The 142,569-nt window shown below is 51.5% G+C and overlaps 3 protein-coding genes across 9 annotated transcripts in view; all 3 read right to left on the bottom strand.

Annotated features, from left to right (window-relative positions):
• Nucleotides 1-20,107, bottom strand: part of Dok7 (docking protein 7) — a 35,234-nt gene extending 15,127 nt beyond the window's left edge. The window contains exons 1-5 of one of the 2 annotated variants that reach the window (XM_036201591.1): nucleotides 19,835-20,107; nucleotides 19,686-19,731; nucleotides 11,525-11,755; nucleotides 9,303-9,503; nucleotides 517-636 (exon numbers count right to left, since the gene is read on the bottom strand). In XM_036201591.1, coding sequence (XP_036057484.1) covers nucleotides 517-636; nucleotides 9,303-9,503; nucleotides 11,525-11,755; nucleotides 19,686-19,731; nucleotides 19,835-19,888 — 652 coding nt within the window. In that variant the 5' untranslated portion in view covers nucleotides 19,889-20,107. The remainder of the gene's footprint in view (nucleotides 1-516; nucleotides 637-9,302; nucleotides 9,504-11,524; nucleotides 11,756-19,685; nucleotides 19,732-19,834) is intronic. The other variant, XM_036201590.1, reaches the window with a different exon arrangement.
• Nucleotides 20,108-28,348: 8,241 nt separating this feature from the next.
• On the bottom strand, nucleotides 28,349-35,278 carry Hgfac (HGF activator). Of its 2 annotated transcripts, none has more exons than XM_036201676.1 (14): nucleotides 35,083-35,278; nucleotides 34,340-34,511; nucleotides 34,141-34,237; nucleotides 33,873-33,952; nucleotides 33,143-33,265; nucleotides 32,869-33,000; nucleotides 32,590-32,700; nucleotides 32,331-32,505; nucleotides 32,034-32,119; nucleotides 31,353-31,608; nucleotides 30,207-30,346; nucleotides 29,810-29,950; nucleotides 29,576-29,724; nucleotides 28,349-28,643 (listed from the first exon to the last, which is right to left on the bottom strand). In XM_036201676.1, the coding sequence occupies exons 1-14, from the start codon at nucleotides 35,194-35,196 to the stop codon at nucleotides 28,461-28,463; spliced, it is 1,959 nt and encodes a 652-aa protein (XP_036057569.1). In that variant the 5' UTR covers nucleotides 35,197-35,278; the 3' UTR covers nucleotides 28,349-28,460. The 2 variants fall into 2 exon arrangements, with proteins under 2 accessions (XP_036057569.1, XP_036057568.1); XM_036201675.1 differs by having other exon boundaries at nucleotides 28,461-28,643; nucleotides 31,998-32,119; nucleotides 35,083-35,196.
• A 1,751-nt stretch (nucleotides 35,279-37,029) lies between these two features.
• Rgs12 (regulator of G protein signaling 12) lies at nucleotides 37,030-133,061 on the bottom strand. 5 transcript variants are annotated; one of them, XM_036201026.1, is made up of 18 exons: nucleotides 132,986-133,061; nucleotides 115,390-117,372; nucleotides 100,063-100,179; nucleotides 78,258-78,279; nucleotides 58,457-58,626; nucleotides 57,532-57,624; nucleotides 56,663-56,806; nucleotides 55,158-55,337; nucleotides 54,733-54,886; nucleotides 53,257-53,333; nucleotides 51,540-51,734; nucleotides 51,179-51,252; nucleotides 50,579-50,705; nucleotides 49,050-49,146; nucleotides 47,511-47,590; nucleotides 46,974-47,127; nucleotides 45,193-45,792; nucleotides 37,030-37,473 (listed from the first exon to the last, which is right to left on the bottom strand). In XM_036201026.1, exons 2-18 carry the CDS (start codon nucleotides 117,268-117,270, stop codon nucleotides 37,247-37,249), a joined length of 4,392 nt encoding a protein of 1,463 aa, XP_036056919.1. In that variant the 5' UTR covers nucleotides 117,271-117,372; nucleotides 132,986-133,061; the 3' UTR covers nucleotides 37,030-37,246. The 5 variants fall into 5 exon arrangements, with proteins under 5 accessions (XP_036056919.1, XP_036056915.1, XP_036056916.1 ...); XM_036201022.1 differs by lacking the exon at nucleotides 37,030-37,473 and having other exon boundaries at nucleotides 44,108-45,792; XM_036201023.1 differs by lacking the exon at nucleotides 37,030-37,473 and having other exon boundaries at nucleotides 44,108-45,792; nucleotides 54,748-54,886.
• Between the last annotated feature and the right edge of the window lie 9,508 nt (nucleotides 133,062-142,569).

Genomic DNA, 142,569 nt, shown 5'->3' with positions numbered 1-142,569 from the left:
GCTGCCGCCGCCGCCAACGCCACCACTGCCACCACCACCACCCAGCCCAAATACATCTTGAAACCCCCGCACATACCAGATAACCTCAGAGTGTCTCCTAGCCCAATGCCAGGTTCAGACACCATGGTCCTGACCCCTCGCCACAGAGAAAGATTAGTTGTTGTCCACATGTCAACGACCTCTCTCTGTTCCATCTCCAGGGTCTTGGGCCACTTACTGTCCAGCCCCTGCAGCTGTGGCTTACCTGGATCAACCAGAAGGCCACGGGCCCTGGTGTACCAAGGTCCATGTCCAGGAGGAGGGGCAGCTGCAGGAGAGCCAGGCCTGAGACATGCCAGCCGAGCCACTTAGGCACCCCAGGCTGCACAGTGGCTAGGGTGCTATAGTCCCAGGCCAGTAGGCTCTAGGGTTCTTAGTTGTGGATGGGGAAGGGCAGGCTACCTCACTAGGTTGATGAAGCAGGTTAGCAGTCTCTGGACCACCAAGTGCATCTCCCTGCCACATTCCCACACACACCTGGGAGAACTGGCCGGAGTCCAAATGGGCCTTTGGTCGGGGAGATGCCTCGGACAATGCAGTCGAACAGGAAGCTGATCTGCTCTCCCTCTGTTGAGGACAAGAAGAAGACTCCAGCCCCTGCAGAGGAAGGAAAAAGAGACACAGGGGTCAGCCAGCCCCAGCAGGGCTTGGAGAGACACCCAGAGTAGGCCTGGGGTTCTCGGGTTGGGGTGTAAGAAACCTGAGCAATCTCCAACCCAAATCCAAGTGACCTTGTACAACTTTGTGAAGCCACACCCCCAGAGCCCCAGAGCCCTTGTGCCTCTTCTGCTGCCTAGGGAGCCCACAGATGCTTCACACACAAAACCAGCCATGCCCTGGGCACCAGTTCCATACCACCATAGCCCGTCTGAACTAGCCCAAAGCAGCAGCCTTCTCAACGTGTCCCCAGGGTGCTGAGTTTAGCAATGCCTAGGGACTGGTGGGGAAACTTGTGCCAAGATGCCAGCTGGGTGCCCTTCCCAGACAGCACCGCATGGCCTGAGAACAGTGGTCCCACATCTCATGAGGGCGACCTGTCCTGACTGCTCTGTCCAAGTCTACTCTCCTAAAAGAATGTTCACCAACTCACTGCATGCACCTCCTGTGAGGAGACACGCAGGTCAAGCCACCCTCTGCCCAGGCTTCCTGGGGCTCTGTGCTAATGACAAGGAAGGCACTTCTGGGAGGTCTCCTTAGGTGTCTAAGCTCAGGCTGTCACCTCAGTACGGCCATCACTGACTCAGACCCTCAACCAGGGTAGTGCCAAATCACCTAGGGATGTTTGTCCCATTGTGGCACAGTGTGGTGTGCCCCCACATTAAGAGTGACCTCTTCTTTTCTTGGAGGTCAGAGGTTAAAGATGAACCCCTGAGGTAGCACATGTGTCTCAGGGCTGCCTCTGCCCCTCCTGCCCACTCAGCAGAAGGAAGGAATGGTATGCCATCAGTCCAGGGTCACTTGGGCAGAGGGACCACAGAGATACTCAGAGCATTGGTGCTCAGAGAAGCCCAGAGCAATGAGTCAGCAGGGAGGGTACCCCGAGGCCATCTGCCATCAGGCACCAGGCCGGCCCTCCTGCTGGGCCGAGCATCCACCAAGGGTGAATGAAATCCCTCCCTGGCTGAGTGAATGAGAGAGCAGCCAGGCTGGCTGCACCCACCTGCTGAGCCAAGGCCATGAAGCTGGACACGGTATGTCACCACACAAGAATCTTTCTCTGCTCCGGGCCTCTGCCATTGCCCAAAGAAAGGCAGGCAGGGTCCATGAGGGATTCTCAGGGACAGAAGGCAGGGACAGCTCTCTATGGCTGGGGAAAGGGGTAAGATTTGAGAAGTCCCCCTTACTAAAAATTCTGCCTCCAAGTCACACTCCATCTTTGCTGAACATGAAGCTGTGCATTCCAGGGACTCAGCCAGTACACAGATATGCCGGCATGGCCACCCCAGTGCACACAGGGAATGGCATCATCTGTGATTGCTGACCTTCGTGTTGTCTCAAACAACATGGTATAGCAATGTCATAGGCAAACAGAACCCACAGCAGGCAAGAATGTCCATGATCCCAGGCAAGAGATGAACTCAAGCCTAGGGGCAGAGGCCACTGGGACATTGCCCAGCACCACAGAACTGTTTCTACGTTGGAAAGCTGTGGGCCAAAGAAAAGGAGGACATGGAGCAGAAGTGGACAGCTCCCCTGAAGCCCACCCAGGAGGCCACCTCCAGAGACTCACTGGCTCAGAAAGGCCCTGGTGGATCTGGTAGATGGCCTCTGCAAGCCAAGAACTCTGCTGGGCCTTAGTTAAGTGAAGCATGCTCATCAGGCTGGCCATCATCTGCTGGCCAGTTCACACAAAGCAACCCATGCTTGCTCCCTATCCCCATCTACCACCCCACCCACTGGAGGGCTCAGTCAGTCTGGCCCCAGCTCTCATGGAAGGCTAGGCCTCTAATCCTGAGCTTACAGGCAGCTGGCAGAAGCAGTAGGACAATCAGTCCCCCGACTATAAAAAACCACATTACCGAAGGGAGTGGAGCCGGCCCTACATTCCACCACGGCGGCGTCTGCAGAGTATCATGCTCCCCCAGGAGATGCAATCAGCCAGACAAGGTCCAGGAGCCCAGCAGCTACCAATCCAGGCCCCAAATGCCCATATGGCATCCCTACTAGCCACCCTATCTACAGCTCTGGAGGACACTCATCTTCAAGGGCCCATGAACCTGGACCCTCGGTGTCCAGGGATGAGGCCTCCCTGGGATACATTTCTATTTCCTACCCTGTCCCCCTTGTCCTCCCTACCTGCCTGAGGCTCTCAGAATCACCCCAGGCTCCTAAACATGCCTGCCCTACCTAGCCCATCCATAATCCTTAGTCTATAACGACATCCTTTAAGATAGCACCTTTTATTAAGTCGTTCCAAACCCTGACCTTTACCCCCATCTAAGGAAGCCCAGATGTTCATCCTGAGATGCTTTCACTTCTGAGACAGAACCTTGTGATGCTCACTCTGCCTCACATCCCTTTGCCTGTCTGCTGCACTTGACCCCAGACCAAGCACTGTGTGACAGTGACCCATGACCTCCCAGGACCTGCTGCCAAAGAAGCCACCCTTTAGTGAGAGTGAAAAGTCACCTTCGGGGACTTCTCCGTGTTGCTTATTGGCAAAGGGTAGAGAGCCCTGGTTCCCTGTCCATGCGCCTGCCCACCCAGGAGACTAGGTCAATGTCCTTCACCACCCCAGGGCCAGCCTGAGCCTCCTCTGAGTGGTATGACGTAACAAGGGTAACACTCTACTCTTCCAGTTCTGGGATGAGACCACTGAGGGAGCCTGGTGCCACTCGCTTGTGCCCTCTTGGAACCACCCACCGTGTAGAAAAGCCCAGCTATTCTGCTAGAAAAGGAGGTTCCAAGAGGAACTGTGGCCTCCCGACCAAGCACAGGCCCTGCCACCATCGTCCTGGCTTTCACTGTTTGAGTGACCCAATCAATCTGTGTCTGGTGGGACGGAAATGAGCCACCTCATTGATCCCTGCCCAGAACTCTGACCCAGAATGATACACAGTAGAACAGATACTACACTCGGGGCGTTTACTACCTAGCAGTGGGGAATACAAGGACCCGAAGAGGAGGAGCCAGGAGCTCTTGGGATGTACCCGCTTTTGCTCCAGTGGAGAATGTCCTTGACATCACTTTGACAATGACCTCTAGATATACACATAATTCAAAGTGTCTCAGGCTTGGCCCAGCAAGGACCAGCATCTTCCAGAGTAGAGCGAGGGACATCAGCTAAAGACCCTGTCAGCTTGTCACTGGGTACCCTTGACATCACCGTCATCGACCCCTGGAATGCTCTGCAGGCCCAGGTGAGGCCACTCCGTCATGACTTCCATTACTCTGCCTGCTCCTGCTCTCCTGCACCCACTTTGGGCCTTGGGGGTTCCTGCTAACCTACACAGTCTACACTAGTTCAGGACCTGATAGGCCCTGGCTCTTCTGTTTCTTGAAGACCAAGCCAAGGTCCTGGTTGGGCATGGCGGGGGCTCCCTTCCAAACCTCAGGAAGGGGGGATCCCCTCAAGTCCAAGCTCAGGCACACTGTGGGTGCCCAGGGCCACCTCAGGAGGGAGTTCCTTGGTGGGGGTTGACACTTGCTCTCCTGTCCAGATGAGGAATTGGGTTCCATCACAACTGCACTCAGTCAGATGCACGCCATCGCTAGCATCCCCAAAGGGTGAGGTTTCTGTCTAGGAGCCCAATTTCTCCTATGCAGCAGCCTGAGCTGAGGCACAGAGCCTCCATGGACCCCAGGAGGTCACATGGCCTGTCTCAGAGGTCAGAGGACACTGCCTCTCCTCTCTAATAACTTGTGGCAAGTCAGCCCCCAGAGGACACAGATGGTGGCTGCTGACAGCTGGCAGTGTCTGAATTACCTAGCAGCTGGTCCTGCTCCCTGGCTTCCAGCTTGGTACCCACTCTGCCCAAGAAGGCCTTTTGTTCCTCAAGAGGAAGAAGGGCTGGCACGTGGCGGATGGAGGCCCAGGGTAAGCAGCCAGCCCCACCCTGCCTCAGGAACAGCTGCACAGACATGCAGCAATGCATGAGCTGGGCCACTTCCGTCACTGCCCCCACATGGCCACGAGGACCCACAGCAGCCCATGCCTCAGTCTCCTCTTCTTCCAAACTGAGCTAGGGTGGGGGTGGGGCCCCACAAGCTAGGGACCATGTGCGCCCTAAGATGTGTTCCTCTCAGTGTCCTGGTAGGGCGGCTCTCAAGAAGGCCACCATGGCCAGCCTGGACCTTGTGTGACAGCAGACACCACACTGATGGGGCCTGGACTCACTCTGTATGCTGATGTTACTATACGACTACAATGGGAGACCAAATCCAGGTCAGCAGAACCTGCAAAGCCAGTGGAGACATGGCCACGGGCCTGGAGAATCGTGACAGGCAGCCACAGGGTCCTGACTCAGTACCAGCCACGGAATGTAGGATCTTCTCTGGAGGCCACAGAGAAGTCTCTACAAACAGCCACATCTCTTGAATGTCACTGTCCCTCCACCACTTGAGTCCAAGAGTTTTGTACCGGATGACTCCTGTCTGGGATGCCTGCATCACTACCCTTGCTGCCCATGAACAAAGCACTCCACAGAGCCAAGAGTCTTCATCCCAGACCTGATCCTGCTGTCCCCACCTCAGCAAGACATCCTCCCTCTCCCACAGTCACCAGGGATGGTACTCCTGGAAACCACCAACCACCCTGCTGCAGCTACTGTGCAGCTAAAGCTTCCTGTTCTTGTCTGGAGAGAAACCAGAATCTTCTCGGTCCCTCTGGCCCTTCCAGGCTGTACTGTGGGGCCTTTTGGTGTCATTCCCAAGTGCCCAGCCTGGGTCAGCTCTCCAGTCCCTCTGTGTGTCCCCCGCTTTCTCTTGCCTTTCCCCAGGACTCCATGTCTCTGTGAGAACCCATGATGTTATATTTCACTCCCGTGTGTCAGAATCATACATGGCTACTTGCTTCAAACCTATGTTTGCCAGATACCACCAAAGGGGGCTACAAGCTGTCTCCAGTGGCCATGATTGTGAGTGGAGGGACGCTGGGGCCAGAAATGACGCTAAGAAGAGGGGCCAGTCCTAAGATGTACTTCCTGGGGACTACTCTTAAGGAGATTCCACAGAAGAAAGGCCAGGACTGGCACAGTACCTGAGAGAGCCACCAAGATGATCAGACTGGGGGACAGCCTGGCATCTTCCTGCTGTCTGACACCGACTGGATTCTTAGCAGTAGAGGATGCTGCCGTTCTGGGGACAGGGCATGGAGACCCTCCTGAGGAGCCCTGCAGCTGGCAGGAGCAGAGACTTCCCCGGTTAGTGCCCTCCTCTAGAAACTTCTGCTCATCCTTAATGTCAGCCTCACCGGCCCTCCCCACAGGCCTTCTCTTCCTACTCTTCCCTCCCTCTCCTAGGGTACCTGTCCCAGAACAAGTGGCCCAGCACCTCTCTTCCCCACCAGCTCCCTGACACCTGGACAAACCAACAAGTTTGAGTGGATGAAAAGCAATCTTGGGGACAGAGTCACCTCTATGCTCTCTGGGGAGCAGGCGAGGGCAGAACCACAGGGCATGGTCTAGAAGGAGCAGGACCAGGCTGGGGTCTGCCCTCAGGGGTGAAAGAGAATGTTAATTTTATACACTCAAGATCTTCCAAGGCCTTCTCATAATGCCCTCTAGCCATCTGTCCTCCAAGTTAGACATGGCAAAGTCGTATGTACCATGACTCAGTTTTTACAACCATCATGGCTAAATGGTGGTTTCCAAAAGACCTGTCCATGTGTACATGGAAAGGGTCTTTGCCGATGAGCTGGGTTGGAATGTGGACACAACACTATCCTGGCTGGTCCAGGTGGCCCTACATACAGCCAGTCACAGTCCTCATGAGAGAGAGAGAGAGACAGAGGAGACACCAGCTGGGACACCAGGAACACAGTTACTGAGGAAATAACTCAGAAATAACCCAGAAGATCTAGAGCAAGGGTCTCACGTTGGGGACTGTTGACCCCAAACTACAAAGGAGCCAATTTCTGTTGCCTTAACAACCCCATCCTTGTCTGTGGTCGACGGCAGATGCCTGGGGCTCCATGAGCCACACTAGGCTGCAGTTCCTTTCCTGTGTCTGCCCACATGTAGGGCAGGTGCATGGCCTCCAGCCACTTCTTTGCCCACCAGCCCCGTGTGTCCCATGTTGTGTCAGGGTGTCACAGCATGGTTGTGGCAGTTTCTGTGACCAGCTGGAGTAGAGTCAATCTTGTCCCTATTGGAGAACAGAGCTCCAGGGCACCTGACAGGGACAGAGGGGTGGGCTTTCCTAGTTGGTTCCTCCATACTGACCTTCCCAGAGAAAGGGAGGCATCACTCCCAGGTCCCTGTGGATACACATCCAGTCAGGCGTGCTGAGCCTGACTATGTTACACAGGGGCTGAGCCCAAACTCTTGCATCTCACACCTTCTCACACCCAGCATAGGTCAGGGTTACACCTCTAACAAGGGGAGGGTGGGTGGACAGGTTACAGAGTTGCCACAGCCTGTCCTAGGAATTCTACTACTCAAGGTCTGGGCCTCTAGACAGCAGGGGCTCCCTGGCCCTGACGCAGCACCTAACCATGGCTTTTTCCAGCAGCCAGTGACCCATGGGCCAAGTAGGATTTGGTCTGGAGGGAGAGAATTCCTAGCAGTGCCAGTGCCAGGGTTATGAAGCAGGACTCAGACTAGCCGGCTCCAGGCACGGTGGTTCCAGGCAGATTCCTGCAGTTGACAAGCTAATTCAGGATCTTGCTCAGAAGCCTTGGGTCAGCCCTGAATAGTTTACCACAGCCACAGGGAAAACACAGCAGCCCAGGTCAGATGTTTGCCTTCTCAGCCGCGCTACCCCTCAGTGCCCAGGATGGTGACAAGCAGAACAGAGCCCACTGGCACCAAGAGACGGAGCTGTACACTCAGAGGGCCCAGAGGAGAAATGTGTGGCAGGCTCTAAGACACTGGAGCCTAGACAAAGTGAATAGGCTTCCATGGATATGGGTCCTCTGGCCCAGCCCACCTGAGGACTGCCTGGCTTGGAGGGCATGCTGGCCAGCACCACGTGTAACCTGTACCTGGGAATCCCATAGACGGAGGCAAGGATTCCATCATGGTCAACCAGAGTGACTCCAGGAACTCCCAAATCAAAAGACTCCCAGGAGGGAGAGGCCACAGCATGACTGACGGGTCTATAGTTCCCAGTTACCCAATAACAGAGGAGACCATCGGGCCATCTCACCACCCCAACCACAGGTCATCCTGGAATCCTCTGCTCTTGAGACTTGCCAAGAAAGAAGACTGAGCACCACAGCTGGCATGGGAAGTGGCTGTGCTTGCCACAGCGCTGTGATGTCATGCTACCTCTTTGTCCTGGAAGAATGTTGCCTTGCCTCATCACCTCATGTACCCCTTTGCTAAGCATCTCTTCAGATCACACATCACCCCCTCAAAGGTCCCCATGGGACTGCCTCCCACTCAGAGGCTCACTGTCTGCCCCTAGTATCCAACAGAAACTGTGGGGCACAGTGTCCACCTCAGCCATTTGCAGAGCATGGGATCCAGGCAGCCAGTGACCAACCAGCACAACACATATCTATGCCATCCAAAGAGAGGGAGGCATCACTCCCAGGTCCCTGTGGATACACATCTAGTCAGGCCATGCCAAGCCTGACTATGCTATACAGGGGCTGAGCCCAAACTCTTGCATCTCACACCTTCTCACACCCAGCATAGGTCAGGGTTACACCTCTAACAAGGGGAGGGTGGGTGGACAGGTTACAGAGTTGCCACTGCCTGTCCTAGGAATTCTACTACTCAAGGTCTGGGCCTCTAGACAGCAGGGGCTCCCTGGCCTTAATACAGCAACTAACCATAGTCACATCAGCCCCATGAGGCCAGGTTGTCAGGAGGATGCGCACCATGGGCAGTCAGCTCACACACCTAGAGCAAATGGCCTCTAGAGGGGAGAAGGGCACTGTTCCCTCAGGGACTGCAAGTATGTACTTCACTACCAAGTACACACTTGCCTTAGAGAGCAGCGTAGGGGGAGGTCACTGGAAGACTTCATTCCTGGTTTGAAAGGCCTCACTGTCCTCCAAACACCACCCACCCACTGAGCTCTCTTCCTGGCTACCAGACACCAGCCCATCATGGCTGTCCCATGTCAGCCTCTGCATTCACCTCACCCTGGTCGCACCTGAGTTGAGGACTGTACAGAATGGCCATGAGGACCTTTGCACCTCCCAGACCCACCCTTCCCACATGTGGCCATCTCATGGCTGACATTCAGGCAGCTCTGGGCAGCTCAGCAGTCAAGGTAGCTGGTGTGTCTAGAGGAATTCTGGGTCAGTGAAGGCACTTCGACTGTGGCATCCATGGGACCTCACTCATGGCCTCACTTTCTGTATATTAGTCATTTAGTTTGAACAGAAGGAACTCTGGCACTGTGACTTCATACACAAGCCACACAATGATACTAGGCTGTTCTCTGGAGTTTCCCAGGATCACTCAAGCTCCCTCCCAGCCCCAGAAACAGCCAGGGTCCAGGCTCAGTGCTGAGCGCCATGCCCAGCTTGAGCGGCTGCAGCCCTGTTGCTTGGGGACACTGCTCAGAGCCTCCTGTCAGGTCCCCAAGCCAACATGCGTAGGCCAGTCAGCTCAAGTGTCCCCAGTAGCCCCCACGCAGAGCATACTTACAGTACCCACACCTGGTCCCGCCTTCGAAGATGAATCCATTTGGCACAGCCCCGTAGCGACGGAGATCAGACAGCTTCCACTGCCCCATGACGGCTGGAGGGATGTCTTTGGCCAGAACAAGGATGTCATTGCAGAGGTGGAGAGTGGCTGGACCACTCTCCAGCTTGGTGCCAGGAGCTACCGTCACATGGAACCTATGCACTGAGGGCCAGACAATAGCAAAAGGGCATTACCAGGGGCTGGCTGAAGTGGGAAGAGGAACAGCATCCCAGGGTCAGGCTGGTGAAGTGTCCTCACAACCAAGAATAAATGACAAATGTCAGGAAGTGCTAAGGCTATCAGTGGGCCCCACATACATCCTGCCCAGATTCCAGGGTCTTCCTTAACCAGAGGCAAGCAAGTCCTCTGAGGGGTGTGACCACTGCCCATCCCTCCCCAACATATTTAGGGCAGGTCCCATGCACTAAGGCTTCTCCTTGGGGACCCTCCCATCAAGACAGCCAATGTGGTCCAGTTTCAGAGATGGAAAAGCAAAGTTCAGGAGGTCCCACATCAGAGTGTGGTGTGGAGTGGGTTTCATCCTGTGTCCAAAGCAGAAGGCAGGTCTGCCTGAGACTAGCATGGCTCAGAGGCAGCTGGATGCTGCCATGGTCCTGTCCACTACTTCAGCTCGGCCCTTTGCCTTGAAAGCCCTTAAGGAGCACAGCCAGAAGCAGTCCCCTCCTCCCCACTCTCCTACATCACCCCTCTTCAGAAGGCAGCCCGGGCCTGTGAGCCAGCAACAGCCTGCCAGCCTCAGTGCCTACGTGCCAGTCTCCTGCCCACTTCATCTCCAGACCCCAGAGCCAGAGGGACCCTAGTGATGATGCTACCTGATTCTCTTCTAAGCTATGGCCTTGGGTCTGTCCTTGACAAATCCATCATTGGGGCTACAGGAGTCTGTCAAGCCACACTAGTTTTCTTCTGACATCTATAGAGAGACCTGGGAAGCCCACCGTCTTGTGGGATGACCCCTGCCTTGCCTGGATTGGGGGGACTGGGCTGGCTGCAACCAAGCTATGAACCACCACCAGAGAATTCTCTGGAAATATGAGAGCTTCTACACTAACACTGTCTGCCCTATACCTTCACTGCACTGTCCACACCATAGCTCTGGGACTGTCCACCAGGCTCCATTGTTCTTATGGATGAAGGCAAAGTTTCCACCTCAGCTGTCTAAACCTCAGCATGTATAGGCAATGTTTTTTGTTTTTTGGTTTTTTGGTTTTTTTGGAGTTTTTTTTTTTTTGTTGTTGTTGTTGTTGTTGTTGTTGTTGTTTGTTTTTGTTTTTGTTTTTTGTTTTTTGATTTTTTCAAGACAGGGTTTCTCTATGTAGCTTTGCACCTTTCCTGGATCTCCCAGGCTGGCCTCGAACTCACAAAGATCCACCTGCCTCTGCCTCCTGAGTGCTGGGATTACAGGCATGTGCCACCACCTAGCTGGCAATGTGTTTTATTTATTCACTTATCACAATCATCATCACCTGTGTGTGTGTGTGTGTGTGTGTGTGTGTGTGTGTGTGTGAGAAAGAGAGAGAGAGAGAGAGAAAGAGAGAGAGAGAGAGAGAGAGAGAGAGATGGTGCACACATGCCACAGTGTGCCTGTGGAGATCAGAAGTCAATTTTGGGGAATTGGTTCCCTCCTTCCACCCTGAGCCTCTGAAGTTCGATCCCAGTGGCTTCCACTGATCCCTCTGCATGGGCTCTGGGATGGTACAGAACACATGGGACACAGAGTGAGGTTGGGGCTACCTTGGTTAGCTAAGGGTCCCAGTTTTTCTTTTTCTCTTTTTTTCTTTCTTTCTTTCTTTTTTTGGTTTTTGAGACAGGGTTTTTCTGCATAGTTTTGGTGCCTGTCCTGGATCTCACTCTGTAGACCAGGCTGGCCTTGAACTCACAGAGATCTACCTGGCTCTGCCTCCCAAGTGCTGGGATTAAAGGGGTGTGCCACCACTGCCTGGCAAGGATCCCAGTTTTAACAGAGCCATTTCAGGGACCTCAAAGAGCTATGGCACTGGGCCCTAGCCAGAGCACCCCAAGGGCCCACCTGGCTCTTTCACTCCGAGACATCCACCCATTTTCATCTTTTCTACAAGATTCCCTGGGGTCTCACCCAACTCTGCAGCCCACATTGGTGAAGGGCCCTAGGGCCTCACCTCAAACCTTGAATTCATGTCACTTACCCTCGCCCAATGCATAGCGGATACGGGTGTCCCAGGCACACATGGCCTCGTGGCTATCGAAGCCCAGCATGACGGCCTGGGACAGGCAGATGATGGCCAGAGTATGGGCCAGGCCCTCATAGGGCAGGGCAGGCTCCAGGCCACAGATGTCCTCCAGGGTGAGGCTGCTGCGCTCCCGCAGACCCTTGGAGCGTTCACACCTGTCCTTGTAGACCAGCATCAGCAGGCAGTCTGTTCAGACAGGTGAAAGGCCATCAGCGAGAGGCCACAGCACAAGAACAAGCCCAGCCTACCCCTGCTCTGGGTATCTGAAGCCTACCAGGTATTCATCCCAACAGACCATAGGGCCAACTCCGAACCCCACGCTTCTGGCCTCTTTATGGCCAGCCTGTGTAGTACGGTGAGTGTGTCTAACCTAGCTACAGTGGAGACAACTGAGTCTCCACTCCCAGGTCCTCCATTGCAAAGGCGTCTTGGAACTGCACCCCAAGTTTGTTTCCCATCTGCCTTGGAGCTGTCAACACTGCCATTGCACTGTATCCCAGGAGTGTCACTCCCCATGTGGCCTCAGGCAAATCCTCCTGGAGAAGCTGGGTAGTCTGGTGCAAGCCATATCTCCCTGCCCTCAATAGCCACCATCAGCCTTAGTCAGAAGGTCCCCCAGTCACCAGGACTCCACACCAGCAGCACCAGGACCCCAGGATGCCTACTTGAGAGGGGGGTATAGGCTCATGGGCCTAATGCAAACGCCTAAACGCTTTTCATGAGAGGCAACCCCAAATAATGCATGGCACTTGTGGACTACACCGAGGAGAGGTGGAGAACGCCCCACGAGGACCACAGAGCAATGCCTCTGACCTCTGCAAGCCAGACATTCCTGCAAACAGCCTCAGCAAACCTATACAACAACCCAGGTCCCACTCATGACTCCCAGAGCCTCTGTGGTTTTCCTTCCTTCCCTACCCAGAATCTGAGAGCTAGGACCATGGAAGCTGATAACGGCTAGCCTTCCACGAGAGCCACAGCCTCTTCCTCTACTACCCAACAGGGTCCTGTAGTGGGCGAGCAGCTAGACAGCATGCTCACCAATAAGCACAGGTGTGTGCAACCTTACCAAACCGAGGAGGTAAAGAAGGCAGGAAGGCCAGGAGCTGGTGTTCAGCCTCAGCTGCTCAGCAAGAAGCTACGGACTACGTGAGACCTTATCTCCATAGGCCTACCCTCTGCTCCCTGTTTGTGGGCTGAGCTGTGAGCCCTTAGTTGCTGCTCCAGCACCATGCCTGCCTGCTGTCATGCTCAACATGGTGGCCATCAACACTTTCCTTTTCTTTTCTTTTTTCTTTTTCTCTTCTTTCTTTCTTTTTTTCTTTTCTTTTCTTTCTTTCTTTCTTTCTTTCTTTCTTTCTTTCTTTCTCTTTTGTTTGTTTGTTTGTTTTTTGAGACAGGGTTTTTCTCTGTGTCCTGGATCTCACTCTGTAGACCAGGCTGGCCTCGAACTCACAGAGATCCGCCTGGCTCTGCCTCCTGAGTGCTGGGATTAAAAGCGTATGCCACTGCCGCCCGGCTGGCAATCAACTCTTATCCCTCTGAAACTGGGTCACAGTTAAGAGACTGTCTTGAGTCTCAAGTGAGATGTTGGACTTTGGACTTTTAAACAGTGTTGGGACTGAAAGACATGGAGACTTTTGAAGTTGGACTAAATGCATTTTGTGTGAAAAGATTGCTACAAATCTGTGGGGGTCAGAGAGCAGAGTGTGGTGGTTTGAACAAGAACAGCCCCCACAGGCCCAGATGTTTTAATACTTGGTCTCCAGTTGGTGGGTTTCATTTAGGAGGTATGGTCTTGCTGGAGAAAGTATGTCACTGGGGGGTGGCCTTTGAGGCTTCAAAAGACACCTGCCATTTTGAGTTAGCCCTCTCTGCTTGCTGTTTGTAGATGCAGATGTGAGCTCTCAGCTTCTGCTCCAGCACCATGCCTACCTGCCTGCTGACATGCTCTCCACCATGTGTGGTAATGAACTCTTATCCCTCTGGAACCATAAGCCCCAAATAAACCCTCCCTTCTACTACAGGGATTCTGTCTCAGTTTCTCTCAGACACAGGTGAGAAAGCCTGAATCATAGACTCACTGGCACAAAGCAAGAAACAGGGCCCAGAGGGAAGTAAATCCAACAAGGCAACAAAACCAGAATGTGTCCCTCAAAAGCATCCCCAAACATACCTGAGAAATTAAAACCCAAGGGACGTACTTGGGGATCCACAAATGAAATCATGGGAACAATGGGGGTGGGCATAGTCAAGGCCCTATGTGTCCCCAGTGTCAGGATGGCAGGACATTCCCCCCCTCCACCTGTCAACTCATGTCCTCATCTTGCAGGACTGAACCAATGCCCTGAGAACCAACTGTGGGAAGGTGTAAAGACCCCACATGTGGTGGGTGCTTAATATGTGCTCATACATTCCCATGCCACTTTCAGCTGCAGCCTACATGGCTGCCTGCTGATCTTTGTGAGATGTGCCAGTGTGTACCAATGACCGGGTCACCATAGCCAAATTGCCCTGGCTCCTTTTACCTCTCAGGCCCTGGGCAGGCAGGACTCAGAGTCCCAGGCCCTTCCTCCCTGGAGAACCCACCCTGATGGTAGTAGCATCTGAGCCAATGTCCTCTTCTGCTGCCGCCTGCTGAGGCTGACCCCGCTACCCACCCAACAGACACACTAGCCACCCCAGTCTGGTCCATACACCTGCCTGCCCATCAGGCCTCAGCCCTGCCACCCTGGTATCTTCTCAGCCTTCCCTCCAGTGCTCATCTGCAGGCCACCCTCAGGCTAGAGCCCGCAACCATCCTCCTCACATCCCACTCCACCTCTGCAACTCCAGCATCCCTGAGCTGTCAAGAGCAGCATCTACATCCTTGTCTGACTCCTTAAGCTCCAATGGTAGCTCAACCTCTACCTGTACCAGCACAGAAGAGAGGCTAGCACTCAACCAGGAACAGCCTGCTGCTTCGGGGACAGAAGATTGTCACGCCCTTTGTTCAGAAAGCCAATGCCTCCAATGATAGGCTCAAGAACGGTGTCATTAAGCTTTTCTTTAGACTACCAGACAGTAAATACCTTAGCTGCACAGGAATGGCAGCTTCCATCATGACCACCCAACTCACTAAGCCCACAACGCAGCATGGGAAGGCTGTGGAGGCTTCTGGTGACTCCTCGGATGGAGGCAGTAGGCTGGTTTGGCCCATCTCTACCCTACGGTAGAATTTTCCACAAGTGGTGCTAAGTCTGATGCTTGATTGGTTTAAAGAGCCACAGAGAAGGAGCCCATATTTGACCCTGAGTCCTTATCCCTAGTGGACTGATGCCACCCATCAATCTATCTGATTTCTGGGGACACAAACTCTCAACCTGTGCCTCAGGACACTGACAATCAGTGAGCAGGCCCCTTCCTGCATCTACAGAGGCTGAATGGTGGTCACTTTCAGCCTGGGGGGTGTGGGGAACATCAAAACTGCCGATTGGGAGACAAGCTCCTCAGTTATCCTGGGGACACTGACACACCCTCAGATGAGACAGGAGAGGCATGAGAAAGACCACATGGACACAGGCAGGGGGTGGAGCCATAAGGTCCAAGTCAAGGCTATCCAGAGCCACTAGGAGCAAAACAGGCAGTGAGCATCTGGCCCTGCCATGGCTTAATCTCGCTCTTCTGCCCCTAGATCTGCACAGGGATGAACATCTGACACTGGAAGCCGGTCTGTGGTGCCTGGGTTTCCAAGTTGCAGTTTCAAGAGGCTAACACAGGCTTCAGGACAGTGTCTGCATATTCAACAGAAGCAGGACAGGTGGCATTCAGTGCTGCGGGAGGGACTCCTGAAACTGGCTGCAGAAGCCACAGTCACCACCAGAGTCTTCAGCCTCTGGCTGTGGCTCCATGGGCCTGTGCATGGAGGCAACTGGATGGACAGCCGGAAAGAGCTTCCTCGAGGCGGGCCTGAGTACACAGCAACTGCCCCATACCCCACCCCTACCCTGCTGTCACCCAGTCCCATCTCCTATGAACTCGGGAAAGAGACACTGGGACATACAAGCCAACAGCTAACTATTGGCACAGTACTATATGGAGAAGAAGAACAGGTAACATGATGGTGGGCCGGGCCCTCCTGAGTGTGTGTGTGTGGGGTGGGGGGGGTGGAACCCCTCGGGGATGAGCAAATAAATGAACCCTCAAGGACCCAGCTTAGCAGCCTCATAGGGAACAGGACAAAAGCCTCTAGAGAGACTTGAAGGGCCAGGAGAAGAAGACAGAGTCACAGGCAGGTGAGCCAGGAAGGCTTGGTGCCCAGAAGCTAGCTCTAAGGGTACTGAGCACAGAAGGCTGGTCCAGCCTTGGCTACTGCCCAGAGAATAGACTCCCTGTGACAGCACAGCTTCAGACACTCCTGTCCCGTTAAGGGATACCTTGGGCCTGGGAGCATAGGAAGAGCAGCCTCAGCGCCAGCTCTCTGAACCTGCACCAGTCCTCCAGGCAGGAGCCACAGGACTGTCTCTAGGTTGGCAGGAGGCCAGTGGAGGCTAGAGGATGGCTCTTGGGATGCCGTGGGAAGAGGATGCCTAGGGAGGCTTTCCGGGATACAGCTGGGACCAGGGTCTTTCCTAGACAGATGAGGCTAAGAAGCCCATTGGACACTGAATGGCCATGTGGGCAGGCAGCTGGAAGGAGTCTAAAGATGTAAAAATAACCATGGAGTTGTCATGAGCTCACAGAGGCCTTCCAGCCAGGGCTCAGGGCCACGCAGAGGGCAGGAGGGACGGGCAGAGATGAAGCCTCCTGGTGGAGGAACACACCACAGGGAAGACAGAGTGACCAGGCCTGGAGGCCACAGGAGACAGGGAGGTGGAGCTGGGAGAAGGCAGGAGAGAGTGGCAGTGGCTGTAGGGTGGAGCTAGCCCCGGAGGGCACAGTGACCTTGAGGCAGTACCCTCAGCAGTGCTGTGGATAGAAGCAAGCAGCAGCCTGAGATCAGCCTGAGCCTGGGGATGCGTGGGGACAAGATGGAGTGTGAGGCCTGAAGTTGATCTTAGGGAAGACACCATAGTCACTGTACCACGTAAGTGAGAGAGACTCATAGGCATGGGTGTCCCCAAGAATGTGTACCTCATGGAGCAGCCAGGGCTCAGCACTGAGACCCAGGCCCACCTTCTGTCCTCCCCAGTCACCTCCAGGCAGCTGTGGGAATAGCCAGGTAGGGACCAGCCTAGAGCATCTGGCTAAAGACAAAGATACTTAGGGAAGATGTGGCTGTCTGGGTCACACAGCGCAAGAGCGGAATCAAGCCTTGAACCCAGGTGTTCTGATTCCCTGTGATGTTCCCAGGAAGAGAGAGGTCTGGCTGCTATCCTGCCCTGTCCTCATCCAAGGACTGAGGTGCCACCCTACCCCACTGGGAAGGAGGCAGAGGTCTACATAACCCAAAGCCAGAGGTGCTCGGGGAGTGACTGGGTCACCACCCATGGGATCTCAGTCTTACTGAAATACATCTGCCATTATCAAAGCTACTGACTTCAAGGTTAGGGTTTCTTGAGCAGAGCACTGGCTGGCATGGGACTTCATCTTCAAGGCTCCCTGTCCCTATGTGTGGACTTGAGGCCTCTGCTGTCACCATGAGCATGTGGGTGAGATAGTCTCCTGCAGGAAGAGTTCATTGAACCTCTCTGGGACAGTCATACCTGGCTGCCTAAGGAAGGTGCTGAGTGAAGGGCCTCTAGCTTTCAGGAATTGAGAGCAAGCCTAGAAAGAGATGGGACATGAAACCTCCCCCACCTCTATGTCTGGACCTTGGCCTTCTCCGCCAGGTCCAGGACTTGGGTCCCTCCTGGTGGCTTTCACAAGCTAGAAGAAGCCCCTGATGCAGCCCACATGGGAAGCAGCAGATTACACCCTCTGAGGATGCTGTCCAGCTGTGTATAACCACTGCTGAGGTCCCTCTGTGGGCTGTCTGGAACACTCCAACAGATCATACCACCGAGAAAGAAGAGAGGCTGAGACCCAAAGTTCTGGTCTCAGTGAGCCGCTGGCCAGGACAGAACCCAGAGCACCCCTTTCCTGAAGGTCCTGCCCAGTGGGGGAACCCAGATGCACATCCTTCTCCAGGTGTAGGCGCACTCTAAACTCCTACACTGAGACAGGCCTGCTGGAAAGAACTTCACATCAGCTAACCCTTAGGGGCACCGTGGCCCAGTGGTTAATGCTGGGAGCTACAATGTTTACCTGTTTGCTTAACCAATTCCTTCCATGAGCTCATATTGTCTACTAGAGATCTAGCACTGTGGAACACACCTCTGATCAAGAAACTTTTCCCCCTTTCTGCCAGCTGACCCCTTCCTACAGGACAACTGCCAGTGTTGGTGGTACACAGAGGAGCGTGGGCATGCTGACAAAGAAGTCTTTGCTCTCCAACCTCCTGGTCCCTCTCAACTATCTCCCATGAGCCTCCATGACGGAAGCCACAATTTTAAAGCCAAGGAGCCCTTGATTTCTTAGGACAAGAAAACAGGGCCTTTCTCTCCCTTCCAAACCAGATCAACAGAGTCCAGACCACAGATCCTCAAGGATACAGATGCCAGCCTCCATCTAGAGGGAGGGCATGTGTGGAGGAGGGAAGAGCCAGTCTCCAGTGGGACAAGATGGTGAGATGGAAGGAAAAGGCCACAGTGGGGTGGCTATGGGCTGTGCAGCTCAGGAAAAAGTCACACAAAGCCCAGTGTGAGCAGGCTCAGGATGGACAGGCCCAGAGAGGCAGGGCCACATCCTCCACTCTCGGTCACCCTCCAGTCTCCTCCCACCCCTAACAAATTCCAGCCCAACTTCAGAGCCTCCTTTGGGGACAGCTTGTAGTCCAGCTTCCTTTACCCTCCCACCCCTGGGGCCTCTGGCCTGCTCACTGCCGGGCACACGGGAAGCTCTCGGATCCCAGCAGTCAGTGAGTATATCTCAGGATGCTCTATCCCAGGAGCCTTCCCATTGAGCCCTCACCAGCTACTCTGGTGTTTTGTGAATGTTTCAGTCCAACATGGTGCCACACTCTGGTCACAGTTCATCAAAGCTTCTTACACTCCCTGTGGCCTTTACCTCTCTCCAGATCCACACCCCCAAGCCTGGCAGTGTCCCAGGCCCCTTCCTCTCCCCAGTCTCTCATCTTCTTCTCCCCGACATCCTGGAAACCCAAGGACAAGGACCCCCAGGCTCTGAGGCACAGAGGGTGCGGGCTTGAAGGACTGATGAAGTCACCAACATTCTGTGGAGCCTGGGCCCTTGGGGAGCCAGCTGAGGCCAGGGCAAAAAGAGACTGACCACAAGAGCAGCAGCCAGTGCATTGTGCCACCCGTCCTGGGAACTGACAGACACCCAGCATCCTGGAAGTCACTCTGGCTGCACACGTGTGAGGCTGCCCCAACACGTGCCCCCACCCAACTTCCCCTACAGACCCCTGGGTGCCTGGGCCAGCTCCAAGGCACCTGTCTCCTGAAACAGCTGCAGTTCCAGGCTGGAGCTGCTGAACTGCCCTGGGCCAGCTTGCTGGCCCTCCCCATACAGAGGCCACAGACCCTGGTACCAGCCGCTCTTCCCAGAAGTGTGTCTCCCCCAAATAAAGTAGATGTCACTTTTCTGGGACACAAAAGTAGGACTCTTTCTACCTGGTAGTCCACCTTTGCCCTACCTGAGAGGGTGGGATTGAGGAAGCGTGGCACTGCCTGGGATGCAGTTTGGGAGCTCCTGATGCAAGCATTTCCACCAGGACACCTATGTCCCCATGGAACACCCTAGGATCTGCCTGGTGCTCCATGGGGAGGTCACAACCCCTCTGGGTCTCCTCTGGTCCAGGAAAGGGGTTGGCTCACCCAGAAGCTGGGACCCTCTAGCCCCCAACTCGGCACTCGGGACTTGATCGGGGCTGTTTTGCGGGTGGCCAGGTCCCAGGGTCCCGGCGCCGGAACGGCTGCGACTCTCCGGTTACCGCCGCGGGGCCGGGTTTCAGCCGCTCCCCCGCGGCTATTTCGGGAGAGCTGGCACCTCGGCCACGCGCAGCAGGGCCCTGCAGGGTCCCACCGGCTCGCTGCGACCCGCCGCCCGCAGCCCCGCCCGCGGCCCGGCCGCTCACCTGCCACCGGCGATGGCTTGCGCAGCACCAGCCACCTACTCTTCCACTGCGGAGACAGGACAGCGTGAGAGGTCGCCCGCGCGCGCCCGCCCCGCGCCCCCGCCCCCACCCGCGCGCGCCCCCGCCCTGCGCCCCCGCGGCGCCCCAACCTTCTTGCCGTCCCGCAGCTTGACCTGGCCCTCCACCAGCGCTGCCTCGGTCATCTTCTGTCATGGTTCCCGCCGTCCGCCGCGCCCTCTCCGCGCGCCCCGGGCGCCCGAGCCCAGGGTCACTTTCAAAATAACTCCGGGAGGGCCCAGGGCTGAGCCAGGAGGGCGGGCCCGGCGCGGCGGGCGGGGCGCGGCGACTCGGGGACCTGGATGCGCGGGAGACTGGGCGGGGCGCCCTGGGGCCGCAGTCTTTAAGACCCTGGCAAAGTGCAAGCCAGTAGGTGGCAGTGGGCTTGCATGGCCTCAGCATCCAGCTGGCTGCCAGCTGGCACTGCTCCTGCCAGGCCTCCGGACCACTATCTCAGACCACCTGAAGAAGTCTCTCAGGAAAGAAACTCAGCCTGGGGTGGGGCGCGGGAGGGGAAGAAATTGGGACAGCGGCAGTTTCCCAAAAAAAGAAGGAAACTGTCCCAAGACAACTCTACAGAAGGCTTTGTGGCCATGTGCCTGCTCGGTCTGTTTTAGTTTGGGTTCAATGGCTTCATCCTTTGCACCTGCCCTTCCCCCACCTCATGGAGCCACAAGGCACCCCTGATGACAGACCAACCTAGAACAGCCCTGGCCAAGGACATTCCCCAGTCCCTAGGCCTTCCCCAGCCCCAGAGGTAGCCCTCCTCCGGGCAGATAGAGGAGGTGGGTGGGTGTATCCACTCTTTAGGTCTTGTTCCCTCCCATTCAACTGAGTTTCTGGCAGAACAGACCTCTGTGCAGGTGGCCATCAGGGCCAGGGGCCACTGTGTCACCTCACTGCCCCATGCCTCCCTGGCTGGTCTCTCCCTCCCCCTTCTGAAAGCCAGCTTGCACCAGCCTTGCATCATGGAGGGAGTATCACAACAGCCTTGCCTAGAAGCCCCTGCCTGGCCAACTGGCCTCCAAGCCTCTGGATTTCTCTTCCTCAGCCTGTTGCTCAGACTAGGGTCGATTAAGGTCTCTATGAGCTTTCTATGGCCACCCCAAGTGACTGTGGAGGCTAAGTGCTTTGTCAGGCCTATGTCATGGACTCCCCAGATATAAGACCACTTTAAGACCCATGACCTAGGAGCACCCCAGGAGACAGAGAACAGCCACCCCTGGGAACTGTCTGCATCCAACAAGATAAACTGAGACAGGCAATGGAGCCCTGTGCGTTTGCCCATCCCGATCCCCAACCCCAAGGGGCTCTGGTCCAGGTAGAAAGGGGTTAATGGCCAAACTGTATTCAACTTGTGCAGTGTGTGGTAGTCTTCCTCCATCCTGCACAGACTCCTCAGGCTGCTTCCTATCTGCTCCATACAGAGAAGCTGAGGGTCAGAGTGGTGTGAGGACTCACGGCCAGGTCTGACCCACACACGCTGACCCCAGAGCAGTAGTCAGCCTGGGAGCCCTTGCCACGGCCCTTCCAGGAATCTGGAGGACAAACCTTAAGTGGACCATGGGGCTGATTTTAATGTTTTCCTGATGTCTTGCTGGGGCCTGGTGCAGGGAGAGGTTACCAGGTCTAGGAAGGAGCTCTGTATGTTCCTCACCCTCCATCACCTGTGCAACACATCAGCGCCTTCCGCAGAACAGTTGCCGGCCACAGAGCCCCATTCATACTCCCCACACATCGGAGGCCCCTGGGGACTGGCCCAGGACAGCCGGTATGGAGTCCGATGGGGGTTGTAGCCATGGCCACATCCTCCAGCCCAGAAGCCTGGCACTTGCTCTTCCCTGCAGGGAGGGGCCACGTCCTGCTGCATTCCAAGCGCTGGCCTTGGCCCAAACTCCAGCCACGCCTGGCAGCTGCATCTGCTCCCGCACTGGCCCCGGAAATGCGGGCGCCATAGGGATAAACAGCTTCCTTCTCCCACTCCACATGGCCCAGGAGACTGCACTGTGGTTACCAAGGCTGCTGAAAGGTAGGACTATCTGCCTTGTGAGAAAGAGGTGGTCTGGCCAAGAATTCCGTGACCTTGGCTCTCTCTGCACCTCAGTTTCCCCAGATGTTACAACCAGAGTTGCTGGGGCTCTACATGATGAAGCTATCTCTGGCCACTGAAGGATGGCCAGTTGACCAGAAGGGTGGCAAGCCTCTTGAAGAATCAAGGCAACAGCTGGAAAGAGTAGGATGACAGGAAGGTCCAGTTATGTGTGAGACAGGATGACACTCAACTCTGTACCTCTGCCTGGCACCACTGCACACTGGACACCACAAGGCTTTAAGGAAGCTTACAGCTGTGGTCACAGCTGTACCCCTGTCTGAGCTCACAGCTACAGTGCGGCTGCCAGACACTGTGGGCAGCTAACCTACCACTACCACACCCCATGACCTCCGGACGATGCTGTTTCCGCAGTGGCCCTGCAGCCAAACCTCGGTGAGATACTGTACTTGCCACTTACTGGGCAAGAGTATGCGCGTCACCATGTGGCCTGAGCTTCCTGTTGCAACCTGGGTTTTTTTTTTTACCGTTGCCAGGGGTGACTGCATATGCAAGAGGCTCTCAAATGATCAGTTTACAGGTACAGGGGAGGGTGGGACCAGGTGGCCTGCCTGGCTTGGCATCTCTAGGTGATTGGGAATGCTGGGCAGACACACTCCTACAGGCTCTGGCAAGCACCAAGGCCCATATCCACCTCGTCACATCCCCATTGTCGCCTCCACTGGGAGAAACAGCACAGATGACTTGAAGCAGGGGAAATGGAGAAGTGACCACCACTTCGGAGCCCAGCCATGAGATGCACTGTGCTATCATGCAGACATTTGTCACTAGTCACATGATGAGAGAAAGGGTATTATGGACTGGATATCCTCCCACCCCCAGCTCCCCAGCCATTTGCTGACGTTCCCACCCCTATGTGACCATGCAGACATGGAGCCTCTGCGAGGGTATTTAAGGTAAATGAGGTCATACATGGGGCCCTAATCTGATAGGACAGGTGTCCTTATAAAATGACAAAGAGCTCCCAAAGAGTGCTTTTCTCGGCACACAGGAAAAGCCACAGAAGGACCCAGCAAAAAGGCAGCTGTCCATAAGCTGGGAGCTGAATTTGATAGCCCCTTGATTTCCAGCCTCCTAAATGGCCGATCTATTCTTTTTAAAGTAACTAGGCTTACTTAGTATGCTGCAAAGAAAGCAGGCATGGCAGTAACAGAAGAGGAAGAACTGACTCCTTAGGTGTCTGCTGTGTCAGGGCAACTGCTACCCTTCAGACCTGCAGTGGCTCCCAAGGCCACATGTCAAAGCTCTGGTCCCAGCTCCTATTGCTGCTACTGGGAAGTAGTGGAACCTTTCAGAGGAGAGGCAGAGAAGGGTCTTCAGGGCATGGCAGGGCATAGCATGAAGGCACCAGCAGGACCCGGGCTATCCCCTTTCTCTTTTGTGTCTTAGCCTTCAAGTTGGTGGATTGCTTTGCTGCATCCATCCATCCACTGCAGGCTCAAGAAAAATGAGGCCAACCATGGGCCCAAAGCTCCAAAACTAGGAGCCCAAGAGCCTGCTCTCTATGTAAGCCCATCAGTTCAGATGGTTAATGACAGTCTTTGAGTCATGGCAACAGAGACCACTAATGTCGGCGGCAGCAGAGTAAGAAAGTAGCTGTGCTGGGTTTGAATGTGGTCCTCTATGATACTCAAATTCCTAAGTTAATGGAGTTAGAGGTGCTAGTCAGGATTAGTGTGATCTTGGGAACAGGACTCCTTGGTGGAGTCAGTGGCTCTACAAGAAGAGGAAGAGCTCCATCTCACCTTGGGATGGCCTACACCACATTACACTGCAGCCTAAGGCCTCAGCAGACACCCAGCACATGCCAGAACCACACTTGTGGACTTCCAGCCTCCAGAACTGTGAGCCGAATGCACCTCTTCGTAAATTATCCAGTCTCGGGTACTCCGTTAAAGCAACACAAACGGGCTGAGACACCTGCAAACAATTCCTTCCTTACACTTATACCCCTAAAATGTGGCCACGCACCCCCTCCCACTAAGACATGGACATCTTCTCCACCCTCTAAGTCTGGCTTACTTTGATTAAAGGAAAGCGGAGGAAAGCTCAGATCCACTTCCCCTTTTGTAGTATTGCCTCTGTCACGAGAACAAATCCAAGCCAACCTGCTAGGTGATGAGATCCAGTGGTCCTTCCACCCTGGGCTCCAGTTGACAGTCATCCATTCCTGATGTATAAAAGCCTACAATCCACTGATAACTCCATAGCCTACACTATGGAGCCTCTGCTCAGCACAGAAACCCACCCTACAGAGCGTGGCCCAGATGATCAACCCAAAGAACTGTGAACTAAGTAAACAGCTGTGGTTTCAGGTCACTGAGTTCTGAGTTCACTTGTGGTACAGGAAAGGCTTCTGAAATAACCAGTTATCAGTGGAGGACACCAAGACCTGTGGGTCTCTGGGACCACTGGAGAGATGAACCCCAAATCCTTGAACCGCCATGGGACCCCTATGGGAACATGAGCCTAAACACAGAAGCAGAATGCCACACTCTCACCTCCACACATATGCCTAGCGCTTCATACCAAGATCAGACAGGATAGAAACCATCCAGGCAAGGTAGTAAAAGTTACAGCAGATTGCTCAATGGGAGCAATGGAAGCCAGGAGCCAGTGGGATAGCTTCCAAATGATGACAGCATAACCTAATCCTCAAATTTCCATGTTTTTGATATCTAGAGGTAGAAGGCAATTGGGGCTAAATTAGGTCACAAGGATGCCGCCCTTTAATGGGATTAGTGGCCTAAAAGAAGAGGGGAGACCTGAGTCAGCAGCTTGCTCAGTCTCACCATGTGATGTCCTGTTCCACGCTACAATGCAGCACAAGGCCTTTGCAGATGCCAGCACCACAGCCTTGAACCCCCAACCTCCATTCTTTGCGACTTAGCTAGTGTCATTATTAGCCCCAGCTGTCAACTTGACACAAACCTATTGTCAGCTGGGAAGAGGGGACCTCAACTGAAGGACTGCCCAGATTAGACTGGCTTGTGACCATGCCTTGAGGCATTTTTGTAACTACTCATTGAGGTAGGAGGGCCCAGCCCACAGTGGGCGGTGCCAACCCTAGGCAGATGAGCCTATGCTGCATAAGAAAGTTAGCTGAGCCAGCAAGGGGGACAAGCTAGTAACCAGAGTTCCTTCATGATTTCTGCTACATTCTCTTGCCTTGAGATCCTACACTGAGTTATCTCAATGATGGATGGCAACCATGAAATAAATCCATTCCTCCCCAAGTTGGCTTTGGTTAACAGAAAGCCACTAGGACTGCTGGTCTCCATGTTCAGTTATAGCCACAGAAAATGTGCTGAAACACCCATGTACACCTTTGTGGCAATAAAAGTGAGATTTAGACAAATTCACTGCTGGTTTCTCCAGCTTTTAGTTGATGTGGGGCTCATCTTCACTGTTAACTGGATTTGGAATCGCCTAGGAGATGCACCTCTGGCCATGTCTGTGAGTCCATTTGCAGAGAAATTTAACTGAGGAAGGAAGGCCATTGTGATGGCTATTCTTGGTTGTCAACTTGACTGCATCTGGGATTAACTAGAATCCAGAAATAGAGGGCACATCTGTGAAGGCTTTTTTGCTGGGTTTGAAGTAGGTGGATCCACTTCTAGTCTGGGTTTTGAGGCAGGAAGACACATGCCTTTGATCCAGATCTTGAGGCAGGAAGATCCGCTTTTAATCTGGGCTACACTTTCTTTGGAAGCCTGAGGACATGGAAGGCAGAAGCTCTTGCTCTTTGCCTGTTTGCCCTCACCTTGCCAGCAAGTCCAAGTCCATTCCTTTACCGCCATTAGAACCCACTTCTGGATTCCAGCGTATACTAAGACCAGCTGAGACATCCAGCCTGGTGGACTGGACAGTTACTGGACTCTTGGACTTCTGTTCACAGCTAGTCATTGTTGGATAGCTGGATTGCAGCCTGTAAGTCATTCCAATAAATCCCCTTTATATGTGTGCATGTATATATGTATATAGAGAGGGGAGATTCATTCTATAAGTTCTATTATTCTAGAGACCCCTGGCCAATATAACCACCCTGAATGTGGGAAGCACCATTCCATGGGATGAGGTTCAAGAATGAATACAGGACAAATGAGGGCCTGAAAAGATGGCTCAGCAGTTAAGAGCATGGGCTGCTCTGTCAGAGGATCCAGATTCAATTTCCAGCCCCCAACATGGTGGCAAACAAACATCTGTAACTCCAATTCCAGGGAATCCAATGCCCTCTTCTTGCTTTTCTGGGCACCAGGCATGTATACAGTGCACGGACACACATTCAGGAAAAACACTCACATAAAAATGACAATAAAATAATTCTTAAAAGAAGATGAACTGAGTGCCGTCATTCTCTCTCTGCTTCCTGACTGTGGACTGCCTCAGCTCCCAGGGCCATGCCTTCCTGCCATGACGTACCGTACAGGAATAAACTGAGAGCCAGAGATCATCCCCCTTCCTTTTCTTAACTTGCTTCTTCTAGGTGTATTGTCACAGCTACCAGAAAACAATACAGTTAAGTTAAAAATCTAAATTTTGGAGGACACAGGCTTCAGAAGAAAGAAGATCCCCCGATGGATCCTAGAAGTGTTTAAAACCAGGAGTCAGGAGACACCACCCTAAAGAAAATTCCAGGCCAAGTACAATCATAGATGCATCCTACCAGTTTCCAGAGAGCAGATTATCTCGATCATGTCTAGAATCTCAAAGGATTTTGAAGAAAAAGGGAATGCTCTAGAACTTATTGTGTGGGTCTATAAAGCAGTCATTTAAAGGACATAAGAAGAATGATGAGTAGATTCCGCACAGAGACATAAATAGATCAAAACGGTAAAAGAGCAGAAGCAGGATGTGTCCTCCACATCCCAGTGGACTAGTCCCCTGTAGGACCAATCCAAGATGTGGTCAAGATGAGGGGGCCAGGGATGGCTCGGCAGCCCTGGACGGCTATGGAAGGGTGCAGGTCCACACACCTGGGGCCATTCTTCTTGGTTTACTGGCTCATTTTCTCCCCAGATCCAAATACACTCACCCATCTGTGAGGACGACCTGTGTCCTAACCTTCTCTTCCTGTGCCGACTCCAGTCACACAGGGCTAGGGCCCATCCTAATTGTCACCCAGGGAATCTAAATCAGCCCACCAGTTCCACTGGCTCTTAGTTGACTTAAAGGTCACTGGACCAGTAGACCAATGTCAGCAAGCAGCTGGCCTGGGCTTCTGTTGCCTGGGGAGAGCACACTCATCTAGTCTAACTACCCCATCCCGCTCTCTGGGTGCAGTTCTAAACTATCCAGGCCCCGAGTGGAGGGCCTGGTGGAGCCTGGTTCTTCTGACCAGGACAAATGCATTGGGAGAGGGTTCTGCTGGATCAGTCCCTCAAGAGTCTCATGTCATGAGAGTGGGATGTCACCCACAGAGAACCTCCTGGTACTTCAGGTAGCAGTAGAAGGGTTCCTGGGTGGGTAGTGAGCCCACAGGCTAGGCCCTTGAGGACTTCTGGGTGGGTTGGGGCAGAAACATCACCAAGAACTGAACAGACTCTAGGCAGAGCATGGAGAGACACTGCTGAAACAGGAAGAACAGACCAGTGTGCAAGGCTGCAGAGGGAGAGCAAGACGTGCCCAGGTCACCCAGGGAGGTCAGGCATGGGGAAACCTGGTCCCAGCCAGAGACACTGAACAAGATGCCATCTGCTGCCCCCACTCAGACCACAGGGTCAAGCACCATGTGCTTGGTCTCTGTGTCCCAGTCTGAGTGTGCTTGCTTCAGGCACTCATAGGGACTGCTGACCTCTGGCCCATCCTAACCTGTTTCCTTTACCTGCCCCGGCTTGCTTTACAGCACCTCTGTGCCCTTCCCCAGCTGGTAATGAAATTTCATGCCAAAGACTCTGAAGACCCTTGAGACATACCCAGCTCCTCCCACAGCCTACAGGCTCAGAGAGTCTGTCAATTGCTCTCCACCACACTGTCCACCATCTATGGTCCCATTTTATCCTTTCCAGAATAAGCTAGCTCCATGTCCTGCCTGGACAGAGGCAGTCCTGGCTCCTGTGTGTTTAGTACCAGCAGTAGCCAATTACTATAATCCAGATGTGGGCCCTGCTCCTGAGGTCTCCTCTAGCTGTTGGCAGGTTGCCATCTTTTTTGTTGACTGAGGATTGAACCCAGGGCCTTGCGCTTGCTAGGCAAGCGTTCTACCACTGAGCTAAATCCCCAACCCAGCAGGTTGCCATCTTGAATCTAGGTGCACATTCTTGTTCATGGCCTGGGGAACTGGACTTGGCTTCCATGTCCTGCCTTGGGATGCTTAGAGTGCCTGGACCCTGGCCTGGTATAGGGCCTAAAGGAGTCTGACTTTGCTGGCCCCCTGGGGCCATCTTTGTGAGGTAGAAGGCTCCTATCCACACTCAGGAGCTATGCTGGCTTCAGGCCCCACCCCTGAAGCCACATCCTCTACAGTGAAGACCCAAGTCATGGCTTGGGGAGGCTAGACACAAAGAGCTGCCCAGCTGGAGGCAGTGCCACTGTGAAGCCAGGTCCTTGGAAACATTTTTATTGTTGTAGTAGATAGGGAATCGTGGACAATCCCGCTGCCAGGGGTCTCAGGAGGCAGCTGCTGGTCGCCTGGGTGGTCGAATGCGATCATTGATCCAGTCCACATAATTGGACACACGAGTGTAGACTCCTGGCTTGTTGAGTCGCCCACAGCCGTCACCCCAGCTGATGATGCCATACAGGTAAGCCACACCGTTCTTCTCACAGGCCAAGGGCCCACCTGAGTCCCCCTGGAACAGAGACGTGGCTCAGCCACCCATGCACCAGGAGCCAGGAGCCTGACGCAGGAGCACCTGGGCTTCCAACTCTGCAAATGTCAGCAATAGTCCCCGTGCTCACTGAAGACAGGATTTTCAAGGCTGACTGCCTGGGGACAGGTGGCAGACATTTCTGAGAAATGTGGTCTCTCTTCCTGACCCCAGGCAGTCAGGAAGGCATCTCATTCTCAAACTATTGGAAAAGTATTCTCACCACCACAACCCACAGCTCTGGTTCTACCCCATGAGGAACACATGGACACTCTTGGTCCCAGCATGCCAGCACCACTGCCAGAAATGCCTCCTCATGGCCTAGCATCTCGTGGAACAAGTGCAACAGCCCCATCCCCCAGGAAGCCCTCCCTGATTACCCCCAGAATCAAGCCCCACCCACTCTGCCTCTTCGTACCTGTGGTACTTCAGAAGAGGGATTTGACCTCTCTGGGACTCAGTTTCCTCACTTATTTAAAGACATAAAGCAGCCCTTTCATGTGGAAGCAGGTTGTCATGTAATCATGACCATGGCCTGGTCTATGAAGCCCTCGACAAACATTAGCTATTGATTGATTGATTGGTTGATTGATTGATTGATTGACTGACTGACTGTTGAGTACACAAGAGAACTGTAGCCTTTGAGGCCTGATGTCACATGGATGGCGCTAACTGATGCCTGGACAGCAGGGCTTTATCTGGGCTCCATGTGATGCTGGGCCTGTCTTTGACTTACAGTTTCCCATCTGTTTAGATGGTTCTCCTCCTCCTGCAGGGATGTCCTTCAGGAAGTGTCAGGTAGTCCACAGTGGCACCCTCAGGCTTCCTGCTAACCCTCGAGCTCCCCAGGGGCCAGGAAATCCCAGGAATACCCCTGTCTGTGTGGTCCTGGTGGGGGTCTGGCAACAGCCTACCTGGCAGGCATCAGACTTGCAATCGAAGTAGCCAGCACAGAGCATGTTGGGGCTGATGTCGGCACCATACACCTCAGGGCTGCTACACTTGTGGTCCGCCACAAGGGGCACCAGTGCCTCGCGCAGGGAGCTGGAATAGTCACTCACATCTGTGGAGTACCACACTTGCAGGGCAGGCAGGCTCACACTGCCTTGCCCCACACCAGGGTGGCACCGGGGACCGCCCCCACTCACTCTCGTCCATGTGGCCCCAGCCTGCAATCTGACACTTGTGTCCGGTAGGGAAGGAGCTGCCCGCCTCAGGCAGGCAGATGGGCTGAACAAACTGGGAGCGGACGGCACAGCGGTCCCCCTTCTTCTTCAGCCGAATCAAGACTGGACAGGAGAGAGGCCAGAGGTCAGCCTGGACAGCGAAGCCATACCCGATAGAAATACATGGCAGGCAGTCCCGTGAAAGGGGCAGGGGGGAGGTGGCTGGTGGCCTAAGAGACCAAAGAAGGACACCAAGATTCCTCCAGCACCTCTGACCTCTGACTGTTTGCCCCTTGTGTTTGCCTGGCTCCTACCCTGTCTGGACTCTGGTTTGGGGTACACAATCCACACCCCCACCCTGCTGAGGCCCTGAGCTCACCAAGGTCATGGTCGCTGGGGTTGAACACCGAATACAGGGAGTAGGGCACATACTTCTCAATGCCAAATGTCTGTGTCACATCCGTTGTGCGGTTGAAGAAGTGCTGACCCAGCACCACTGTGATGCTGTCCCTGGGGGGACTGTACAGGAAGCCAGCAGGAGTGGGCCCCCAACCCTCTCCTCAGCACTATCAGGCCTCCCCAACCTTGGTTCTTTACTTGTTGGTCATGGCCAAGCAAGATAGTCACAGCCCTGGGAAAGGCCTGCACAGATGTTTTAAGCCCATGTGACAGTGGAGTCAAGACCAACCAGGATGGTGGGCCACACTGGCCCTGGCTCAGTAGCCCTGTCTTCAAGGACAACTTCATTCATAAGCCGGTGGGGTCCTCAGGTGAGGTCTGCTCTGAGTATAGGCCACATGGGTGGAGATTTGATCTAGTGGCCTTGCCCCAGCCTGGCCTCCTGGCCTGTAGGGTCCCCAGATGTAACTGCTTTACCCCCAGGAGCTAGGGGGAATTGCTGGTATTTTCTATTCAGGTCAGTCAGCCTTGGTGTCTCGGGGCTGCAACCTTGCCGAGTGGGGACATGAGTGGACCTTGCGTCCTCACTCTGGGAGCCCGTTCAGCGGACTGGGCCTTAGTTTCCCTGGCTGTGTGGTGGGGGTTCTACTACATGTCCTAACTGAGCCTAGCCTCAACACCTAGAAATAGGCATAGGGCGGTGTAGGGGATACTCCCCAACTCTGGCACCTTATCGATCTCCACCCCATCACTGTGCTCTTGGAGAGGCAGGGACTATACAGACACCAGGACTACATCACCACTCCTCCTGCACAGGTGTCCAAGGCAGCTGCAGGAGATGCCCCACCCTCACGCCCCATGACTACACCAGTGCCCCGCACAAGCATTGAGCCACAGTGGGACCAAAGGTGTGTTAGGGGAACAGAAGAATTGGTCAACAGAGTGGGGGATGGAAGTGTGCTGATGCTGGGTAGGAGCCCATGGGATAGATAGAGGGTAGGGACATGGCATGTGGGTGGCCCCTGAGGAGGGGCGGATGAAGGCAGAATGGAAGGGTAAGCATGTGGGAAGGGACAGAGGGCCTGCTGGGTAATGGGTGCCCTGGAGGGTGGGCCACTGTGCTCACCTGTTGGAGAAGCAGTGGGCGGCAGACACTACCCAGCAGGTGTGGACAAGGCTCCCAGCACAGAAGCTGTTCCCAATGTAGATGGCGGCCAGCCAGGGGTGTGAGCCAGGCAAAGATGATGAGCCACCGATGATGCGTGGTCTCAAGAAGGTCCTCTTCTTGTGCCTCTTGCCACAGGTCGGACGGGCAGTTGGGGCTGACTCAGCCAGGGCCACCAGGACCTCTTGGGGTTGGGACTGGACTCTGACCAGGGATTCTGGGAGTGGAGGTCATCAGTTCATACCCCTGGGTTTCCCTGGAGACAGGGAAGAGCCAGAGGGGGGTCCTACCTGGACCTATGGCCCAATTCCTCAGGCCTAGCCCTGCTCTGAGCAGTCACCCTGGGAGCCTCTGACCTCTGCTCTACAGAAGGGGAGAGTATAATGCAGGCTACAGGCTTTAGCAAGACCAGATCACCTGATAAAGAGTGAGCTTTGTCTCTCCTACAGTCTGGGACCCCACTACACACCCAAGATGGCCAGCTATTCCCAGCATGACAGCCTTGGGCACAGGCCTCTGAGAGCTGACCACCCCAGGGTCTAACTACAGGGTGCCACTGAGTCTCCTCTACTGACCTTCTGTCTGAAGGTCCTCAGGGAGCACCACCCCTACCCTGCCCCCAACCTCTCAGGGTGCCCGCACCACAGGCTGCCAGTTGGCAATACTCCCACGACAGCGCATTGTCCTTCACCACATAGCACCAAGGCCTCTCGTCTTTGTCTGGGTTCCTGGAGGCAGACAGGGGAATCACACCTTAACATCCAACGGGGAGGCGGGGGGCACCCACACCAATACCAGAGCTTGCTCTGCAGACCCTGGTGGGCACACTTGGCCCCACCCTCCCATGTTGGCGTTGTTGACCCCTGCTGAGTCTGGGGCGCCACTCTGTCCAACCCTTTGCCCACACAGAATGAGTCACAGTGGCCTTGAGATGCTGACCGACAGTAAGCATGAGGACCCAGGCCGAGCAGGGCAGCAGCACCCACTGAATCCACATCCAGCTCCTGGTAGAGCAGGTCAGAGTTCCAGGCCAGGCAGCTCAGGCCTGAGGCAGTAGTGCTGGCCACACCACGGTACTCTGTACCATTTCCCAGGATGCAGAGCTCGGCAGGAACTGTGGGCACAGTGGGTGCAGTGAGGCCAAGCCACAGCAAGGCCCCCTGACACCATTACCCCACAAGACTAGAGAGTGGCTCACCAATGTTGCAGAACCGCCCAGCATAGCCCAGTGGGCAGGCGCAGATGCTGGTCCCTGTGCCCACAATCAGGTGGCAGGTGCCTCCGTTCAGACATGGACTGCTCAGGCAAGCTAGGGGAGAGCTCAGAAACTGAACCTGGTCTCCGGAAACTCACAGGGGGACAGAGCTCGGGTCTTTCCCTGTGCCCTTATTGGTTAACTTTATGCTTGAGTGAGGAAGAGGCACCTGCCCCACATATCATGGTACCCTAGGCCTCCCTGAAGCTGGCCATGACATACCTGTGTGGTGGGTGCCTTCACACCGGGTCTGGCCCTCGATACAGCTGCACTGCTCCACCTGTGCCCTGCTCACACGGGCCCAGTGGTCGCCCACTTCAAAATACTCATAGCGCGTTTCATCAAAGCATTTCTCTGCAAATCACACAGTGCTCCCACAGCACCCACGAAGGTCCCCTCCCCCGGGCAGGCACCACCCACCCCAGCCTGGACCCCGCAGCTGCTCTCCCAGCCCCCCAGGATGGCTCCACTCCTGGGCCCCCCAAGGTCGCCTCACCTGTGCCACAGTCCTTGCCGGTGAAGGCCGGAGTGCATGCACAGTGGTAGGACACATGGTCATGGGTACTGGAACATGTGCCCCCATTGAGGCAGGGCCCAGAGGCACAAGGATCAAGGACAGCTGGGTACACGCAGGAGAGGACATTATGGGTGGTAGCAAGAGTCTTTGGGGTCCCTCCATACCCCCTGCCTGCCAAGGGCCTCTGGTGAACTCTCACACTGCCCTCTCTGGGTTGCTGAGTGAGCAAGTTCCCACCTCCCAGTGCCCCCGACCCAGCATCTGAGAAGGTATCTCATGGCTCTGCATTCCACACCCTACACATCTATACACATTCTGTCCGGCAACAGGGTCCCCTCCATGTACCCTGGGACAGCACGCCCACAGATTTCATGATTTGTTCTTTTGGACTCCTGGCGCTATCCCAGGGCCTGTCCAAGGACCATGTATGGCTACAGGGATAAACCTCACCACAAGAGGGCGCCCTGGTACCATCAATGGCCACCAAAGCCATCCAGGGTATAGAGAGGCCATGTCTTGTCTGGGTGAGGGCTGGCTCTAGATACCTCCGGTCTCAGAAGGCTCACACTCACATACCACCCCCACTCTGTGCAGAACACTGCCTCGGTCACCACTATCTTCACCCTTCCGTTTGAACCTTCTACCCTCAACCCAAGCACCCTGTCAAAGCTCTTCCTGGGGGCTCAGGCTGACCCCTCCACACACCAACCTGGGCCTTCCACAGGCAGGGTGGCCTCTGCACAGTAGCCCCAGGCTCGGTCCCGGTCATAGTTGTGTGTAGTAGCACACCTGAAGGTTCAGACAGGATGACATGGAGTCCCTGCCCAGAGCCCCACCCATCCCTGTCTAGGCACCCTGGAGCACCTGTTCACTAGATCCACCTGCTTGGTAGTGAGACCTACTAGCTGCAGAGCTCATCAAGGTCCACAGTGGGAACTTGGATGGGGTCCTCAGCCCCTCCCCACCCGGGGACTCACCACTTTCGGTAGGCACTTCCCTCTGAGGTACAGGAGTACAGCATTCGGCCCCCATAACGAAAAGGAAACCTGCATGGCTGCCCGGACTCGGTGAGCACTGGGGAGGGGAGGAAGAGGCAGGGAGCAGGGGTTCCCGCTGGGTACCTACCCCATGCCCCACTCCTCTTTAGCAGCTGCTCAGTTGCAGTGTCTGACCTACCTTGGTCCCCAGGGGGGCTGCTGGAAGGAGGGAGGAGCCTCCCACCTCGGGGTCCCTCAGTCTCTGTCTCTGGAGCACTTGCTACTGAGGTATTGACAGTCCCAGAGGTCACAGGGATCATGGGAGTCACAGGGGTGGCTGTGACATTAGGTCCTGGGGACTCTGTGTGGTTCTAGGAACCCAAAGGGCCATAATGGTTGTCAGCATAGGACAGTCCTTCACACTTGGACTCTACCAGTCAGACATATCACAGCTCTGAGCCTCCTTGGGACAGGTCCATGGGACAACGGATGTCTCCAAGACCTCCTCTGGCCTTTCTGTCCAAGTTTGAGTGGTTCGACCAGCTAGCCTAGAGTCACAGCCCCTCCCCGCCCCCCCAAGTCACCCTGGTCTTGAGATTCAACCCTGGAATCAGTTCTGGGGTGGACAGGAACAGCTGGAAGAACTCAGGTCTCCTACATCCCATCTCAAACACTGAGAAGCTCCAGGGACCCCACACTCACAGGGCCTGGGCTACACAGGGGGCAACAAGGGGGTCCCCAGAAGTCCAGGCCCCCAAGCTCTCCAGGTCAGCCTAGCCCAGTACTCCGTGCCAAGGACTATTTCACCTACTAGACCACCACACTAGGCCCTGAGCCCACTCCTCACCCCTACTCTGGGGCCATTTCTGGCCTCTTCCCAGGAACCCTGAGTGGACCTAGGGAGCCCTTGGCCACATTGTGAGGGAAAGGGTCATTGCTCACCCTGCCAGCCTGGGGCTGGGCCCCCCGAGGCACCACCAGCAGCAGCAGGAGCAGCAGGAAGGGACATGGCCTGGGTAAGGGACAGGGGCTAGGAACCCAGGCCCACTGCCCCATGGCTCCTCCTGAGCTGGCGTAAAGGGCAGCAGGAGCGGAGTAGCCAGGGAACGTGGCCAGGGCAGGTGGGGTCAAGGCTACAAGACAATGATTAACCCTGCCTCCCACATGCATCCTATCAGGATCGTCCTGACAAGGCCATGGCTCCACCCTGCTGCCCCAGCTCTGCCTGCCCTGCTGGGGTAGCTGTCGTGCCCTAGTGAAGGCTTGCATTGCTCCTGGCCCCAACACCATCTTCAAGTCTCAGCCTCTTCCATGAAGTCTTCCAGGGTGACTTGGGCAGGTCAGGGGCAGGCCTCCCCGGCACAGTTGCCTAGTCACACTGTTGGCCACTCCTGTTTGTGAACCTTTTACAGGACCTCCTACATGCAAGGCCCTAGGGGCTCCAATTCTTTCCAGTCTGCCACTGACCAAAGGTGGAGATGGTACTGTCCCCAATCCGCAGATGTCAATTCAGAGTAGAGGGTGCCTTCTCTGCCCAGGCCACATACCAGCTAAAAAGGGAGGGCTGATCCCTGGGCCAAGCGCTATTATGACCAGTGGCCTCAGAACAGTAACTCTCTTCGCTGCTCTGTTTGTCTACTTGTCCTAAACCTGGGGTACCCAGGACCCCAAGATACGTATCCTTACTAGACAGCCTGGGCATGCTGGGTAAGCTTTCCCAGCCCTGTGGGATAGTCTGCATGACTCAAGTTGGGAAGGCTATATCGAGCAGCCCTGAGCCTATAGCCCCGTGGCCCTAGCCAGGCCCTGGGGGCCCTGGGCAAGGCGAAGTGGAAATCTCACACCTGTGGTTCTAGCTGTGGTAGGGCTGTCTTGGGATTGCCTCTCCAATGCCAGAGCAGACACCAAGCAGTCCCCAAGCTTGTTAAAGTAGGTGCTAGAAGCACGGTGGGATGTGGTGGGTACTGAGGACATAGTGGTTCTGGTCACAGAGGTGTTGAGACATGGTGGTACTGGGGAAACAGTGGGTACTAGGGTGAATGATGAGTGTTGGGACATGGTGGGTACTGGGGACATGGTACTGCTGGGATGTGCATGATGGAGTACTTAGTATGCTCTCTGGGAAACCTTCCAGCCAGTCCAACTCCAATTCCAAGGAGGGTTTTGGGATACGCTGGAGTCTCTACTGGCATCCTGGGCCCATGGCAGTGTGTCTTTCAGGCTCAGCCCAACAGCACCCTATGGCCCTTCTCCTCCACCTCCTCACTGATGCCCTGCCATATCAGGGCTTCTCATTCTAGAATCAGAGTCGCTCCTGTCTCAAACTTGGACATACTTGGCTCTTGCTAGGCCTTGTCTACAGTCAGGTTTCAGCTCAGATGCCCCTCTCTGGAGACTCTCCCAGGTCACCTGAATGAGACTAGGGTAGGGGGGCATGGCCAGTGGCAAGAGGGCTCCAGTGTGCAGTGGAAACTGAAGCTCTCAACCAAGCCCTGGCCTCATCAACAACCAACCTCGGACGAGACAGAGGAGCACAGGTGTCCAAGAACCCCAGATCATCTGCAAGGGGCAATGTGAATGAACAATACTGGGGGTACAGTTGGCCTTGTTACCTCAGGGGTGGTCCTGGAGCCCACACATCTGAGGATGGGAGGGGATTCTGACCTTCAGCTCCCAGATGCCAAGCAACCTTCTCCTTGTAGCCACCCTTGACCTCATGGCCAGGCACCATTTCCTCCCTGGGATTCTTCCTTCCTGGGGCCATGTCCAGGAGTGAGGGCCCCCCCGGGGGTGGGTGGGTAGCATGTGATACCAGCACTTAGCACATTGCAATACATGGCACATCTTCAGAAACGTTTTATTGGGCAAAGTCTCAATGCCAAGGCAGGCTGCTGTGGGGGTGTCTAAATCCAGCCCCTGTGACGAGGCTGTCTCTTCAATTCCTGCTTTGGTTCCTGAGGATTGTGGCAGAGGGTGCTCCTCTCAGGCCCCTGAGGACCCATTATTGAGCCCTGCAGTCTCAGAGACATGGCCTTCCCCTCAAATGTCCATCTGAACACGCAAGACAGTACAGGATGGAGCAAGGACTTGCAAGACCAGGACAGCTTCAAACAAAGGTGGCATGGTGGGTGCTGGCCTTGGGCCTGGTGGGCTCACCTGGGATGGGGCTCAGGCCAGGATTATTTGACAGGAAGGGTCCATCAGCTTTCACCCTCCTGGGGCCCAGCCGCACCCCCAGGACGCTGCCTCCCCACCCAGAAGGCACACCCGTAACGAGGTCCACATCGATGATCCTGTTGACTGGGAGGCTTCCGCTGCCTCGGGCCCTGCCCCCTGTCACAGGGAGAAGAGAAGCTGTCACCTGCTTGGCTCAGCCCTGGGCTTCCAAAACCCACCCCATCGTCCCTGTAGACACCAAAATACCCCAAATCCACTCCAGACAAGATGATCTCTAGCCATAAGGCATAGACCTGGGCAGGAGAGCTGGGAAGGTGAGAGGGCACTCAATTGCCCACATCTCCAGGCCAGTCACCATGGCTACCAGGAGACTCCACAGATAATTCTCCCAACTGGCCACCTCACAGTGACTGGCTCTGATGGCAGGCAGTAAGTACCACACAGTCTCCGCTGGGAAGGTCATGAATCACAGGCAGTTCTGACATGAGTCAGGGACCCAGGGCTCTGGGGACTGGGGAGCCCTGGGCAGTCCTTGACCCTCGTCCTTCCTGTCACAGGACTATCCTACACCTGCACACCTGTACCCTGGCTTCATCTGTCAGACTGCTCGCAGGGTCTCACCCACTAGGGGGCATCTCTCTAGATGGAGGCCTTTGCAGCGTCCTCTGCCCACCCTCCTGACACACTCCTGATGCATGCTGTTCCCTCTGGTGGGCATCCTTCCCCAGCCCTGTTTGGCTAGCTCTCCTCATCTTCCAGGATGACAGCTAGCCTCCTTCCTAACAGGCTTCTAGTGGGGATACAGAACTGATTCCAGGCCAGGGCTGTAAGCAGGGAGGCAGGTTCATCCAGTGGGAGGCCATAGTGGCCAGGAGGGCTTAGGACAACCCAAAGAGGTAGATGCACCCCGGGGTCCAGCAGGTCTCCAAGAGAGCAGGGAGGGGAGCTGTCTCTGTGCTCCTTCTGAGACTCCCTTCCCAGGCTCTTCTTTGTCCCAACAGCAGCTCAGAAGCAAAGAGCCAGATCACCTGCTTAGGTCCCCAGTCACCTCGTCCTGATTGCTAGCCTTCACCTGGAGCCAATATCCACCCTCAGTTTCTCCTGGTACTGTCTGCATCCCTTCAAGCCTTGGAGATCCTAGGATCCTCCCCTAACAGGCCCCCCAGCCCAGCTCCTCTAACCCCCATCCTTCCTCTTCCTAATGTTAGGGTCCTCTTCACCCACACAAACTCCTCTGGGTCTGTAGTGCCCCTTGACTCCCATGTCACCAACACCTGTAGCCGCCTCCCTGTTACTGACCTGTTGCCTCAATTGTCACTGTCCTCCCTTGCTGCAGCCCTTCTGTGTTCTCCCGACCATTCCCCTCTTTGGTCTGAATGTCTACCCCATTGTTCCAGCTGCCCAAAACTGCCTTGGAAGATTCTAGATCTCAAGATGGGTTTAGAAATCCTCACTCCAGGACAGCCTTGACGTATCTGGGGGCTGTGCATGGGCCTTGCAAGAGACCTACCCACCTACTTTGGGTGAGGGTATCCCCACAGTCAAGTAACAGTCTGCAGGGATTTGGGAGTGGCTCCATTTAGGACAGGTCTCAGCTCCCTGCATTGCACTGTCCTGAGCTCCTAGCTAGAGGCAGTGCCACCAGGGTTAAGGCTCTGAGGGAGCCCCTGAGTACCCCACCTTCCCTCTAGACTGAGATCAGTGGAATGTGAAGCATGTTCTGCAGAGATGGATCCCCACTTCCCTCCACCTCTGGGAGTCCACAGGTAGAGTGGGGCCATCCCTGCCAAAGCCCACAGTGGGCAGACTGGGGTGACAGACCCATTCCAAGCCACAAGAGCCCAGAACATGGGATTGTATCTACCAGGCACCCCAAGACTGTTTACCCAACTACAACAGAGGGCTTGCCACTAAAGGTGAAGATTTGCTCCCTCCACAGACCAAGTCCCCTAACAGACATAGGGCTCAGGGGGTCTGTGATGGCCCAGCTTCTCTGTGGACTCCAAGTCCCCCTGACTCTTTATATCTCCCCTTACCTGTGGCCCAAGCTTCCAGAAGTGGCTTCCATGAGGCCTTGTGTGGCAAGTTCAGGCTTGTACACAGAGGTACAATGTCTCTCTCTGCTGAGGCTCCCCAGCTCATCCTTTGACAAGTCCAGGGGACACATGAAGGGCTCATCGGCCTCAGCTGGTATCAATAACGCCGCCCAGCACACAGTGTAAGACTGGAACTCTCTGCCAGTCTGCTCTATGGTCACTCAGCAAACATTCTGCCAGGGCCTGCTGGGATCGTCTGGCCCCTACTTATCCCACTTGTCATCAGACCTCCATGGCTCCCAATGGCATGGCAGCAAGATGGTTGTGTGTACAGAGGCAGGAATCAGCCATCAACCAGTGGATACCACTGGGGCATTTATGTAGAGTGCCACCGGGTCCTGAAAGAACCAGTAATCCCATACAGGTACAGGAGGCCTGTGTAGTCCCCTCCAGCCCTGCATGGACACTCAGGAAGAGGCTCCAACCTCTAGCAGCCCTGTGTACCCAGAAGGGAACAAGACAGATCGATCTTCTTGGGATCAAGGAAGTTCACCCCAAAAGAAGAGGCACCCTTACACTTCCTGTCTGCTCAGTCCTGCTCTGAAAATGTGCCAAGTGTCAGCCAGTGAGTCAGACAGCAACCATATGTCAGGACCAGCCTACCTCCGAGGCCCCATAGAGCTCCCTAGGCTGGGTGCAATGCATGGGACCCCACTGGTTTCCAGGAACCATTGGGCAGGGCCAGTCTGGGGCAGCAAAGCCCACACCACACCCCCTGGTGCCAGTTCCCTCGGGCTCTCGGTGAGTACTCGAGCACCCAGACCAAGGCCACATCAACACCTCACTTCCTGCCCCTTGGGCTACCCACTCTCTTCCTGGCACACTGGCCCTTGGCTAACTTGTCCTATCCAGTCCACTTAGCCCCACTGACAGGGTCTTTGCCAGAGCCCCAGAGCTTGGGAACTACCTAGGCTCCTCTCTGGGGGCCTGAAGCTTTCCTTTGCCTATTAGTCAGCACTGGTGGCATCTGTCACCCCCAGGCCTCTTCATTTACCTGTGGACATTCTCTGCCCCAGTTGCTGCTGCCTGCTCTGGACTGGGCATGCCTACTCCTAAAGCCCATACATAAGATTCCATGCCCCACAGCTAAGGAAGGTTGATGATTTACTCCCTAAGCTGCCCCCAAAGCAAGCCCTCTCTCAGGGTCCAGCCCTAGGTGTCTGTCTCCACAGGGCAGGAATGCTGCCCTGAGCTATGGCCCCATACATACTCTCAGGGCTGTGTGCACCATCTGGTCCTGCTGCCTCCTGCCAGGGCCCCCAGATGCTTCTAGAAACAACCAGGCCCAGGTGAACCACAGATACAGAACACCTGGAGAAGGCATCAAAGGTTCCCACAAGAGTCTGCCAATTCCTGGCTCTTCATGGAGAGAATCACTCAATGTTGCTACACCTGTTCACCGCCTGCCTTCACAAAGACCCTAGCTCAGGATCAGGGCTGTGACAAGCTGGGCTAGATTAAGTTCTGTATTCTACAAACACTTCCTGGGTCGTGGGCACATGCTCACCTGTAGCTGGGGTGGACAGTGGTACAAGGTACACTGGTGGACAGGGAATGGGGGAGTCTAGAGGATGGCACCTAGCAAGGTGCCTTTGAACTTGGTATTTCTTGGGAGCCTCCTAGGGTAGGGGCATCCAAGAAGTCAGCAGGATTAGGGAGAGGGCCTGTACTAGAGGGGGTGGGGGTAGGGTAGATCAGGATGGGGGTTAGAAGTGAGCAAGGCCAGAGGGTGAGGCCACTGTAACTCAGGCCTCAAGTGTGGGGGAGTACAACCCTGTTGGTCCAGGGTCTTAGGGACATCAACAGGAATCTAGATCCACTTGATACCAGACACTGGACAATGTCTGGTACCAGATGTGCTATGTGGGGTGGCCCCTGGAAGATGGTTTCCTTGGTAACTTGGCAAATTCGAGAGTGTCAGCCCCAGGGATGAGGAGTTCTGAGTTGTGTCTGGGCCTCATGAGGGCCGGGCTTCCAGCGTACAATTCCCTTGAGGACTGAGAGGTACTCTGGGGGCCCTGGGAAAAGAACTGGATGGCACTTGCCAAGGAGGAAATGCCTCCTACAGACAGTCTGGATGGAGCGTGAGTCAGGCCAGGCTGTGCACCCTCACTCCAAGCTCAGGAAGTGTGACACCATGCAGGTCTGGGGAGGCACCCAGGCTGGGGTGGGCAGATAAGCCTGACACAGACAGGATCTGACCACAGAGTAGCAGTCACGACATCTTTACCTCCAGGGTGAGGAACTGTCACAAAGACTTTGTCCCAAGTCTCAGCCACCTCTGGACAGGCAGGTAGGAGGGCGAGAGCTGTAGTGGGGAACTGAGCTGGCAGCCCCCAGACAGCCACTATGACATGGCAAGCCCCCTGGATGGCTCTGTGAAGGGCGCTTCCATAAGGGATCATGGCTCAGGCCTTTGGAAGAAGCCCTTTGGAGCTGGTATTTCTTGGGAGCCTCCTATGGGTCTGGAGTTGAGGTTGGGCAGGGAGCTCAGCCTAGCCAGGTATCCCCAGGAACTGGGCCATCCACTATGGGCTGGGAGGGGTTCACTGATCTGTCCTTAGCCAAGACCTGAGTCTGGCCTCCAAGTGGACAGAGGGTGAAGATGAGGCAGGGTAAAGGCAGGGACCTTAGGAGAGCAGGCAGGACAGTGGCACCACAGTTCAGCCACGGTGAAGAGAGGCAGCTGAAGGATCCAGTCTCGGGGAAGAGAACCAGAGCACCCCTGGGCTCCACACTACTGCTGGCTATGTGCACTCCGAGGGTGCTGAGATGGGTGTGGGGCTCTTGCCACGGTCACAGCAGGAGACTGCTCTGTGGTTCTCACCTCAGACCCCATCACCACAAGCTCACTTCTGCAATGCTTCTTTCTTCCTCGAAACAAAGGGTCCTCACAGCAGAACTCCACCCCCCCCCCCAAGACTCAGAGAAGTACGGGAAAGGACTCAGGCTGCCGACCCACACTGCCACCCCATCCAGTGGACCTCTTCAAGCCCCCAGCATGTTGGCAGGCCAGCAAATAGACAATACTAGAAGAATGGACAGGAATGACTGTCAGAACAACTCACATAACTGTGAGGGACAATTTCCAGACTTGCCTGCAGGAACTTCCTGCTTGGGAGGCCCTATCCAGGTCCCAACTACCTTGCAATGCCTTGTAAAACAAAAACCAGTGCAGCCCTCCAAGAGGGTTGAGAAGGAAGCTCTCCCAGGCTGGGGACACTCATCTGCTTCTCCCTATCATGAAGGAACTCGGGTATTTTGAAGTTTCCTTTATCAAAACACAAATATACATGAAATATTATATAGAGGCACTTACATGTACACATGTACATGTGTGCACATACACACACACCTATCAAAGTGTCTAGAGTGTTAGTGGCCACATTTCAATGCTTTTCTCACTGGATCGTAGGGCCAAGGTAGCCAACATATCCCTAAAAACTATCTCACAGAATTAGTTGAGTAGCTGGGTGGATATGGGGCCTTCAAATCCTGAAAACTAAGTGGCAGTCAGTTGGCCCACCCCTGCTCAGAGAGCCAGAAAAGACCCTAAACTTTGCACCTGAGGGTGCTCTTAAAGGGAGCCTTCTGCAGCATGTCAAGCAGTCTCATTCAGCAAGGCTCTCTCTCACACAGATAGGCCCTGTGATACTTGGTGCAGAGAAACAAACAGGGGTATTGGGAAAGCAAGCTGAACAGTGGAACACCCTCCTCCATATTGGGGCCTTCCAATGATACTGGGGACTGGCTGGTGGGGGCCACAACCAATGTCACACAGCCAAAGCCCCCTAGTTCTTCTCCAAATGTCATCTTTTCCAGGAAAAGCCCAAGGGCCCTGCTTCCCTATCTCCTTGGCCACCAGAGACTCACTTTCGACAAGTCTACTACTGCCCCTGCTCTTCCCCTAGTAGCACATCCAAGGCAGGCCAGCGAAGGTCACCTGGCCGGGTACCATACTGGGTGCCACTCTCCATGTGCCCTGTGGGTAAACTACATAGCCTACTCATACTCCAGGGATGACACCGATATCTGAGCTGTGAGTCAGTGTGAGCAGAAACAGGCTCCACAGCCACCCCAGAGAGGGGAACGGGGATTAAGGAACCATCCCAGGATCTCTGCTCTACTCACCTCTTCTGTGATGGAGGTGCCCAGGTGACGGCAGGAGGCAACTGTGGAGACCACAGGCCCGAGGTGGGGAAGATCCTGCCTTCTGGGCAGGGGACACTTCTATTGCCACTTTTAAAACTGCTCTCTTGATGTCCCTGTCACAAAGCTGTGTGTGGCAGGCATGTGAGAGGGCTTTGCAAAGTGAATGGTCTCTCTTGAAAGCCAGTGTATTTGGGGCTGGAGAGATGGCCTGCTGGTTAAGTAGCTGCTCTTGCAGAGGACCTGGGTTGGTTCCCAGCACCCACATGGCAGCTCACAGCCATCTGTAACTCCAGCTCCAGGGGATCTAACACCCTCTTATGGCCTCTGGGGGCACCAGACACTCATGTAGTAAACATACAAATATGCAGGCAAAACATTTATATACACACAAATTAAAAAAGAAACCATTTTTAAAAAGCTTGTTTAAGGTAAATAAATCTACATAGTTTCCCCGAAACAGTTAAGATGTAGAAAGAATCATCTGCTTTCACCCTGAAGAGAAAACCCACTCTCACATGAGGAAGAAAGGAGTTTTCAGCCAGTCCAGTGATGAGCTCTAGAGTTTATTACTCCCAGAAGAACAGTCAGAACACAGGCAGAACTGTAAACAGAGAGGAGCTACAAAGGAGCAGAAAGGAGGGTGTGGCATGACAGAGGTGCCCAAGCATGCACACAGCGTCACTTCATGGCACCCCGTGCCTCCTCATTGGGTGGAGCCCCACTGGGTGGGGCTGTGGAGTCCAGTCCACCGCATATGCCCTCCCAAGTGCCAAGATGTGTGAGTGTGTGGGGAACATGCATGGAGCCCAGAAAAGACCCGGCCCAGGAAGAAAGGCCTGGATGGGCCCCCACACTGCCTGCCGCAGATCACAGCCAGGCGTTAGACAGGAACAAGAGGAAACATGCACTGAAAGGCTCATCACTGTCATCGTGGGGAACCGAGCACAATGGCTGTTGGAGCCCCATCTCCACTGTGTGGAATCCGGAGTGTTTGGGGTGGGCCTAGAGTAGCGTCCCTACCCCTGGGTCACGCTGTTCCCCTGCACACACACTGGAAATGCCTGGACACACTGGGGGCCAGCCAGGGAGCAGCAGAGCAGCAGTGACTGCCTAGTCTGTGGAGGGCAGTCAGTAAGTCCTGGCTGGCCACCAAGGGGCTGGCTGACATTGAGAACCCTGGTCCCTGTCAGCATGGGGCCCTTGCTGATTGGCTCAAGGCAAATACTATGTTTTTCCATCTTGAGGCTAAAACCCTAAAATGGCAGCCAGGAGGTTTTAAAGGTAAGATCCACACTCAGACCTGAGGCTGCACAAGGTGTCACTGGACACGGGTTATCATTCCTATGGCACCTTCACAGGAACAGCTCAATATGGTGTATCTGCCTGAGCCTCCTCGGTGACCCTCCCAGGGAGACTGAGCCTTGGCTGCCGCCTGCTTTCCTTTCAGACAAGGCGAAAGAGGCCCCATAAATACGAGAGAAGGAGGCCATCCCTTAGCACGTTTCAATACACAGAAGTGGAGGAGGGGCTGCCTGCCTTAGTGGTCCCTTTATTAAACATGGAATGGAGCAGGCTGTGGGCAGTAAGCAGGACAGATCAAGGCTGGAGAGTCAGAACCTGGAGGTACCTGGTCTTGTAGGTCCTGGTGTGTCTTGGGGTGTGGGGGGTGGCGGTAGCAGCGTGCTGTTGGGGCTGCTGATGTCCCCCTCCCCCATCAGGGTCAGGTCAGCCACCTGCTCATCCTCCACAGTCTGGATGCCCCCAGCCTCCACTTCTGGCGATAGCCTCCTCCAGGCCTGTGTAGGACCCTCCTGCACAGTGGGGATGCAGGAGGGCTTTGTAGGCTTCTCTCCAGATTGGGTGGTCCCAGGAGGCCCAGGGGGGCAGTAGGCTGAACTGGGGCTGTGGGCGGAGCTGGGGCTGTGGGCGGAGCCGGGGCTGTGGGCGGAGCCGGGGCTGTAGGCTGAGCTGGGGCTCTGGGCTGAGGCAGGGCTGGTTGCTGGGCTGTCACTGTAGCTCTCCTCAGTCTGAGCCGCTCCCTCCTGGCCACGGGCTGAAACAGCTCTCTTGCTGAAGCCCTTGACTGGGGCTGGGCTGGACAGGGCGAGTTCCGAGGAACCAGAAGGTAAGCGAAGAAACTCAGGCAGTACCAGGTCTTCCTTTCTTAGCAGCCCACGCTGGTCATCGGCTCTGTTGCTCTGAGCTTTGGAAATGAGCTCAAAAAACTCTATTGGAAGAAAACCCACAGTGACCATAGTTGAGAGACTCGCAGATGCAGGCATGTCTCAGCTGACCACTCACTCTTACCAGGGCCTTCCGCTTCCTTGAGCTGCCACTGGCAGCAAACGGGTCAAATGAGGTCAGCCACACTACTTTTCTCAGAGTCAAGGCCAATGTCTGGCTGCCAGCCCCCCTGAAAATTACACTGTCAGGATTGGGCCTGAAAACACCCCCTCTACTCAGTAGGTGACAAGCTGGCAAGCACTCACTAGGGTGCTGCTGGTCCTCTGGCTAGGACTTATGGGCCCTTTATACCTGAGCACAGGTGAGGTATACACAATGGCCGGAGCAGGGCGTGACAGAGCCAGGGCCCAGCTGCACTGCAGACCAAGTCAGGAATGGATGGCTAGCCTGGGGAAGGCTGAGAGAAAGCCTTAGCTGGGTAGAATGGAGAGCCCTGAGATCCACCTGGCTCCCAAATTCACTGCCTCTGCACAGCAGGTGGTGCTCTGGGGCTGACCCACCTGAAGCCCTCAGCCCTTGGGCCAGAGCAGTGTCTTGCCATCAGGCCATGTTTAGTGTGACTCAAGTTCACCATTCACACCTCAGCGGTCTAAAATGTCTCTAGAATCCTAATGGCTGTCTGTAATCCATAAGGAGTACAACATCCTCACTGTCGTTGGTTCTCAGAGATGCACACACTCAAAGAGTGTATTTTACATTTGCTTAGTGGTCAGAATGCCCAAGGAAGACAGTTAATGGTTCTATTCTGAAAAGGTTCCAGAGTAAGGGACACATCCCACCCAATGGCCCCCAAGTCCCAGGGGCACCCTACAGAAATCCTGGGTCAGGGCAAACAAGCCTTTCTCCAGCCTCCATGGTCAACATAACTCAGCAACCCATAACCCTCTCAGGCCTAGGACTTTGCCCTCCGCCCTCACATCTGGCTCCTGCCCCCACCCAAGCTGGGCCCCAGCTCATGTCAGGGTTTGGGTGGTGGGGGAGGGGGGCTGGTTGAAAGCATAACCAGGGCGGTTGGCCTCTGGCTTCCCCTCACAACAGGGGCTTTAGTGAAGTTACCCCAGTAGCCTCTGCAACGAGGACCAGGCCACAGACAGGGCAGAGCAGGTTTAAGGACCATACTGTGCATTTACTGGAAAACACGGAAGTTTTAAAAAGTACACATACCCTCTGCTTCGTCCAAATTAATTTTCTGATATTTTTTTTTCCCAATCTTTGCAATAGATTCTTCTCTCTTTGAAAGCCGGGGATCCCTAGCACTTTTTCCATTTTCTCCTCTTATTTTAATAGAGTTAGACTTGCCTAGTGTTCTCTCCTCTCCCTGCATCAGAAGGAAAGTCAAGTTCTACTGCATGTCAGCACACGGTAACATATCACTCAACAGTACAGGAAAGGCCCTGGGGGCCCAGGCATCGACAGCGAGTCTAGACACACTTCGCAAACCAATCCCAATAATGGATAATACAGCAGCATTGATGGCCCACCTACCCACCCAGGACAAAAGAAAACCAAAGGCTGGCAGCTCCTAGCAAGGTGGAGGAGACTGAACCCCAAAGGGACATGAGGAGAAACGCCCACAGGGGCAGGTGCACAACCTGAGCAGAGCCTCAGTCAGCCAAATGGGCGACAACATCAGGCACAAGTAGTCCCAAGAGGCCAGGGGAGAGGGGCAGGGGCAGTGCGGGGCGGGCGTAAGGGAATTACCATAGCCGAGTGGTTTCTGGGGCTGGAGTTCACAGCTGAGCTTTGTTTGACTGGAGCACCTTTCTGTTTGTCTGCGGACACTAAACACATGAGACAAGCTTATGACCAGAGCTCCCAGTGCCCTCTGAACAATAAACACAATTTGCCGTGTTCTGTGAGAACAAAGGCCCTCTCCATCCCTTATCTAACATGCACACTCAGACCAGCCTAAGCTTCCCTCTGCCCACCTGAGAAAGCTGGGGGAAGGCAGCAGGGCATGAAGGAAGGTCTATACACTTCCTGGAACACTGAGATTGAAAAACTCATGCCATATATCATTACACATGGTCCTTTAGAATCTGACACTAAGCCCTGCCTTTTCCCCCTGTCAGGGTGTACATGGCTTTGGTTGCACTGAGTCTGAGGACTGCTGTCTGGCTAACCAGAATCCTACTCCACAGCCCCTGTAATCCTGCAGCTCCCCTGAGAGCTGCACTTGCACACAGACTCGACTCGCCAGCCTTGGAGGAGGCTGCTGAGAACCCACCAGGCAAACCTAGTTGCCTGCCCCATGGAAGCTGCCCAGAGTTCATCCACTACCAGGGCCAGGATGCGGCATTTTCTAGAGTGGAGGATGACCAAGGAAGGGGAAATTTTGTAAGGAGGCAGAAACAGATAGGGACTAGAGTGCTGTAGCCCAGGCCACAGAACCCGTATCTTCTAAGCTGCCATATGATAGAGACCTATGCTCCTTCCCAGGCCCTGGAGGATCCGCTTACACAAAGTCCTCCAGAGTCATTTGGGCACAAGCCCTGGGGAAAGCCTAAAGTTACCTGGAGTAGCTCCACACAAGGGACCTCCATCTAGAAACCCCTCCTCGGCAGCTTCTAGAAAGTCGTCCCCCCTCCACAGTCCTATGGGCTATAAGACAAAGTGACTCTCCCATGGGTTTCCTGTGCTAGTGCCCTAAATAGTATAGGCCCCCAAGGCTTTGGAAGTATGGGGGACCATGTGAGGACTGACTGACCAGGTCAGGACTATGGCTGTTGAGGTACTGGGTGGAAAAGAGTTGTATGGTCCACTCCACACCACATATGAAGAACAATGCAGCAGGCCAATGCTGAGTACAGTGCCAATGCCCACTAGACAGGACTCATGCCCACCACTGCCCTCACTGCCTATTTCATCTGGAGGGACAGATCTCAGAACAGGACACTGCATTAAAGATTGGAGACCTAAAACAGGGCTGTTTAAGCCTTGGGTCCCTGCTTTGTAACAACAGAAAGAAGCCTCTAAAGGAAAGAGCACCTTCTAGCACTTTCTGCCACATAAGCAGCCCCTGTCTGTCACTCTTTCTATAGCTGAGAAGACATGCTCAAGGAGTCAAGTCCTCCTCCCCCAATCCTGCTATTCCTTCCCCTGTAGGAGGCTAGGTGAGCACATGAGAGGTAAACTGCCATGTGAGGGGTCACATGGACAGATCAGTCTCATAACCATGAGACAACTACTGAACCACTGAGCAGCAGAGTGGGGAACTGGCAGCTGAGGGGATAATCTTACCTTTCCCTCTGCAAGGATCCCTCTCCTCCAGGATGACCCGCTGTCCATCCAGACTTGATATAGGGGCACCAAGGTCCAGGGGCTCCTTCTCCCCACTCTAGAGGCAGAGACGATGCAGTGAACCATTTACCCAGATTGGAACTTTCTGGAATAGTTGCTTGTAACCCAGCCACTGACAGTAAGACTGACCCAGGCTTAATGGAGCCTCAATCCAGCTGGCCCTGGGGTCAGGTCACCGAGCCTGGCTGACCTGTGGGAATATGGAACCCTGAGAAGCTGGTGGAGCAGGTCTTTCAAGGGTCACTCAAGGGGACAACCCAGAATAACCCAGAGGCAAATTGGGAATTTCTCAGCCCTAGAAAAAAGGTTGATATCATGGGTCAACACTCAATAACTTCATCTGACTCTGTCTCAACACTGCTCATAGTCTCCATGATGGCCAACCTCACACCCCTGCACTGATCTCCAAACTGCTCTGAGGGGACCCTGAAGGTAAGGTACAGGGAGCAATCTTAGCAGCTCTAGGTGCTCTTGACTCAGCTCAGGATGCTCTTCCCCTCGGTTAAGCAGTACTGCTTTGCCTGTGAGACTACCACAGCTTTAGAAATGGGGAGGGGAAGCCCCCTGGATGCCAGGCTGGTCTCAGCAGGCAGATTTCTGAGCTCCAAGTTGGAGTGAGGCCACATTAGGGAAGTGGTATCAAGTTACCTGAAGCTTGAGCCTGTGAATAATTAAGTAGGTTCCTCTTGTTTACTTCAAGGCTCTTAGACAATTCTGAAGACAATTTCAGGGAAAATTAAAAATTTAAGAATGCTTGTAATCTCAGCCCTGTACAGTGATGCATGCCTGTAATTCCAGGACTTGGGAGATATAGGCAGAGGATAAGGAGTTCAAGGCTAGCCTGGGCTACATGAAACCCTGTCACAAAAATATCGAAAGAGAACAAAAAACCCTGGAAATCAGAGCTTGGATAAAGTTGATGGGGAAGGCTTGGCAATGCTATACCTCAAGCCACTGTGAGTCAACACTGCCTCAAGGCCAGAGCCATCCTAGCCGCTGGTCCATAAACACCCATGGAGGCAGGAAAGGGCCAGGAAGGGCTTGCTGTCTTCTTCCTCAACTCACCCCATATCAAACTCCCTCTCACAATAGGGAGGGAGCAGCCCAGTGTGCAAATGCACAGGAAAACTGCCAGTCAGTGCAGGGGACAGGGACAGTGTACCCGTGCCCTGGCAAAATGCACATCAAGGGGGAGCTGGCTGTACCATCAGGTGCTTGTCACACCTGAAAATGGTGGCGATGTTTCAAGGTGTTTATTGCTTCAATTTGGTTCACCTGAAGCAAACATCAACCCTTTCCATAATAAATAATGTGTAAATAAATGACAACAGAGGAGATGGGCCGTACAGGGACTGTCCTTTAACTTAGGGAGGACAGTGACATGAAATGAGACATACTGTAGATAATATAGGGCAAGGTGGGGCACACACAACCCTGGTGGCAGTGCTCAGACTCCATATGACACTCACCAGCCTCACCAGAAGGCTACCCAGGTCCAGGCCATACTTGGCCACCACCGGCCGCAACACTTCTGTGACAGGCTTGGTGGGCTTGGCCTTGAGTCCCACTGATCGGTTAATTGGAACGAGATCAAGCCTGGAAGGAGGCAAGAAACATTCTCACGAAACATCCAGTTCTGGCTTCACCACATCTCAAGGGTCCCCTCAAAAGAACAGGATTCCACAGCTTGGGGACCCTGGGAATTCAGCCCCACCTTGTAAGGGGCACTCTCTGCATGTGGAAGCAAGTCCATGAGGCCCTTCTGAGATTTAACACAGGGCTGAGGGATGTGGTCCTCAACCCTCATGATGGAGGACTAAGCAGTCAGGCTATCACTAGGCATCCACTTTCCCACTTTCCCCACTATGATTTTAGGGCCAAGCAGCCTATGTGTGGTGCCTGCCCCCTTGCCAAGGATCTGGTGGGGCACTGGCATTCTTTTATGGCCTGTTGTGGGACAAGTACATGCTCGTGGGTAAAATACAGAGATTAGCATGGAATAGAAGTCCTGAGGCTCAAAATATGGAGGTACTGGAAAGTCTCCAGAAACCTGTATGCTGTTCTCTTACCGAAACAAAGTACGCTTTTCCAAGCGCAGGTCCCTGGTGGCCAGGATGCTGCTGTCCTGATGCAGCACCAGAGGCTGAGGAACAAAGACACCAGAGTTAACGTGGGAGCATGTGGGCTTGACATGTAACAGCACACAGCTGCAAGAACAAAAGAGCAGTTTCAAAATTAGCCTGACACCCTCTAGACACCAGGTTGTGCTGCCCTGCACCCACCGACCCCCTGGAGCCTCCACTTCCAGCTGCACCCCTTCACAGACAGGGGGTAGTGGTGGCAGTGGCAGGAGCGGGCACTAACAAGGCCATATGGAAGGGAGCAGACAGGACCAGGATACTGCCGGTTCACGCCTGCCTGGCACAGTACCTTGTCTCCGCCCACCAGGAAGAGGTCCACAGCAGCCCCATTGATGCCGTGCCGCTCACACAATCCAGACAGGATCTCTTTGATGGAAAACCCGGACTTTACAGCAACCACACAGGACGTCCCATCTGGCAGGTGGACACAGCAGTGTTTGGCAGCCTTATCTTTCTCTAGTGCTGAGGTCCTGCAGGCCTCTGACTGTAGGGTGGGGGGACAAGTGTCAGTATCAGCAGGGAAGGGAGTAACTCCTGAGGAAGAGTCAGCCTGCCTGGTCTAAAGGGCCTAATAGCCTGCCTGTCCCCTCATGAAGTTCCACACACACAGAAACTCAGAATCCACCACAGGGCATTCTCTGAGCCCAAAGCTGGTAGTGTGGTAGGGTTTGAGGGCTAGGGCCAGGGCGGGCAATGATCTCTCTCAACTATGGGAACTATATGGCTTGTAACTGAAGCATGGCTGCTCTCCTGCCAGAGGAGACTGCCCTTCATACTGCTATATGTGGACCCAGCTCACCTTGGGAACTGAGGCTGTGATAATGAGCTGCAACAGGCCTGCAGCTGTCCTAGCCCCTCCAGGCCTGCTGTGAAACCTGCTTTCATAGCTATGGCATTATGGCTACAGCTTCCCAGTGCCTGAAAAGTCTGTTACTTCAGAAAACTGCCTGGAAGGGGAAGGACCGGCTGCAGAAATGGCCCAGACTCCTTCTCCTAAATCTGTGTGGCTCCTCCCATGAAGTGGCTGTTTCATCCCTGGCCTTGGCACCTACCCAGGAAGGACCTGGCAGAAATGGCAAAGCCAGTTCCCAGCCTAACCTCCTGGCCACCATGGGGAGGAACCTGGGCTGGCCACTGGATGGCGACAAAAACATGGTCCGGCTGGCCCCACTGCTCTGGCCCACAGCCACATACATAGTCATCTGCTGAGCTGTGAGGCCAGGGGACTGGAGGCATAGATGAGGCCCCCCAAGCACAGGACCATCACCCAGCTGACACTTAGGCACAGGCACTTCATGTTTCCCAACATTAAGCTGGGGTATTAGTGGTAATAGGTAACCGACTCACAGTGGCCTTGACAGGGTATTTGGAGTAATAGAAGAAGAAATAACCTACCACCAACCATCAGCCATCTTGATGGATAGTTACAAATGTCACAATGCTGACAACCAACAGGGTTTCCCAAAATTCTTATCAGACAAGAGTTGAGGGAGTAGCAGGTCCTGAACCCTACCCAGCTCCCCTTACAGCACATTAGCAAAGAGCAGGGCAAGCAGGGTGCCCTGGAGAGACCTGCAGAGCCAGGCCTAGCTCTTAAGTGGTAGGAGGCCAGCTCCTAGGACCCCACAGGCCGACCCAAACACTGGAATGCTAGAGTCAGCAGGAGGTCTGAGCTCAAGCTGGAGACAAAACCCAGCTTCAAAGCATGCTGGTGCTCTCAGTGGGAGTTCAAGAAATATTAACTACATCACAACAAAGGAATTTAAGAAATAAACTCAAGGCTAATTTTAGTCCTTACACAGCAACCATCCCCACCTACTAAAAAGCTTCTCAGGATGCTCCAGGAATCCTGGGCTAAGGACCCTGAGGTTTAGGGGACCCAGGCCAGTGTCCAATCCTGGTACCCTGATTATAAAACAAATGCTGGGTTTTTATGAGCCAGACTTCATCTACCAGCTGGTAGGTTTAGCCTGTGACTCTTGGAAGGAGAGGAGGTGGCCACTCACCAGGTCCAGGCTCCCTGCAGAAGACACAGAGCCCTGGGACTCTCGACGGCAGAGGCCTCCATTGGCATGAAGGGCATCTTGAAAGAAGGGAAAGAACAGGGTAAATCAGAAGCCACAGCTTTACTTGCCCTCACCTTAGCACAGAACCCCTACCTCACACCTCAGACTGAAGAGACCCATATACTAAGGACAGAGAGACAGCAAGACATCAGAGGTCCTTCCAGGTGCCACCTTGGACCATTGGATTTAGTCAAACAGCTCCCTCACAGCAGAGGCCAAGGTCAGGCCCAAGGAGGTCACCATTGTGGGGGCCCTGTAGGACTCAAGGCATTGCCAGGCACCAGATCGCAGAGAGCAATGCTGTGCAGCCCAGTCTCGTGTCCCTGTGTGGACCTGTCTTTAATTGAGCCATGATTTCTATCTCAAGTGCTATTTTGGGTCTGAAGAAGACTGCCCCTGTGACCAGCTGGCTGCTCACTCTATGGGAGACTGACTTCCCATCTTCTTCCTCATAAACCCCATTCAGACCCACCTGTACAACTCTAACTTGTGCTAACTATAATCTAGGCTGGCCTGTAAGGATTCTGTCCTTAATTACATCATCAGCCTGAGACAGCCTCCCAGCCTAAAAAGTGGGCGGGCCCTCTGTGCGCCCCTTTCTCATTCTCTCTCTCTCTCTCTCTCTCTCTCTCTCTCTCTCTCTCTCTCTCTCTCTCTCTCTCCCTCCCTCCCTCCCTCCCTCCCTCCCCCTTTCTCTCCCAATAAAGCTCTAAAAGGTAACTATGGTGCACTGACTCTTCCGCCCAGCACTCTCCTCGGTTGGCATGGCTGCCGCGGGTAGTGGCCAGCCACAAGCGCCAGCGCTGCCACCTTAACTAACATGGCCTACACGCCATGAATGGCCTAAACACTGTCCTATGCCAAGTCGGACTGACACTCAGGCTCCTGGATCCAGTGACCTGCCCTGAACAAGTGGCCTCTCAGGCATCTACAGACCCTGTACCAGACTGAGTGAGTGTCTGAGCTCTGTTGAAATCCTCTGCAAGCCTGCTAGGTATGGGAGGCCTGAATGGGACACTCCCCATCTCCCAATACCCAGCCATCAACACAATTGCTGGTGCACATTCATTGGCAGAGGCAACAAGCTGTGCCTGGTCACAAGAGATAGCATGTTTTCGTATGTTTTTCTTTACTTGATTCTGTTTTCCAAGTTTTCTACTGAAGCACCTGTTTCATAGCAGGTAGGAAAGGACTCCAGTCAGCCAAACACCCAGCGTTAAGGAGTCTCCAGAAGGTTCTGGAGCAGGCCTGCTTAGTAGGCTTTCTCATCCCCAGCTCTGCTGTACAGTCAGGCTCTGTGACATTTTCTCATTCCTCCAGACAACTCTTGCTATCCTCTGCCTGCCCACCAAGGCCGCTCACGTCACCATGGCAGCTGAGCTCCCGCTCACAACAGCATCATCTGCGTCCACATACCATGGGCATGCTCACCATGGTCCTTCTTCTTCTGGGACCGCCCCGTGCTCCTGTTCCTTGACCAAGAGAAAAAGGCCCCTTTGCGTTTTTTCTCGCTATCCTCATCCCCCACATCCTCATTCAGGGATCGTCCTGATTTCGATTTTCCACTTAACTGCCAGCAAACAGAAACAACAGTTAAGACATTACATTCAACATTACATGAAACGCCAAAGGGGCTGGATACAGAGCTCTATGAGTTAGGATTCTGAGGAATAATCTAATCCTTCAATGGATCAAGGACACAATCCTGACCCTCTGGTCCCAGGCTTTAGGGACCAGGAAGGGGCTGGAGGGTATCAGTGTCCTCCATGGCCCACCCCCAGCTGGTGAAGGGATGAGGCATCGCAGCCTCACTCTCACCCCCACAAGGGCTGGCCCAGCACCTTTTTTGGTGTGGACACATTGGAGTGGTCGGAGTTGATGCTGTGCTTGGAGGCGGGGCTGCTGGGGACCTGCTGGGAGTCAGGGAGGGTGCGGCCTTCCACCTCCGCCAGGACGCATTCTTGGTACAGCTGGGATTTCAGAAAGCGAGTATAGCTGTCAAACTTCATCAGGTTGAAAATCTGTGGAGCAAACGCCATGCAGTAAAGTTACGGGCCCTTGGTGGTGCAGGAGACCTGTTTCCTGGGACGAATGCTATTTTGGAAGGGTGTCACTTCAGCCAATCCTCCCGGGGCATTCTGAGGTTGACTTTCCAGGGACCCTTCAGATCTTTCAACAACCTCTCTCCTTTGCCACTCTGGTAGGAGCAGTCATAGGAGATATGTACAGCCAGAAGCATGGGCAGACCCAGGCCTCCGTTTCCTAAAGACTTGGAAGGCAGTTGTCTCGAGAGTTGAGTACTGCCTAGGGAAGATCTTTGCTTTAAGCTAATTCCTGCAACCTAGTGACAGAAAAGCTGTCAGGGCTGGGGAGTGTGCTCTGGATGGGCATCACTGGGTCAGATCACATGTTCTTCCAAAATTAAGACAAGAACACAGGCAGGGTGCCATGCGCATCCTGTGACTCAGCACCCAGAGGCTGAGGCAGGAGCATGGGTGAGCTTCAGGTCAGCCTTGGTGAGCTACACAGTGAGACCAAACAACAATTGCTAATACTACTGAATCCAGATCACAAGCATGCAGACAGGCCCCAAGCTATGGTGGCCAGACACCGAGCATTTTGAATGCACACTAGTGTGGCAGCAATGTGTGTTCATAGAAATAGTACTTAAAGTTTTGAATCTGGATCTTTCTCTGGGCTGGTACACTGCAGTACCATCCTCTCTCTTGGATACTACGAGTGACGCTGAACTCTTGGCTCCAGGTCAGCCACTCAATCATGAGACCACGGATCTTTCAAATATGCTGTGTGGAAAAGCTGTATCTGTCATGTGCTGCAGGTCAGGTGTGTGCAATGCACTTAAAAAAACTTTTTAACATGTATTTATTCACTGAAAGAGAGAGAGAGAGAGGGTGTGTGTGTGTGTGTGTGTGTGTGTGTGTGTGTGTGTGTGTGTGTGAGAGAGAGAGAGAGAGAGAGAGAGAGAGATTCACACCGTTATGGTCCATGTGTGGAGGTCAGAGTACAGTTAGTAGAAAGAAGTTGGTTCTCTCCTTCCACTATGTGGGTTCCAATGACCAAACTCAGTTGTCAGGCTTGGTGACAAGTGCCTTTACCTGCTGAGCATCTCAGCAGCCCCAGTGATGACTTCTGATAGATAATATTGTCCTTTACTTTGGTTCCCAGCTCTACCGAATGAATCCTTTGAGCCTGGAGGCCAGTGGTCAGATGGACTCCTCACCATGCTCGCATTTCCAGCAGCCCTCTTCCCCAGCTGAAAGCTGCTCTGACAGAGTCCTGCACCCCAGCCCTGGCTGGAAGCCCCATGCACTGCCTGCAGAGTCACCTGGAGCTGCTGTTCCTTGAACATGTCAGGGTGGGGTGCATTGAGAATGTCATCTGCCAGCTGGGCCTGGCTGTCAATGTTTACAGGAGTGGTGGCTTTGCTGCACAGGAATTTACTGAAAATCTCCCGGGCCCTGTAAGAGAGCTGACAGGTGGAAAGGTCTGAGTACATCTGTGGACACACCCCCACTGGACATGCATTTCCCACCTGTGTCACTGTGGCATTCCTAAGGCTAACACTGCTTTGGGGCTGGAGAACTGACTCACAGGCCCAGTCTATATCCTGGCTTACAAAGAGAAATAAAAAAAAAAAAAAATGAGCCAGGAAAAACTTCTGAATCGGCTTCTCTGCAAGTTTTTCAATGGCTGCTTTAAGGGCCTCAAAACTGAAAGGTGCTACCTGGAATAGGCCTCAGAGTAGATCCACCAGCAAGCTATGAGCCACAGGGAGCACAGGAGTTCACAGTGCTCACAGCACAAGAAAGAGGCATGAGGCCACTCTGTGAGGACAACTGTTACCTTGGGGAAATGGCACAGGACATGGCCAGGGTAGTCCTGGGGCAGCTTGAAAGGAGCTGCCAAGCTGGCAGGGAGAGGATACGCTTTGACAGAGGGTTTCTCCAAGTCCCCTCCAGTACTGTTCCTTCCTCCCAATCCCAACACCAAGTACCACCTCTGCCAGGCTCTGTGACGGGACATTTATGCAGACTATGTTTAGGCAGGATTAAATGTCACACACTTAAGTTTTTATTCGGAAGCAGAAATGTCATTTTTTTTTTTAAGTCATGCAGAAGCATCCCTCGTCAACTGCTCAAGCAACTCAAGTACCACCTGACCCCCATGCAGCTCCTGCTCTGAAGAGCAGTTTACCTCCTTTTTGTCATGTGCAGGGACATGACTGAAGCATTCACAGGCCTGCCAGAATAAAATGTTCTCTTCGCTGAATTCCTTCCGTAGAAAATCCTGGGGGAACACAGCCAAGACAGCAGTCGTCACTCCACAGCTCCTCCACACAGCTGACCCCACACCCCATCCTGGCCTTCTTTGTCTACAGCACAGCAGACTAGCCACCTCTCAAGAGAGCCTTGAAAGCAAGCATCGAGGCTGCCCAACATCTCAGAGGGGTGCTGTCTGCCTCACAGCTCTTTTCTCAAGAGCTGCTCATCCTGTTTCCTTAAGAAAAGAATTGTAGTTTCTAGTTCGCATACAAAATATGGCATTATGGCATTATGACAATGTCCTGAATGTCCTGCACGTGCTGCCCTCTCTTGTTGCTCCACCCCACTCCTGGGTCCGAGAGCTGTGCCAGTCAGGTGCATTTCCAAGAATGCTGAAGAAGCTCCAGCTAGGATGATGACGCACACCTATAATCCTAGCACTCAGAACGGTGAGGCAGGGTTATGAGTTCCAAGCCAGCCTGAGTAACATAGTGAGACCCTGTTTCAAAACAAACAAAGCCAAGAAACTCTGATGTTCCCTGATGCACAGACATCCCAGGGAGAGCAAGAGAGCGAGAGAGCGAGAGAGCGAGAGAGCGAGCGAGCGAGCGAGAGCGAGAGAGCGAGAGCGAGAGAGAGAGAGAAGGGAGGACCTTCAGGAAACTCCAGGGAAGGAAGACTGAACTGAGGGTCTCTACAAATGGACACCCTACTCTGAGTCTTGAGCTTGGAGCAGATGCTGAGACGGTCACACCCCTACAAGGTAATGCTCAGTCTCCGATGTCTGAGATGACCCAGTGAGCTCCAGCTCCCTTGGCACAAAGTGCCGCCGCCCCCCAGCAGTCTCCCTTACTCACAGAGAAGTATCGAACACCAATGGGATCCTGCAGCAGACGTTCAAATGACACTGCCCAGCTGGCGACCCTCCTCTCCCGCAGGCGCCGGCAGCTCTGCACACTGGGGAGGCTGGCATTGCTGCTCAGGCTGTTGTTACTGATGCAGTCCTTCAGGTCAGCTCCCGTCAACTCTGCAGGATCAGCACAGACACACCTGCACCTCTTGCCTTTCTGTGCCTGCTCCACAGGAGGCCACAGCTCTACTTTTTCATACTTGTCCAGTCAATGACATGCACTGCACCTGAAGCCTAGCCAAGGCTTTCTAGACATCAGACATAGCAGTGAAAAGAGCCTATCTCAGCCTCCTAGGGCTGCACATGCACGTACGTGCACACACACACACACACACACACACACACACACACACACACACACACACACACACACTTGAATAATAAGCTCTGACCATGAGAATGAACCAGGGAAGCTATTACCTAAGGTGCACATACAACGCAGGGCAGAAAGCTCCATGTTGAGTATACAGAGGCATTTACAAGTGTACCACAAAGCAAAAGACCCTGAGTGAAGTCCAAGAAGAGGCTTCAGTTGGCCCCATCACCCTCCTGATGCTGTCTGCTGCACTTTGGAGTCCACAGCTCGTGGCTTGTGCACCTTTCTGTGTGCAGGTCACTTCTCAGTGGAAACATTAAGCCAAACATCCAAACGAGTATGTAAGCACGTGCCCTCTGGCAGTTCATTCACTGGTGATCCCAATACAGGAAAACATTACAACTCAATAAAGAAAAGGAGGGGTGTCTAGAAAGACCCCATCTGTCACCCCTGTCCACTCGATGAAGCAGCCCAGGGAGGAGAGGAGGACCACAGGCCAGTGTAAATGGAGCTCTAGAGTTGTTACACATGTTGCCTCTGGGCACATGGGGCTTCCCTAGATGAGGATGACCCAGATCAGAGCCAAGGCCAGACCACCGTGGGAGGCAGGACAGGAGCCCTCCTGGGCTATGCTGTCAAGAGGCCTCAGGTTCTGTAGCAGAGCTGACTAAGGTGACTTTCCACACGGCATCACTAAGGAAATGTTGCTAGTCCCATGTTCACACCAGGCTCCATCATCTGCTCGGAGCACCTGCTGCCTGGCATGCAGGACAGGCCACTCAGGACGGTCTGCCTGTGGTCAGGCCGCAGGACAGATTCCTGAGGACAAGTGAGCAGGCTCTAGCTTGAGGTCAGTCACTGAAGTGCCCTTCCTAGCAGGGAGGGGAGGAGGGGGGAGTGAAGGGGCTGGAAGCAGCGTGGCCACTTTAACTTTCTGCTCACACCCAGTCCACAGGTGCACTGAGAGCTGCCACTGAGCCTACAACCAGAACAGCACACAGATGGTGTGCAAGCCAGAATACAGAGGGCCTCAGAGGAGGCCCCGTGCGGACACACACTACAAGCCCCCAGAGGGCTAGGAGCCAAGCCAGGGATGTGACTACAGTCTCCTAGGACACCTTCCTCAGATTCAGTATTGGGCCAGAGTGTTGAAAGTCAGCCAGTGTTTAGGTCGGAAGAGACAAGGGAAAGACATAAAAGCCATACACTGACCCCACTACAGACATTTATGTAAGGGGAAATGATATCGTGAGATCAGAACTTGTATGATCTTAATTTCTCTGACACCCCGCACCCCAGTCTGTAAACCACTCACTGTACTCCTGAGGTCTAGATGAAAGGGCTTGGGTCAGGACACATCACAGGCCTTCTAACCTGCTCTTCTGGAATACTGTTCAGCAGCGTGGCATGGTCAGAGCACTTGGCACTACCTAGGGCTGCTTCATTAGGGAGCTCAGCCACCATACATACTACGTGAGCACCTCACACATTTTCTATAGAGCTGGGACCCCACACGGGCTGGTTCTCTGAAGCTGATCTGTGTCCAGTGACCAGAGCAGATACTGATTTTCTCAGAATGCACATTTAAGTCCAAAATATGTCCTGACAGAGGTTTCCCAAGAGCTACACAGCTGAGTGTGACAGTCCCAACAGAAAACTAAACAGGAAGTATAGGAAAAGGCAGGATGGCTCCATCTAGTTCTATGGTACACCACGCCCATCCCCACTATATGCCACGCCCATCCCTTTGCACAGCACTTGCTGCAGCACCATACAAGCAGGAAGATGTTCTGGAAAAACACCAGACCCATGCTTGGGACAGAAGGCAAAGTTGAGAAGTGGCTGAGAAAGACTGCAGTGGAGGCGGGGACTGAACCACATCAGACAAAGCTAACGCTGGGCTCTTGCTTTCTAGAGCACATTAAAGCTGACCTCATGGGGCCGTGATTTAGATGTGAAATGAAATTGGAGGAAAACTAGGAAACCCAAGTGAGGAGAGGCCTGGAAAGAAGCTCCCATGGCATGGAGCACAGCACTATCTGAACCCCATGGCAATGCCCAGGCAAGAGGCTAAGGGTGACATACAACACACCCAGACTGAGGGTTTGTGCCTTCCACACCAAGATACCCATGCAGACAGATGAGCCAGAAGAAGGCAGAAGGGAGCACAAGACAGGTGCCAGGCTCCTGCATATAGGCATGGCTCCTTCTCTCTGCAACCCACTGCAGGCTAGTTCAAGCTCCATACCACTCTGCCCCATTCTGCCAAAGTCATGGGCTTTGCATAGCCAGTTGACAACCCAGGCAGATATGAGGACTTGTACATCAAAAAAGATGCTTAGCACCTCTAAGTGCATAGGAATCACACTATGATCAGTGCAGGCTTTTGGCGACCCAGGCCCCCTGAGAGAAAGTGAGGGTGCTGATGTTGCATCCCACTGCATCTTCTGTTGATGAGGAGACCTTCACCAATGAAGAACTGAGCCCAGCAGAGTAAACACTGTAACTTTTTCTCTCCTGCTTTCCCTCAGGCAACGAAGTCTGAACTAAAAACTGAATAAGGAACAGAAGTTAACTCAGGGAACACAGAAGAATCCTCTACACTAGGATGTGCACATGCAAAGGTCCTGTGGCAGGAGAAATGCAGCACACAACTGTGACTCAACTGAGCAACAGGAGTGCTGGCAGGCCACATGGGTACCTTGGCAATGCGGCCTTCACCCCAAAGGACTGACAAATTCTCTTGTGCTCCTCACAGTGGAAGGTGGCCTGGAGGACAGGAAGGCAGAGGAGGGAAGATGGGACTGAGTCACCAACCTACCCACAGATCCTATGACCCTACCAGGGTGATGGAGCTTGTGCTTCTGAATTACAAGGTACGTGTAATTCCAGCACAAGCTTAGTATGAGAAATACCCACTTCCTCTGTGGCCAAGGCACCAAGTGCTGGAGTAAGTGATCCAGGCCTCCATGCAGGCCTGCAGACCTCCCAGCTTGATCATATGCAGCTTGTCCCTGCCTGCCAGCTCAACAAGACCTTAAACATCCAGGTTCCTGTGCGCCCACCTAACTACAAGGGATCATTGGTCCCTAGTGGTGGGAGTGGACCTGTGCTGTCTGAGTCAGTAAGTGAAAGATGAGCAGTATACTGACTAAACTCATTTTTATAACCTGACACAAAACAATGACTTTCTAAGACTCCCAAGTCAACTTGACACTATGAACTCTAACAAAGGAGGAATTGTAGCAAATGACTGTGACGCTGAACTCCAGTGCATCACTTAGCGTCCCACACTGTACCGTCTGCCAGGATTCCCGGCTGTGGGTCAGGCTTGCTCTTGGGTCTCTCAGGCATGGACACTGGTCACAGAGGAAAGCGGCACAGCACCTCAGCAGGCACAGCTCAAGTGGCAATGACAACAGCGGAGAGTTGACACCACAGGAGGTGAGGGGAAACAGGGCTCATCTCCTGGCAGCGGGACTAGAGACCCACTCAGGTGAGAAGCCTGGTTATTGAGGGGACAGTTTCCATAGCTGCAGCAAAGCCCTTCCCCTAGGACAAGAGAAAGTGTCCGGTGCTCTGATAATGCCTTCCTGAGGCTGTGGAAACAGGGGCTTGGCCTTGAGTCCAGCACAGCACAGGGACCTAGACAAAGATAGCACAGATGCTAAGGGGGCACCTAGCCACAGTGTGCTATGACAGGTCACACACACGCAGAGGCAATTCCTGAATCCACAAGAATGACATACAGGGTTCTTTTAAACAGAGCTCCTAGTGGATGTTTTGATCCCACTGGGGGTACAGGAGGCTTGCAAAGCAGAGGGGTAACCACAGAGTCCCCTCAGAGGCTCGGCACAAGTTTCTCCTGTGGGTTGAATCTTAGTGCTTTTGACGGGCTACACAGACAAGAAGTCCCCTCCCACTTTGTCATCCACTTCCGCGTTCAGAACCCACACCACATTCCAGCACTGCTGGTCCCACGGAGAACAAAACACCTTCAGGGTAAGCCTGACCTGGGATGGCAGGCAGCACCTGGTAGTCAAGGGATTCCTTGTAAACACATCTGTTCCTACACCAAGTTCAAGGCCAGGCTAGGAGGCGGACACATGTCAGGTGTGAGACTCGCTGGCCTGCTGGGAGCTGCCTGCATGGTCCTCTAATGTGAAGCACTTGGGTGAAATACAGGCTGCGTTGATGATAAGGCATGGTGGCACCCATTCACCTGCACTGTAGCTTTAGTGGGTGTGTTCTAGGTGTTTGTAGTGATGTGGGTTTTCTTCTTGCAGGCAAATGCTGTCCTGGTGAGAACATGACCCAAGTCTGTGGCAGACTTGCTGAAAACTAGAACAGCTGCCAGCACAGCTGCAGAGATTGCTTAGAGATGTAGGCTGTGGGTTACACATTTCAGTAAGTCCTTGTGATTGACAGTGTGCAGTTACTTCTGTGATGCACAGCCTCAGCCCACTCCCAGCTCACTCTACTCTGCCCCAAATCATAACCCTAAGTATTCCAAATGCTCAAGTCTCAACTCTAAGCCACGTGGCAGCCCATCCCAGCATAAGACCCTCCCCACACAGCAAACTGCACATGTCAGCCTGCTCTGACACGCAAGACAAGTTGACAGACAGATGTGGGACTTTACCTGGGTAGAGCTGATATGAGCCACTGTGGTGCCATCTAACCAAATACTTCCAACCATTCACCGTAAACCACCCTTCTGAGTCCATACGAGGCTCAGCCTGGATGGCCTGGGGTAGAGGCTTGGGCCACGGGGGCTGAGGACATGGCTCCTGAGCTCAGCCTTGGGGGTAGACAAATTATTGCAGAGCCCGGGGACCCTCACAAAGGCAGCCCTCAGCCTTCCAGCACGGACTGCTGGAGAGGCCCTAGAGCCTCACAAAGCCCCAGAGACTCATGTATAATGCACAGGCGGAGTGCCTGCTGCAGAGGCCTGAATTATTCACATGGGCAGAGACACTGTTCTCCCAACACTGGGGAGGGGCCACTGTGCAGTTCATTAAACAGCAGCAGCAGCAAGAACACACAGCTCCTCGTGATAGTTATGTGATGCTGTCATTTACACATCATCTTGAATTTAAGATCTTAAGTCCCATAAACACGAGATCTAAATTCTCAGTGAGAATGACTAAAGCCATGGAGTCTCCAGGGCGTGCACGTAAGAGACAACCAGCCTGAACTCAACCAGTTTCAAAGCAAAGTCTGTGGCATCAGCAGCGCACCTCTGCAAAGCCCGAGGGGAGCGAGGCGTGCCAGCTTTGGGAAAAAAAAAAGCCTTTCTCTGCTGTCCTCACAAACTAAACCAGTGCACACGCGGAGGTGGATAAGAGACAGAGCCAGTGAGGCCTCGTGAGTTCTCCATGGTTTCTGAGGTTGGGACTTCCCCCAGGGAGCACAGGTAAGGGTCAGCAGAGGCCATTTTCAGCTTTCTGGATAGAGTCCCCAGCAATTCCAAATTTGGTCTCCAAGACATGCCCGGGAAAGGATCTGACTAGGTCAAAACTTTACTATCCAAAGCCGGATGACCACAGTCCACTAACTGGCTACTTTGGGTGGACACTCCTCCTTCACAAACGTTAAGACTGTCAGTTCCAGTAAAAAGGTCATCAAGCAATCTCAACATTGTCCTCTAAAACAAACCTGTGAAGGTTTAAAAGGAAGCCCGGTGTGCCTCCCCTTCGGTGTCTGAACTGGGGAATACACCCTTACCATCCACGAGGCTGCCTGGTTGGTGTGAGGGTGGGGAGCAGTCTCTTCTGGGCCATCATGTCTGGCCCTCCTGCCTCAGCCTTCCATGCCCCCTTCAGCCAGGGACAGTCACCAAAACATATACACATGTTTTTTCTAAGCTGCTTGAGGGTAAGTTGCCAACAGCAACACACACACACACACACACACACACACACACACACACACATACACACACACATACACACACACACACACAGGTACACACACACATATACACACACATACATACATACACACACAGGTACACATACACATACATACACACACACACACACACACACACACACACACACACACACACCTCTGAACCCACCAAGGTGTAGTACTTCCTGCTAAGACTTTCTTAAGCACTGTGATAAAAACCCGAACATTCACCACCCACCCTGTCCTCCACAGCGTCATCCCCTCTGTCTAGGACTAAATTCTGCTGGTGAACACAGCTTTGAGACACCTCCCACTTCTCTGCATTGAGACCTTGGTGGGCCAGAGGATCTGAAGTCAGCCATCTATCTTATCTCGGTTTGTCAGAATGTCAGGGAGAGAAGCAGGTCTTACAGGCACCTTTCGCTTGGGTGCACCATGCTGGTTTTGAGGCCTAATCCTGTAGCCAGGGCACCAGGTTTCTGCACTATTACTTTTTCTTCTCAGAATACAGGCTGAATAGCCTTAATTCAGAAATCTGAAATTCGAAATGCTCCCACATCCAAAAATTGGAGGTGAATAAAAAAAGACATTTCTCTACCTTGTCTCATGTGACATGTGTTAGTCACCTGCAAGCACACTAAAGTACTGAGTACAATTACCCTCAGGCTCTATGTGTAAGATGAATAAATGAAGCCCATGGTAAGACCTGTGTCTCATTCCTGAGACAGCTTATTGTACACAAGTGAATAGTTCAAGAAACGTCAGAAAACTGAAATACTGGTCCCAAGGATTTTGTATAAGGGACTCTCAGTCTCCCACACTAAGGAGAAAGTGTCTCACGTTCAATGAGCTGTGCCCATGGGCTCAGTCTCCTGCGATGGTCTCTCATGGCCATACTGCTTTTTAGTCAGTCAGTGGCTTGCTCTCAGTGGTCTGGTACCTTTCTTCCCCACTCAGCTCTCCATCAGGTGGGCCTTGTGTCCCTCTGAGTCCCCCATGCACTGAGTACTGATGGGAGACAGACACAGACCTGCAGACCCACTGTGTGCTTCCCCTGCTCTGCCCAGCAGTGGACAGCCTCCTTTTCACTCCTGATGCCCCACCAGGCCCTCAACAGAAAGCAGCTGAGCTCTCCAGAGTTCCTCCACACTTCCCACTCACAGCAGACTCCCACCTACGAACCTTGCTGAGCCGTGAAGTCCTGTCACCTGCTCAGCGAAGCCATTGCCTCTCTGTAAACATGGTCCCTTCATTCCCACAGTGCTCTTGTGAACATCAGCCACAAGGTCACCACTGTGGACAATTTTGGCTCTGGAAGAAGCCAGGCAGAGACAGAGCCCAACATGACCTGTCTGGATCTAGGTGATAGGACATGGTGGTCACATGACCCCTTATGTTTATGGCTTGGCCTTCTTATGGGGAGAATCGAACACTTGCAGGGCCTGGGGCCGGAGAGCACAGTAAGGCTCCCAAGCTACACATCCAAGTCCTGGAACTGTACCAGACAGAAGCTAACACATCATCAACAAGAGAGACCTTCAAACTACCTGGAGGGCCAGGACTACATGGAAGCCCTGCATGGCATGGGGAAGACAGCCCTGGACTCACCTCATTTCCTGGGTCACAATCTGTGTATCTGACTTCTGTCACCTTACTCCAAGAGCTGCTGACACTTCGCAATAAGCAGTGAGGAGCGCTCAAGCCAGGACTAGCCGCTACAGACTACAGAGTGGAAAGCTGAGGGCAGCCATTGGCTCCTCGCCTGAGAAAACCACAGCCAGCAAGGAAAGGCCCTGACGAGACTCAGAATGACATGCTTTGAGCCCCACAGCACCTCCTCAGGACAGAGTCCCCAAGTTGTTGCTCTAACTCTACGAGTCCACTGTGAGGCTGGGGCTTCTGAGGTCTTGGGCTGGTGGTGGGTAGAACTGGGCAGGCACCACAAACTCTCAGGTGGAGTCCCAGTACCCTTTCCTGCCCTGCTTGCTCCCAGGCATCAGCCAGCCAGGTTCACAGTCTCACAGGTGGACAAGGCCAGACAGTCCTTTGGGGCTGTTCTAGGATCACATGATTACGTATAGCTCAAGGGCCCTGAGGGACAGAATGGGAGAAACCCAAATGCTGTCCTGAAGTGAGACCAGACCCATCTGAGCCCAGCAGAACAAACTCAGCATGTGAAACGACAGTGTTTCAGGAGAGGAAATGCCAAGCAGATGGGCAAATGCCAAGAGCTTTCAGGGCCGTAAGAGTGGGTAGAGCAAGAGCTGCCAAGGGTCAGTGTGGGAAGTGGTGGGAGCAAATAGTTCCTTCGTTCGTCATGCTGCATTTTCAGAATTTAGTTGAGGAGCCATCGGCTGCCACCATGAGGGTCACTGGACCACAGGGGGCCTTAGGACATGCCAGAATGGGCAGCATCTCTTTCAGGCCCTGATCAGATTCACACACTGGCTGAAACCAAAAAGGGTCACGGTTCCTTAACTGGCTAATTCTTTCTCGAAAAAGACTTCATTTTGACAAAATGGTATCATGAAGACATTCTCCTCTTCTGTTCACATCAATGGGCACACATGAAACAGCCACCTGGCAACAGAGCCTGGACAGAGGAGAGACAGACACACTGCCCAGCACATAAGTCGAGGGATCTAGAGGCTGGACTCAGGAGGAAGGCTCCGGAGCCACATGCCCACATGGGAGTTAGAGGCAGTCTTCACCTTCTACATAAACCTTGTCAAAGAGGGTGCTCTGGCTGTGCCAAGTGTAATGATGGAGCTAACTTCATAGGATGAGGTGCACACCACTCCTCACTGGAAAGCCACTTAACCTTTCAATAAAAACCTGGTAATAACTATATACTATCATCACAGGAAAGTTGTGACAATGTTAGGCACACAGGCCCTGAATGATGCCAACTATTAACTGGGTCATGCTAGTCCTGAACATCATGTGAAAGGGCAAGCAACTCCAGCTATGTATCTGCAGTGTTAAGTCATGATTCATAACATATTTTACTCTTTAAAATTTTAATATAAATCTAAAACTTCTGTCGGTCAGTATCTAAACTCATGTTCTGATCCCTTCTCCACACAGACATGGCACCTCATTTAAGGAAGGTCCTGCTTTTTCTCTGATGAACTCAATCAGTTGTGAAGGTCAGGGCTGGCCAGGAGCTCTGCTTTGGGTTCGTAGATAGATGATGTCAACTGTGAACTGTGCATATGTAGTTGTCTCCTTTCCAGTCCTGAAGACTCTTTCTTGTCTTTCTACTCTTAGCTAAACCTAAAACCTAAAGTTGCTGAGATGTGGACATGCCCGTGGTATCCCAATCGTTGAATACAGCTAAGACAAATCAAGCCAGTGCTCGACTCCATCCGCTGCTCCTTTGGCCTCCATGGTGTGAGTCATCTGGCTTCCTCTCTTCTGTACTGTGACAGATCTGCTTGTGTGCCCACCATCGGCCCTGAAAGCGAACTCTGATGGACTGGGTCTGCCCCCAAGGAGTGTCCCAAAGTGTTGCAAACAAGGCAGAAACTCAAACCCCTCCCCGACACCATGCAGAGAAGCATATTCCGGGGGGGGGGTATTCAAGACTTAAATGTGAACAATAAAATAGCAAGTCTTGCCTTCACGGTCTCAGGAAGAGCGGAGGAGAGCCAAGACAAAAGTGCTGCTTACAGGGGAGGCACCTGGGACTATCTTAAAAACGTTCTGTCTTCAGAAGACAGTACTGAGAACCAACTGCAGAAGGCTTGCCTGCATGCCTTCCTCAAATGCTATCATACCTTCTTTCATTTCATTAGCTACAAAACCCAAGCAGGAATACAATTCAAAATATAAGCAGTGATGGCGTGAAGGAGAACGGTCCCCATAGGCTCCAGGATTTGAATACCTGGTCCCCAGCTGATGACACTGTTTGGGGGGAGGGGTCGTTGAGTATTTGGGAGGTAGAGCCTTGCCGGAGGAAGTACGTCACTGGGAGCAGGCTGTGCACATTCATTCATCTTGCCTCACTCCCTGGCCACTCTCTGCTGGATGATGTGAGCTCTCCGCTTCTTGGTCCTGCAGCCATGGCTGCCACTTAGAACCAAGCTTCCCCACCATCATGGACTCTTATTCCTTTGAAACTGTAAGCTAAAATAAACTTCTTCTACAAGCTCCTTGTCAGCGCGTTTTATCACAGCAATGGGAAAGTAGCCAATGTAGAAGATTATCATAATTCGTTCATTCAATCCAAGAGTCATTTTCAGAATTTATTATTTTTTCAATTTCCTACTAATCAACTAACAACAACACAAACCAGCCAAGTGAGGGGGGGAAAAGCAACAAGCACAAGCTTGTTTGTTTTTAGCAGTGTCTAGGATGGAGTGCAGGGCCTCAAGCTTGTCTGTTAGGTAGTCTACACTGACACCCATCTAAGCAAAAGTCTGGACTGAGTATTTAAAAAAAATCAGATGGCCACAGACAAACCCTAGCTCCGAGAAGGAGGTTCCTTACATACTCCTGGGTGGTGTGCACACTGGAAAATGGAGATTATCTACCACACATACCAATGGCCAGCTCATCAGAGCAAGGCACACACAGATGGCCATGCAGGGACCTGCACAGGCATGTCTTACAACACCTCTGTGTTAGCTGAAGTCTGAACCTGCATAGAAGCTATCACCAGGGGCAAGAGCGGACAGTGGGCATTTAACAACAGACCAGGGCACGGTAGCCAGAGTGAATGGTAACTGACCCACAAAGCATGTTCACAGAAAGTCATCAGGCACCAGAGAGCGCACATGGCAGCATTAGTCCAAGTGGGTACAGTAGCCAACCTGTCCTCAGTGGGGAACTGGTGCCATTCAGGTCCCAGGTGATGGTAACTTTTCAGTGTCTAAGCTACTTTTCAATAAAAAGTTTTCATTACTTGACAAGTTGTGACCAAAACTCACGTCAATTGCCTGAAGCCGGTAGTGCTGTGAACTGTGAGATGTACCTTCTAGATGGGTTCCCCCAACACAGAATAACCTTGTGTAGGGGAGGGAGTGCTCTAACTGGGCTTCTGCTGTAGGCAATCTTTTGCAGATGCTGGCTATACGATCAAGTTTGGCAATTCAAATGGCCAAACACATGGGAAGTTGTCTCCAAAAGAAAAGGGGCTGTTATGTTGGGCACAAATGGCCTGTGTGTGACCAGGTTGGGGTGCAGACAATGAAACAGGGACTGTGTATGTGCTTTCATTTTTAACAGATCACGTGGTAGGGATGATACATGAGTCAGAGTGAATGTGGAAGGTCACTGTGCCCTGAGAACCAGGCAGAGACTGAAAGGATGATGCCCCAAGAATAGGTGCCTTCCTCCTCCAGTGCCAGCCGTTCCCCAGTGTGTTGTAAAGATCACTGGCATCAATCACTATAGTCCCATTAATGTCAACTAACTTGAAAGGATGCCTTTTTAAAGGCAGGAAAGCCATCATTAGGTCATGAGTCTTGGGTTTTGTTTTAAAATATTTACATAAAAGCCTTCCTTCCCAGAGGATGTGGTAAATTGTCCCAGAGATATGCTGTCTGTAAGTGGCCTTTGAAAGCTGGGCCCAATCCCTTCTATACAAGGCTCACCAAAAAGTCCATGTTACTCAACCAGTATGTGCCACTTACGTCTCATACCCTGGCAGGTGAAGTCACTGGATAAGGAGTAAGCACATGGCAGTGCCACCTAGCTGACCTCCATCATGTTTAGAGCTGTAAGGGACCTCAGGAAGCTCCCAGATCCTGTCCACATCCCTGTTCAGGTCCTGAGAACAACGCCATCTCTGAGCAAATGGTGGTGCTGACTCCTACCAGCCTGTAACACAGTGGGAACAGTCCTCCTCACCAGCCTTGAGACCTTGCAGGCCCCTGGCCTCCGTGTTTGGATCTCAAATGCAGAAGGATCGTACCACACCTGAATTACAACGGCCACTCACTGAGGTGAGGGCTGGATACACTGGAAGCTAGGGGTCTAAGTGTTGCTATGTAGGCATGCAGTACTACAACCTCTCCCTAAGCTAAGGACACCCTTGAGTGTCACACACACCACATGGTGCCAGACAGAGAGCCCTCCCAGGAGGGGAGCCCAAATATTCTACAGTGTGCAGAACACTGCCCCCTGGAGAGCTGGGTAGGACACCAATATGCACCAGAGTGCCCTGGAACAGTAACAGCTCAGAAGACAGGTTCTGGTGTGGTCAGGGCCATGCCACCCCTTCATCATGACTTTTCATGACGGAACACTTGGTAAAGGCAGAGAACACTTGGTAAAGTAACAGGATGGACAGGAAGGCAGGGCTTGCTGATTCCAGAATGAGGTATCAGCTCTGAATGAATGATGAACTGATTGCTTCCCATGCCTGGAATGTGTGGGATACAGGATACCCCAGGCACACTGGGTGTGAGACCTGGTGCTTCATGCTTCTAAGGACAGTGTTCAACCTGTGGAATGAGAAACCATGGGAGCTCTTTGTACTGAGTTCAGATTTTATTCTGAACTTTCTAAACCGTGTTCCACAACTCGAATGTGAAAGCATTGCAATCACAGGGTGTTGGTTGTGATGGGCTGGCTGTGACTGGAACCCTACCACCACACAGTACTAGAAAACTGAACTAAATGTGTGTAGCAATGATCCTTGGAAGCTGGACCACTGTCACCCTAAGACTGTCACTCCTTATGAGAAAGCCATCAAGGAGGTGCATGCTTAGATCAACCCATTTACCAGGAGGCATGTTGGGAACTACAGCAGGAAAGGGTCCCCACAGTTGACACTTCATTGAGCTGAAGAAACAAATAACTAGAGAAAGCTAAAGGGCTGCAGCATGCAGTACAAACACAATTGGAGGAGATGAGGCTGGGGACCACCCAGGACATCACAGTACTGACTCTAGGCAATGCATGCTCAAGATGATGTGGGGATACAGGATGAAGGCCGCCAGCCCTTGCACAAGTCTGGGGAAGTTCCAGATCCAACCAGTTCTTGTAGGAATCACTGGAGGGACTCCATCAAGCCATGAACATAAAGGCTCTTTCAGGAGGGGTATCCTTCACATGCCAAGTCGGGAAAGCACCCTGGTCACCTGACAAAGGAACTGCTGCTGCCGAGCACTGAGTAAACGGACTCGGGCAACTGCATCCCGTGTCCCACCACGTCTCTTAGCCATACTGGTCCAGAGGTCCAGTCCCCTTGTTATGCCATCACAGACTTGCTGCTCTTTGTCACTTCTTCCTACTCATCCCTGTGAAGATCCTCAGACGTGTGCACTTAAGACACTCATGTTTCCTTCCTGTGAACCAGTTCTCCAGCCAAAGGCTCTACGGTGCCACAGGGAACCACAAGGAGGACAGCACCCTACCCAGCTCTTTCTCAAAGTGTGAAAGAGCACAAGCCCCAGGCATGTATTGAAAGGCTTCTGCAAGTGAGCATACTATGCCAATTCCTCCGAAATGGAGTGTTGGCACATAAGCAGGAAGCCCCTGGGCATCACCTCTCTGACTCTACCCTCCTGGTCTCAGAGCCAGGTTCACAGTGCTTCTCTGCCACAGAGACCCACACAAGGCTCAGTTCCACAGTCTTGTCCTCTAAAAACCTAGGGAACACATTCCCTTAGTGAGGGGAGGGTGCAGAGCGGCCTCGGTAGGCCTCCGAAGACAGAAGGGAACCAAGAGGAGCCCACTCCCACTCCAGTGCACTAAGACAAGTTCTGAACATGCACCCCGAGGTTCCCACAAGCAGAAGAGGGGGAGGAGGGAAGGGGAGAGGAGGGGAGGGGAGAGGAGGGAGGGGAGAAGGAGTCACTGGCTTTATTACTCTTGAACTTTGCTTGAAAAAAACATTCACAACATAGTTACTAATAAAAACTCCTTCCAAATGTCTTGTAAAACCAGAAAGAAATGAGTGTGTTTGGGAGGCATCTTGGCAGAAACCAAGTCTGCCTGCTTCCCCAACAGTCTACAGTCTGTTTGAGTTTTAAATCCAAAAAAGCCATAAAAAATGGGAACTACTGAGCCAAACAAAAGGCTCTGATTAAAACACCTGCTCTCACCCCACATGCTACAAATTAACATTCCACTGCCGCCAGTTAGTGAGCAGTGAAAAGTACAAGATCAGGCTGTGGTGCCACGAACCACCGAGTCAGGCTGCACAGTATCTGAGGCTCCCACCGAGTCAGGCTGCACAGTATCTGAGGCTCCACTGGGGCTCCTTTCACGGCCTCCTCTCTGTGATTTTATAGACTATGGATTCACCTGCCAAGAATCTTCACAACTGCAATGCTCCATATGTTGAAAGTGAATGCGACCTAACTCCAAATCCTTGTGGCGACAACGGCCGGCCCTTCATCACTGAGCAGCATCCGCGTCAGCTCATCACAGCTGTGATGTGGACCGCCGCAGGTACTTCTGTAGGACCGAAGATGCCATCAGGCTGGAGCAGAGCCAAAGTTGCCAGACGGGAAGGGAAGGTGACTTGGCTGAGTGCGGCCCTGAGCAGACCCCAATCTTTACCCCGCAGCTTAGGGTGAGGATGAACAGTGAGAAGTGCCAGGGAGTGTGAGGAGGGCAAAGGGCAGGAGGGCATGGTCATTCCCAGAATGTCCACAGGTAAAGATAAGCTTTTCACAGTCTGTCAGGCAGCCCTCCAGATCTCAGAGTTGCAAACAGTAACAAACCAAACCCGGAGTGAAAAGGCTGAGAGAGCCTAGCAGCCTCCTCAGGGAGGTGGGGCTTCACAAGGAGGGAGGAGGCTAAACAGGCCAGGCCAAACCCACAGCACCTCGCCCAGGTCACAAAGACCAAAACATGAAACAAAGGTGCCTCCACCACTCTCAGCGGGCACAATAGTCCTCATCAAAGTTGTTCAAGTCTCCAAGATAGTCTGGGGATTCCCAGTACTCAGCCCAGTGTCCAGACAAGTACTCAGCCCAGTATCCAGACAAGTACTTAGCCCAGTGTCAAGCACCCAGAGCCCCATGGGGCACAGCAGGCCAAGAATAGCCCTTGGTCTGATACTCTCTTCCCTCCAGTTCCACTGAAAGTTCCACCATGAAGCAAACCTACAGTCATGTGCACCATTGCCACACCGCTCAGGGAGGCATTCATTGGCTCTCCTGTCCACTCTGAACCTGGGCAGAGGGTCAAACAAGAGGACACTCATGCCCATACTTCAGATGAGAAGAGCATAAAAGCAGAGAAAACCTAACCTGAGGCCTAGCAGCCTGGAGAAGAAGATGAAGACAGACTCTGGAATTTAGTCAGGGAGGGGTGCTACAGACCAGGTCACCCACCTGCCATTCAGCCAGGCATTTTCCATCTGTGCTCCAGAACAGGCCATTTGCTTGACTGGTTTAAGGGCATTTTGCTGCTGAAAATACTTTAAGAAGCCATTGCCCTAACCTGGCCTTCCAATGCTTGGGCTAACGTCACTGAAGATCACTGGGGCCCAGGTCCAATGACCTCTCACCAAGTTTTCTCATGCCAGTCACCGGCAGGGAAGAATACAGACTACCACTCAGAGAAGGGGCAGGTGAGGTGGCAGGAGAATGACATCAGGAAGAGTAGAGGGGGAGGTCCAGAGACCTGGAGAGCTGGAGAGCCACCGCAGGGTCCCTGGAGCTCGTCTGGGACAGCAGTACACTGTGGCACAGGTCAGATGAGGGAGGTCCAAGTTCGATGTGGACTACTGCCCTTCGAGAGACTGCAGAGGACAGGCACGGTGTGTATGTGTGTGTGTGGGGGGGGGGGAGCTGGGCATGCGCTGCGGGAGGAGAAGGCAAAGCCTTGCTTCGACACGCAGGATCTGTGGATGTGGTGAGGGCAGGGGGGTTAGAGTTCAAGGGTCTGACATGAGCATATGAGGAATGGCAGCTCCCAGGACTAGCAGGCCTGCAGGAGAGCTAAGGCTGGACAGTACAGAGAACTGAGGGAGGGTGTTACACAGATCCCAAAGCCACACCTACCCACTGATGTCACACTGCTACTGGCTGATTATGTCAGGATGCACCATGCTGACAGTCCTAACTTCTTCCACTCCAGTCTATTCCTCTGGCATACTTTAATTCTCATTCTCTCTCTCTCTCTCTCTCTCTCTCTCTCTCTCTCTCTCTCTCTCTGTGTGTGTGTGTGTGTGTGTGTGTGTGTGAGAGATTACAGAGATCAGAAGGCAATTTTCGGGTGCTGGTTCTCTCCCTGTATCATGTGGGTTCCAGAAATAGAACTCAGGATTTTTAGGCTTGTGTGGCAAGTGCCTTTACCCACTATAAACCATCACGCAGCTCTTCTCTGGCATATATCAAAGGGTGCTACCCTCACAGGGACCCTGGAAGCTAAAAGAAGCTTGTATCTTTCTATCTCAGTGAGGAGCAGGTAAAACCAGAGGCTGGGGAATCCTTCCATAGAAAGGAGGGGTTCTGACCTGACCCAGGCAGGAGATCCCAGGTGACTACTACCTTTGTGACAAGACCACCTTGTTTGCCCTGGAGTTCTTTCTCATACCTTTCACAGACTCCTCTCTCCTTAAGCTCTGTGACTTTTAAGCTGTCTGCATGCTAAACCTGGTAGTGATGTCTCTAATGATCTGCCTGCTGCCAGGTGACTTCATACACCAGAACTACTGAACCTTTAGCAGGAAAGGCACACCTAAATGTCCTCATGCAGCAGAAGGTGGTTTACCCTTCTGAGAACACAAGAGTCGGGTGGGAGGGGAGATCCTGGTAGAGCTGCTAATATGAAGTTAAAGAGGTTAAGCTCCATGGGAGCACAGAGATGGCATCATGGGAGCGCAGAGATGGCATCATGGGAGCACAGAGGTAGTACAGAGGTGGAACACAGGGGTGGGTCACTGTGGGAGCACAGAGATGGGACCACAGAGGTGGAACACTGAAGGAGCACATATTGGGACACTGTGGGAGCACAAGAGTAGAACAATGCAAGAACACAGAAGTGGAGCACTGTGGGAGCACGGTGCTGAGGTACCACAGATGATAGTGGGAAAGCCAAGCCTGTATCCAAGGCAGAAAACTCCTTTCCATACCAGCATCAACAGTGGGACTCTCACATTTATGTCCCCTCCCCTCTCCTCTCCCTCCCTCTTTCTCACTCCTCCCTTCTTCCCTGAGACTGGGATAAAATCCCTGGGCTCAAGCATGCTAGGTAAGGACTTGAACCACAAGCTACACCCCCAGCCCATACTTGGTTTACACATTTTCAGCCTTCCAGGTTAACCTTGTTTTCTGTTTGGATAAGTTTTCAACAAGTGGGTCACTGAGAAGTCTCTATGCTAGGGACACTCCTTCTCTAGGCAGGATGTGCTGCTGTCTTAGGGACAGTCTGCCCTCCACAGAAGGCCAATGTGCAGGCTGTGGTGCAGTGGTGGCCTAAAGCCCTTTCCTGCTGAACAAGTGAAAAGCACACTCTGAACAAAACAGTAAGTGGCACTGCCCAACTTCCTTAAAACAGCACGAAATGACATGGTAGGAACACGTTACCAAACGTTACACACGGCCTGGAATGAGCAAAGAGCCACTTCATGTCAAGGGCATGGTTAGCTGGATGCAGGACACTTCTGAAGAGTATGAGCTTTCCTGATAACCACAGCCCAGGCTGGATGAGGAGGCAGCCATAGCCCCAAGTGGGCACAGACTGAGCTGGCCCCTCATCTCTGCCTACACTTGGAGCATAGTTTTCCACAGAAGCAGTGGGATGCTGCGGTTCTGAGGCTCCATGTGGGAACCTGTCTACTACTGAACAAGTCTATAAAATACCTGTGTGTGGAAACATTCAAGTTTCTGCCTAGCCCTTCTCCTCAGGTGCCTGGGCACAGGTTGGGGGAGCAGGAAAGAGCTCCTGGGGCCTGTGAGAAATGGAAGGCCTTAGCTGGATTAGTAGAGTGAAGGGCAGAGGCTCTTCTCCAGGCCTGAGCCCCAGGGACCTCAACTAGTGATACACTACTTCAGTACCAACGTAACCATGGCACATAGCACTGACCTCCTAGAACACAGACTGAGCCGAACAGTCTCTTCATTTTAATCTTATAATCAGAAAAGAAACTAAAAGTAGAAAAAGAACAAAAGCATGAAAAGTGACAAATAAAATATATCCGGCTGTCTAATAGTTACTGAAATTCTCTGCCTCCTGCCATAGCAGGCCCTCCATGCAAGAACAGGACCACAGCCCTGGGGTCTGAGGTAGAGGAGGAGGGGACAGAGGGCGGAAAGCCCCCAGGGACAGGGGAATCACCTGGCCAGGACACCACTTCCTCAGAAAGGCATGGTGGGGGCTGGGAGCCAGGGGCTTCCCATCATTCTGAAGCCTCTGGGACAACTTGAGATGCTGGGGTTGGGGAGGGCTGGCTTCCCCAACTCCTAGCAACAGGGAAGAACTTTGGAAAGTCAATAAGAAATACTATATACTATTAAACTGATGGATTATGGAAACCTCTCAAGTATATAAATTTCCCACAAGACTAAATGTCCTCTGCCAGAAAAGAGAAGTCGGAACCAAGGCTGTGACCCTGCATTCTTGGCCCAGGCTTGGCTGCACGTCCTACTTCTTTTCTTGCATTAAGGAGGCTTTTCCTGCTCCTGGCTTAAGACTGATTAAATGACACGATCATTATTGTACATAACACAGGAAATATAACCCCCTTTATTCTAAAATATATGCTAACACGGGTGCTCAGGCTCCCTGTGGTCTGTGTTTTGCATAAGCAGGTTTGTAATTCAAGCTGTATTCTGCTCCACTCAACATTCTGTGACCCCTACAGAGCTCCTAATGTCAGAGGCTCCACCTGCACTGTCCTGTGGGAGACAGGCACCAGCCTGAGGTGGGCAGCAGTGAGGAGAGACGACAGAAGCTTCTAGAAATCATATCAAGTTTTCTGTCATACTAAGACTACTACACGCATGAGGAGTGTCTAGATGAAACCCTCCAAATAGTTTTAGGCAGGTTTTTGTTTGTTTGTTTGTTTGTTTGTTTAAAAAAAAACTCTGAATGAAAACCAGGAATTATCTCAGAGAAATGGAGTGAAACCTGGCTGGTGTTTCCCTTCCTAGTCAGTAACACTAAAAGAGCCTGTATGCAAAACATTTTAAAGACTGAAAGAAAGGCTTTGATTTTTCTTCATCCCACACTCTCAATTCATTACTATGCTTTCCTTAAGAAGGAAACTTCCAGAATGGCTCAAATTCAGCAAGTGCTTTGAAAGCTGAACTTACTCGTTTGGAAGCTAGATGTACAAGGGATCAGCAAGCATGTTTTTGCTTGTTGATCACAGGCGTGCAGGAGCATGAACTGCAGCCCAGCACACTACCTGTGCTGGCTATCTCGGAGTTTCTAGTGCCCTGTTGGTCAAATACATGCCCAGGCTACCAAGACGCTCCCCCAGCGACACTCCAACTGAGACCCTCCCACAAGAGAAAGGCAGAGAAAGGTACTTTCCTGAGTACATCAAATGGCAAATATATTTTCATAATTTGAAAATGACAATAAAAATAATAAAATATATACGACTTACCACCATCAGACACAGTTGCAGACTGAAAAAAAAGAGAGAAAGACATGAGTTAATTGCATCTCATGACAAGATTCAGGGAACAGCACTTCACTTCCTCCATCAAGAACACAACCCAAGGTCCTGCGAGACTGGCAGCTACCCAGGTAGGTGCCGAGAAGCAGACAGTGAGTCAAGCCTTGGGGCTCCAACTCCGCCCCAGCTGGTGACTCCCTGTAAGAGGAAGTTGCCGTCATTTTCACTTGAAAAGAACAAATCCCAGCATGTCTGACATCACAGTCTTATTAACAGCCCTGGTGATAGCCGCTTCAGACTGATGCCCCAGTGAGGGCACCCTGCAGGGCAGGGCTCACAGTGCCAGACACTGTTCAGCTCAGGCCCAGTGTATCCACCAGTGTCACCTCCACCCCAGAGTGGGACCTGGGCTGTGAGAAGGCAGGACAGGAAGTGTGTGTGTCCCTAACCCCCCCCCCCCCCCACACACACACACACACACACACACAGTGGGAGAGTGGCTGTTACAGGCCTGGGGAAAGTCTGGGGGGCAGATAAAAAGAGTTGGGGGTTGCTAAGAACTACTGGGTAGAAAGGCTGATCCTCTGGGAATAAAAACTGTCAGCAATTCTGTGAGGGAGGCCAGCCTGGGCTCATGTGGACACTTGGTATTGGTCAAGCAGGTGGCAAGTGGCCCAGGATAGGGACCAGTAGGGAAAAGTAGCTGGATAAGGAGGCCAGGGGCAGAAGGACCCAGTAGGAGAGGGTGGAGCATGGAAGAGCCAGTGTAGCCTGTGGTTAGGATCCTGGCCTCAGTCTGGTTCCTCTCCAAAAGCAGGCAGGACAGCGGAGTGCCAAGGTGCTCATTTGAATAGGCATGTGACACACAGCAGGTCCAGCAGCACTGCTTTCATGTCTGCAGCATGCCAAGATCCCAGAAAACACCCCTCCTGTGGCCTGGGCTACAGTTGGCCCTACAGAAAGCTCCCTAGGTCCATGCTCCTGGGCTTTGTACTGTCAGGGTTCTACCATTTTTGCCATAGCACTCAGGTCTCAGCTGAACAGAGCTTCTAAGAGGACAGACTGCAATTGAGCAGCGCATGGCTCACCATCAGATCTGGGTTTCCCCTGGGCATGCTGTAAGACCCCTCTAGTAAAACAATCTACTCGGGTGGTGTCCAACAGACACTCCAGTGGCCGCCAACAGGAACACCTAGAACCAATGGCCATAAGACACCGTCCGCTCTCCCCAAGTAAGTCAAAGGACGTATGGTCCACAACCCACCAGGGCACCTGGATTTGTGTATTTCCTGTCTAACTCTACACCCCATGTCCAGCCTACCAAGCAGCCAGCTAGAACTCTCCATCCCCCCTGGCTGACACTGAGGGGCTCCTCTCACTACCCTGCTATGATACATGATGAAGGACTCAATGGGTCCACCTTGATAGCCAGCTTCCACCTATGACCAGGAGACCGTCACGGAACATAGAGAGAAGTCACTTCTTTACTATGACTGCTACAACCCCTGACGGGGTCTGAATCTATAAAAACCAGGTCTAGGGAATCCAGTTCCCCTAGTCACCAACCAATGTATGTTGTTATTTGCCTGACTGTATGTCTGTCACCACTTGTGTGCCTGGTGCCCCCAAAAGGCCAGAAGAGGGCATCAGATTGTCTGTAACCCTGGAACTGGAGTTACAAATGACTGTGAGCTGCTATGTGGATGCTGGGTATTGAACTTGTGTCCTCTGGAAGAGCAGACAGTGCTCTTAACTGCTGAGCCACTTCCCCAGCCCTGCAGCCACTTAACTTTCCCCTTGCTGGACATCTACAAGCAGTATTCGACCATCCTGTCTGCTGGCCTCCTTTACAGGCTGGATTTCCCATGCCATGACAAGTCATCTGCCACCACAGTGTAAGGCTGAAAGGCACCAGAGCCAGCTCTTCCTGGGGACTGTGAGGAAGATCCCTGCTGTTGTGCATATTCAGAAATCCTGTCAATCTTAGAGTGTAAACCTTGTGTTACTCAAGACAAACGCAGCCCCTCAAATCATAGGCCACTAGACACAGATACCAGGAAATTTCAACACACAGAAGAACCCACAGTTAGAGAAGCAGAGAGGCCTAGAAACAGGGGCCTAGAAGCCAAAGCCAGGCAGTGAGAAGATGGTCTTCAAGGACCAATGCCCATGAGAAAGTGCGAATGAGCACAGCGCTGTATCCACCGGACAGTGCATTGAGTCAAGTTCAAGAGACACCTTTTAGAAAAGGTAACCTTTCCATTTTTGGAACAGTTTTAACTTATAGGAAAAAGTCGGGACAGAGATGTGTACTTTTTAATGTTACTGTTACAAAAGTCAGAGTCCTTGAGAAAGAGAAGGCAGTCAGGGCATCGGGAGCGGTAAGGAAAAGCCCCGGCCACTAGTGAGCAGCATGGCCACAGTACTGTCACTCACTCTGTCTCATCTGAGACGCTCCACTCATTTGGCACAGTCCTCAAGGGGGCTGTCCTGGGGCAAGACAGGACACAGTACTCTGGGAAGCAGCAGCATGACCCCACCTTCAGCAGTCTCTATACGTGCAGCACCAGAGCACAAACTCTGCAGTACAAGGGAGGCCCACACATGCAAGAATCAGGAGAAACATGAGCTGGAGCGATGGCTCAGTGGTTAAGATCCCTGGCAGGCAGCTCTTCCAGAGGACCTGGGTTAAATGCCCAGCACCTGCAGGGTAGCTCACAGCCATCTGCAACTCCACAGCCCTCTTCTGATCTCCACAGGTAAAAGGCACATACATGATGCACAGACATAAATGTACACAAAATACTCATACACACAAAACAAACAAATCATTTTTCCAAGGAGTCAGTAGAAACATCAGCACTTTCACATACTAGAAAGGTCTCAACGGAATGACAAACAGTCATGAAACCATGCAGAATGAATGGTGCCATTAGAAGAGAGGAGGCAGTGGTCGGGTGTAAGGGAGGGATGAGGAGGCACAAGGAAGGGGAAGAGGCAGGAGCCCCCAACTCATTCCCCCTTTCCTTGGGATTCATGACAGTCCCAAAGGATGTTGTCTCAACGGTAAACCAGTCACCTGCAGTTCAATGTGACTTTTTACATTACACTGTGATTTCCAGAACCTTTATCCCCCAGGGCATTGGAGGGATGGAGCGTTCACAACATGGGCTCAGCACAGCAGTCATACTGTGCTGCCAGGACCTGACTGGGCTGGCCTATGTTCCTGAAGGAGGGAAATCAGGAGGAGCCTGAATAACCAGAGGTGTTTCTCATACTCCTCAGGGCATGGGAAGGAGGACACTGTGGCTAACTGTGAGCAGTGCAGTCACCTGTGGTGAGAAACTGCACGCTATGTCATCAGTGCCACTGCTAACAATGCAGTGGTTTCCACAGTAGCGTCACAGGGGGTCACTTTCCTTACAAACTATCCATAAAGCACTGACGTCAGTAACTTCCCTGGGAGGACGTGGTTATGGCTTCTTTATCCAGATAAAGACCAGGCATACCTGAAGTTCACGACAGGATGATCACCATACCAGATAGTGTATCCTCGCCTTACAAGGTATCTGTGTGGGAATCTACACTCAGCCACCCAAGTGTGGGCCCACATCAATGAGCATGGGCATTCCTGAGTCCATAGCACTTTACTGACCTGTGATCTCCCTAACGAAGGACACATGTGACATGGTCTGTACGTGTTATTCAGAAAACCAGCTCCTCTGCCACTTTGCAAGAAGGATTTCTCTATTTTTAGTTTTTGAGACAGGGTCTCACTATGAAGCCCAGGCTGGCCTGCAATGCACTATGTAAATCAGACTGGCCTCAGGGCCAGAGATTTGCCTGCTTCTGACCCTGCCTCTGGAGTGCTGGGATTAAAAGCTTCACTTATACACCTAGCCTATAAGTAAAGTGTTTTCGTTCTGATTTTTTTTTCTTGTTGCTACTGAGCTGTTTGAGTTTCTCATATATTACTAACCCTTAATGGGTATATGGTTAGCAAGTATTCTCTCGCCTGTGAGATTGTCTCTTTATTTTCTTGACATTGTCTTTACTGTAAGGAGTTTCTGGCTTGGGGTCCTTTAGAAGTGGACTGTGACCTGGAAGTGTATGTAAGCTGAAACAAACCCTTTCTTACCTAAGTTGCTTTTGGTCAGGGTGATTTATCAAACTGGAACAGTGTGTTATGTGTATGCAAGCATCTGAGTGTGCATCTCTGAGTGTCTAATCTGGGTTCACAGGTCCTAAAGGGATGCATACTTACCTCCCCTCAGGGGTTGGTCTGAGGACTGCTGATGGCTGCCAAGAAGGAGTCAGTCCTTTCCTGCTGGCTGCATGCTCTAACCCAATGTGTCACACAGCACTCTCATCTGGCAGGGTCCCTTCCCTGGGCTCAGATATATTAGCACCTCCTCTGGATGGCACCCCCATTTGCTTCCCTCTGGCCAGGTCTTGTCTGCTCTGGGGCTCTTTGGCTGTGGAATGAGAAGGAGGGTGGCTCCGCAGAGCTCCAAGGAGCCCCAGCTAAGGGCTGGGCTGCACTGCCGAGCTGGCATCAGAGCCCAGTACCTGTAGCTACAACCTGCGGCCCACTAGTTCTCTTTATGCTCTTGGACACAGTACGTAGGTGCGCCAACACCATACAATACTTCTCTTTTTAAGAGAAGATAAAGGGACAGCTGGAGCCCATGTTCACCTAGAGCAAGGTGGAGGAGGTGCACAGCAGCTGCGCCCCTGCAAGTGGACAAGAAGAACTTCTGCGATCCAAGAGCCAAAGTAGACGGCAGCTCAGTGGGAACATCCAAGTTCTTTCTGCTTAGAGCTACTCAACAAGCAGGACCTCAGGGGGAAAGGGTTGGGAATGGGGGGTGCTCTTGGAGAGAGGGGCGGGAAGAGAGAAAGAGAGGGAGAGACGGAGACTGTAAAAGAGCTTTTCCATTTTCAGTACCATCAGAAGACCTGGGGACCAGGGAGCTAAGGACACCATCTCTCACAGAGCCTCACGTCTGTGTTCCTCACACTGCTGTGAAACCTAGACAATTCCGAGAAGCACTTAGTCCAGACAAGTACTGCGACAAGGTGGCATGTAGCAAGCACCACACACACAGCTGAGTGTCGCATCTGACTGAAATGTTCTTCTGCAGTGATGCTGAGCGGGCATAAGCACCCAGGCCTTTGCCCTGGTGTCTCCTACTGTAAGTCAGGCAAATCTCCATCCCTCTCCCAGCAGCCCCCACTGTATCTAGGCACCACCCTGGGCTCTGGTAAGGCCACAGGCAGTCTCTATGATCAGGATGGGCTGTGTAGGGAAACGTATGCTAGAATGCCCACACTCACACAGCCATGGCTGACCACCTGTGCCTGCAGTACTCCTTACAAAACTGAACATGGAAACCCAACCCACACAGCCCCTTCAGGGAAGTCCCTGTCCATCGACCTGTCAAAGGGTCACAGACTCCAAGCATGGAATCAGCACTCCAAGTAAGGTAAAGGGAAGGGGAGGGGAGAACACGTGAACTTGGCTAGGAGTCTGAAGGTCAAGTTTACAGCTGCTGATGTGAAGCATCAGAGTCTGGGCCTGAGTCAGAGGACAGAGGCTAACCTTTCCTGAGCTAGGGGAGCAGATATAGGGGTGGGAGATGAATCAAGTCTGATGGAGCTCCCAGATATCCAGGGGAAGACAGGATGTGCGGAGGGTTCTGTGGCCCAGGGAGACAGTGAAGGCTGTAATGTAACGGTTGGGGGGTGTGGTGTGTAGGTGCCTGAGTTTCAAGGTCTGGAACAAAGCCTGTGTTGACAAAGACAGAGTTAGGGACAACACCTTACATGGCGGAAAGGCTGGACCTGCAGGACCAGGAGGAGATGTGCCTCTGCAGAAGCACAGTCTTGTGAATCTCCACTGTAATATCTTAGTGGGCCACTACCCAGCCATAGCCTGGACACATGTCAGCAGCACTCTTTCAACTGCACATCAAGGCAGCTTTACACTATTCCACTTTTTACTGCTAGGAAAATAGGTCTGTGGACATCTACCCATGGTGAGTGCCCACATAAATGGCTTGGACTGTCTAATTTTTTCCTAATGCAAGTAAGTTGTTCATGTGAACATTCTGAGCCTAAGTTGATCCTTGCTTCCTAGCGTGTTCAATTCCACAAGCCGCTGACCAGCTTCACCTTGCTGTGCACTTCAGAGCACTGTGGGTCTGCCATGCTCAGTCCTGGTCAGAACATCATTTCAGAGCGCAACAACAGGTAGTCCATGGCATAGGTAGTCCATGGCATAGGTAGTCCATGGCAGATCAACAGGGGAATTGAATTTGACTAAAAGAGAAACTCAAAGAGGGAAAAGATTCCACGATATTCTTCAAGCTCAGCCCACAAAGGCCCAGACAGAGCCAGGCAGAGGCAACCTCAAACACATCGCCTGCTTTTCTCACGTCCCACGGCTGCCACCAGCTGAGCTGTACTCATCACTACTGAGCATACCCACACTGCCAGCTCCACAGCTGCCAGTCTCTCTTCATACAGGACAGGCAGTATGAGGACAAGTCAGAAGGTTCCAGACACTGGACCTTGGAATCTGAGCTGCCCCTCACGCCACACAGCCCAAGTCCCCTGACACTCATCTTCTGTGCTATTCATTTATGTCCCCATGTCCCAACAAGGCTCTGCCTTCACCAAACTCAAAGGTCTTTTGCTGTGTCATGGGTACAGCTAGAGCCATACAGGCAACAGAGCCCCCCAGCAGGAGCCGCCGGTGCATGCCCTGTACATGTTACCCACTAAAGTCCTACTTACCACCCCAAGGAGACAATGGGCCTTCCCCACAGCCCAGAAAGAATAAGTCATGTGTTTTCTTTACAACAGGACCAGTTTTCACTTTCAAATATTAAACAGAACTCAGTACAACCTAATGGCCACTCTCCCACAATGTGGTCCCATGATGACCACATGGCCCAACCTGCTGGTCCTAACATCTGAGGCCTGGGGCAGAAACAGCATCCCACCTGTGGGATGTGCTGTCACCCCAATCCACACAGGACCTTAAATGCTTCTGAGTACAACTGCCACTCCCAAGAGACCACCTAGGAAAAGGGAGACCATGGAAGGGTGTTGGCAGATTGGAAATGCTACTTTCCTATGATAACTCATATTTCTTTTGACTACAGGTTTTATCTCTCCTTAAGTAGTTCTTATACCAGTGCCCAGGACCACATCTAATGATCATGCAGTCCAGCATATGTATGGCAAAGGGGCACATGTGTTCCCAATCTACATAATCTGAGGAAGCCATGGTCAGTGTTTCCAGCCACTGAGAGACTCTTGGCTCTCTGCATCTAATTCCCATTCGGCTGTCCATGTGCCCTGAGAGACACTGGACAGGACCAAGGAAAACTAGAAAGCTCCTTGCCTCGGGGCAAAGAAAGTACAGATGCCTGCCCTTTAAGAAAGGCTGCAGTGAGCATATACACTATACACAGAACCCCAGTATTCTTAGGAGCCCTCTATTTTAAAGACAAGCAATCTGAGGCTCAGAGGAAAGAGAGATTCCCTTGGGACCCGGGGTTTGAGAACAGTCTCTCTGCTTTACATCCAACATCGAGACGGGAGCACCTGTCTGGGTCCCCAGCAGAATGACTCAGCTGGCCAGCGCCTGGTGGGAAAGAGAAAGCTAGGAAGCAGGGAGCTGTCACTACTGCAAACACAACCACGCCACCTAAACATACTCAACTGGTGGGAACTGCTCTACCCTGGAAACCCACCCCGACCCATGGGACCAGTTCTGGCCCTGAGGCAAAGGAAGGGTTTGGCCGTCCTCCTGTGCACTAGCATCCTGCACTCACACCTGACGCTGACATTCTAGCAGCGTCTCCTCCAGGAAGTGTGAATTAAGTAGTAGGAAGAAAGATTAAGCAATTCCCAGGAAAGGAAAAATTTGAAATCAGTACCCAGACATTAATGACAGTCTTCTATATAAGCTAAAATTTATTTTCCCTTCCTATCAACACGGAACTGCCACAAAAAGAAAAATGCTCTTTTTGTCTTCTCTCAAACATTTTTTAAAAACGCTCTATAACACATTCAACTCCATACACTCCTATAATAACCAAACATTAAACTCTAGTACTCCTCTGTATGTTCCTGCAGAGCCAATTTGTTATATTTTGAAATGTGAGCTACAAGCTAGCAATTTAACAAGAAGAGAAATGTTAATGTTTATCCACTTGAAATGCAGTATTTCAACAAAACATTCACTAACATCTTTAAGAGCTGTTAGAATTACTACGGGTAACTAAATGAAAAACGTCGGTGCTTTCAGACAGGCTCACAGGGTACAGGCAGTACAGGCTCCCAAGGGGTTAGGAGGGACCAGTGTCCCAAGTAGCCACAGATAGCCTGAGTCCCACACTCACCCATGGAGCTCACTCTGCCCTACTGACCAGCCCAGCCCTGCACTGGGGCTGTGGTCCTTGCTATGGTCCGCACGCCACTGGGCTCTCAGATCCCATTAAAGCAGCTTCAAAGTTGACACTTCAAAGCACCTGGAAATTCCACAACTACTATTCCCGGAACAGGTAGAGATAAAGCAGTAACCCGGATGCCAAGCTTTCTTACGGAAGTCCATTTACACAACACACAGCAGCTGGATCACTTACCTGCTGGTCAGTAAAAACGTCCGAATCATCTGACAGCCCCTTTTCCAAATTCATCTTAAGACAAGAAAATGTCCATAACGCGCCAGGCACCTGGATCTAAAACCTCATCCAACACAGCAGCGTGCCTGTGCATGTCAGAAAAGTTCAGACATTTCAGTTCCATGTGCTCCCTTCGTCACCCATAGCAACAGGACACCGAGGAAGCTGTGGTCTGCCAGGGACTTTGACTCTATCTTGATCGACTCATACAGAAGAGCCATTTATATATAAATCACCCTGTGAGATCATTTTTAAAGCATTTCCTCTACAGAATCTGAAGAGCAACACTAGCTGATAGGGGTAATTTCTCAGCACAACAGCTGCAGAGAATTTGTGTTTTAGCGGCGTGGTATGGTTTGCAACCTTAATTACAGTTGCCGCTGATTCTATTATAAGCCTGCTCCATATGCACGCGCTTCCTCAGTGGCAGCCAGCAGAATCTAGTATGTTCCTAAAAACCCCTCCACCTCCATGAAGCATCTGTGATCCATGATTGGCTATGTTTGCTTCCTAAGTATGAACAACCCAAGAATGTGTGAACCTGACGGATCCTGGCTTGTAAAAGCAAGAAAGGGAGAAAGGAACTGTGGTATAACCTGGGTCCCATTGCAAAATTACCTGCCACTTCCCTGAGACTCGGTGAACTGCTCACCTAGGTGTCTCCAGGCATCGTGTCTGGCCAAGCAGGCTCTGTAGTCCTCCATCACCCTAGACCATTGGGTTAGGTGGGGCAGCCCCAGAAATGACAAATGCAGTGCCTCTGGCCTTTAGGCTGGGCCGGGCCTTGGGTCTCTCAGGCCACCAGACTGGAACAACCAGGGCCAGCCTCACCTTTGCTTTTCTTAGAGAGAGATATGTGACCACAAGGCCAGCATCAAGGGGCTGAAGCCACAGCGCCTTACCTGCCCTTCCGAGTGGAAGCTACAGTGACTGCCAGCCAGGGTGAGAACCTGCAACAGCCCGAGTCTCCTTAGACCACTGGCTTTGGGGGAGCTGCAGTCATGAACACGGGAACAGAGCCAGTGAAAGCAGCAAGGGCAGAGCTCATGTGCACCACCCTCGTCCCCACCGATAGCACAGGTAAGGGCTGCTAACACCCACACAGGGGGCTTACGAGGGAAGAAGCAAACAAGGGGAGTGATTCCCACAGCTAGAGATGGCCCAGACAGCCTAGTCCTCCCTCTGCGGAGGTGCTCCTTGCTGAAAGGGAGCACCGCCTCTGCTCTGTGAGCAGCTCGAGGCTGTGGTCAGTCCTGTGAATCCAATGGCTACTGGCCACAGGGAACTGTTTCCATGCAGGTGACACACAGCAGTCAGAGTGACAAGTGTCTGAGGGCCTGGGAGGGGTGCAGAGGGTAGCACATCCTAGTCCACAAGCCCTACAGTCCACAGAAACAGCTATGAGTGACCGAGGTGCACATGTGCCAGGTACGGTTAATGTGCAGAGAGGAACCTGCGGGCACCTTGGGAGACCACCCAGCCATACAACACTTACGAACTCTATACAGCAAGTGCTAGGAGCTTACTTTCATTTCCCAAACAGAAAAGTCTGCAGTCCACGTATGTTCCATCAGGAAGAAAACAATTGGATCTTGTCTGTATGGATGCTGTGGTTCAGCCACAAGCAGCCTGGAGACTTAAGGCCACGTCCTCTCCTCATACCCGCTGTTTGATCTAGCCTCTGTACCTGATGAGGTCATTATTAAGGCTGAGACTGGCCTTTTCATCTGAGGACAGGCCTAGAAGACAACCAGGCCAACATCCAGGACTCAGTGCCATCCTGTTGTTTCTTGACCCACACGTGCTCTGAGCAAGGACTGATTAGCTGCCTGCCAGATCAGGGCCCAAGGGTGACAGATAACAGTGGTGGTAGCCAGAGCCTCACATGCCTTCCTGCTTTCTGCTCACTCCCAGTGCCGGGGAGTTTTCAAGTCTGGGCCCAGCAGCCCCAGCACAGCCTCACAGATATAAGCCTATGGCCAGCTCAGGAACACGAAACCAGGAAGACATCAGTAGAGGACCTCCAAGACAGTGAGATGTGAGCAGAAAGCACTAGGCAGCTCAGAGTGAGTCACTATCCACCCTCCAGCTCAGGCCAGCCGCCTCCCACACCAGCTACCTGGAGCCCAGAGCAGAGTGAAAGCCACCTCACGGCAGATCAGTAAGTGCATGTGAGCTGTCAGGTGGAATGCTAAACCTAGAGTACCCAGAAGATTGCTGTATCATCAGACAAGAAGTGCCTACTAAGTGCCCACAGAAGCCCAGGAGTTGCCTTACGCCACCTTTGCCCCAGAGCCAGCACGTGGAATAAGGAAGCTGGAGCAAATGGGGATGTGGACAAGGGGCTGGCCAGAAGCACAGGGACAAGAGGAGAGTGACAGCATTCTAAGTGGGCAGAAGACCAAGGCCAAGTGCAAGTGAGAACTCATGGGAGGTGGGCCCCGAAAAGTTCTAGTGCAGACAAAAGGCTCCCCCCCGCCCAGCCTCCCGTTCTTCACTCAAACATTGCCAACTGAACAGCAGGAGAAACTAGCCAGGCTGAGTCCCCTCCACCTACCAGCACCATCACAGCAGAGCAGAGCCTGAGGGCCCCCACTGCCTCCTGCCCTTGCCCACTTTGTCAGAGCAGGCCCACCCCCACTGGTGCTCTCCACAGCCTGCACCCGCATCAGCTTCTGTTGGCTACTGTGCTCCCAGACCAAAGGGTGTACAGAAACGGAAGGGTCCCAGTGAGCCGTAACTGAACGAGGAACTACTCCAGGTAGAGATCCCCTACTGTGTGTCTCTGAGTGAATACAGACCACAATAATTCCCCGTATAAAGGAAGAGAAGATAGGAGTGTGAAGACCAAACTAAACACACTTTTCAAATCAAAACTCTGGAAACAGCAAGGGACAGATGTAAGAAATAAGAACACAGTGTTTATTCGGAGCTATCTGCAGAGCTGTCCTAGAGAAGAAGGTAACACGCTCTGCAACCTCCAGCATCAGGCGGGTGGTGGGGGCTGCAGTGGAAGCAACCAACCCTGCCAAATGCCAAGAAGGCACCTTCCCTGTGTTCCGTCCTGGCTTCCACTCGGGGCCTTTGCATGCTTTGCTAGGGCTTGGATGACGAGCAAGAAGAGTGGCCCGAGTCCACAGACAGCATCAAAGCACCCACGGAGGGCCTCCTCCCACTACTTCATGGCTCTCCAACATCTGGAGCCTAGGACTACTTTTGGTGGAGGCAAAACTGTGACTTGGGCACCCCCTGCTGCCCAGAACCTGCCATTGCTAGTACCAGCAAAACAGTATTGCCGTACAGCAACAGGCAACTCTGCAGTAACCCTAGCTTAGATAAAAGAGGTCAAACCAGCTCCTCCCAGCACAGTGCTCTGTAGGGCCACTAACAGATCCCTTGAGTGCCAGCAGGAGTAGAGACTAGAACATGGACTTTAGCCAGGGACAGAGATCAGGGCACACAGGACAGGCAGGCATGGCCCGTGAATAGGGTAATGTGGGAGCCACAAGAAGATCAATGTGCAGGTAAGATAGATGGTGATTGCCTGTAATCCCATCACTCCAGAGGCAGAGGCAAAGGAGTTGCTACAAGTTCAGGGCCAGCCAGGCTACACAGTGAAACCTTGTCTCAAAAAACAAAACAAAGGCCAGCAAGATGCCAACTCACTGGATAAAGGTACATGCCACAGAGCCTGATGAGTTCAATCCCTGGAATGCACACAGGAGAGAACTGAATTCCACTGACCTACACTCACACACACACACACACACACACACACACACACACACACACACACCACAAATTCATTCACTCATTCATTCAGTTGTTTAACAGGCTATTGAACAATCCAGAGCCACAGAGAGGCAGACAGAGTTCTTTTTCCTGCTGTAGCCCTGTAGGCTCTGCCTAGACAATTACAGGAAGCTCAGAGCAGAACACAGCGAGCTTCTCTGTGAAAGGTTCAGAGGGCACACACTCAGCTTTGCAAGCCATCCCAACCCTTCCTTTACCACTCAGTGCCAATATAATACAAAAACAGCTGAGATACAGGCCTGAATGATATGGCTGTGGTCATTAACTGGAGCAGCTCCAGCTCCCAGACCCTCACAAAGCACCTTCTATCCACCCTGCCCTCAGGTTCTATGCTGCAGCTTCTGTTACATGGAAAAATGACAGCCTCCTCTAGATGGGATTCTGAGGGCCCCAGCCCAGGACAGTGCCTCCTGGACTCCCAATGGCTGTGCAGACTGTGGGCTCTTCCCTCTTGCACTGCCCTCCAGGCCTGATGGGTGATGTTGCTCTGTATGCTGTGAATGTGTTGCTCTGACTGGTTGATTAAAAAAAATGCTGATTTGCCAGTAGCCAGGCAGGAAGTATAGGCAGGATAAGCAGAGAAGGAGAATTCTGGGAAGTGGAAGGCTGAGTCAAGAGACACCGGCCCACCGTCCAGGGAGCAGCATGTAATGGCGCATAGGTAAAGCCATGGAACACGTGGCAACACATAGATAAACAGAAATGGGCTGAGTTTAAGTGTAGGAGCTAGTCAGTGGTAGGCCTGAGCTAATAGCCGAACAGTTTTAATTAATATAAGCTTCTGAGTGATTACTTTATAAGTGGCTGCGGGGTTCGTGAGGCTGGGCAGGACCAGAGAAAACTTCAGCTACACAAGCCCCTATCTAACTGCCACTTGTTGCTCCAAGGCCCTTCTACACACAGCCACACTAAGCTACACATCAGCTTTCACAGGCACAGCCCAACTGAGTCACAGGCAAAAGCCTGGACCATCCATCCCAAGCCCAAGGGCAGTTGTTCTCCCTCAGCTCCCTACAAACTTACCCAAAGCTCTATCACACCAAGAATAAGATCCAAGCTTCATCCCAGCTCTCCTTGTCCTTCAGACACACTGCCTGTGACCTGAGTTCCTTGTGGTTGGTTCCTTCTCACGGAAGGCTCGGTCAGTATAGCCTCCTTCTCAAAACAGCCATGCCCCACTCTTCACCCAGAGAGCCTGGCTTATTGTCTCATTTTATCGCCCCGCCTGTTCACTGTCTGCCAATGTGGACAGCAGTCCCCTGGGCTCAAGATCTCTCCTGGGCACATCGCTGCCTATTGTGAATGAAGGTCCTCAGAGTTTAAGCAGAAGCCATCATGGGGAGTTCATTTGGGCCCTTACCCTGCAAAAGGATTGTCCCAGTAGGACTTATTAACTGTTTACATATTCTCATGGAGGGGTGGGAAGAGTCACAAGCCCCCTCTCCTGAGCACCCTGTCTCTCCCTACCACCTGGTGTATGCAACTCTGCTTCATTGCACGTGGCCTGGGGAGGGGCCAGATTATATAAGCTGAAGGAGCTGAGATGAGGGGAGGGAGTGCCACCTATGAACTATGGGGAAGCCCTCATCCCTGCTGAGTAAAGCCTTGCAAGATGTAGCCCTCTGGGGGAACCACAGCCCTGTGACTAACCCTTCATCTATGCTCTGTGAGGGAGTCTGTCTTAGTTAGGGCTACTATTGCTGTGATAAAACACATGACCAAAGCAACTTGGGGAGGAAAGGGTTTGTATGGCTTACACTTCCACATCACTGTTCATCATCAAAAGAAGTCAGGAACCTGGAGGCAGGAGCTGCAGAGGCCATGGAGGGGTGCTGCTTACTGGCTTGCTCCCACGGATTGCTCAGCCTGCTTTCTTATAGAAGCCAGGACCAGCAGCTCAGGGATGGCACCACCCACAATGGGGTAGGCTCTCCCCTATCAATCATTAATTAGGAAAGTTCCTTATAGGCTTGCCTACAGCCCAATCTTCTGTGGGTATTTTCTCAATTGTGGCTCCCTTAGATCCATTGTCTCTAGGTTGCGCCAAGCTGACAAAACTAGCCAGCACAGAGCCCAATAAACTCTGTTCCCCAGAGCAAATTTTGGGGGAATCCAGTCTTGGCCTGTCATTGGGACCTCAGAAGAAGGGGTTAGATAGCTTACATCTTCACCTGGGAAGGAATGTTAGCACCAGTGTCATTTAAAGGAACAGTAGGAGATGACAGGAGGCAGGAAGGACAGGTGACCGCCCTACCACCCAGCCCTACAGTCTCTGAAAGGGACAAATGACTAATATGAGATCAGGACTTGCCTGCTGTGGCAGTGTCCTGGCTGCAGTCCTCCTGTCTTGCACACAGTATTCCTGGCTTCTTGCCCCAGGTTCTAACTTATTATAGAAGAAATGCTTACGTCCCTAACCCTGCAGGAACTTGGCCATCTCCATGTGGAATAAGGACACCCATGTCTCCCGGGTATCTACTAGAGGACCCAGGACTAAAAGCTCAGCACGGGATGATGGGGTGCACTCAGGACAAGACAACCAGGAGACCTCAGGCATGGTGACTGCTGTGGGCACTAATGCCACCGTGAGATCAGAGCCAGGCAGGCCTTGGAGGATGGCAAGGCTTTCCCCATACTTGCACAGTGGCCCTACAACAGCTATAAGACTAAACTCGATGTGACCAATGCCTCTTACTGTTGTGGAATATTATTTTAACTATGTAAAGGTGGGTTGTATTTGTTTATGCTGTATTTGTTTAATTATGAAAAGATGTGTTGCTACTTCACCTTGCCTGCTTAAAGCACCTGACTGGTCTAATAAAAAGCTGAACGGCCAATAGCTAGGCAGGAGAGGGACAAGCAGGGTTGGTGGGCAGACAGAATAAGTAGGAGAGAGAAAAGAGAATGAGAAGAGAGGCGTCAGGAACGCAGCCACCAGCCAACCAGACACAGAATAGGACATACAGAATGAAAGAAAGGTAAAAAAAACCCCAAGGCAGCCAGGCAGTGGTAACTCACACCTTTGATCCCAGCACTTGGGAGGCAGAGCCAGACAGGTCTCTATGAGTTCGAGGCCAGCCTGGTCTACAGAGCGAGATCCAGGACAGGCATCAAAACTACACAGAGTAACCCTGTCGGAAAAAAGAAAGAAAAAAACAAACAAAAAAACTACTTTAAAAAATTAATTACTAGAGATGGCTGGTATTCCCAGCATCCCACGCACCTGTATCCCCATCTCTGGGCTCCACAGACAGCAAAAGCCAGTCAGGGATCCCGAGCAATCAAAGATGCATCAAGTAAAGGGACCTGATGTTTTCCCAGGCAGCCCACCCTCAGCCTCACCATCCCACTTTTCACTGCTCAAACTGCCACCCAGCCTCAGGAGCTGACCTGTAAGCCAGGCATGGCAAGACTTGGGCTGAGCAAAACAAAAAAACAAGCAAACAGTTCAAAGGACCATCAGGCTGTGAAGATGGTTTAGTCAGTCAAGTGCTTGTAAAGCACAAGGGACCTGAGTTCCATCCCCAGAACCCAACCCGTATTATTTTTTTTAAGCCAGTTATGGTGACATGTTATGACCCTGTACTAGGAGGCAGAGAAAGCAGATCCCTGGAGCCAGAATCTGGTGGTTAGTAAGCTTCTGTCCAAAAAGAAGTTGGACAATGCATGAGAAATGGCACCTGAGGGTGTCCTCTGGTCTCCACACACAAGTGCACACATAAGCACCTACACATACACAAAAGAAACACAGAGCCAGAAGCAAGTCTTAAATTGGAATTAACTTTTGTGTGAGTAAGTGTGTGTGTGTGTGTGTGTGTGTGTGTGTGTGTGTGTGTGTGTGATGGAACCCAGGGCCTTGCACATGCTAGGCAAGTACTCTGTCACATGATAAATAAATACAACAGTATGTTTCCTTAAACTTAAAAAAAAAAGAATGCATTGCACTGAGTCTACAGATCATTTTCTAGCTGCGTTCATAACTGACTGTTGTACAGTATCCATGTATCCAGCAACCTTGCTAATCTCCTCATTACACTGAGTAGCTGGGCCATCGCTTGGGATTTCCTGTGATAATCTTTAATCACTTGGGAATAGTAGCATTTTCATTTGTTATTTGCAAGCATTTCACATCTCTATTGTTTTTTTATCTCCTGTGTGTATTAACTATACTGCTAGTACAACTTTAAATGGAAAGGCAGACATTTGTATCTTGTCCTGTCTCAAAGGGAAAGCTTAGTATAATTCACACCGGGCCAGTCTGAGAACTGTGGCACCTAGGGGATCCTTTCCATTCTTACATTGGTAACTTCTGTCTCACTACATATAGGTAATGAATTTTTACCAAATGCCTTTCCTGCCTGTTGAGAAATATGTAATTTTTTTCTATTTTACTCTGTTAACATGGTAAGTTTTATACACACACACACACACACACACAGGGAGAGAGAGAGAGAGAGAGAGAGAGAGAGAGAGAGAGAGAGAGAGAGAGAGAATTAAATTTTTTAAATACCAAATAATATGTTCCTAAAATAAAAATTGCTGCACTCAGATTGCTAATATCTTGTTTAGGATTCTTACATCTAGCATTAGCCAATCTCCCAAACTTTCTCCCCGGTGGCTTCATAAAAACAAACTCCTTTATCTACTGTTGGATGAACTGCCCAGCTTCTGATTCCTGTGATCCTGTTCTATGGCTCTTGTCCAACCTGAGATGACATTCCACTTTCCCTGTTTGCACATTGTGGGGACTGGGGGGACAGCCCGGCTCTACAGGCCTGTCACACAAGTATGAGGACCTGAGTTCAGATTAACAGCTCCTACATGAACTTTGGGGCATAGTGCTACACACCTTCAACTCCAGCGTTTGGGGAGACAAGCAGATCCCTGAGGCTCACTGGTGCCAGCCTCGCAGGATCCATGAGCTACAGGTTCAGTGAGAGAACCTGCTTCAAACAGAAAGTGAAGACAGACCAAGAAAGACACCTAATGTCAACCTCTGACCTCCACCTGCATGCACATGTGCTCACACTCACATGAATATGGACATACCCCCCCCCACACACACACACTAAAAAAGAAAAAGAAATTCTAACAATGTTAAGTTAGTATTTGGTGTGACTGCTGTGTTGCATCACAGGACAACTTTAGGGAGATCACTTGGTGCAGGGCAGAGGATCACAGCCCCCTCATGCTGGGGCAGTGTGGTTGAGATGCACGGTCGTAATGGGTGTCAGAGGCTGTTCACACGGTGGTAAGCAGGAATGAGTGTGTAAGGGTAGAACCACGGACAGCTATAACCTTCAAAGAGCCACACCTCGGCCTAACTGATGTTCTACCTGATGCGGCCTGTAACAGCTTCCCAAAGCAGAGCTGGCAGCTAAGGACCAAGCATTTAAAACATGAGCCTACGGCAGGCATTTTAGATTCAATCCGTAACAACAGTTTTTGCCACATCCTACACGCTTAGGTAATATTTTCACCACCATTCAGTTCAAACACTCCCTAATGTCCATGGGGACTTCTTCTCTGACCTGGCTTCGTTAGCAAGGCACAGGCCACTGAGCTGACAGGTGCTGCTGTTTCCGGTTTGCCTGCACAGAGGCAGGAACAGGCTGGACACCATTTCTCATTCTTCTGAGACTTGCTTTATGGTCCAGCCCGTGTTCAGCTTTGCAACCTTCCAAGAGGGTGTAGCAAGAAAGCACTGAATCCCAAACCACACCAAGAGGGGAAAGAGGCTAATGTCTAGAGGGACTAAGCACAATCACAGCTACCAGCAGAATAGGTAGGATCCTACCCCCTGCAGCCGGAGGGCAGGGAGCAGAGTCCTCCAGAGACTCAGGGAAGACAGAACTCTTGATTCCAGCACAACCCTCTCACAGAGAGCAGAGCAAGGTGTTCCTGGTGCCAGCTGGCCGGAAGCTATCAGGAGACAATTAGGAAGGCCCTTATGACACCAAAGCAAGTGTCATCTGTAGGAGTTCCTCAGTTTTTTCCTAGGGTGCAACTAATCACCCAGGAGACGGGCCTCTGGGCAGACCCATGGAAGATTATCTTGATTGTGTTAAATGACATGGGGAACCCCATTGTTTTTGCAAAAACAGGGTTTCTCTGTGTAGCCTTGGCTGTTCTGGAACTCTCTTTGTAGACCAGGCTGGCCTTGAACTCAAGAGATCCGCTGTGTCTGTTGGGATCAAAGGTGGCTCCACCACTGCCCAGCTGGGGAGCCTCCCTGCAGAGGATCCTGGGCTGTAAACAACTGAGAAAGCCAGCTGAGCACTAGCATGAGCACATTCATCACTCCCTGCTTCCTGACTGCAGGTTCAACGTGACCGACTGCTTCAAGCCTGCCCCTTCGACTTCTCTGCTATGACGGCCCATGACCTTGAGCTGTGAGCCAAAATAAATCCTTTCTCTCCTATGTTGCTTTTGCCAGGATATTCTGTCCCGGCAACTTGAAAAGAAGCGTAAAGAGTCACAGTACTAGAAGACAGCATGCTGGGAACATGTGCAGCTGTTCCAGGCCAACATCAATGCTCACCCTGTCACGGGACAATCAGACAGAATCTGAGCCCCTGGACCAGCACAACAGCGCAGGGCTCACGTTATCTTCAAGCAGCAGGTACCTGGGCCTTGGTCCAGCACTGGAACCCCAGAGGGTAAGAGACAGACCTGCATTCAAGGCTGCCCATCAGCAGAGTGGTCATTAACACAGACCTCTCACCAATCACAGAAAAGCCACAGCCTGGAGGCTTGTCTGGGCTCTAGATGCTGACTGCCTCTCCCTTGGAACATGGCTCCCTTCTGTACATACTATGTTCCTACTGCTGCTTCCTGCTGCCAAAAGGCAGCTCCTAGTGTTGCTGGGCCAGAGGAACACAAAGTTTCTACATGGGACAATGGTCAGTTTCCACGCAACAAACCGTCCATGAGTGTGGTACTGGTTCTTTCCTGGGGCAAGCCCAGCAGCAATCCAGGAGACGGCATGGATACACCCACCTAGGGAGGAGCAGGCTGCAGACTCCATGTCATTCACAGTCAGGACACCTAGGGCCACAAAAGTAAGTGCTTGTAACCAGTGACTGTGGAGGACAGCGGAGGAGATAGCAAAGCAAACGGGTCAGCTCAGGATGAAGTGGACCAAAATCAGATGGCCAGAAGGATCAGATTGTGACAGGGCAGCCTGACCACTTTTACATGTGAGGAGAACAAGCCCAGGTAAGACTAAAGGCTCGTGAGTAGGGCAGGTGATGTAGCTGGAAGACCTCAGCTAAAAAGGATGGCTGGGGAAGGAAGGGAGGCCTCAGAATGGCAGGAGACAGCGACAGCATGAACACCTTGCCCCACATGACTGCATCTACCACAGAACATCCCTAGACCACCAGCCAAGTCCTTAGAAGGACAGGGCTGACTTCCGGCACTAGCCAGTGAGTGCAGGGGTCGAGTGGCACATGGCAACAGAGGCAGGACCATACATCATCCATGAGGCAGCTTCCGTCCCAGAGACCTGCTGACCACAGATAGCCGCCTGACCTGTGGCCTCCAGTGAACAGAGCTGCTCACTATCTAGCCATCAGGGTGACATCCCAGCACTCTGCTGTACTCTACAGCAGTCCTGGTCACCAGGGTCAGCTGCACCCAAGGGTTGTGGAGCCCACAGAGGCAGAGACTAGGAGGAAGCTCCGAGCACACCTGCCACAGCAGCCAAGTACAGCTGGACAGGCCCCAGCTCCCCAGGCGGTCAGGGTTGTTTGTTGTTTCCACAGTTTGAAAGCTTTAGGAGAAACTCAGAAAGATTAAATTAGAGGTTACCCATGTGATGAAAAGTCACAGCACCACTGCCATGTGACCCAGGACACATTTCACAGCTGGTCTGCAATGGGCTTCCTGTCTGTAAAGAGGCCATGTCAGCAAGACACAGGCCTGGAATCCTAGCCCCTAGGGGGCTGCAGCAGGAGGATTGGGAGTTCAAGGCCATTCTGACAACCCCCTTGTTGTGATAGGAGAGGCTCGGAACACCAGCCCATGCTTACTTTCAACTGCTGATAACAGCAAGACTCAGTTGCTGGCCAGCAGGAAGCCCAAGATGTTCCTAGAGAGGAAGGGAAGCAGAACAGAGCCCAGACCTCCACAGCGGTTTCTCAAACATCCACCAGGAAGCTGTATACACGCTCAGGGCTCAGACCCACTGAGGCCTCTCACAGAAGTGCAGACACAGACCCGTGGCAGGAACCCCTGCCTGGAGGCAGGCTAGCTATAATCCACCTTCTCCTGAGGTCCAGCAATGGCATGAGGGTCCCCAGGCCCAGGCAGACCAGCCTCTCATCTAACACCAGGGAATGCCTTTTCTCTTCTGCACCATGGAACAGCCCTGTGGCTAGTCATCACTGTCATCTGGCCCAATGTGGAAGCAGCCACTAGGGACATCCATGGACACCTGTCACTCAGCTCTTCCACACACGTGTGCAGGAACACTCACACAGCTTCTTTAGAGCAGACACTTCATCCTCCCCAGCATGTCCATCAAGACAGAGGAGTCTAACTGTCACAGGTTGATGACACCATGTCACATAAAACCACAACATGAATCTGGAGAGCAAATGGGCTGCATTTTAAAAGTGGCAGAACACGGCAGAGAGGACAGCTGTGTCTGTCAGAATTCATAGACAAATAAAGCCAGCGACAAGATCTGTGGGTGCTAATGGCTCAGGGAGGGGACAGGGAGCGCAGAGGACCTTGGGGGTGCTGTCAATGGTCTGCATGTGCTGTGTGGCTAGTATGACATGGCATGGCACATGTGCCCACACACAGAGGAGACGCCCCTTCAGTGCTGCTGCACTGTCTTTAACAGCAATGTACCCACAGTGTCCAGTGGCTGTAAGAAGGACTCAACCCTCACATGGTGACAACGGGCGCACCACCATCAGGGGCTGAACTTCCTTTCTGCTCTAGTTTTCTAGAAACCTAAAACTTCCCAGAAGAATAAAATCTAGAATGGCCTTTGATCTGGCTGACCAGGTCTTTAGGAAGGGGCAGAGGCGGACCCTACCTCAACTGTCCCACTGGATTAAACATACTCCTATCTGATCAAGCTCCCCAGTGTGGGGGTCCGGGTGACTCAGGCACTCTGAGAGATAGGAAAAGTCCAGCTACATGCTCTGGAAGCTCCTGCTGAGGGGGAGAGTCCACTGGACTCCCAGGAGGGTAGGTACAAATCCTTGGAGGGGAACAGAGGGGAAAGATTGGCCACCGCACACGGTGGCCAGCAAGTCCAGTCCACCTACCTCAAGATCATCGAGGGAGCGCGTGATGCTGAACCTCCTAGACCTTCCAAAGGATCTTCGAGCTGAGGTGCGCTGCGAAGTCTGGGCCAGCACAACTCCGCGCCCCAATTTTGAGCTCTAAAAAAAAAAGAAAGAAAGAAAAAGATGTGTAAGGTTACCCTCCTGGGAAGAGATCATCAGTTCTGCCCTTTGTGCTACACTGAAGAAAAGGCCAAGCCCAGCAACACAGTGGGAGATTCAATTGAAGTCATTGTTTGGTACATTCTAATTAAAATACTTACCAGGAAATATGCAAAACTGCAAGGACCCTCCCAGGATCTTTAGCTATCTGCTGCTAGTTAGCAACCGTGTACCCTAGATGATAAGGCCCGCCCTGCTTTCCCAAACTGCACACAGCCAGCCTGTCTCAGGGGCACATTGACACTGACGGCTAAAAAAGGGAAGTATGTACAGAGTAATTCAATGTGAAGGCTGTCTTCATCACGCCTGTGCTCTCCTGTCTTCTTATAATCGCTTTAAAAAGCTAAAGACGCCCTAACCAGTGTCTGAAGATCATTCCAGCAAGAGGTTTGTGTCTCTTCCTCCAGGAAATGATAGCCCTGTGTTGCTATTTCTTCCCAATTCAAACATCCCCTCCTGGAAGGAGGAGAGGGACTCAGAAGACTTAGGAGGCTAACAAAATGTACATGATTTCAAAGCTGATAGAACCAGGCTTATGATCTGGAGAGATGGCCCAGAAGTTGGGAGCATTTGCTGCTCTTCCAGAGGACTCGAGCCTGGATCCCATCACCCACAAAGGTCAATCACAACCTATAACTCTGGTTCCGGGGAATACGACACCCTCTTCTGGTCTCCATTGGCACCTGCACACACATGGCATACACATACACATTTTTTTAAAAAGGTGGAGCGGGAAGTGGAGAGTGCAAGCAAGCAAGCAGGTCAGCTGGTTTGGAGAGCTTAGAAAGTTGGAAGGACTCCCAAAGCCTCGGACACCCCAGGTTGTGGAGGCGGTGGGCTGTTACGTGAGGAGCTCCCAGGGTGTAGCTTTCATGAGTGCTCACTCATGCTGGAATAGGCTTTTCAGTGATGCAGCTGCCTAAAGATGTCACAGTCCTGTAATAGCCACTCACCAATGGTTTATAAGTCACTCACTAGTTCATGGAGCTGGCCCCACATCACCCAGACTCTCCAGAGAGAGCACACTAGAAGACAGTCTGCAGACACCAGCATTCAGCAACACAAAACTCACCACCACCAGGGCTGGCAGCTGTCACCTCCTTCCACAGCCAGCACTTTCTCACCATCCCACCTGGGAACTGCCCCCATGCCTGCCTTTTCTGTCTGATAATGGTCACTCTGAGACCTCGTAGAAGCAGAATCTCTATATCCTTATCTTTTTGTGACTAGCTTCTCTCATTGGCCATATTGCCCTCAAGGCTCATTCATATTGCAGTAGGTGTCAGGATTTCTTCCCTTTTGGGGGCGGAATTCCACTGTATGAAGAAGCTATATTTTCCCCATTCTTCTATCCAAGGACACTTAGGCTGCTTCCATGTCTTAGCTGCTGGAATAATACAGCTGTAAACTCTGGTGCACAAACATCTGCTATAGTCTCTGCTTCCAATTCTTCTGGCTATACCAGAAGTGGAATTGTTCAATCATACAGTGAGTCTATCTAAAAGAATTTTAAAGACTTGATTCAATGTTCCACGGTGGCTGTTCCACTGTGGATTCCCCACAGCAGTACACACAGCTCTAACTGCAGAAGTCCTATCCAGGACCTGGCACTTCCCAGTTTTGACCATGATCATCCCAATGGGCTGAGATGTGCTGCACTGCAGTTCTGAGATTGCCTGCCTGGTGACCAATGGGGTGGAGCATTTCTCACACGCTTGGGGCATATGAGTATCTTCTTTTGGAAGGTGTCATCTGGAGTGCTTTGCCTGTTTTTAAATCAGGTTTTTGCCTTTCTGATACTGAAGTCCATGTGTGCTGTTGAACATTCTCTCCATCTCAGAGCCACTCTCCTGTGTTATTGGTTGACTCCTTCAATAAGCACAAACTTTGCACTTTGAGATCATGTAATTTCTGTACTTCTCCCCCACTTTGTTGCCTGTGTTGTTAGAATTTAAAATTCCTAATCCTAAAGTCTCAACCCTAGACTGCAGGCCTTAGCTAGGCAGGGACTTAGTCTGTCCTGGTGGCGCCTATCTCTGTCCTCCCACAGTGCCAGGGAAAAATCAAGTGTCCACTCAGTCTTACCAAACAGATGCTGAACAAGAGTTCAGAGAGTAAGAGAGTGCTGACTCAGACAAGCTGGTGTCACTGGTATAGCTTGATGACTCTGTTGATGTTTAATAAAAGACCCCAGAGCCAGAGAAGTGCCTAAGCTGTAGAACCCTTGCCGAGCACATGCAAGGCCCTGGGTTAATTCCTAGCACTCGATTAGGGGTGGAGGTTAATACAGAAAGGGAGGAAAAAGAGAAGGAAGAGAGAGAGAAACACACTACTAATTTGATACAATATAATTTATTTTAGAAGACAAAAAAATGGCTACCAAAACCAAAAACAATGAGAAAAGGAAAAAATTACAGAAGAGTCTCACAAAAACAGATTTAAAAATTCGACAAAAATATTAGCAAACCAAATCCACTGGCATATGAAAAGCTCATTGTGCTGAGCTGGGTTATCTTGGGAATGCAGATGTGGTCTAACATTTGAAAATCTAATGAAGAGGAGGAAGCCCACACAATTCGATGGATGCAGAATATTCAGAAAGAAAAGCTAAACTAGAACACCCATTGGAGGATCCATATTAACAAAGGAAGAAAAGAAACTTTCCAAACTCAGAGAGCTGTAAAAAAAAAGGCCAAGAACCAACTGTACTTTCATGTATCACCAGAGGTGGCATTTATAATTCATGATGGTACCATTAATAATAGCAACAAAATTGCATAAAGCAGCTAGGAATGACTCTAATGAAACAATAAGCCTTAGTAAAGACACTCAGGAAGGTAACTGCCAAACCTGCTGGAGGAAAAAACAAGGTGGTGGGATGGCTCAGTGGGTAAAGGCACTTACTGCCAAGCCTCACAACCTGAGTTGGACCCACATGGTGGGTGAAGAGACCCAACTCCCTGGCAAACTGTTCTGACCTCCACACATATGCTGTGGTATCTATGTGCACTTCTCCACACACATATACATACATGCTGTCTTAAATCCCCACCCCCTGTCAACTTGACACACAAACACATCTCTTTAAGCCATATTCTTCCACATCCTGTCCCCAAAGACTCACGTTTCTTTTATAATATAAAGCACAGCACAACTTTAAAAGTCTCCATAGTCATACTGGAGAGATGGTTTAGCAGTTAAGAGCACTGGCTGCTCTTCCAGAGGACCCAGGTTCAATTCCCAGCACCCACATGGCAGCTCACAACTGTTTGTAACTCCAGTTCCAGGGGATCTGACACCCTCATATAGACATACATGCAGTTAAAACACCAATGCACATAAAATAAAAATAAATCATTAAAATAATGTCTCTATAGTCTTAAAAAATTCCAACACTTTAAAATCCCATCTAAAGCCGGGCAGTGGATGTGCACGCCTTTAATCTCAGCACTAGGGAGGTAGAGGCAGACAGATCTCTGTGAGTTCGAGGCCAGCCTGGTCTATAGAGTGAGTTCCAGGATAGCCAGAACTGTTTCACAGAGAAACCTTGTCTCCAAAAACAACAACAACAAAAATCCCGCCTACTTGTGAGTGCCTCTAAAATAAAAAAAAAACAAGCTACATATGTTGAACATATAATAGCACAGTATAAATACACTTTATTCTAAAAGGGAAGAACCAGGGAACAAGACAGTCACACCAAAATAAAACTAAAATCCATCAGGTGATACCAAACCCTACACCTTCTTGTCTAGCATCTGGAACTTAGAGTGTAAACATCTGGCTCTAAAGGCTGGGGTAGCCCTGAGCCCCTGAGTTCTGCCAGCTACAGCACCTACAGCTTCTCTCTCAGGCTGGCTCTATCTGACACCTGCAGCTCTCCCTGCATCCATAGAATGCAGACAGCCTATGGTCTTGACATCTCCAATACTCTGGTCTCCACTGCAACTGAGGTCTAACCTTCACAGCTCCACACAAGGGCTATATAACTATAGCCCTCGGAACTCTAACCCTGCCACAGGGTGGCTGGCCTCAGCTGCTCTTCAGGGTCCTTGCATCTTTGTCTTTAAAAGCAGTACCATGTCAACAATGCTTACAATGCTGCTAAGCTCTGCGGCCAGCTCAAGGTGTAACCAGGCTCCTAGGACTGACCACGCTATATGCAGACCTTGAGGACATACTCTCCTAGGCAGTTACCCCTGAGGAGCAGTAATCCTTTCAGATTAAGTTTCATTCCTTTAAATGAATTTGTTTCTCTACAGGATGAGGCCTCCCATGGGTGAGGTCCTACCCTTGGGATATCCTTCCTCTAGTCTTGTATAACACAGGAAGCTTCTCCACAGTGATGCTGATCTCCTTACCACTTACAGTTGCTTCTTCAGCACCAGCCTGAATACCATCCTGCTGTGATTCTCCTCTGCCAAACAGAGATCAGTCCATTACCTTCAAACTTAATCCTGTTTTTACAAGACAGGAAAATGAAGCCAAATTCTTGGCATAAACAAACAAACAAACAAATAAATAAAATCACAAGAATTGTCCCATCCGAATTTCTGTTAGAACCCTGTTGTTGGAGTACTGACAAAGCAAGAAGAGGCATACATATAGAGTCTTGCCCTGGAGACACAGAGACATCATAAACCTACAATAAACTGACAACAGAAACACAAATTGCCAAGGAACAGACCCATACACATCAGAGCATGCCTGTTGTGGAATATTAGCTGAAGATGTGTTACATTTGCTTATGTTGTGGAACATTTGTTTAATGATGCAAAGATGTATTGCATTCTTTTATGTTGTATTTGTTTAACACTGAGAAGCTGTGTTACTTTATCTGCCCAAAACAACTGATTGGTCTAATCAAGAGCTGAATGGCCAATAGTTAGGCAGGAGAAAGGATAGGGAAGGCAGGCAGCGAATAAATAGAAGGAGAAATCTGGGAAGAGGAGATCAAGGAGCAAAAGGAGAAGAAGAGGAGGACTCCAAGAGCCAGAAACCCAGCTACACAGCAAACCATGGTGCAAGAAGTAAAGAAAGGTATACAGAAATAGAGAAAGATAAAAGCCCAGAGGCAAAAGATAGATAATTTAGCTAAGAAAAGCTGGCTAGAAACAAGCAAAGCTAAGGCTGGGCATTTATAAGTAAGACTATGACTACATGTATTTATTTGGGAGCAGGGTGGCAGGCCCCACAAAGAGTAAAAAGTAAAAAAAAAAAAAAAAAAAAAAAAAAGAAGAAATACATTTTGGCACCCATTGTGGGGCTCGAATAAAAGAACACACACACACACACACACACACACACACACACACACACACACACGCAGCCTGAGAAAGCTGAAAAAAATGGATACGGCTCCTTTAACTCTGCATTATAACAGAGCACTTACACAGTCTTTTTCACGATAAACAGAAACAAAAAACTAAGTAAAAAAAAATCTGCAACAGTGCACAACACTGGCATTCTAGAGTTGGGAGGTTAAGTGCAGTTCCTGGTCAAGCACACCTCTGACCGGGCCACCAGCTTTAGGCTTGGCTCTCACAAACCTAGAAACAGGTGGAGCCAGCAGATAGAGCCATGCAGACAACCCAGCTGTAGCTTAAAAGTTTAAAGTTTGCTCACATGGTCAATAAACACTAGAGATACACAGTAAAAGAGGTCCAGACAGAAAAGAACCTCTAAACAGGTTCCAGTGTATTTAACAATGGCATAGGCTTAAGAAAGAAAATAAATAGTTAAAAATAACAAATTCTTTAAAGAGAGAGTAAAAGTAATATAAAAGAAAAAAGGTATGGAAGTTGGGAAATACACAGGAAGTCTGGATCCTTTATGTTGCTGTATTGATTTGGATTTTTTTTTTTTTTTTATTGCTGGTAAGCAAAGGGCAGCTGCTAAGAGACCTGAAAGAGGGATTGTTGAAATAAACCAGCCTATATACTTTAGGAATGCCTTAACTTTAAAATGGAAGTCAAAAAATGTATTTGTAAAATGGAACTTCAAAGATGCATTGCTTTGGAAATGAGGTTTTGCTTTTGTTCCCATAGGAGACAAGAAGTTGTGGATTCCTTTAGTATTGTTATGGATTAGGTTTGATTGGGGAAGACCTCCTGAATCTTGACAGGTAGTATATATCAATAAGGTTACTGCTGGTCTTCCCAGGACTTGGCAATTATCTCATTTTCTCAGGGACCCCTAAAATATGCCTTTACCCACAGACAATAAGAAGCAGTCTAGAGAAAATGATGCCCACATTCCCAAGAAATGGGGTGGGTGGTCTTTGGATATTTGGTGGGTTACAGATGTTTGTTATAATTTAGGGGAATATAGGATAAAAAGACAACTATTAATCTCAGATGTTTTGCCCTGGCATGGATTTTGGTATATTGGTATAAATTTAAAGTTATTTTTGTTACACTATACATATGTTCCTACTCTTCTTTGGGGTATTGTGCTTATGCAGCTCATTTTAAAATTCAATGTATAATTAAGAAATGAGGTTAGTAGTTAATATATAGTAATCAAACTTGTAGTCACATTAGGTATATTTTCAAGATTAAAAAGGTATATTTTACAGATAGATGATTTTCAAACACTTATTTCAAATACCTACAGAATATGGCATTTAAGATGTTTGATAACCTAAGGTTTTCATGACAGTGAGGCACATCTGCTCCTGACAGCATCAATTTACTTCATTAAAGGATGATGAGCATCAAAGAAACTCCATACAGAGTTTGCTTTCAATATGGCAAGGCTAGCCATTTGGGCAAGAAACTGTTTTGCCTTGACTGCTGACAGTATGCTGTACACACTGGACATGCAGGACCCATAGGAAAGTGACTGCTGAACTTTGCCTAAACAAGGCAGGATGGTCCTTCAAAATTCCTGCTTCATAGAAGAGTCTGCCAGATACTCTAGGCCTGTAGGCTGAAGATGGATGCCCCAATGTAGCAGAGGAACTTCAGGTGATTGTCCAGGCAGCCAAATGTCTCTGTTGCCAGGTAATATTATATCCTTCTGGGGTCTTTGATAGAATTGAAGATTAGATAATTATAGTTTCAGTTTTACTTAATTATGATAGTAAATTAGGTATAACACTTTGAAGTCACTAAGATAAGACAGAAAACGGAGGATTTTTCTCTAAATTTTCTAACTACAAATGGACTGAATATTGTAAATGTAATTCTTACTTGATAATTGGTTTTGTTGTTGTTGTTGTTGTTGTTGTTTTGGTTTGGTTTGGTTTGGTTTTTTTTCGAGACAGGGTTTCTCTGTGAAGTTTTGGTGCTTGTCCTGGATCTCTCTCTGTAGACCAGGCTGGCCTAGAACTCACAGAGATACACCTGGCTCTGCCTCCTGAGTGCTGGGATTAAAGGCGTGCGCCACCACTGCCTGGCTGTGTATTTTGTTGTGTATAATTTTACTGTGTTAAAGTTAAAACCTTTCATTTTTATTAAGACAAAAAGGGGGATGTGCCATCTATGATGGGGCATTACTGATGTAGGTGAGAGGATAAACTCAGCTAGAATGATGTCCTCCACAAGAACCTTCACCCTACCAGATTCTATTCACAAAGTTATCTCTGTGGCCAGGGAGATGCTGAGTGGACAAAGTGCTTGCTGTGCATGCATGAGGACCTGAGTTTGGATCCCTAATGCTCACAATCACTTTGAACTCCAGATCCAGGGCATATAATGCCTCTGGCCTCTCCAGGTACCTACATTCATATGCACATTGCCCCCCACCCCCGACAAATACATACACATAATTTAACATAATAAAATAAATCTTAAGAAATATAAGCTGGGTGTATGCTTGGACTCCCAGCAAACAGAAGGATACCAGGGGCCTACTGGCCAGCCAATCTAGCTGAAGCAACAAGCCTCTGGTTCAGAGAAAAACCCTGTCTCAAAAACATACAGTAGAGAAACTTATTAAAGTCAGCCCAGCATCAGCCTCTGATTTCTACATACACCTGTACATACACATGTATATAGTATATACAATACACACACATATGCACACTTACACACACATATTAAAAAGTTAACTCTAAAACAATTGTGGGAGGGAAGAATATCTGATCTCAAGGTAGTAGAATTTTACTATTTAAGACACAGAGTATACATTTGGCTAAAGGAAAGCCAGGAACTTCTAGGCATCCAAAAACACATGAAGAAGTGAAAGGAATCAAGCCACAGACTGGGGTATGTGTGAGTGCAAGTGTGTCTGTAAATGTGTGGTCCTACTATCATCACAGAGCAAGTAGTCAGCATCTCCAGTCCCGCCCTCCCAGAAGAGACAACCTAGCAGAGACAGTGTGTGAGCAAGCAAGAGATGTGAGCAATGCACCAGCAAGGAGAAAGCATAACCTTAATCAAGGGAGTGCAAACCTAAGCCACAGTGAGCCACCACTACTAGTGCTTGGGAACCAGAGTCAAGAAGCCCAACAGCCACCAACCACACCTAGACACGGCAAGAATGCCCATCTGGCATTAACAGTGATGTAACAGAGGGCTGGAGAGCTGGTTCAGCTAGGACTGTATGCTGCTCCTCCAGATGACTCAAGTTCAGTTCCCAAGACCCACATAGGGCAGTTCACAACTGCTTATAACCCCAGTTCTTGGGAATCCAGTGCCCTCTTAGGACCTCTGTGGGCATCAAGCACACATGTGGTTCACAGACATACACATAGGCAAAATATTCATGTGCAAAAGATAAATCTAAGAAAATTAGGACTATAGCAGCTATGTGTGACACATTTACACAATGGAACATTCATACAGCAGAAAGGTGATCAAGCTGCAGCTACACATGACATCACAGGGAAAGCTTTGACATTGTACTGGGCTACTATAAACAAGCACAGACTCTTGCAAAGCATCTGCACACAGTGGAAGGGTAGCAAATGCCCATGTTTGGGAAGCCAGTCGCTCAGCTGGGACTGTTCCAGCAGACAAGGGAAAAGGCAGCAGGCATACCCATCTGCATCCCTCCACTTCTAGGGGCTCCTCTGCAACCCCAGGTCCACCAACCCTACCAGCAGCACCATCCAAGGGTCTGACATGGTCCTGAAAGGCTGGCACTGCGAGAACCTCTGATGCATTCATGGTGGTGGGGGCTACACAGGGCACACATCTCCAAGAAGCCAGTATACACACGGGAACGCTGGCTGCCTCATCCATCAAAGACTTGGGGTGGGTACTGAGGGCAAGACAGCTCTAAGAGTCTCAGTTTACACAAGTGATGGTCACAGACACCCTGCTCAGGGAGATGACACCACGGGGCCTTTTTTAGGTGTGGTCTTTGTTGGAAGTACCAGGAGAAAATATTTACATCTATTCTGAAACTTCCTCTCACACCGGGAAAAAGTACACAAATCTGTTTGTTGAATACAGAGCTCTCTGGGCTTGGTCTCTGGTAAGCCTCTCATTGTTGGGCCACATGAAGGAGGAATTACAGTTTCCAACTCAATGCCTCACTATTTCATGATTTTGTTGTTTGGAGTCAAGGTTTCATTTAGCCCAGACTAGCCTCACTATATGGCCTCGAACTCCTAGTCCTCCTGCCTCCACATCCTGAGTGCTGGTTACAGTTGGCTTTGTTCTTTTTAAAAGAATCTTTAGGGGCAGCAAGATGGCTTAATAGTAAAAGCTGTTAGCAAGCATATTTGATGATCTGAGCTCAATCCCCCAGTTCTCGGTAGGAGAGAATCAACTCCAAAAGTTGCCCTGTGACCTCCAAATGCATGCCATGGCATACATGTGTGCATGTGTGTGTACACTGATGATGATGATGATGATGATGATGATAATGATAGTAATAAATAAAATAAAAAATTTGAACTATCTAAAATAATGTGGTTTTTTCTCTAGGGAAACTTTTTAGTCACTAAGTTCACATTTCCATCATAAAATAGGGACACAAGATGAAAAGTGTCATATACCCTGCCTGGCTCTCACTGGCCCCTAAGGTAATGGTTATTACCAGTGTGCTTGCTGAAATTCTTTTGTTGATTTGTGTGTGGGAGGGAAGGGTTGAAGTGGGAACTGAATGCAGGGCCTCACACATTAGGCAGGCATCCCACCAATGCCCCACATCCTCAACCCTCTTTTCCTTTCTGACAGAGCCTTACTACACTGTCTAGGCTGGCCCTGAACTCTGGAGCCTAAATGGGACTTGAACAGGCTATGCTCTTTGTCTCAGCCTAAGAGTAACTGGATCACGGGCCTGCGCTATCATCTGTCACATTAAGCATGTGCACACTTGAGCTAGCCAGATGGTTCAGCAGGTAAAATCACTTGCTGTACAGGTCTAATAAGCTGAGTTCAAACCTAGAACCCACAGTGAGAGAAGATAACCAACTCTCAAATGGTGTCTTCTGACCACATGTGTGCTACAGCACACATGTGCAGGACCACCTGGGTACACATACACAACTAATTTAAAAGCTAAAAACATAAATGTGGACGGTTAACAATGGCTTGAGGACGTCAAAACCTTTACACAAGAAAGGGATTTCAATGTGCATTTCTGTGACCTGTTTTCCCTCATTATCACACACTGTCCCTCCTCATGGCTGACTGACTGCACACTCTCTTGAAACCCCACCCTGAATCCCAGTGACTCAAGCTCTACCTCCATCTCCAACTAACACATCCATGGATTCAGGCAAGCAAGAAGGTTAACTTGCAAAGGAACCCACATTGCACAGAATTCAGTTTGATTGGCTGTGGTGGTGCATACCTTTAATCCCAGCATTCAGGAGGCAGAGGCAGGCAGATCTCAATGAGTTTGAGGCCAGCCTGGGCTACAGAGGGGGCTCCAGGACAGCCAGGGCTACACAGAGAAACCCTGTCTCAAAAAACAAAAACAAAAACAAAGAATTCCGTTTGATTCCTAAGCCCAAATGATGTCTAATGCAAATTCAATCCATTTACAAGTAGTCAGCTGATTTTCAGTCTGTCTGTGATATCCCACCTACCACATTATGTCCAAATCCCTCCATGGTATGGTTCATGCCTATCCCTCACAGCTCGGTGGATTAGCAAGGACAGTCATGTAACTGCTGCTTTAATACTTCAGATGGAGAAACCCCACCTATCATGACATCAGCATAGGGTGAGACCACTGCCTGTCATGAGCCATCTTGTTCCTGTACTGACCTCATTCTCCCAACATTACTCTCATGTTCCCACTGGGCATATTCAGTGCTATCATTCACAATTCTGGTACTGGTTACTGTAGGAGACAGACATGGCCTCCATCAATCCCAGGAGGACACTACGTATCATAGGCTGGTCTGTGCTCCCCAACATCCACATGTTGAATCCTAAGCCTAGAACCTCAGCACACACCTACACTTGGAGAAGTGACCTTTACAGAGGTACCAGTCACACGAGCTCACTTGGTAGGCTCTAATGCAATATGAGGGGACACAGGAGATCAGAACACCCACAGGATGACTCTGTGAGGACATACAGAGAAAACCATGACTCCACTCAAGGCTGGCCTCAAGAGGAGCCAGCCTGACCACCCAGGTCTGTGGGAGAACACACCTCCACCTTGAGCCCACACAGCCCTGGCATGGACCTCTGCACATCCACACAGGTATGCACCCTCAGGCCTCAAGGTGACTCTTGGACATCTCATGGCCCAGGGCAGTCCTATCCACACACTGCACATACCACTGAAAACATTTCTCTGCTTCCTGAGGCCAAAGAGAAGGGAGGTTTGCTTGGCCATCCTGGAAGCCCGTAACAAGTAACGACCTCTCAACTCCAACCACCTGACTCCCTGGGTCCTTTCAACTATCCTGCCTGGTGTTTCAGCAGGCAGAGATGGCAGGCATCCACTCTCGGGGAGCATCACCATCCTTGCATGGCCCCCAGCTGTTCACTGGGAGTCCAGCAGCTGAGTGAGGATGGTGAAGTTCTGCAAGAACCCGGCAGAAGCCTTGGGCAGCGGCAGTCCTGGTGTTAGGGGTGTGTGAGCCCTGAGCTTCCTGACAGCTGTGTGTCAGCTGGCAGGCTCACGCCCAGTTTAAAGCGTTAAGCAGTGGCGAATGGAACAGCAACCCCTTCTAGAGGAAGCAAGGACGTGACAGGCAGCCACCTGGACTGCCTGAAACATTTTAACAAGTGTCCTCATAGGCAGACCCTAGACCTAACCTGAACTTCTAGCAACTTCAGGTAGCTTCAGGGTTCTCCCCTTCCCCTACCAGGCTGGATCCTATCAAGGCCCAGCCGATGTCCTAGAAATCAGGGATTCAGCAAGAGGGTGCATTAGAACTCAACAGAGGAAGAAGAGATGAAGTCAGGGCTCTTCAGAGAACTGGATGGGTAGCTGCAGACTGAGGGGACTTGTTCCTGCCTGGGTCTCTGAGACTTCAGGGGTCGGATACAAGCAGGAATTTGTTCTGGCTTCCAGACAGTGAGACCACCCACCACTTCAGAGATCTGCAGGCAGAGCTGCAGACCTGCTCTATTTTACCTCATTTAAGGTCGATCCCAAATTGACAACCAAGTACCTCCAAGTGTACTCCCTGCTGTCTGTTCACTTCACTCTTACCAGGATAAGGACAGGAGACAACTGCCTTACTGGCTAAAATGCACTCGTGCCCACTGCTTGCAGGACTGCCCAGCCACAGTTGTTCCTGGTCATAGTGATCTCCTCAAAGGAGCTCTGGCCAAGGCTCACTCAAAGGGGAAAAGCTAGGGAAGTAGACCCCAGGAGTGGGTGGGGAGACAAGGGTGAGGAAAGCTACAACATATCCCTAGGAATCTAGAAAGCTGCCGTAGGGCTGGCTACAAGCTCAGGAAAGACCAGAGCAAGCCACAGTTCTCATCTGAGAAGGGAGAGAAGGCTAAGGCTGGAGAACTAACTGTCTCAGGCATCAAAGATGTGACATCTCTGTTCCATCATGTGCCAGTGATGAAGCTAACCAGGAAGACACTTCATGGGTGTGTAACAAAGAACACACCCCCTATGCTCTGCTCACGGAGGCCAATTAACAGCCAAAGCAGATAAACAAGAACTCTGGGATTCCTCAAGGGGAAAGGACACTGTGTGGCCAGGCAGGGGTGTCATGCCAGGCGTCAGGCACCAAGCCATCCTTCATGGCTAGCTCCTGCTCTTGCACCTTGGCCCTTGCAGATCACTCTGCCCCTGCCCACAGGCTGACATCCAGGGCTGCCCCAGAGGCACTGGAGGGGACAGTCAGGTTAAAGTGTCTAGCTCCTCCAAGTAGTGGGGGAAGATCTGCATGCAATAACCCTGACAACATTTCTCTTATATTTTTGGTTGTGACTAGCCTTTAATGGCTAAGCCATCTCTCCAGCCCATTTCTCACGAGTATAGCCAGTACAGTTCAGCAGCTGCGCCCCACTCCCACCCCCAAGTCTCTCCATCCAGTGTCATTAAGGGATCCACCACCTGCTGCTCCTCACAAGTCTCTCACCCTGCAGGGCCTCCTCAGTGTCTGGTCTCTTCCTTGACTTTTCTAAGCCACACACATACCCCTTTCTAATTCACCACCTTGTCTCCTGTTAACTCAGTACCCTCACACACACTGAGCCTCCCTGATCACATCACAGCACTGTGTTCTGTGTCCCCACCAGACCCTGGCTGGCCTAGCTGCCTCCCAGCAAATGATGAGCTTAAGCCACTGTTGACAAGAATCAGGAGTGCTGTGAGATGTGACCACTGGCTATCCACCGCCTCCAGCACTGCCCACTCCCTTTCCAGCCTCTTCTGTTTCTCTCATTTCCAGGCAGTTCAGCTCTCTGGCCTCCCCTCTGTTTCTGACAAACCCCAAGCCTAGCATAACCCTTTCCTTTATTTTCAGCAAAAATTTTAGGGCATAAACTGATCATGCCCAGAGGCATAAATCTTCTAAGCATGCACTCCATAATATTAAACTGAGCATGCTCAGGAATGTAACTCCTTAAGTGAGCATGCTTAGGGATGGGACATTCCCCTTATGACTATCTCGAGACCTCCATGCTTCCTCTGCTCAAGAGGGCACTGCTTTGGGAATGCTCCAGTGTTCTCCTTTCCTCCTGAAGATGACACACTTCCCACTCTTTGCTGTCTGGGCTGCACTTACCAGGCTGGGAATCCACAGCACTCATTTACAAAATCTCCTGCTAGAACAACCTACTAAGATTTGATTTCTCTTTAGAAAGGGAAAAAAGAACTAGGTTGAAAAGCAGTACAAGTACAACTCTGTGTGTCTGCTTCAAATCTGCACTTAGCTGCATTGGAGTAATCCATGACCATCTGGGGGGAGAGCACTGGATACAAGCCATAATGAAAAATCACTGCAGCTCTGGGACAAATTCCCACCAATGTCACAGCCTTTGCTTTACCCGCTGCCCTGGCCAGCTTTCAGAGGGTTTGGGAGACACTTTCCACTACTAAAACCAAAATATGCACCAACACAGAAAAGGTGTCTGTAACTACAAGTGTCTCCGAGAACAGCTTCCCAGAAACAAGGAGATAAGTGCTGACTGAGCCACACTGTGGCCAGCATACCTTCATCTCAATCAGTAGCACCACCTTCAGATTGTCTTCTCTTCTGTTCCAAACTTAGATCCCACAGGAAACCAAAGGTCCCCAAGGGACACTGACCATTGACAGATCAGGTTCTCTGAGGCAGTGATGCTCACAAGGCCCCATCACCTGCATGCAAGGAAGTTAAGCCAGCCCAGGAACTTACCAGGGAGGTCCCAAAGTGAGCCGGCCCCCTGTGCTTCTCTAAGCTTCTCATTTTAGACACTGCAATGACAACTTGGGATCAGAAATGGGCTTCAAAGGAGCTACACACAACCATCATGGCTAGGAGCCAGAGTGGGGCGGGGGTGGGTGTGTGTGGGTGGCTACCAAAGCTGGGAGAAATCGCCTTCTCAAGGTTACTGCCTGTCCAGCACAGATGTCCTGATAGAACCAGTCAGAGAATAGCCTAAGGCCAGGGTCCAGACCAACGGAGAGCTTTCGGAGCAGGACGAAAGCCTCAGTGCAGTGCAGAGCAGTCCTGTGTGACAGTTTGCAGAGGCCACAAGACCACCAGGAGTAAGTCAGGGCTGTGAGCAGCAGCTGGCCATGACACAGCAAAGCCATTCCCCCCGAACCCCTCCAACTCACCTTTTTGTCCTCTTTGGTCTTTCTGACATTTCGATGGGGCCCAAAAATGTTCTGCATCCCAAAGGCCTTCCTGGACCAGTCTCTCTTCTGGGTGCTCAGCGGGGCCTGAGCAAAGCTGCCCTCCACCCGGTATCGGTCTGCAGGGATCTTACTCATGGGAGGGGGCAGTGTGCCGCAGTTGACACTGGACCACCCATCAGTGGAGTCAGTGTAAGACTCCTGGTCACTGGCATGTCCACACTGCCACTCTTGTAGCACGTGGACCGGGAGCCACCTCTGGTTGAAACCACAGCTGGAACCTGTGGCACCCCTCTTGGAAGGGGGGACAGAACTCCTCAAGGAGGCTGGGGGGACCTCTAGGTGAGAGGCAGGCCCCGAATGCTTTGTTAAGTCCCAGAACCTGTCAGTGTGGGGGCCGGTTTCCAATGGGGAGCCCACCTCTGCATCATGGCAGAAAGCTCCATTCCAGGGTGCACCCCAAGGCTGTGAGCCCCTCCCACTCACACCTTCCCACCCTGGGCTATTGCCCTGGCCGTGCCTGCTTGAGTTCCCGCCCAGGTCAACTACAAGCACCCTGTTGCTCTTCTCTTCCTGGTTGAAATTGCCAATGCCGCTGTCACTGTTGCTGCTGGTGCTGTTATTCTGGTGGACATCAGCATCCCCGTCCAGAAAGGCACGGGCCCGCACGCCCTCAATCAGCTCACCCATGTCTCGGTAGAGGACAGAGATGAACTGAAGCACAGGCAGGGAAGACGCTGGGAATTCCAAGCAGCCACTGGTGTCTGGGTCGGCTGTGCATGCAAACCCAAACCTCCGTGCGATGCCTTGGTGAATCTTGTGATGAAACAAGTCTGGGTCCACCATGAAGACATGGCAGGATGTCCTTAGGGCACCTTCATCCTCCTGTACCAGGCCTCCATCATCACTGGTCTGCATGGTCACCAGCCCGAAGAACCGCCTGTCATCTGGGCACACTGCACTGAACGCCAGCTTCTCAGCAGGGTACTCCGCCACCACACCAGCCCTGTCAGTGACCAGCTGCACACAGTCATGCATGACCTTCATGGTCACTAGTGAATGGATCTTCTGCTCGGCCCGCAGACGGCGCATGCAGCCACGAATGGCCTGTAAACTGTCATGCTCCAGGTTGGAACTTGTGGAAGGGAGCTCAATGGAGCCCAAATAGCCCACAACCATGGCAACGTTTAAAATACTTGCATCTAGTCCAAAGTCATCGTGACTGTCCAGCCCCACAGTGAATACAGAATCGTCATTGATAACTTTCGATATCTCTTCCTTGGAGAGCATGCTGGGATGTGGAGCACAGAGACTGTCCTGGCCAGCATCAAGCCGCAAAGCCGCTGACTCGGACAGAGACCTTTGCTTCAGCTTTAGGGGCTCAGGGCCACTGGCACAGAGACTCGGGCTTTCAAAAATCATGTTGAAAATACCACCAGACTGTACCTCTTCCACAACCCTCTCTGCTCTGTTTATACCCAAGGCCTTAGAATCAAGCTTAGGCCTCAGCCAGCCTTTCCCTTCATACAGGCCACCTTCTTCATCGCTGGAACAGGACTCCACATGACTGGTGCCCTCACAGATCACCATGTGCAGAACTCCAGAGCATTTTCCAATTAGTTTCACCACATCTTCATGAGAGGCTTTCTTCACATTGATCTCGTTGATGGCAAGTATCTGGTCTCCAGCCCGGAGGCCCACGAAATCCGCAGGGCTGCCCCTCATGACACAGCTGAGCACACAGGGTGCCTGCCCTGACAGGGTGAAGCCATAGCCAGCTCTGCCTCGGGCCACTTCCACGCTCCGCACTCGAGGGGGCACAGGGCCAGGCTGCCGCTTCCCTGGCTCCCCTGCCCTGTACATCCTGGTGCAAAGTCAAGGCCGATCACATATCCCACTATTCCAGGGATTCCATGTGTCAAGGAATGTTTGATGCTACTGAGTTTTTTGTCTTGAAATGTTGTCCTAAGGAGGAAATGCAAATACCTTGTTATTAAAGATCCCATAACTCTAACCCTTAGAGTCATTTCCTGACTATACAAGGTAATTCACAAAAAAAAAAAAAAAAAAGAAAGAAAGAAAGAAAGAAAGAAAAAAGAAAAAAAATCACAAGAGTCTCTGCAGTCACCACATAAATGTTCAGGTGAAAGGCAAACAATCTCAATTTGGTGGCTCTGATGCTGGGCTAAGAACCCCGCTATCAAAGTGGAAAGCTGTGGTCTCCTTCAGGTTTCCTGAAGAGGATGTACCTATATCCTGGAGGCCTCTGCATTCAGCCTGCATAGATAGAAAGAGGGTAGGTGCAGGCCCAGGCTCCCCTGAAGGCTCCAGTGTGAAGAGTAAGGTCTACTGCTGTCCTGGGGTCAAAGGCCCTAAATATCACTACCCAGCTCTTTGATCTCATCTCAAATCTCCTCTACAAAATGTTCTCCATATCCCATGACTCTCCCACAATTAATTTATTTTGAACAAAGTGCTATGCTAGGAAAACACGTAAGTCTGAAACATCCTCAATCAATAAAACCATGGAGGTCATCCAAGAGAAGAGATAAAGACAGCAACTGAACAAAGCAAAGCCATGTTGTTCTGACTTATTCCAGGGGGCATGACTTCACAAAGTACTGGTGGTCATTAAAATCCAGGCCTGAGATTCTAGGTATTTCTGTCCTTTTGGCTGGGAGCCTTAGCCTTTAATGGCTGAGCCATCTCTCCCAGCTCCTTGAGGGTATGTTTTAATCAGCCTTAAGACAGTGAAAGTGTAGCTACTTTACTCTAAAGAATATGGAGCCACTGTAGGAAAAATTCTGTGACTACCAGTTGCCACTAAATGAACTGTAAACTTGAAAAAAGGTTAAACAACAGATCCATGTCAGGGTCCCCCACACCACCCAGGACAGTGATCCACAGGACTCACAGGATCCCAGGACTCGGCACAGAGGCACACTCAGGTTAAGATTCATTACAATGAAGGGACTCAAGGTAAAATCAGCAGTGGGAAAGATACACAGGGATGCCCAAGAAACCAGGCATGAGCTTCTAGAACCTTCTCCCGAGGGAATCACAAAGACACACTTAAGTCCCTCTAGCAAGGAGCTGTGACAACATGCACTTGTGAAATGCCCAAGCAGGGGCCCAGCAGAGACTCAGAGTACCACTGGTGTCCTCTGTACACCATGTATCACAACTCCAGTCTCCCAAAAGAAAAGCAAGTATGGACATAAACTACATTGTCTACACAGCCAGCAAAGGCACAAGGACCCTTTCCCTCCAGTGGAGCAGGCACTGTCCCAGCACGCAGACATGTCTTGGATGGGTGTCTAATGCTCTGAGAAGTCTACTGCCTAAGACTCTTTCAAGATTATCTTTAAAAACAACACAGGGGTGCGGAGGTAGTTCAGTTGGTAAAGCACTTGCTGTGCAGACATGAGGAACTGAGTTTGACCCCTAGCACTTACATAAAAAGTAAGCAAAGCAGTGCATGCCTGGAATTGCAGTACTGGGGGAAGAGACAGGGTACTAGGGGCTGTTGGAAAGGTGATGCAGCCTAACTGACAAGCCAGGCTCAGTGAGAAGCCTGTCTCAAAAAATAAGGCCAAAGGCAGATGTGATGGCCTATACATTTAAGGCCAACACTCAGGAAGCAGAGGCAGGTAGGCTGTGTAAGTTCAAGGGCAGCCACGTATGCATAGCGAGACCTTGTCTGTCTGTCTGTCTGTCTGTCTGTCTGTCTCTCTCTCTCTCTCTCTCTCTCTCTCTCTCTCTCACACACACACACACACACACACACACACACACACACACACACACACACACACAGAGAGAGAGAGAGAGAGAGAAACTAGCCTCCATATGCTCCACATGCACAGACATACATGCCTGTGTACCTGAACATGCACAAACAAGTACACACACATAAATAGATATCAATACACATATACTATAACCACCGCACTCAGAAGGCTGAGGCAGGAGAGCTCTAGAAGGTTGAGATCAGCCTGGGCTATTAGGAGAGCCTATGTCTGGAAGAAAAGGCAATACAGTAGTGGGTGGAATGTGATGATCCAGGCTACAATAGTGAGCTTGGTGTTTGCAAAACACATTGCTGAATAATTTACTCTCTTAAGACATTCTTGTGTCTTGAGATAGTTTCCAGTAACAGAATTGTGAACAGATCTAGATGATTCACAGACAACCAAGGCTAAACAGTGAAAGGCCGTGGAAGAGCATCAGGAGACTGAAGGGAGGGAAAGGGTATACAGGATGTATGTTTGAGTAGAATTACTTTTGATACACAGGAGCAAAGAAAGAACAATTTACCTATAAAATATGGCATCATTTAATATCCAAGTGATGAAATTCATAATTTAACTATGTATATTCAATAATAAGATGTACATATTGGAGCTGAGAATCTAGAGAATGATTAGCATGAGAGGCCCTGGGTTCCACTCCACACTGAAGATGACCAAGAATCTGTTTTAAGATCTCACTGGGGGCTGGAGAAATGGCTCAGTGGTTAAGAGCACTGACTGCTTTTTTAAAGGACCCAGGTTCAATTCCCAGCACCCACATGGCAGTTCACAGCTGTCTGTAACTCCAGGATCCAACACCCTCACACAAACATACATACAGGCAAAACACCAATAAAATAAAAATAGATAAATTAAAAGAGAGAGAGAGAGAGAGAGAGAGAGAGAGAGAGAGAGAGAGAGAGATATCTCACTGGATCCTCTCTGGGGAGTGCTGAGCAGAACTGTGCCTTGAACACATGTGCACACATTGTAATGCCCACAACTCATACATGTCCCCTCTCCAGCCACCAAGCATGGCAAATGAGCTGATGTTAAGGTTGTTGAGATGGGGAGACAAGACAGTCCTGGTCATTCAGGAGAGCTCCATGGAGTCCTGGAGCCTAGTGAAAGGGATGGGAAGAGGTGTCAGTCAGTAGAGACAGCATGTGTGTCTGGGGGACCCAAGGGTAGGGCCCAGGACATAGATGGAGGCAACAAAGCCTCCAGGAAGAATCAGCCCTGTGACACCATGACTTTAGCTAGGTCACAAGAGCACAGGTGACCACATGGCAAGCTGTAAAGCCAAGCCTTATAGTTTCTTATTTGGGCAGCTCCAGAAGCAAACATAAGGGACTACAGGGGTCACAGCACAGGATGTCTGCCTGGAACAGTACTGACCATGGTGTCACTGTGAAGGTCAGTCACCGCTGCAAACTGCTCCAGGACCAGAGATCAGCAGCACCAGGCTGTCTTCCTCCAGGACCAAGAAACCCCTGGCTCCTCTAGACAAGGGTCCATGGACACAGAAGGCACTGACTGGGCCTGAGACAGGCCCTCTGCAGAGCCCAACCTCATCAGCACAGGTGCCGCCAAGCCACAGGGACCTACCCCCCAGCAGACCCCCTGTCCATCTCTTGCCCTCCCCCACAGCAATCATACCCCTACCTCCACCCAGCAATACCTGTGACTGTCACACGCCCTCCCAACACCACCTACACCAACTTCTACATCAGGCACCCACCAAATACCAGCAACTGTCCCAGTGACAACACCCCACAGGCTCAAGATGATGGTCCCTGGCCTCCCAATTACTGTAGCAGCCTGAAGCCAACCCCACTCCTAGGCCCTTTCTGAAGAGCCTTATGGAGGCCCAGGCCCGTCCTCCAACTGTCCATCTTCCTGACCCTGGCAGACCTGGATCTGGATCCCTGAGAACACAGGATAGAGGTAGGACCCAGCAGGGTTTTAAGCCACATGGTTGTCACCAAGAAAGGCCCAGAGCAGCAAGGTGAGAAAAAAATAGCTCTTTATGTGAAGACCTCTCGGCCCACCAACCAGAGGGCCACAAGGCCTCTGCACTAGAGGACACCACTGACTTCTGACACTTGCTGCTTCATGAATGACTCCCAAAGGCAGTGGCAACCCAGCTGCTCTCAGCCAGGGAGTCCTTCACCTACTAAGGAATCTCCTGTCTGCTTCTTCTCCTTAAGGACCCAGCTCCTGTCCGACCGAACTCCAAGCCCCCCACTCTGAGCTCTCCCTTAAAAATTTGCTATAGCTGGGCGGTGGTGGTGCACACCTTTAGTCCCAGCACTTGGGAGGCAGAGGCAGAGGCAGACGGATCTCTGAGTTCGAGGCCAGTCAGGACTACACAGAGAAATCCTGCCTTGACAAACAAACAAACAAACAAACGCCACTTGCTATCAACTCACAAGCCACATACCTTACATACAAAGCCTCCCTCCCCTCCCCTTCCTCTCCTCCTGTCCCCTCTGGACCTCTTCTCCCCTATACACGCATCAGCCTCCTTAGGAAATTCAGGCCCCAGGGCCTCAAGCTGCCCCACCATGCTTTCCTAGTCACATGGCTGTCCGACACTGCCTCTGCTACAAGGCATCCCACCCACCATAGGGCCCTGGGTCCCCTTTAAGTCCCTTTACACCAGGGTCCCCTCACTGTGTTCCCAGACCTCTGAAACCTGGCTCTCCTTCCCTTCCGGCTCCAGCTCATGGCTGGCCTCCATCTGTGACAGCCTCTCTTCTCTCTCCCCTTCTCTTTCTGCTTAGCCTCTAGCCAGGGGTCCCAGCTAACCTCATCCCCAGGGATTGTCCATGACTGGTCCCCTATATGCTTATCTTCCGAAAGCATGCCCAACACCACAGTCCCAGCAGAGTCCAAACATGCTCAGAGACAGGGCCAGCTCCCTAGATGTCAGAGGAAGGCAGCCCCTAAGAGAGCACCCCAAAACCTTGTCAAGGGCATGCAGATACCAGAAGGTACCACCTCAAGATAAAGTTACCAAAACAATGACACACCACCACAATAGAGCATCTCCTAAGCCCAAAACATGGTGCTGAATGGTGGCCATCCACAGCATACAGCAGAGCAAGGGGAGCCATAAAGGCTTGGGGCCCTGTCCCTGAGCTACACAGGAGGATGAAACACAAGCTGGGTTTGTCTACAAGGGGACAGGAGGGCCCCTACCTCAAGGGTATGTTTGGGGTTGTCCAACTTAAATTGTAGGTTTGGGTGAACAGAGAATTCTCTTCAGTAACCCTGGCCACAGCTGAAATTGAAGCCAGGTGCCAGCATCTGGAAGGATGTCTGGCCTTGTTTGACTTTTGAAAGGAGGAGGAGCGACGAAAAAGAAACCCAGAGAATAATGGGAGGGATCATGTAGCTATTAAAAGAAAGAGAGGGCCCCACCCTACCCTGCAACTCAAGGGACATAGGCTGTAGTGTTAGGACAAGACGCCAAGGGACCCCATTAGTTCTATCCAGTCTCTCAATGAGCTGCTGGTGGCTTGGATCCTGGGAGAGTAATGATTAGTGGGGGCCAATGGTGGCTAGGGAGGTTCAGAAGTTAGTGGGTCATTTCCCAGAAACAAAGATGGACAAGGAGCTGCACACTCAAAAGTTCTGAGCAGAGAACAGGGAACATGGAAAGCGCCTCACAAAACAGTCAGAGCAAAAGGACAAGAATTGCCGGAGACAACACTGAAGCTGAGAGGACACTGAACTGCAGCGGCCACACCCACAGGACCAAAGGCTCCAGGCCCAGCCCACTAACACACCGGGCTGGCCGCTCCTCCCATCAGGCACCTGTGTGAATGAGCACAGCTTTGCCCATCCCTAGGACACAAACCTGTGGTGCCTGGGGGAGGGTGGCCAGAAAGGGCAGCACCTCCATCTTGTGTCCCCATTGGGATGTGATGATCCAGCTGGGCCTGCAGGCATCCAGACGAGATCTGTCCTGCTCAGATTACTGCAGTCTCTAGTTAGTCTTCTCCATCTGTCCAGATTCATCATCTGTACTGAAAGGACCAGCTCTGGTCGCAGGGGACAGGTGGACCACTGTGGGGGAACCCAGCCCAGCCCAATGTCCTCACACAGGCATCAGCAGAGAGGTGGCCAGATTCCTCATGGCCACTCCCTAGAAACACTAAACAGACTGGTGGCCTATGCACACTGTCCACAGGTTGGCCCAAGGATGTGAGTGCCTAGTCAAGGATTGAGTACCAAGAATCCAATAGGTACCCATAATGCTCTACGAAGACCTGGCAAATGTCATCTGCCTGGATGCCCCAGTATCCTAGTGAGACATGCCCAAATACCCCAGGGAAGTTGAGTATCCCCATCTGCCTTTCTAAAGACTCCCTGTTCCCTTTCTGAAGGCTGCCTTCTCAGTCAGCATGCCCTGCCTGCTTTCCCAGAGGCACCTCACACAGCTTCACTGGAAGAAGCAGGTTGCTGTGCCCACATCTGTCCCACACATCGACATGAAAGCTTTCTCCATGCCAGGCAGGAGAGAACCAACAGGGATAACCAGGGCCCACCTGTGGAGCTCACTCAGGGAGCCACAGGTCATGCAGAGAATCGAAGAAAGAAGGCACCAAGCTGAGGGCAGAAACATGCTGGCTCCACTCCTCATCACCTACCCACCCACCTCACCTGCACCCGATTCTTGGAACACTCTTCCCACCTTCCACTCCCAGGGCCACTATCAGAAGCTCAAATCACATGGGCTGCTTCCTGCCCTGGTGTACTGGGCTGCTCTCTGCCCTGGTGTACTCAAAACATGCTGAATGAGACTTGTCCCCCTCAAGCTCACATTAACTCACCAATGCAACAGTATTTAAAAGTAACGGGACACTTAACACATTAGACCTACCCTGTAAAAGTCGTAATGCTGGTCTCACAGGAGTGCGTTAGTTCCCACCAGAGCAGGCTGTTAGAAAGGGTATGTTTGGCCCCTCCCTGCTGGCTTCCTCTTGCTTGTGTTCCCACTCTGTGGTGCTAGATCACCACAGCCATGAGACTGACCAGGGGCCAGTCAGAAAGAAAGGGCTAGTCAAATTTGGAGAGTTACACCAATTTTTTTTTACCTTATTGAGTACCCCAGTATTGGGTATTTTTGCTATAGTGACAGAAAGGGAGATGTCTATGGCAGGGCCTCTAGCAGAGTGCCCCATGATCTAGAGGGCAAGGCACATCCCCACCCTCAGAAGAAGAGCTCTGCCGGAAGCTGCTGAACCAGAGAAAGGGTTGTTCCACACTCCATCGGGAAGTGGAGGAACCTTTAGGAAGTAGGGCCGACTAGAGGAAGCTAGGTCATCAAGATCTGCTAAGGTTAGGATGTGAAATGTCACCAACAGCCTTTATTTAGAACACTTGATCTCCGGCCAGTGGTGCTGTTTTGGGAGGTTGTGAAACCTTTAAGGTGTGGGACTTAACTGGAGGAAGAGGGTCACTGGGGAGTAGACCCTGAGAATCAGCCTGGTCCAGTTCCAGCCTGAGCTCTCGCCTCCTGTTATATCTGCACGGTTATAACACTCTGCCTTGCTAACTCCCACCACCAATGATGCCCCAGTCACCATGCCTTCCACACCATGCTGGACTAGATTCCCTTAAACCAACCACGAGCTAGAGTCAACTTCTCCTCCCTGGAATTGCTTCTATCTCAGCAACAGGAAAAGTAATGAGACACGGTGTGCCATCAAAGGGGTACTGGAACCCCAGATCCTTCCTAGCTGCCATGAGGTAAGCTCTGCTCCACCGTCTGCTCCCCTCCATGTTGACTTCACACAGGCTCAAGCCATGAAGTCCACTGACCACACACATCTCTCTATCAATCACCCAGGAGCCTGATGAGCACACATTCGGAAGGAAACCAAACACCAGAGGACTGGCAAACACCCTGGCACATTTCCCAGCTGCCCATAGCGACAGGGCCATCTATCCTCCAGGAAAGGAAACTATGATCCTGTTCCCAGCCCAACCCAACACCCTAACAAGTGCTGTGAAGATGACCAGCCAGGGTCTCCCAGCTGGACGGAAGCACAGTGCTTTGTGGCTGGGGTCAGGACCACTCCTTGCTCCTTGCTAGGTTACCTGTACTGGTCACCCTATAAGACGGGCACATGCATACTCTAGCACTGCCTCTCTAGCTGTCCCAGGGTTCAGCAGAGCTGACAGCACCTCAGTCAGGTAAGTAACCAATGGAGGGGCATGCACTGCACAGGTCTCTCAGCAACGCAGGCAGGAGGAAGCCTCTACTAAAGCCCAGTTAGGCCAAAGAAATCTAAAGGACTCGAGGAGGAGGAAGGACAACTCCCAGTCTCCTGTTCAGCACACTATGTTTACCACTCCCTGGGGCACTCACCTGCATCTGTCTCCCCAACCCACACCCTCCTATGAACACATCCTGACATCCAGTCCTACTCTGAGCAGCCACCGTCCCATGGCACCTAATGCTCCAGAGTCCCTGCTTGTGAAAGCCAGCTAGTGAAGGACATGGTCTAAACAAGACAGCCAGAGGCCCTCTAAAAGGCCTCTGGGAAAAGAGGACTTCCAGGAAAACTGAGGGGCACAATTCCACATCATACAGTGTGAACAGGGATTATCTCACAGGCCATGACTCAGTCATATGGAGTGCCAACAAGGAGATCCAGACAGCCATCAAGTTTCTGAGAAACCAATGGCATCAGAAACACTACCAGATGGAACTAAAAAGGCAGAAGGCCTCAGGAGGACAGCGGGCATTGGATCCTGCAAACCCTCCTCACAGGAAGCAGGCAAGGAGTGTCTGAGCTGCAGGAAGAGCACATTCCAGGAAGAGACACCAGACCGGAGGGATACTGAGGTCTTGAGGTTTAACAAGGAACCTGCAGCCATTGCCAGGCCAGACTTCAGGGTGGCCACAGCTCTGACCCCGACTCGTCTCCATTCTTCTTCACACTGAGCAGGAAGGCCTGCAGTGGTGGTCGCTCCAGCTGACATTTGTCCTGGGTATGGCCTGGTGGGCTGACAGCTTATCCTTTCAGTTTATGCTATAGATGGAGATCAGCTCTTCTCCAGGGGCTTTCGTCAGGCTCTCATCTGCATCAAAGCCAACTCAAGTGCTAGAGTCTGACCTGCTACTGCCACGGAAGGGCCATAGGGAACATATTCTGTATATAGAATAAGGGCCAGGGACCAACAATTGGCAGGGAGAGGCGACCTCTGAGATGTCCATCAACAGGCCTCCTACTCATCTTGCCTTAATAGTATTCTTGCCTTGCATGAAAATGGACCTAGTGACCCCCTTCTAAGTACTAAAACAAGGCAAAAGTGATGAGGTGTCACCTCCAAGGTTAGGTTACAAAAGGACCATGGCTTCTGTCTTGCCTCTCCCTTCTCCCTCACTCTAAGGGAGATGGCAGGTTGTGAGCTTCCCTAACTAGACACCCACATGACAGGGAGCCAACAAGATGGGAAGTCTGCCAGCAGCCGTATTAGCAACCTTGGAAGAGGATCTTCTGGGGCCAGTGAACCTTGGAATCGGCTCCTCCCACCACAGCTAGGAGTGACAGCTAGATCCCACCTGTGTGTGATCCCTGACCACAGAAGCACGCTGTGTAAGCTGCTGTGCTGGGGACAAGCAACCTGTTCAGCAGTGGATGACCAATGTCACAGAGAACACAAAATGAAAATATTATCATTTGATCTGCATCAGTCCACTATAAACACACACACAACAGCATTGCCGGGTGGCCAAGCGTGGGTAGGTATTTTCAGACAGGTTCCCTAAAATTGAGCCAGGCTGCAACATCAGAGCTATTCCAACGAGAAAGCCGAAGAACCGGCTGGGAGTGACCACCACTGGACAGCCACCTGACAGCTCAAGGTCTCATCATCAAGTCTACTAATCACACTGGCCAATGAAGAAATGAACTCAAACACACCATGGCTCCCGATCTCCACTCAAAGACGGTTCTCAGAGTCTGCTGGAAGTCCTTGGCAGTTCATGTTCCCAATGTGTTTGAGAGGAGCTTAGCAGCCACTGCACCATCAGTGTGCCCAGGGGCTGATGGGCAGCGCTGCCTGGCTCAGTAAGCATGGTGTCGCTCCCTTCCCATGCTCTTCATCAGGCAGGGTTCCTCTCTGTAAAGGTCAATCCCTGCGCTTTCAACAGTGTAGGCTCCAAGAAACCTGAGCTCAAATATTGGACCACACAGATGCCTTAACTCTGCTCTTGCATAGCAAGCCTTTTCCTCCCTATCCCAGTCAGTCTTAATACCAAAGATTCAATCCATTGCTAATGGCAGCATAGAACTTAGGCATTAAGAATTCCTTTCAAATAGTGAATCTGAGTTCATCTTAGATTACAACGTTTCAAAGGAGAAAGAAGTAGGGATGGTAGAGAAGAAAGTGAAGACATCCTCCTTTGGCCTGCTCCACTTCTCCAAATACACACTATCATCACAGCTGAGGAATACTGACAGGCAGAGGGATCAGAGGCAACACAGCTAGACTAATGTCACAGCTGTCACATGAAACAAGCTTCAAATGCTGGCTGGGCTTAGATAGCGGGCCTCAGGAGACAAGGCATCATGATCATGGGTGGCTTTCACAGCACGTCCCCAGAGGACTGTCAAGTGCTCGGCTCAGCTCCCTGTTGCACCCTCCAAGTACCAGCTAAGCTGCCAAGACCCAAAGAGCAGTGTCTCCCATAGAAATAGAGCCAGGATTTGTTGCATACCCAGGGACCCCAGAAGAGAGAAGACCAGGAGCATAGGATGTTCAGAGGCTGCCTCCAGGCAAAGCTCAACTCACACCTGTTTTCAGATTTAGCAGCAAAGATGTTATCTCAAAATGCAAAAGGTTTCCTTTTCTAGTCTTTGAGCAACTATAATCTTTCATGACATAAAGTTCACAACTAGCAAAACCCAAAGGCTAGCCTATTCATGGAAACAAAGATATACAAGCTCCCAACATAAAAGAAATGTAAGTGCAAGGCCACCAAGGACTAGCACACTTAGAGGTCCAAAAGGTGGCAGAGATCCCATTGTCTGCATGCAGACAGGGCCTCCAGCTACTCACAGGATCACAGCAGAGGTGGGGTGAGAGAATAGTGTCACTACAGGGGTGAGGGAACACAGGAACGGGCACTGTCCCTTGGTCTCCTGGGATTCTCCACTGCAGCACTGCAGAAACCAGCAGTACCCATTTCTGCAGAGGACCCAATTCTTTGGGCAGGGAAAAGAACCATTAGCCATAGGAGCCAACGAGGACCTGACTGCATGGGGTCCACCTGCCAGAGGTCGAAGACCTTCAAATGCAAGAGCAGCAGCACATTGACCCAAGAATCAGCAGAGTGGGTAGCTAGGCTCCATCACTACTCCATGAGATCCAATGGCCGACTGAGACGAGGTGGCCCTGGGAATGGATGCCACCCTGGCCCACAGTCTGCTAGGCAGAGGCCATTTGTCAACTCATTCCTCTGGCTTTGGGTACCAACCTCGGCTCCTGAGTTTTGGGAAATTGATAGGACATGCAGAGGCCACAGCTTGTCAGGACATGGGTCCTCACTGTCAACGGCTCTGCAGTGGCAATTCTGATCCCAGAAACACACACCAATTCCAAATATTTGGAATATTTAAGAGTAAACCACCCCAATTTTTCCATTTCATTTTTATTTGATCTTTCCATTTTATCTCTACTTGACATTTATTTCTGTTTGTGGCATTTAAACCTGTGCAAAGTGAGTCTCTGAAGAGAGTTGACTGATTCCACAAACAAAAACCTGAGACACTCCATCATTAGATGCTGCATAAAAGAGAAAGAGCTTCATGGCATTCCAGTGTCTCAAGCACTCTGCAGCACTATTTTCTCTGACAAGCCTAACTATAGAGACAAGGCCACTCAGTCCCAGGTGCCCATAGTCCCACCCAAGGAGCCTGAGCTTCTCATCCTGGGGGCACCCTGCTCTCCTGCTCCTAGCTAACTTTACTACAGTTCCTTCACAACTGTTCCCTCACACCAACTGCACACAGGACAGAAGCATAGCTGTCTAGGATTCTATACCCAGCTAAACTAAAAAGGAACTAGATGGTAAGAAGGATGGCTTCAAAATCAAGAGGAAAGGCTCTCAGTTACATTTCTTAGCTACCAAAAAGAATAGAGTTTTAACAAAACAAAGATGGATCTGAGATCACACAGGAACCCAATACAGAGCAGTACAGCACAGACAACCCCAGGTGACAGCTCTGTGCAGATCTTGGGACATCACAACAGACTGGAGCAGGGTCATCCAATACCAGAGGGTGTTGGTGGACTAACATGAGGATGTAATGGAATCCAGTTTGGGTACACCAGTGACAGCAAGATCAATCCATAAGTGCACGATGGGAGCTGTTCTGCAGATCCTTGCTCATCTCAGTGATGGCAGCTAGTTTAAGCAAGAAGCCCACTATTGAAAGGGGTATGGAGACATGGCTCAGCACTTAATGGTCGCCAACATTACCCTCTGGGGCTGGGTAAGTGGCACAGAATGCCACTGTTGAATTTAAACCCATGGGCTAGTTCCTAGGTGTCATGGAAGGAAAACTAAGACCATGGCTCAGAGACAGATGAGTGATGTACAAAACATATGCATGTAGCACACAGTGTGTGTGCATGTATGTAACTGCCTGATCAAGGAAGGGAACACATGGGGATGTCCTATTACAGAGCTGGGACAGTGAGGTCATAAGAGAAGAAGGAAAGAAAACAAAGGACAAATGACATTGAGTGGGGTCACTAACCAGGTTTGTTCCTGCCTGGAACAAGTGACTTCTCTATGGGAGAACCTGGGCACTTCTAAAAAAAACGGTAGCTCCTGAAAATCAGAAGCAAAATTCCCGTGAATATTTGAGCTTGTTTGCCTTTGGGTATGAGGTTTGGGGGCTTTTTTTTAATGAATCTGGGTTTTTTTTTTGGGGGGGGGTTGTTTGTTTGTTTGTTTGTAGGGGGTTGAGTGTGTGTGTGTGTGTGTGTGTGTGTGTGTGTGTGTGTGTTTTGTTTTGGAGACAGGGTTTCCCTGTGTAGTCCTGGAACTTAATTTGTAACCAGTCTGGCCTCAAACTCAGAGGTTTGCCTGCCTCTGCCTCCCCAGTGCTGGGATTAAAGGTGTGTGCCACCACACCCAGAAAGACTATTTTCTTAACTACGTGTATATGCTCATGAATTCCAGAGCCTTAGGAGACCAAAGGCATTTGGTTCCTCAGGAACTAGATCTATAGGGAGTTGTGAGCTATCCAAGGCAGGTTCTGGAAACAAACATGGGTCTTCTTCGAGAGCAATACACACTCTCAACCACTGAGGCATCTCTCTAGCCCAGTGATTTTTGTTTTGAGACTTGACCCAGGCTCCAGCATCCAACCCATCATCCTCCTGACTCAACCTCCTGAGTGCTGGGGTTACAGGCTACTACTGAACAGATTTCTGGAGACTGTTGTTTTCACTGGATTGCTGAAGGAGTGGGAACCCCCACCTCCCTAAAGAGAAAGAACAAATGGATACTGCACCCTCTCACAACTGGGTGTGCATCCAGAAACACTTCCACAGAGCAGTGCAACCACAAACTACTGTAGTCCTTGGTGGGTAGGACCCTTGGGGTAGATCCATGTGTCCCACCCTGGGGAAGATGCAGGACACAGCTGTTCTTCAGTGAGAAGGGAAAACATACCAGGGGCTTTGCAGATGTAAACTGAGAACTTTGGATCTCCTGGCAACTCTCAATGTCCTCAAAGACCAAGGCAGAGGGAGGCTTAGGACAGGAGAGAAGGTCACATGATGCTGGAACCAAGCCCTGGGCCCAGGAATGAGATGAGGGTCCACCTGACATGAGAAGTTACGAGATTCTCCCTGAGCCCCAAAGGACACGTGGCCAGTGAGACCCACTGCACACTTCTGGCATCCAGAGCCATGAAGAATAAACTGTTGTTTTAAGCCACTAAATTCAAGTCTCTGCAATAGCTCAATATGAAACCAAAGCAAGTGCTGACTAGTAAGTAAATGTTTGCAAGGTTTCCAGCAAACTCACTCTCTTCTCTCTCTCTCTCTCTCTCTCTCTCTCTCTCTCTCTCTCTCTCACACACACACACACACACACACACACACACACACACACACACACACACACCACCATTAGGGGCCCTCAGCTACCCCATACCATCATGGTGCACTTGCTGCCAAAGCAAGGCAGGGAGCCCACAAGTAAGGCAGCACTCTCCCTTGGCCAGATGGGACCTGCATACTGGCTCTGTCTCAGATACAGATGTCAAAGGACAACAGGATTAGAAATACAGGGCTCAGCCTCAACCTCTCCCACTTCTGGGATCCTCAAAGGACCTACTGCAACAGCCTGGTTCACCAGGCTCAGTATCACCTCTGTGACCACCCACCATCCCATCCTCTTGAGGTTGCTGTTCTAAACCTAAGGCAAAACGTGAGCCGGTCCTTGACCCTGGTCCCCTCCTGTGTGCCACTAGAACCACAATGTGCCTCCTGTCACAAGCTGGCACTCGGTGATGCACTGCAATTTGGTCTCAGTAAGGAGCCTTGCCTTCTCCTGATTCCTCCAAAGCCTGGAACACACATACCACCCCAAGTCTGAGTCTGAGGGCCTTTCCTCAGTTCTGGTACTTGCTGGCCTTCTCTGCCAGCTCTCCAGCCTCTCCCTCTCCTCTTCCTTCTGAATCCCCTTGAGGGTTCGTTCCAAGAAACTTCACAGAAATGGCCTTGCATCTTTTAAAGACCCAGATTCCTGGGCACCTGTTCCCTGTCTTCATCATTTCAAGGTCCTACCCCAGAGCCTTACCTAAGCCATGCCCCTCTACCCCCATGACCTTCTCTGTCTCAACAGTGTCCCTGAAGCTCCAAATAAAAAAGGTGTAACATTTTTATTCCAGCTTTTCTGCGGAAGAAACTTCATACCGTCAATTGTGCTTCCTTCAGAAACTTTTAGAACTTAAGCACACTCCCTTGATTCATAATTGATTTGCTCCTCTCCCCCCACCCACACACACACCAGTTGCTTACTGTAGGCTCAAGGCTTCACTCCCAGGATGACTTCCCTGTACCAGCTTTCCCTCTATCTACCCTCCATGGATCTGAGCCCATTCCAGGAGCCTGGGCCCCTCCATTTGTATTCTATGGGTCAGAGCCACTCTGTCTACACTCCAGGGGTCTGAGCCCCACCCCCACCTACATTCCACAGCTGAGTCCCCTGTCTACAATTCACAGTTCCGCACCCCGTCTATACTCCACAGGTCTGGGGGTCCCTGTCTACACTCCACGGGTCTGAGCCCCTCCGTGTACACTCGACAGCTCTGAGCCCCCTTGTCTATCTATACTCCACAGCTCTAGCCCCTCTGTCCATACTCCATAACCCTCGCTGTGGGCTGCCCTGCGTTCTTGCCCTACATTTCGGGTCCCTTGGAAACGGTCTCTGCCCAAACAATGCAGCCGCGGGCTGAGCTGGGCATTAAATCCCCCTCCTTGCCGGCCGGGCCCGCTTCTGAGCCGGGTCAGATCCCGCCCGGGTCCTGTGGGCTGAGGCCCGTGCAGAACCTGCACATCGGGCCTGTGTGGGACCCCGGCCGCCGGCCGCGCGAGCAAGTTCCCGGAGTCCCGCGCGAACAAAGAAGGCGCGGGCGGCGCCCGAACTCGGCCCCACCGCCGCAGGCCGACTAGCCCGGGCCGTGCGGGGGCGCGCGCCAGGGAAGAAAGACGCGCGAGGAGACGCGCCGGCCCCGCTCACCTACCGGGCCGCCGCTTGCTCCCGCCGGGCGCCCGCCGAAAGCACCAACGGTCACCGCCGTCGCCGGGCCGGGGGCGGGGCTCCGGGAGGGGCGGGGCTCCGGGAGGGGCGGGGTCCGACCCCCGATAGCGGAGCTCCTGCTCCTGGGGGGCGGAACCCAGTCTTGTAGGGCGGAGACCCAGGGTCTAGGGGGCGGGGCTCGGTGAGGGGCGGGTCAGGCCGTTGTAGACTCCGGGACTCGGACCCGCGAGGTCCAGCTTCTGGGGGCGTGGCTCGGGGAAGGGCGGGGTCCAACCAATTTGGAGGGTGGGACTGAGGAGCTTGGGGGCGGGGTTCACTCTGGATCCTCGGGGCTCAGGGATTTGGAGGACGCGGGGTCTAGGGAACGGGGTTTGAGGAGGGGGCGGGTCAGACACCGACAGGGTCCCGCTTCTGGGGGCGCGGCCCCTGGTGGGACAGGGACCGGCTATTGGACAGCCGCTCGGGGGCACAGACGGCTCCCAGGACTGGAGTGCTCAGGAAGTAGGGACGTGCCCGGGAAATAAGACCTAACGGAAAGCACAATCTCCTAGGCAAAGGGATCGGCAGGGGCAGGGCGGGGCCTGCAGGCCGGGGCGGGACTTCCGCCCGGTGGAGGCGGTTTTGGTCTAGCGTTGGGACTCAGTTGCCCCACGGAGCCGCAAACGCCTGAAAGGTTTCTTTTTGAGTGGCTCCGGGGGGCTGGAGAGAAAGGTGATCACTTCGTCCTCCTTCAGGAGACAGGGTTGAAACCCGATGTACTTGGGAGGGGTGGGAGGGGAGTTGCCCACCTGCCACGAGAAGGGTGATCCACCCGAGAGGTGTGCGTTTACGATAGAGGTGTGTACCTTCCCTGCTCCAAGCACGCCCGGGCTATAATGCAGTAGTTGTACAAACTGGTTTTCTAGCTCCGTCGCCCAACCTTTCCAGAAACACTGGGGCTTGTCTACCCCAAGGAGACCTTCCTTCGAGGAAAGATGACGGGATTCCCCTTCCCTTCTCTAGTTGGCTTCCTAGCAACCACAGCTTCTTCGGAAGTTTCATTCCCAGTTAGTCAGTGACTAGCTAAAGTACTTTCAGAAAACAGGCCACTGTGCGTCTCACTGAAATATCTAAATGTTAAGAAAAAGAAAAAGTCCAATCGAGGAACTCACTGGCTGGACTCTGTTTTTCTCAAGCACTACCCCAACTTGGCGCAAGCTTCTTGGACTTGAAATTAAATCATCATGAAAAACCCACAGAAATAACCTTCAACATTCACTTCCTTAAATCAGGAAATGTAAGTCATGACTGGTAGTCCCTTCAGGGCTCCCAGAAGGACAGCAAACCGCTGGTTTCTGGTCAGTGTGTAGCTTCAGGTTGCTGCGTAGGTAGACACATCGGTTGTCAATGTGTCCTGGGTAGGAAGCCCCGTGACATCGGGCCAGTGGGAATAGCATAGACCCTGTTTCTGCATGTGTCACCCTTCTCTAGCCTTGGCCTCACTCACCTCCTTCAACCTCCTCAGCCAGAATCTCTCTTTCCTTCTTGGCCCTGCTTCCTCCTCTCCTCTTTTTCCCCCTTTAAACGTTCACTGCTGATCCATTCTCCAGGCTGCAGCCAACCCCACTACTCAGCACAGCCCGGTCCTTTCCTGTGGGTCACTGCTCTTTCTGCCCTCTCCCCTACCCCATGACCATTCTGTCCTTGCTTTAAGCCCTAGAGATGCTGACAATCCTCCTGTAGCCTGTAACCCTGGCCGTCTATCTGCTCTGGCAGAACTTCAGCCATGTAAGACCTAATGTTGATACGCTGTCCTGAAAGTACAGAAGAGGAGGTAAGGAGAAGGCAAGGCGCCTCTGCTCCACCACCAGGCCAGAAGGAAGCGGACCCAGAGCCCTGACTTCCAGAGTTGTGGGTGGGGCCGAGAAGAATGGAGAGCAGCCAGCAGAGAAGCTGTGAAGGATGTCCAGCACAGGGGACACTCGGCTGCCCTCCACATGCCTCGTAGACTGAGGGTAGGAGCAAGGAGGAGAGCTTAAGAACAGTCCCCAAGACTATCCCAGGACCCGGGTCCTCAGGCTGATGGAGAAGCTGATTACAGTGTGGAAACTCTACTCCTCCAGCCGGGGATGAACAGACCATGTTCAGCCCATGTTCTGTTCCTTCCTTGCCTTAGGTTGCCATCTCTCTGATTTGGGTAGTGCCCTCCCTTACACGGGCAAGCATGCAGAGCCCAAGACAGCCAGAAATGAGTCACCCATCTGAATCATCAGGCAGGGAGTTCAGAGAAGGGTCCAGCCAAGGTGACCACATGAGGAGCCCAAGCTGGACAGCTTTAAGTTTTGGAAGATGGGGAAGTTCTAAAGATGGACAGGGAGATGGCTGCACAGTGTACATGTGTTTGATGCCAGTGAACTGGTGATGATGGTGTTGACATGGAAACCACATGGAGGTTCCTCAAAACATTAGAAATATAAGCGTGTCATCTAGCAACCCCACTACTGGTATGTATCCAGAGGAAATGAGGTCAGTGTGTCAGACAGCTGCACCCCATGCTCACTTCATCACTGTTCACAATAGCCAGGATATGGAACCCACCTAAAGCGCGGGAGTAAAGAAACTGGGATACAATAGCATTCTATGCAGCCTTGAAAATGATCTAGAGGACATCACGCCAAGTAATAAGAGACCTAGAAAGGCTAATACACGTGCCTGCAGCTTTGGTATGCCCTACTGGGGCCTCCCATAAACTTACTTGGCTATGTAGTAAAAATGCTCCCCTTCCAGAACAGAGCTGTTCCAGAACCTTTGCACTGGGGAAAACCTTCCCCTGGAGCAGAGCTGTAACACTTTCACAGGGGAAACTATCCCCTAGACGAGCAGAGATACAACACTTACATTTGGTTCTGTGACTCCGATAGGCTCTTCTGTGCCTGTGTGTCCCCTTACGGTCTGAGCCACACATCTATGGTCTACCATAACAAACTCACCTTTTAGTTCACCAATCACTTGGCATCCCATCCACCAGCTGCAATTAGGTAAGTTTACCCTTTGGTAAGTGTAAACATTTCCCTGAGTCTGAGGAAGTGACCCTGGAGTGTCTGGAGGCTGAGATACCCCCAGCCAAGGTCTTTAAGGCTACAACTGGCCGTCTTCACCTGACCCCATCTCCTACCCTTGGTGCTGCAATCCTGCAGTTTCCTTAGGCCTAACTGGGCTATTGCCCCTTCCTGCCCTCTTCACCCATCTTCCCTTCGGGGCTGCCACAGCTCCTCTAGGCCCTTGTGGCTTTTACGACTGCGGATGAGACATATCACCCCCTCCAGCTTGGTTTTCTTCCTCATCTTCTGGCCTCCATGAAAGCCCTGGTATCAAGCACCAAGTCTCTCCTCTGGCTTAGCCAGGCTAAGTCCCTGATCCCCACTGAGTGCAGTGATGACCTGCTAAATAGCTTGGTCCTCATTCGGTCCTCCCTGAGTCCTGAGGACACCTGCAACTACAGGCTGTCGTGACATTTTCCTTCTCTCTCATCCAGAGAATGGTGTCTTCCATACCCTCCATTCCCCCTTGGGATGATGCCTCTATGCCTGAGAGGCCCTAAGTTGATTTGCCTTTCCAATCAAATTTGGCCTCAATACCTCTTAGATAATGGCTGTGTAATGGCACCCTGGATCCCAATATTATTCGGGACCTGTACAACTACTGTGAGTGAGGAGGGAAATGGAAAGAGATTCCCTGTGCCCAAGCTTTCTCTCTCACCTCCATTCTCTGTACTTTCTCTTCCCCTCCTCAGCTGCTAGCTATGATGTCAGGGTCAGGGTGTTTTTCCTTAGCCCTGGTCTTGAGGTCAAGTTAGGGTCAGGATGTTCTTTCCCTGGCCCTCCTACCCTATACTGTCCAGGTGTCCAGCAGCCCTCTTCCCTTCCCCCAGGCCCCTCTGCTCTGCCAAAGATGCTGCTCCACCTATTGGCCACCCCTTTACTTGTCATCCACCCACCTGTATAGGCTCAGCTCTGGGGTTGTCCTCTGGAACCAGCTCTCAGCCCTACCCCACCCATAACCTTCCTGGGCACCTGCCAGACTGTCTGTATGCCCGTCACATGGGGTCACATGGGAAAGGCAGCTATGCAGTATTGCCCCACAAAGCCACACACGTACAAATACCCAGACCTCAACTACAAATGCTTTTGAACATTCACCAAGACTGCAATAGCTAGACCGTGGGGATACCATGTCCATACAGGCAAGCATAAGGCTTGAGGCAAGCGGCTGGCCCAGCAGGTGTCACTGCCATCCATGGTCCTGGCAGAGCCCTTGGCTGAGGAAGAGGGACAAAAGTTGGAGCCTTAACACTAAACTGAGGAGCAGATTTGAAAGCAAGTACAGAAGCCACCCCATGAAAGACAGCCAGCCAAAGGTTTGCTTGGGACTTCGCAACTTGGAAGATAGAGAGGAGACATAAGGAACTTCGAAAACAGTAGCTGAGAACCCCCAGTCCAGCTGAGGTGTAACCCCTGCCAAATGCCTTCCAGCCATATAGTTGATTGAACCCCCTTTTGCTTCCCCACCTGAAATGCTGGCTCTAAGAGCTCAGCCCCCTCCCTCTGGGAAGCCCTCCGTGAGGAGCACCCCTCCTCCATGGTCTGTCGGCACCACCAGCTGCACCCTGCATTACAGAATGCATGAGGAGTTGACAGATGAAATATATTAAAATGAAGCATAATGTTTTTCACCAGAAAACACGAAAGAAATTAAATAGGACATACTGTTACTAAATAGAGCCTGTGTTAATTAGAAAGACTGTTACCAAATAGAAGATGCATCAATTAATAGACCATATTGTTGCTGAGCAGAACATAGAATCATTAACTACACCAGACTGCTCCTGCATGGAGCTTTCTATTTCTCTTCGTTCTCAGCAGGGCTGGGGAATCGGGGACAAATAAGTTCCTACAGGTATAGGCCTGGGGCAGTTTCACAAAACTGAAAAGGGCTTTACTACACAGATGGATGTCCACATGCATGAGAACATCAGCATCCTGTGTAGATCCTACTTTGAAATGCTCTTCTTAAAAGACCCATTCACGCTATCACAGTCACACTGGAAAGTTGCCAGAATGAAGCAGGGCATGGAGGCACACACCTTTAATCCCAGCACTTGGGAGGCAGAGGCAGGCAGATCGCTGAGTTTGAGGCCAGCCTGGTCTACAGAGTGAGTTCCTGGACAGCTAGGGCTGTTACACAGAGAAACAGGTCTAAAAAAATAAACAAAGGAAAAGTTTCTTTCAGAATGGTTGGGTATGGCAAGGGTTTAGGACTGTAAAGCCCCCAGTCTGGGAGAGCTGTAGTTGGGGTCAGGATAGCAAAGCCATGGGGAGGGACTGCCCAGAGCCACGCCCATCCTGGGTGCCCAGGACTCAGGACTTGGGGAAGATTCTCCAGCCTCAAGATGATCATCCTTCTGCTCACTTTGGACTTGCTCAGAGCCTTATGAACTTTGCATTGCTGTGATGAAAAGCCAGTCAACAAAGAAGCACATTAGTCAGGGCTCCTTAAAGGAACAGGACCATAGAATGAGCCGAACGAGATTAAAGGGGGTTTGTTAGAGTGGTTTACAAGCTGTGGTCTGGGTTGGTCCAGCAATGACTTAACCTCCTGGTAGAAAGAGCAATAATACAGTAGTTGTTCAGACTGCATGTCTCAGCAGTCCCAGGCTGGTGCTGGAATCCTGGAAGACTCCTAGAGAGCTGTGGGTCTGAGTCTGTGTTGAGGTCCTGGAGGAGTAGGTTCTTACACCAGGGAATGAGTGCCTCAGCAACAGCATAGATGAACTTGCTAGAGAGAGAGGACAAGCTTGCAGAAAGCAAAAGCTTCCTCCTTCCGTGTCCTTTTATGTGGGCTGCCACCAGAAGACGTGGCCCCGATTTAAGGGTGGGTCTTCCCACTTCCAGTGATCCAGTCAAGAAAGTCCCTCACAGATGTGCCCAGCTGCTTGGGTAGTAATCAGTTTGGTAGCCATGATCAGCCATTTACAGGAAGTTATATTTTGGCTCATATTTCAGTGGTTTCAGTCCATGATGGACTGGACTCTATTGTCTGGAGTATGCTGATAGAAGGGTGGGGTGCAACAGAGCTGCCCACCTCATGAGAGAAAGACAGAGGTGACTGAGACCAGACAGCACCCAAACATACCCCAGTGACCTACTTCCTCCAAATAGGCCACGCCTTCCAAAGTCTTCCTCACCTCCCAGAGGTGCCATGAAACCATGAAGCCCTTGGAGAATCAGCCACTGATGACAGCATGATCCATTTCAATGACTGGATCCACCAGCTGGTGACCAAGCCTTTCAGAGACACACTTTCTATTCCTCCCGGAACAGAACCTGTCACCCTGCTTTTTGCTTTATGTCCTTTAGGAATCAGAATGTCCAACCTATGTTTGTGTCTCCCAGGGTTTTAGTTTTGTTGTTGTTTTTTTGTTTTTTTGTTTTTCCAAGACAGGGTTTTTCTGTGTAGCCCTGGCTGTCCTGGAACTCACTCTGTAGATCAGGCTGGCCTTGAACTCATGGAGATCTGCCTGCCTCTGCCTCCCACGTGCTGGGATTAAAGGTGTGTGCCACCACACCAGGCCAAGGGGTTTGCTTTTAATGTAAATTTTGTATTAATTTCTGAAGGTTTTGTGTAAACAGAGTATTTTGATCACATGCAGCCCTCAGTCCTCTCCCAGATTCACTCCAGAGCCCCTCCTAACTCAGTGTCCCCTTTTCATTTTTTGATGACCCACCAAGTCCACATACTCAGAGGTGCGGCTCCACCCACTGGAGCAAATTTGGCCTACCAGAGGCCTCTCCATTAGAGAAAACTGACTCTCCCTCCTCCAGAAAGCTATCAAATGTCCCCAGCTCCTCAGTTGCCTTAGGCTTTAGAAGCTCAAAGAATCTGCCTCAGCCCGAACCACTCCTTGAGTCCCACCTGTGCCCTGCTTAGTGGAGACTCTGGGCTGGTGTAAAACTAAATTAAGGCTTTAGGGCCTTTGGACACTCTTATAAAAGGGATTATTAGCATCGTCCTGTGTAGATGATGATGACACAGTGGCTCAGGAAGTGAAGCATATAGGCCATAGCAGCAACAGAGCCAGAGTTCAGCTGTGTGTGACTCAGTGTTGGTTCATTTCCGTGCTGAGCCACCATCTGACAGTGAACTTTTACCTTCAGCACAGTGAGGGCTCTGGAGTGCAGGAGGGAGCTCAGAGGGCCAACCAACTACAACTGAGGGCCTCCACAGGCTGGGGGACGGAGGGGAGAAGGATCCTGTTATGGATCCCCAAAGCCTCTGCATGTGCTCATGGCAGAGGGGGAGCTGATGAAGGGCAGCAAACCACTGGGGACTGCACAGGCGGGGCCTCACTCCAAGCCCATGGAAGGAAGCCGTGAGAAGTGTAAACATGATGCACTGTCTTTTCTATCAAAGGCTGTGATGGTTTGTGTCAACTTGACACAAGCTAGAGTCATCTGGTAAGAGGAACCTCAATTGAGAAAATGCCTCCATCATATTGGCCTGTAGACAAGCCTTTGGGATGTTTTCTTGATTAATGATTGCTCTGGAAGGCCCCAGCCCTGGGCATGTGCCGTCCCTGGGCAAGTGATTCTGGGTTATATAAAAAAGCAGGTCAAGCAAGCCATGGAGAGCAAGCCAGTAAGCAGCATTCCTCCATGGCCTCTGCTTCAGTTCCTGCCTCCCTGCCCTGGCTTCCCTTGACAATGGACTGTAATGTAGAAGTGTGAGCCAAATCAACCCTTTTCTCTCCAAGTTGTTTTTGGTCCTGACCATCACACCAACGGGAAGCAAACTAGAACACAGAGTAAATTGAGGCAAAAGAAACTCTACTTTAGAAAAAGATTCGTTTGGTGAAAATTCAACCTAAGCAATTCCTGGAGTCAAAATATATGATATATATGCTCAGGTTTCATTTCACCCCAGAAACTGTGCCACTCTGTATTAGCCAATCATGGAAGAATGTGAGTCTGAGCTCTGGCCAATTAGAGTGAGGCACAGGGCCCCTAGGTGTGTCTGTTCACCTTGCTGAAATACTTTGAATTATGTGCTCATTTTCTCGGGACCTCAGACCCATTTCTCACAGTTTGGGAACTCATCTGGAATTGCTCCATGGCCTCAGGGGTGGGATGGGCTGGGATGGGCTGGGATGGGGCAGGATGGGGCAGGATGGGAGTGTGTGTGTGTCAGAGACTGGAAGGTGCTCTTATCTGTGTTATTGCTGCTCTCAATGTGGAAACATTCCCTAACCTCATAACTAGTGGAAACCCAAAATTGAAAGTCAATTGGCCACATTGGGATAAGAGCCCCAAGCAGGCACTGCGGTAACCAGATGACTTCATGCACAGACCAAGGTAGCAATGAAATTCAAGTTCCAGTACTGCTTTGGTAGTTGGGACAACCCACAAGTTGGTGAAAGTCAAGGAGACATGTGGTCAAATGTTTACCAGGTGCAGACACCCAACATGGTCCCATTCTCCCCTGAGGGGCCTGCTCAGAGACCTGGTCAAGTAGACTGTGAAAAACTTTATGTGATACCTAGGGAGCTCCTCTGGAAGATGCCCTCGTACAGCATATGAGTCTGCATGGACTCTGTCTGGGATCAACCCAGTACCAGCGGCCAAGAAGAGCCTCTGTGACACTTTCTGAGGGTTTCCACAGAAAGAAAAGCAGGGTGAGCCTGTAATGAGAGCATCACAAACACAAAACAGGTAAGATAAATCAGGATTCTGCATTGAACAGAGGTTGGGTTAAAGGTCTGAGACCTGGGGCTGGAGAGAAGACTCAGTTAAAAGTACTGTTGCTGTTACAGGAGACCTACATTTGATTCCTAGCATCCACAGGGTAGGTAGCTCACAACCAGTCGTAACTCCATTTCCAAGGGATTTGATACTCGGTTCTGGCCTCTACATGCACTGCATACACATGGTACACAGACACACATGCAGGCAGACAAACATACACATAAAATTAAGAAGAAAGAAGGATTGGGGAGAGTCCTACGTAGGAGTCAAGCCTCCTCCCTGAGGACTAGCCCTCATAGCCTAAAAGGTGCTACGCATGCTGCTAAGGGAGAATGCAGCTGTAATATCTATGAACCACAACGATGACCAGCAAAGCAAAACATATATACCCTGGGGGTAACCAATAGCTGTCTAATTGGATTTAAGGCCGTCAATGGAAGTAAATCTAGCCAACTCCCTATGGCTGGCAAGACCATGGACCCTATAAAAGAACCCACTACTGCCGCTTTCCTAAGCCAGTATAATTTCTGACTGCATTCTAATACTTATTCTTGTACCCACAGGTAACCATCGCTCTCACTCCTCATCAATGAAGCTTCTTTTTGCAGCAGATCAAGACCATTACAGAAATCCACAAAACGCCGAGAATAGTTGATCACCGGGTGTCTAACCCCAGCTGATACGCGAACAACACAACCACTGTAACTAAGGTTCAGGCAACATCCTGGAAGAAGTGGGCAGAAAGATTATAAGAGCCAGAGGACCAGGGAATCTGCTGTGAGACGTCTTT

The sequence above is a fragment of the Onychomys torridus genome, chromosome 10, assembly GCF_903995425.1.
Source record: "Onychomys torridus chromosome 10, mOncTor1.1, whole genome shotgun sequence".
Lineage (NCBI taxonomy): Eukaryota > Metazoa > Chordata > Mammalia > Rodentia > Cricetidae > Onychomys > Onychomys torridus.
The sequence above is the reverse complement of the archived record's forward strand: the minus strand, read 5'-3'. Positions and strand labels throughout refer to the sequence as shown.

Excerpts from the sequence above, each read along its gene's own strand:
- Hgfac (XM_036201675.1), bottom strand. The coding sequence starts at position 35,196 with ATGGGGCAGTGGGCCTGGGTTCCTAGCCCCTGTCCCTTACCCAGGCCA. Across the intron at positions 33,001-33,142 it reads CGGCAAGGACTGTGGCACAG|AGAAATGCTTTGATGAAACG; the intron begins GTGAGGCGACCT and ends TGTGATTTGCAG. Across the intron at positions 31,609-31,997 it reads AGGTTGGGGGCAGGGTAGGG|AATCCCTGGTCAGAGTCCAG; the intron begins GTGGTGCTCCCT and ends CTCCACTCCCAG.
- Rgs12 (XM_036201026.1), bottom strand. The coding sequence starts at position 117,270 with ATGTACAGGGCAGGGGAGCCAGGGAAGCGGCAGCCTGGCCCTGTGCCC. Across the intron at positions 57,625-58,456 it reads TTGGTGTTCGATACTTCTCT|GATTTTCTACGGAAGGAATT; the intron begins GTGAGTAAGGGA and ends GTGTTCCCCCAG. Across the intron at positions 47,591-49,049 it reads GGATCCTTGCAGAGGGAAAG|TGTCCGCAGACAAACAGAAA; the intron begins GTAAGATTATCC and ends TCATGTGTTTAG.